General features: G+C 41.1%; 4 protein-coding genes across 24 annotated transcripts; 2 read left to right on the top strand and 2 right to left on the bottom strand.

Moving 5' to 3' along the window:
* The first annotated feature begins 26,749 nt into the window (after positions 1–26,749).
* LOC119030498 (zinc finger and BTB domain-containing protein 7C) lies at positions 26,750–46,927 on the top strand. Of its 3 annotated transcripts, none has more exons than XM_037118151.1 (4): positions 26,750–26,867; positions 42,638–43,380; positions 43,481–44,154; positions 44,943–46,927. In XM_037118151.1, exons 2-4 carry the CDS (start codon positions 42,661–42,663, stop codon positions 45,562–45,564), a joined length of 2,016 nt encoding a protein of 671 aa, XP_036974046.1. In that variant the 5' UTR covers positions 26,750–26,867; positions 42,638–42,660; the 3' UTR covers positions 45,565–46,927. The 3 variants fall into 3 exon arrangements, with proteins under 3 accessions (XP_036974046.1, XP_036974044.1, XP_036974045.1); XM_037118149.1 differs by lacking the exon at positions 26,750–26,867 and adding an exon at positions 32,140–32,192; XM_037118150.1 differs by lacking the exon at positions 26,750–26,867 and adding an exon at positions 36,147–36,545.
* Positions 46,928–61,819: 14,892 nt separating this feature from the next.
* Positions 61,820–66,184, top strand: LOC119030499 (sphingosine 1-phosphate receptor 3). Its single transcript, XM_037118152.1, has 2 exons — positions 61,820–61,957; positions 62,441–66,184. Exon 2 carries the CDS (start codon positions 62,505–62,507, stop codon positions 63,654–63,656), a length of 1,152 nt encoding a protein of 383 aa, XP_036974047.1. The 5' UTR covers positions 61,820–61,957; positions 62,441–62,504; the 3' UTR covers positions 63,657–66,184.
* A 435-nt stretch (positions 66,185–66,619) lies between these two features.
* shc3 (SHC (Src homology 2 domain containing) transforming protein 3) lies at positions 66,620–90,371 on the bottom strand. Of its 13 annotated transcripts, none has more exons than XM_037118141.1 (17): positions 90,074–90,371; positions 87,338–87,459; positions 87,163–87,243; positions 85,399–85,572; positions 82,828–83,985; positions 79,064–79,134; positions 76,150–76,213; positions 75,002–75,121; positions 74,737–74,796; positions 73,863–73,916; positions 73,255–73,306; positions 73,035–73,164; positions 72,478–72,628; positions 72,205–72,298; positions 71,910–72,101; positions 70,361–70,686; positions 66,620–70,267 (listed from the first exon to the last, which is right to left on the bottom strand). In XM_037118141.1, the coding sequence occupies exons 5-17, from the start codon at positions 83,473–83,475 to the stop codon at positions 70,139–70,141; spliced, it is 2,091 nt and encodes a 696-aa protein (XP_036974036.1). In that variant the 5' UTR covers positions 83,476–83,985; positions 85,399–85,572; positions 87,163–87,243; positions 87,338–87,459; positions 90,074–90,371; the 3' UTR covers positions 66,620–70,138. The 13 variants fall into 13 exon arrangements, with proteins under 13 accessions (XP_036974036.1, XP_036974039.1, XP_036974031.1 ...); XM_037118144.1 differs by having other exon boundaries at positions 85,399–85,567; XM_037118136.1 differs by having other exon boundaries at positions 82,828–84,229; positions 87,163–87,459.
* Positions 90,372–92,363: 1,992 nt separating this feature from the next.
* Positions 92,364–138,996, bottom strand: sema4d (sema domain, immunoglobulin domain (Ig), transmembrane domain (TM) and short cytoplasmic domain, (semaphorin) 4D). Of its 7 annotated transcripts, none has more exons than XR_005078297.1 (20): positions 138,725–138,996; positions 127,377–127,493; positions 106,240–106,373; positions 103,751–103,896; positions 103,578–103,640; positions 103,361–103,459; positions 103,154–103,247; positions 102,878–102,994; positions 102,610–102,761; positions 101,649–101,824; positions 101,382–101,538; positions 101,034–101,256; positions 100,607–100,719; positions 100,049–100,221; positions 99,775–99,821; positions 98,183–98,557; positions 96,220–96,456; positions 94,127–94,339; positions 93,826–94,009; positions 92,364–92,714 (listed from the first exon to the last, which is right to left on the bottom strand). XR_005078297.1 is itself a non-coding variant. In XM_037118132.1 (20 exons), the coding sequence occupies exons 2-20, from the start codon at positions 127,412–127,414 to the stop codon at positions 92,704–92,706; spliced, it is 2,664 nt and encodes an 887-aa protein (XP_036974027.1). In that variant the 5' UTR covers positions 127,415–127,493; positions 138,725–138,996; the 3' UTR covers positions 92,364–92,703. The 7 variants fall into 7 exon arrangements, 6 of the variants coding, with proteins under 6 accessions (XP_036974027.1, XP_036974026.1, XP_036974028.1 ...); XM_037118132.1 differs by having other exon boundaries at positions 93,914–94,009; XM_037118131.1 differs by having other exon boundaries at positions 93,918–94,009.
* Between the last annotated feature and the right edge of the window lie 3,793 nt (positions 138,997–142,789).

The following is a 142,789-nucleotide window of genomic DNA, read 5'->3' as shown; positions in this document are numbered from 1 at the left end:
GCAGTTATTCTTATTTGTGTATCTTCACTCTTGTTTCCTTTCCTCTCTTGTGTTTATCCCCTTCTCTCGAGTTTTATGAATAAAGTTGACGGAGTTGACTGGACAATATAATAATATCACATTAACTAAAGTAACACACCCAAACCTGTTGCTACCTAAAGTACATTTTGTTTAATTTCTCTGAAGGATCTGGAAACGTTTCCCACCTCGGTCTGTGTTGCATCACGTACCCTGCTCTGCCCCCAGAAGACTTCTCTAACGGTTAACCAACAATGTCTGTGCATCCCCTTCTTGATGCCAAAGATCTTTATCTCCTTTACAACGTTTACAAAGCATTTTCTTTGTCTTTTGGACTTTATTCTCAAAGGGTTTCCTGCTTCCTGTGGTCAGCAAGGTGTCCCAACACCTGGAGAATAACTCACTTTTTTCTTTTTTCTTTTTTTTTGCCAATTATTGAGCTTACACTGAGGAAATGTCTGACACTGTAGTCATATCCTTACATACAGAAGACATGTACAGAAAGACTCACTATGTCAACACTTGCTTCTTGTGCCACCTCCTCCCTGTTCTTTTCCCATGTCATCCTCCTCTCCAAGTTATGTCAAACGTAATCCTGCATCCAGAGTCGGAGGTGATCTCATTCCACTCCGTCACTGCTGAGGATGTACAAGATTTGCACCATTTTATGTTAAAACTCGTCTCTTTACTTGAGGACAATTTTTAGGTTGTGTTTTTTTGCTACGTTATACTTACTTCATACTCTACTACATTTCAGAGGGAAATATAATGTGGAACATTTTACCAACGTACATTTATCTGACAGCTGTTTTCAGGCGAAGAATTCACTTAAAAACATGGGAAAATATACTAAAGTTGAAAGCGCTGTTAAAGATTAAACCTGAAACACAACAGTGTTGGTGTGACATGAAACAAAGGCATCAGGCAGTGCTTTCTAATCAGCCACATAACTTGGCAATAGCAATCAATTACCATCCCTGTGACATCATGGTTGATCTGATCCACTGGAACAAGCTCCCCGACCTCGCTCTGTCTTCCAAATTTGCATTTTTTTCAGCTTTTTTTTTTTTGTTGTTGTTGTTTTTGAGTTAGCTGTTCACTGAATTTTAAATCTTCTGCTTGTGAGTCGCACTCATAATCACACGTCGTCAAAATGTAACGCCAACAACACTGGGTCGCTAAAAAAGAGAGGTTGAGAGAAAAGTCCTTTGTTTCTCTCCCAGTAATCATCTCAGATCCCGTCATATTCGCCTTTTGGTCCTGTGTTGGGGCACCAGGCCTTCGTTTGGAACCACTCGACTTAAGTTTCTTAAGTGTCGGTCTACAAAGAAGTTAAAATCACCTCTACCATGACCTGCTACAACTGAAAAAAGCTGTGTACACACTGAAGGTGCAATATATAAGAATTCTGGGAAAAAAAAAATTAAAAATGAACTACAATTCTTAACAAAATGTGAAGTTAGCATGCTAACCAGCTCACCCTTGTCCTGCCCTGGTCGTGTCGTTCATGTGCTAGTAGCGTAAACACTGAAACTCCTAATCTGGACTGCTAGCTGCGTGTTCAACTGAGCTAAGTAACTAAAGGCTGTTAGTGGCTAGTGGCTAGTTATATGCCCCACCACTCGCCTTTTCTTGTGAGAAAGAATCTAATCTTTGCTGATTTATTAATGTATCGCTCACTGACTCAAAACAGTAAAAAATAAATCCATGTGAGCAACATTGTACAAGAGAATTAATGCGCTTACCCAGAGAGAATTCAGTGGCATCACATCTCCCTTTCCTCTTCCTGTTTGGTTTTCACTGAATACTTTTTGTAAAGCCTGTGCTGTACCATTAACACTCAACAACCATCCTCCTATAAAACAATGACAGGGACAGTGGTGAGGGCATATGTGACTGCTAATAGGCAGAGAGGATGTGAGGGTGAGTAGCCGGTGCTATTTTAGTCAGAGCAGGGATAACTGGCTGGACTGTGAGACAGCCGGGAGGCGCAGTAATGGTCAGCGTCTCCTGGGGGTCTAAGGGTGAGGTCAACGCCACCGGGCTGAGCCTCTGCTTCTCAGGCGGGCAGGAAAGGCATCAGGAGGGGAGGGGTGGGCAGCCGGGCGGAGGGATGAGGACATGGAAAGAGTGAAGGGAAACTGGCGAGAGTGTGTGAGAGTGCTGGTCGCTGCGCACACACTTGGATACACCTGCGTGTGGACACACTGTGACACACGTGCGCACACACACACGTATCGGCCGCCTGCAGGGGAGTTTCACCCTACATGACACCATTTTAGTCGTCAGACTTTCTTAATCAATTACCCCATGAAAGCCTGTGTAATGTTGTTCAGAGTGGTGGACAGTGGGCAGGACATCCTGCATATGGAGCAGAGAAAATACTGAACACACACCAAAACGTGAGCTTTTCTCAGGAAATATACAGTGATACTGCAGATGTCACGCAAGAAGAAACTGTTTTCTGACTTTCAATCGGAACTTTCTGGGGGTTTTTTGTGAGGAAAGCCAATTTCCACAAGAGCATGGTACACAAGAGTATTTACACAAGTTTTTCAATCAACGTCATGGGTGAGATTGTATTGAATGCTGAGCTGAAGCAGGTAAACAGCATAATGTAGCTGTTCTTATTGTCAAGGTTTGTGAAGACTGAGTGGAGGGCAGTGGATATGGCATCCTCTGTGGATTTCTTTTTGTTCACTCAATTTCAGGTGTTGTCTCTAAATGTCCAGTTGCTTTTGCTGGCTAGAAAACATAGGCTCAGGTCTCTGTCCTTACTGGCTCATAGTCATTATTCATTTTTCAAAGCATTTTTCTTACAAATAGGACCTTTCAAGGGAACTATCAGCGCAAAAAAAGATTTTCAGTTTGACTTCAAAATCCATGATGAAAGAATCAAGATATAAGGAAAGTACACATACACACAATGAATACTAGATAAGTCCTAATCTAAAGGGGTCATCATCGTACACACATCCTTCTCATCAGTGCGTGACTCAGGCACGAAGTGGAAAGGCCGGCCTCAAGATGGCCTGACACAGTCTACCCTCAGCACTGACCCAGAAACTTCAGCTCTTCTTCAGACGTCTAGAAAAAACGCAACAGATAACAAAACTCACTCGACGTTTGATTGTTCTCCTCGGAAGTTTGACGGAAAAAAATCACAGTTGTCGGAGCGTTTTTTTGTCGAACGCTTCAGCAAGACAATATGTACAATGTCTATCAGAACTTGTCCCTTTTATCATTGTTTAATCATGCCTTACATTGTTCAAGTTTAGACGAGGTAACGAAAGAGTAGAAAAAGAGCAAAACCGAAGCTTCAGAAGGAAGGAAGCCTCTTATTTACAGCACTGCCATCGCCAACACATCAATATTTTATAGTTTGTGTGCTCTCATACAGACATATTTCTCCTCTCCAACAGCAACCATCCTTCTCAGAGCAGTGGATCTGGAGGATCAATGCAGTGCAGACATGGAATTACATTTTCAATCCAATTTCTCACATGTAGTTGGGTCGAATATAGACATGATACTAACACCACATCATAGAAACACTCTGTTACAATTGACAGCTTTGCTTTGTTAAGTAAAAGTGTGTATTATCAGGAAAATGTAAAGAAAATATTAAAAGTAAAAGTAATTTACAAGAAATCAAGGCAGGATGTTCTTGTTGTAGTTGGTTAAAGTGCAGCTATTTTTAAACAATTAGCTCTACAACTAACAATAATTTTAATTATAGATTCATTTGATTGTTATTTTCTCAATTAGTCAGAATGTCATCTGTACATTCACCAGAGCCCAAAGCAAAGGCAGAACGTAACTACTATGTAAGGACATATACTGAAGTTCTGTGCAAACATAAAGCTTTATGTTTCTCTGTTTAACAAACAGCGTGACCTGACCTGTCAAAATAAATGCAAAAACCTCCCCCTCCACAATCTTCACCCAGCAGTGTTCTCAAAATGTGTGTGTGAAGGTGTCTGCATTTGTGTGTGTGTGTGTCAGTTGATGTGTTTGTGAGAGGCCCAGGAAGGATTGTGGTGGTCCCAGTGTGGCCTCTTGTGCCGTCGGCCAGAGGCTGATGCCCAAGGAAGTGATCTGATTAGAGTTCGTTGCAGCAGCTACTGTACGACCAGCGCAGGCAGAGAGAAAACCGTGTGCATCAGTATGTAGTAACCAGGAAACGGCATGTAAAATACATTTCCAGTCAACAACGGGAGAATATTTTTAATCATAATCTAATGGTTGTTTTAAGAAAACACTCTTGAACGTCTTTGTTCTGTCGTGTGAGTTCATTTAGTTTAATTTACGACCAGCTGAAGAAGACCCTCTCACCTGTCACTCGTTCAGTATATACTGGTTGAGTGGGTAGAAAATGGGGAAATGTAATCTTTTCTTAAAGCTGCCATTTGTGTCACGATTAAACAATCGCAAGACACACAGGCGTGTAGGTTAGTTGAACGAAATGCAGCATGAAGCTGTTAGTCAAAAATCTGAAAACAGAAGGCAAAGTAAAAAAAATGGCAAAAGTACGAAACAGATATAATGCGAGGAATTGGAAACCAAAAGCTGAAAACAGATGATGGGACCTAAAGGGGTGATTAACTAATGGGACACAGGTGAATACAGGAAAAGAGCAGGAAAACCTACAAAGGGAAGAAATGGAAAGTCAAACATGAAGCATAAGGACATAACTTCAAAATATTGAGTAAGTAAAAGCTGTTAAAAGTACAGAAATATTATCTGTAACTTGTAATTAAAGCAAAAGTACTCAGAGTTTGACTATAGTTGCGTCATGTCATAACTATGTCCCATTTAATACGGAATCACAAGAAGCAGTTAGGTAACAAAAATATTTCTCCTTCTCATGGCTGATTTAGATAACACATATACAGATAAGCAATTTGTGATTCTTTATTTTAAAATTAAGTTTTTAATCTGGCTGAATATTCCTCCTCCTCCTCCTCCTCCTTCTTCTTGTCTTTATTTATTGATGGACAGCAAACCGATGTCAAAGGTGCTAACAGTCAACTACTGTATGAGTTTTTTAGAAGTTTTGCTGGTTGAGTTTATGAAATCGACTTGGCTTCTGATTATAGCGTCTATTCATTGGCTAGAAATGAATAGATGCTGGTAAAAAGCTGATACTGAATGAACTATGCACTAAATAGCAAAAGAAAATAATGTGTGAGGAGTCATCTCAGTCTTGTGTGTATCATCCATATATTTATTGTCAAATTGGCTTATGGTTATGAGTTTGCTACTGTGCAAACTGCATTTTAAAGTTATGGCTGGTTGTTATGGCAATTAAACCCTGCTGGCGAGTAAGGAATATAAATATATCATATATTTTTAACTGAATGTGAAATCAAAGTTCTGTTTTTCCTTTTAAAGTGTAAAGTAGCTGGGGAAAAATGGCAATAAGTGCAATTAATGCTCCGATGATGACAAACTTAACCGCTGTCCTTCAACATCTACGCAGCCTCAGACGCCCTGGTCCATGTTGCGCTTGTTGTCAGCTTCAGTTTTTCTCTTGTTTTTCTTTCACTCGTCAGCTGTTTACACTGGCTGCAGCTCTTCCCCATGATGCCCCTTCCTTCCTTCCCTCTTTCCTTTGTCCTCCTGCGTATACATCGGTGTTTATTTGTCTCACATTTTCAGAAAGCACCCATGCTTATTTGTGCGGCTGAATGTTAACAGCTTATTTTGCTTTTCTGCTTTAATACTCCCCCGGAGCAAATTTATTAGCTACATCTAGTTTAAACTAATGCAGCCAGAAACAAAAAAATGGAGTGGAAAGCACAGGGAACACAGACCGTCGCTGTCTTGTCTTCTATTGTGCACCCTAGCCAGAGGAAATACTCTTTCATGCACAGAGAGCACGTATTGTCTAGATCCTGGCGATACTGTGTCAAAGTCAAGGAAAGAGCATCACTGACCTCACTCTTTTTAACTTTGTTATTCAAGATGTCGACACCTGATACAACTGACCTCAGGTCCTGCAGGGGAAGTACTTATTTATCTCTGAGAAAATGTTAACAGATGATGGTTGACTTGGCGTGCGAAAAATATTAGCGTCAGCCTTTCTACGTAAATGAAGCAGAACAGAAAGGATGATGCCTCCCTCTGAAGCGAATGGAGTCAAATGTTTAATTTTGTCTTTTGTAAATGATGAGCCATCAAAATAAAAAAATGTACGTGCGTGAAGACCAAAACCTCTTTCAATTCCAATCACATTCCAATAGAATTATATAATTATTAAATAAATGACACACTCCTTTCCATCAGGGGAGGGATTAAAAGCACAGTATGTGATGTCTGCCATGAGGGGGCTCTCTATCAAAGCAAAACATAACAGGGAAGTAGCATGGGATCATGGGAATAGCTGGCTTCATTGTCAAACAACCACCATGAGCGATGAAAAATCAAGCCACTTGACTCAGGCCGCTAGCTCACAGACGAGTTAACGTTTTAAAGCAGAGGTCACTTTAAAGCAGGTGGACCTAGAACTGATAAATGATATTTTGACGGAGTGCTTCTATTTGAACCGCTGCAGCTTTCTAGCCGTTACAGCACTCGTTTAGGAAAAAGCTAGAGCTCACTTCTTCTACTGAACGAAAGTGAGCGAGTGGGATATAAGACGGAAATAGATCGTTAAGATGAGAATTACAAAAAAGGAAACTCTTCCAAAATTAAGCACTTTTTAGAGACACATTTTCAAAAAGCTCTGTTATTTTAAAATACTAGCCTTTAATTTACTTCAAATGAGAAAGGAACATATCTTTGTTTTTAAAATTGTTGCAGTATTATAGAACTGCAGTTTATTGAATATAAAATACAGCTACTAGGCTTCCTTCAATATAGTGAATATGGCACTGAATCATAATGCGAGTCAGACATTATGAAATCCCAAACCTTTGCTAGAGGAAATGTCTTCTAACTGGTTGTCTTTGAATTCTAATTGAATACGCGTTTTAAACTTTGTTAATCTCATTCTGACTCTCACCTGGAAGTTGCAGCAACAGATGACTAAATGAAACCCGCAGATACTTTGAATAAAACTAGCATTTCTCTTGTTTTGAACATTGTTGGAAATATTTGGTGTCAATAACTCGACAAAACATGCAAAGGTCTTTTTAAACATGTTAATGCAGAAATGTTCCATAAAGTTTTATGTCTTTACAACGCGTTTCACAAAATGTGCAGTAGAGTGGTAGATAGCACACAAATGAATTGAACCCAAGTCTGAGAGAAGCAGTGAAAGCACGTGCTGATTCTCATCAGCCCCGAGTGACTCATGTGTCAGACTTCTGAGTATTGCTTATCTATGTGTGCATCAAGAACACCTCTGGGTACAACACCACCAAACTTACTGGAAAAAAAAAAACCCTCTAAAACAGCAAGTTGAGTAAATTAACGTTTTGTTTTTTTTTTCTTCACCCTCCTCTAGATATAATCTCTTCAGACTCCACAGAGCAGCACCGCTGAAGCTTCTTGAACTGCTCCGGTTGAAGGATCATCTCTACAAACACTGAGCCACCCTGCTGAGTGCGAGTTTTTGTGATTGGCAAGAGCGAAATACCAGCACCATCTGTCGAACCGCCGAGCTACCTGACAGCACATGACGTCTGTGATCGTGGGCCGACATCAACAGGCATCTCGGTTGAGCATGTCACACGTGTATTTGAAACTTATGATTGTGTTCTCCTGCCTCGCGTCTGGTGCATGCTGGGAGAGGGTCTAGCTCCTTCTGACCTTGTGACAGGGAAAGATGTGTGTTGGATCATTTAGATAACCTCTTTTACTTCGCTGTGCTTTGTAAAGAGCAGCCAGTGCTTCTTTTCAATGCAGTTATTCCATTTTGTTTTAAATTACATTTTACTGTGAGTGCATTAGTAAAGCATGTTAGCACCTTTGCTCACATTTGCTCACTAGCAATAAAAATGAGGTACGGCCGATTCTTTTTGCAGGTATTTTGGTCAAAAAACTAATTATTGGACAAAGCGTTGACATGTTGAAGATGAAGATGATCATACTGTGAAGCGTTTAGAGATTATCTATATCGTTGAGACAATTCAGTCAAAACTCAAATCATCAGAGGTTCACCAAAGTGGATAATGACTGAATTTTCATTTCTGAATGGACTATTCCTTTAAGAGAATGCTGAATTGCATTTAAATGACAATAAAAACAAACAACAAAAAAAAATGAGTAAATGCTTATAGATGAAAAACAGATGTACAGCATTCACAAGACAAAACATAAGTCTATCAATAATTACACATGAAAAAGAAGTTGTGTATCTGATTAAAGAGAAAACAAGAAACATTTTGTAGTCTACTGTATTTACACCACCACAGTCTGCAGATAAAGTGCATTAGAGTAAACAACAGAAGTAATTACTTTATGCCTGAAGTGGTGCTGAATCTCACTGATGACCTCGACTTGATGATGTCATAAAACCAGACTATCATTACCGTCCTTTATATCAAGAGCCATCTCATTTGGATGGTGTGTGGGCAACGCACTCGTACTTGATAAGCCGCTGAATGTTAAAACTGAATTCTAATGTGAAGCCCACCAGGTTAAATAATAACAAAACACGCCGCCTGATTTAAATGCAGAAATGTGCTTTTTCAGACGCCGTCAATCGCGCTAACCATAAGGTTAAATATGATGTACACTAACAAGCCATAAGCTCGAGTCCTCTCACTCACAAAAATCACCATTTAAAACTGATAACAAGCCCAGAAGGTGAGTAAACTGTTGAGTGTTCAAGAAACACAACAACCATCTGCGATGCAGTTTCCTTTCCACCTCCCCCAGTTCACACACGTCTTGCAACTTCCTTCTGTATATGTGAAAATGAGGGCGATCGATTGAGCTGGAGCCGAGTGCAGGAAGATGTTGATGCTGGGCCCTAAGCGAGTTGTTGATAGGTCGTCAGGTCACACACCCACCCACTCCTCATTTCCCATACTGCACTGCTGACACGGTAGAACTCAAACCAGTGGTAGGCGTTGTGTTTCAAGGTGAGGTTTGGGGTTAAGACTTATCTTTATTATCTGCAACTTATCGGTTTCAGTTTTATATATATATATATATATATACATATATGCGGGTGTGTGTGTGTGAATGTTGTTTTTTGCTGTTGCTGCTTCACAATGCGTCCACAGAGCCGCGTCCTCAGACAGACAGGTTTAAGGGACAAACGTTCATGTGGCCGTGTGTGTTTGTGGGTATGTGTTCAAAGATAAAGCCCTCTTTCATATCTTTGCACATGTCTCCCTGCAGTTCCTCTAACCTCTTTCTTTCACTGAATTGCTGTTAGATGAACACAGGCGATGTGCAGAGAAAGGTTACGACTCACTTCAAAGCACCTATGCTATGCCACACAGCGTAGAAGTCACTGAATGAATAATCATATACATACACTTATCATCTCATGAAGCCTCAGGTTTATCTTGTATCTGTTGGAGGAGGCCTGACCTCTTGGTTTGGAAACACCAGACTCAAATACATGAACGTACTAAAAAGGATTTGATCAATCAATTTCATAGTGATGCATACTCATGACTATCAGTGAAAAGATTGGCTGTCTATATACAGATATTTTAATTATTATTAATGCCTGTGTATTCTTAATAACTGTGTAAAAAAAGTTGAAAGAACTTGAACCAGCTACAGCATGAAAATACTGCTTACACATGGTCATACACTGGACTTTCCTCCTGAGACTAAGGTCTAGTAAGTAAATACATCATTTACATTATGTCACTTACGACCAATGTGTTTTTTTTACCCAGAGTATTATCTTATCCTAAGCCTTAACAAACTACGACTGCTTGACAACATCAATAGCAGTCCAAAAATCAGATCATAACGTGAGAATTGTTTGTCAGCAAGCTTTATTTTGGAAGTCTAACTGGATGTTGCATATGCAGAGCTCACGCAAACCTAACATTAGAGGGGCAGGAAGTGTGTCACAGTTTGAAGCTGCAGGTCACTAATCAAGGTTAAGCATAAGCTTGTCATGTTGAGTATGCAACACAAAGAATAATTCGAGGCAAAACTGCTTCCTTGGTCAGAACCGTGTCAAAGATAGAGAACATACTGTTTCATTATATATGACCTGAAACTTTACAATCAGTGCTGTCTTTGTTTTCACCCTTCTGCACTTACAGCACAAAATGTTCCTGTTCACTGAGTGCAAAACACAGAACAATTAGGAACCATGCAAACCTTTAATCGGCCTTATTGCGTCTGCATGTGTGTGTCTGAGTGTGTGTGTGGACGCGCAAGTGTACCTGTGTGTTTGCAGGTTGAAGGGGGAGTGCGGCCTATTTTTAAATGACGAAAATTGCTCTAAGGGCACACAACAAAATTGGCACCCACCGCGATCACCACAATTGTTCTTGCCATATTCAAAAAGGGCCAATTTTATCAATTTCGTTCGGTGGCTTCAGGAGGACAGCCGCTCCTTCATGGACGTTTATTATAAAGCTGTCGAGGATGCGTCAGCAGATCGACTTCGGGGTGTCTCAGCGAAATGTACAAATACTTCATCGCAGTAGATTTTTTTTTAGATATCTGTACTTGACTTGAGTATTCATATATTTTACTTTTTACTTTTACCCCCTTTAGTTTATTCAAATATCTGCACTTTCTACTCTTCATGGGTTCGTTACTTTAGTTTCAATGCATTTTCCCAAGATCATAAGACTGACTTTAATCTCAGTGCATATCACGCTGCAGATGTAGCCAGATGAAACAACCCAGAGAGAGATATCAGAATGGGGAGAAAAGGCGGGTTAGTGTCTCGTACTTGCAGACCCTGCAGCCCCTCTGCCTGGATCTTCTTATTTTCTAATTTTGTTGCTGTGCTCGGGGGACTTCAACAACCTCAAATGCTGATATTGGACGTCCTGGGGATGAGACTCAGCAATCAGCTGTCTATGTGGTGCATTTACGAACAGGTCAGATGAATCCAACTGATTCTACATTTAACAGTTGCTGAATCATAGCATGACATCAGGTTCAGTTAGCTTTGCACAGAAATGGGTGGCAGAAATCTCCCTCAGAAGGATACTAACTCTATTTACACTTTAAGGTTATTCACACCCAGTCCTGTCTTACTTTTACTCGACGAAAGAAGTTGAATCCGTACTTCTACTTTCACCGCTAGAGTAAAGACTGTGAGTACTCCTGCCACCTCTGCACGACCGTAAGAAAGTAGTTCCTCTTTTTCGTCAATGAAAGCCTGATCACGATAACGCCGACTGCGACTTCTGGTTAATTAATCCCCGGTAATCAGAGCACAAACACTGAGTCGAGTATGCGCTGTTGTTGTGTGAGTCAACTCTTCTGTTCTTGTGGATGACTTTGTCTTTTTCATCGCTGAGTCATCGATTCGTACTAATGGCTGATGGATTATTTATACAGTAACTGAATGAACGAGAGAGATGAACTGCTAAACATGTATTCTCCTCTTCAAAATACTGCAACTTTTTGACTCTTGTTGAGACGGCAGATTCTGTGCACAGATGATTATTCGCAGTTAAGTCCGGTGCAAAAACCTTTCACTCCCTCCAACTCTACTCTGTGACCCCTCTCCATCTTCACATCGTCTCACGAATCGAAGCGGACCCCTCAAATTGTAGCCTCATGCATATGTGAAATAGTTCTTCCCACGCAGAGAGCGTAGATGGGGATAGGTTGTGTCAAAAGTCCAAAAGTTTGAAATAGTAAGCAAAAGACTTGCCAGTGGTAAGAGATTGCATAAAAATGAACACAGTGAAAGAGGTGGGTAGAGGGTAGCAACCGAGAAAAATAGAGACAGATGGAGGGATGGAGAAGGAAATGTTAGATGTAGAGAGGAGAGTAAATTAAGAAGAGATGGATGGATGGATAGATGGAGGGGTGAGGGAGGGAGGGAGGGAGCGATGGAGAGAAGCACAAAGAGAAAAAGAGAGAGGGATGAGGATGAAGTGTGAGTTTGGCTCAGTGAGAGCAGCTGTATAGAGGACACTGTGGGTGGAAGTGGTAGAGTCGTGGGTGAGCTCAGAGTTTAACTGCCAACCCTCCCTGGTTTCACAAACTGTCCGTCACACACATACACACACTCGCACACACGCACACACACACACTCAAACATGCTTACCCGCACATACATACACACTTGCGTGCAGAGTTTTTAGCTTGACAACCTGGAGAACTTTCCATTTCGCTTAGTATATATGCGAGACACGAGAGGAATCTGTCCCCATAATGATGCTTTCTGTGTCACCCCGCTCGTACTGGCTGTTACATCGGCGGAGAAAAGTGCGTCGTAGATACAATTTTGGCAACGTCGGTGCATGAAAATGAGGGATTTGCTGTTGTGTGCTTGTTTTGTTTGATGTTTTGAACAGTTAGTCAGGCAGCAGCAGCGGCGGCGGCGGCGGACATGGCTCGGGTGCGAGGGCGTGGGTAGGGTGGGGGTTCGCCCCGGCTTTTTTGCTCAGTCAATTGCAGGTTGCTTCTTCTTGCCGAGACTCCGACGATGATAAATAATGAGAGCAGCAGATCCTGAAATAGAGTGCTTCCCCCCCACCCCACCACCGCCACCACCCTCCTCCCTTGTCCCTGTGGTCCGCTCTTGTGAAGCTCCCGTCCAGCCATGACTTTTCCAAGCGATCCCCTCCCTGCTGCCTCCTCCGTTATGGTTAGCATGCCGGCTAAATCTGTAGCCGTGCGTCTGTAATTAGGCTTCGCCTTTTGCTGGATTGAGTGCTACACACTGGCAGCTGGCAGGCCGGGGCAATGCACAACACACACACACACACACACACGCACATGCACAGGGACATGCATGAACACATACACGCAAGCAGACATTTTATCTCATGTGAAATAAGTGGATAGAGGGTATGCCAGGACAGCGCTGTCTGAGAGTTAAAAGGGGGTGAAGTGCTAGGGTTAAAGAGCAAAAGAAGCTAATGTGAAGCAAAAACATTCTCATCATCATCATCCATCTAACCTTCGCCTTCATCATCCTCTATCTCGTCCTCGTCATCATAATCCTCCTTAACTTATCTGTCCTCCTCTTTTGATAATTCTCCCCCGAGTGTCTTTCCTCTATCCCCCAACTCCCTCACTCACTTTTCAACCACCTGCCTGCCATCATTCCTTCCTCCCCAAATTCTTTCTTTTTTATCATTCCCACCTCTCCTCTCTCACCTCTTCCCCTGCTCAACCCATCCCATCCCAGCGTTGTTGAGTGTAGAGTGGGCAGGTTGACCTGGCAACACTAAAAACCGCAGTAGTTATGAGAGCTTTTTACTTCCAGCTATATATATTATCGGGAAAAAAAAAGGAAAGAAAGAAAAGACAGAAACGTGTGATGTTACCTCAGCCCTGTTGCCGCCCAGTGAGGGGGCTTCAGTGCAAGGCAGCACGCACATGCAAGCGCACGTGCTCACACACAGAAGCACAAACACCTGCAGGTGTGCACACTCCAAAAAAAAAAAAAAAAAAAGAAGTCAAACAACATCGGTGCACAAAAAATCATCTCTTTATCAATCGCTAGTCCTGTTTAACTCAGCACTTAAACCAATCATACAACAAACATTGGCATGACAGCATGTGTCACACATCGCACAAAGTTTAGATGAAAAAAAAGTCTTCACAGTGGCCCTATTTCTTAATTGTTAATTGATAGAAGTTACTTAAAGTCTTTATCGACTCAGCGTCACAGACCACATGTATTCACAGTAAAACAGTGTGGCAGCACTTTGTCACAACAGTAGATGGAGACTTGTTTCACTAAACAAAAGATAAATTACATGAAATTTCTCGAGACCCATTCAGTGTAATTCATGTCTCTGGAATCCTTAAGACCTTAAATGTATTAAGCCTTAACACTCACTGTGTGGCTGCTAAGCTAAAAGCATCAGGGTGAGTAGATAATTACTGAATTCTCATCTCATTGGATGAACTTATCCTTGAAGCAACATCATCAATCTGTTTGCAAGAAATTTAAGCTAGAGTCACAATGTCAAACTACTTATTGTATTAACAGCCTTGATTCTCAGTACAGCTAATTCATCAGTCAATCAATCTTTCTCAAAAACATCTGAAAATGATTTTATTTTGCAAAGACATTTAACTTTTCACTTATTATCATGAACATCTATGTACATGCAGAGTTCCCAAAAGTCAGTAAAAATTAAGATACTGCTTTAAAAACTGACTTTGGTAAAATGAAAGTCACCCATAGAAAATGTGTCAGAAGTAATAAAATGTTTAGAAGTATTAAAAGTAAAAGTAGACATAACATTCTTCATCTACATAGATAGATAGATAGATAGATAGATAGATAGATAGATAGATAGATAGATAGATAGATAGATAGATAGATAGATAGATAGATAGATAGATAGTTTCTGTTGTTTCTTAATGTGTCAGGACATTTTCAAAGTGTTCTTCCGTTGTTTTTGTATTTTTTGTTTTGGCCTTTTTGTCTCTTTACCTGATCAAGAAGCTTAAAGAGTGAAAGCAAATGAGATGAGATGGGGGGCTGACATGCTTTTGAGGTGAGGACACAGCAGTGAGGACACAGCCTCTGTACAAAGGGCATACGCTCCACCAACTGAACCACTGGGGAGCCCTTCTTTGCCTGTTTGTAACAAGCTAAAGTGATACTGCATGTAGCCACAGAGCTGTTAGCCTGCCTACACCTGTATATTATAGTAAAGCTATTTATAATAATTCAATCTTTTTTTTTTTAATCTCTCCTGGACAACCATCTAAAATACAAAGTCTTTTATCTTATATAATCTATGTGCACTAAACTGAATTAAACTGATAATTAAAATACAGCAAATGGAAATCCCAGTCTCATTTGACTGATGATAAAATAAGGCACTCCGCTGCGCTGCTCAGTAAAAGTTGAGTATCTTCCTCCATCAAACTACCGTGAAGATGTTTAAATAAAACATTTCCTGTCCTTTCAGCGCTGTGTGTTTTTCCTTCTCACTAGCATGGCTTGACACCCGTAACTTGTGCTTTTGTGGCCTATAACTGCCTGCTTGTTTCTGACCAGGGCCTCTGATTCCCTGTTGAGATGAAAGGCATCCAGGCCAGTCATTTGTGTCAGCGTGTGGTTTCATCAACCCTGCCAGGAGGCTCTCGAGCTGCTCTGGTCCCTGTAGTCACATGCTCCACCAGTGGCATGGCTATTTTAGCTGCTCTGAACTGCAAAACCCACAATCCTCTACTGACCAGCGCCCTATCCTCTCTGCTGGCCATAATGATTATGTGGATATTGATAGACCAGGGGGATTATTATCATTCACCGAGTGTGCTTTTATATTGTCCCGCATGTGACTGGCTCAATCTGACAAACAGTAAATAAGTGATCATGAAGGACAGCTGTGTCTGTCTTTTAATCTGCGTTACATTCCCTTGGGACCTGAACTCACCCTTCCGGAGTTTTTAAGATGACGAATAAACAGTTCCTCTATAAAAGCATTCAAAACAAACCTAAAAAAAATATGCAAATAATATGATGGGAGAAATATTGAAAGAGAATTAATTCATAGTAAACAAAAACAGAGATATATTTATGTAAAAAGAAAGAAAAGTCATCCTTCTTTACATTTGTTCTGCTTTCACTAACAAATTCATCTATGTTTATAAGATCAGCCATCCAAACTGACTGCTGCATGGATCCGAGGTCAACACTTTTGATTGAGAGCAAAACGTCATACTTTGTGATCTTATTAAAACATTTTTGATACAGTCACTGCTGTCTTTTTTTGGGCCAGCGGTTAATTAGATGGCTGTGAGTTGGAGTCTGACCTCTAATGAACCGGCGCTGTATGCTGCATTATGTGAAAATATTCTGCAAAATGTTTTAATCTCATTAAGCTTTGATACTGAAACACATTGTTTATTTGATAGAGATGGAAAAGAATCTATTCTGTATGTGACAAAGTGAGATTTGATAATCTACAATAGTGTAGTGAGATACAAACATTGCCGTCTGTTTGTTTGCTGATCAAGTCCAAAATTATAATTCGTAGCCAACAAGATGACACATCCAAATCAATTTGGTGATCCTCTGATGGCATCTTTAGCACTCCTAAGAGGTTCACTTTTTGTACAAATTACCTGCAAAATTAGTCTGCCGTACTGTACTCTTAGTGCCCTGCTGAGAAAACCCAGCATAAGACCCACAGTGGTAATAAGCAAATGTTAGCAAGCATGCTAACATGCTAAACTAAGATGGTCAATATAGTGAACTTTAAACCTGCAAAAATATCAGCATGCAAAGGATAAAGTCACCAAGAAAATTAATACAGTCATTTCAGTTGTTAAGGAGATTGTTGTAGCGCTGTCTATTGTGAAGCTCCAGAAATGTTTTGTGAACTATAAAACTTCACCTAACTTTTCCGTCTGAAAAGAGGTGAGTTGATAGAATTCCTTTTGCTTTTTTGCTTATCCTTTACCCCCCCATGCTATTAATTCCTTTTAAATTTGACACATTTTACCAGAAGTTTTGTTATATGGATTTTTTTCGTAATCTAGGAGAAATAACTAACTAACCAACTAACTAACTAACTAACTGTGGAAATCAACTAATTGTGGAAATCAACTTTCCCCTCTTACTTTCATTCTAAGGAGGTATTATCTCATCTCCACCAGGGGGGTGTCTCTGCTGAGACCCACAGATGAGCACTGTTTCTGTTTAAGGCCCCTGCTGAGAAAACCACAACAGACTGATGGCAGGTATCGAGACCTGCTGATAACAGACACCTAACCTTTAAAGCCGTCTCTGTGTCTCTGTGTGGAGAGGAACGAATCCTACACAACATCCTGTCAGCCCCACATAATCAGACTGCTGCAAAAAAAACAGCACGCAATCAGCAGAGCACAAAAAAATGTGGGCCAGGAGAAGGATCAAAACCTCAGAAAGATGCTTCGTGAAAGCCCACATTTTTTTTTTGTATTCACTGATAGCAAAGAGGATGAGCATGGATCACATTTCTTGCTGATTAAAGTCGTGTTTTCAGTGAAACAGCCACACTGCCTGTCCCTCAGTTATGGCGTTATTGCCCACCCAAAGCTCTCCCACCTCCTCTCTCAGTGGGTCAGCTGGGCCCAGGGTGTGTGGGATGTTGCTGTATGTTGAGGGAGAGGGAAACTGTGTGAAAACTGTGTAGGAGAGGCTAAGAAAAACATTACGGCCTGGCAGCAGCGTTGTAGGGAGTGGAGGACGAGGAGGAGATCAGGGGGAGCAAGGGAAGGGGGAGTGGAGTGCATGGGTATGGGTATGACAGAGGGGAAGGTAGGAGTGTATGTTTGTGTGCGCGCATGTGTGTGTGTGTGTAGGGGGTGGGGGTGGCTGCTGAGGTAATATCTCTGGGAGTGTGGTTAGATCATATTCCTCTCCCTGTATTCTCATGCTGTGGGTGGGGCTTTTGTGGTGGGGCCGGCTGGAAGAAAGGGAGGGGATGGAGAGAGAAAAGAGAGCAGAAAAGAGGAAGAGAGGTGGGGGAGCAGGAATGGCTATGGCGAAAGACGGGTGGAGGGGGTTGAGAGATGGGCAGTGCCGACGGTTCTCACTAAAGCAGCACTAGCGCTACGCCCCTGAAGTGGCAGGACTGGTTCACATGAACTCTTCTCCACCTTTCTCCTCTCTCTCATTGTCTGTCTCTTCCTCTCTGCCACATGTTAACTAATTGGATGCTTTTGGTAGTTTAACATAAGCTGTAGTAATGTACAGGCCAAAAAATATATATATATCTGACAACAACAAAATGAAACCTATCAAGCAGACAGGCACTTACAAGTTGACAGAGATTGCTCTAATTACTCAGGTACGTCCGTAGGCTTACATGCAGGGGCTTTTTGACGATGACTAAACACATGTGGTAACTTTGAAGATATTTTTAGCCATGCTATGCTAGCACTGTGGCTGCATGTTGGTCATCTGGCCCACCACTATGGTCTCAACAACAGTGAATGGATTGCCAAGATACTTGATACAGATACAGATAGAGGTTCTTAAACAATGAATCCTTACGACCTCTATCTAGCTTGAATTAAACTTTGGAATTATATGTGAAATGGTAGAGCAACTATTGTATGGATTACAATTGAAATTTGGTAGAGACATTCATGTCTCCTCAGAGACTCTGGTGATCCCTTCAGTTTTCATCATGAGGTCAAAATCTTGTGTCCAGTGCTTCAGTTTGTGACCAAATAACTACAAAACTTTAAATGGGAGCATCAGGCATACTTTTTGCTTATAGCTGGATCTTGCTTTGTGCACTGGTGCACAGTCATGTTGGAACAAGAGGGGGCCATCCTCAAACTGTTCCCACAAAGTTGGGAGCAGGGAGTTGTCCAACATCTCTTGGTATGCTGAAGCATTGAGAGTTCCTTTGACTGGAACTAAGGGGCCAAGCCCAGCTCCTGAATAACAACCCCACTCCATGATCCCCCCTCCACCAAACTTCACACTAGGCACAATGCAGTCAGACAAGTACCATTCTCCGGGCAACCACCAAACCCAGACTCGTCCATCAGATTGCCAGATGGAGAAGCGTGATTCATCACTCCAGAGAATGCATCTCCACTGCGCTAGAGTCCAGTGGCGGCGTGCTTTACACCACTGCATCTGACGCTTTGCATTGCACTTGCTGATGTATGGCTTTATGCAGCTGTTCGGCCATGGAAACCCATTCCATGAAGCTCTCTACTCACTGTTCTTGAGCTAATCTGAAGGCCATATGAAGTTTGGAGGTCTGTAGCGATTATCTCTGCAGAAAGTTGGCAACCTTTGCCCACTATGCACCTCAGCATCTGCTGACCTCGCTCCATCATTTTACGTGGCCTACCACTTAGTGGCTGAGTTGCTGTCATTCCCAATCGCTTCCACTTTGTGATAATACCACTGACAGTTGATTGTGGGATGTTTAGGAGTGAGGACATTTCACGACTGGACTTGTTGCACTGGTGGCATCCAATCACAGTACCACGCTGGAATTCACTGAGCTCCTGAGAGCGACCCATTCTTTCACAAATGTTTGCAGAAACAGTATACATGCCTAGGTGCTTGCTTTTATCCACCTGTGGTCATGGAAGTGATTGGAACACCTGATTTCAATTGTTTGGATGGGTGAGTGAATACTTTTGGCAATAAAGTATCTCTCATTTTGGGAGGTGGTGGCAGTAAACCAGTTAGGTATGATCCTGTGGTGTTCCTGATAAACTGCTGGAAAAACCTTTAAGGCAGTGGGAATTTCACTACGCAAACATGCATCTGACTGCTGGGGCAATATATGCAGTAATGAAAATCAACAAAGAAGATGATGGGGCAAGGCCGGATGTACGTATATGGGTTAGAAATCAGCAGCATATTTTCTCTGGTCCTCTTGTAATGTAATTTATATTATACAAGTTTGGGACAAGCACAAGTCATGGATTTAAATATGTAACCTTCAGAGGTTTGATTGGCTCACTCGCTCGCTCTATGTGAAAGTGTCTTTTGTCAGATGGCTTACCAGCATTTTCCCTAAGGTGTTAAATGGGCTTGAGGTGGGAAATTGGCAGTATAGATTTCAATCGATCCCCGCTCCTAGTCACACATGACTCCATGTAGGAAGGATAGACTTATTGTGTGAACAGGGGCTATCTTTTTTACACACTGCTATATTTTTATTAAAAGGGCAAGACATGTCTAAAATGAGACCATTTCTGACTGAGACAAGGGTGAATCCAAAAATGTCTTATATAAATAAATGTCTAAGCATCAACGTAAGCCTGCAGTAAATACTGCTGCATTTTGTTGTGAAATATATCTGCAGTTATTACATTTGGTGTACTTGGCAGGATATATGCAGTCAGTACGTGGAGGGTTGCCAGTGTAGTGTCAGATTTAATATGAAGGCCTTGGTACAGCAAATGGTAATCCACAGCGAAGATAAAGGAGGCCCACCACTCTCAGTCCATGAGCTGAAAGACAAGGAAGATATTTCACTGTCATTAATTTTGTTACAGACATGCTAATGTAAACTAAACTGGCTTTGCTCTGAGGGTTGTTTGATTTTGTGTTACCCTGTCAGAAATTGAACAAATAGAAGTGTTAAAAGACCAGAAGCAGTCCCTGTGATCTGAATAGTATCCATGGCCAGGGTCTACAGGGATCTATATGACCTGATGGAGGTAAAGTCCCTTTTTTTTATTGATGCTGAGTCTCCTGCTAGTCCTGGTCATGAAGATAAAATTTCAGAACCTGATGCCTGTAGGGCTGAAACTGAGTTTCACCCTGTAGCTGTACTAGACTATTTCTGAACTAATGTTAGCCACTGTTGCTATCAGTTAGCCAGGCGGAGAGAGGCACTGAGACGATAGACTTCAGAACGTGCACAAAGTCACATCCTTTGGATGGTCGCGGAAAAAACGGCTTGAGGTCTTCACAAAAACATCCACAGTCCAGCCATCCACAGGCTTGTGTAGACAACCGGGACAGTGGGGGTTATTTAATTGCTGAGCAATTGTAAAGGTTTATGAACATCAGTTGTAGCTTTACAATAAAAAAATGAAATAGTTGAAACGGACTTCCTTGTTTGTTAACGGTGAAATAACTATTAACTAAAGTTCAATTAACTACAAATTTTGCCATTCTTAGTAGAGTTGAGGGGAACCTGTGAATACCGAGAACATGTGTGTTACCACATTTATGTACCATGACACATTAATCACAAACCTTGCAAAATGTAAGAAAAAGATCCTGCGACCACCTTCTACAACTTAACAACGATGGTCAAAATAAAAAGACCAATAAAGACTGTGTTGAGATGACGTTCCTCAGTTAAGCTCTTTCCATCTTCGTTCATCCTCACCTTTCTCTTTCTCTGTCATCACGTCTTTATTTCAAAACAATGTTGGCATTCTCCCCATTTCTGTTGGTAAGGCATGTTAAACTGGTTTTATGATGATCACACCGGCTCATTTATGGTTGCACCTATGGGAAGATTTCTTGGAAAACACGTTTTAGACAAACCTTTACCGACCTATACCTGCTTGAGCTAATCCCACCTTGTCACGCACACTCCTGGGTGTGCTCTCAGGTGTGTTTACATGACACTCAAGAAAACCGAATTACTGGGTTAGTCCGATTATGATCGCATTTTTAAGATGCATGTATACACCTTAGTCTGACTAAAATCGGACCAGACTGGATTGGATTCAGAGTTTGCATTTGCATTGTGCATCAAGTTTGTGTAATTATCATGTACACCATATACGAAATGTGCAAAGATGTAGCTTTATCTCGATCTTCATATGCCATTTTTCTCAAATGCAGAGGCAGAGTTTGTTTTTGCTAGTGACGTAAAGAGGTCAACTGGAGGTGGCCCTATTACCACTAGTTAAAGTGGGTACAGCACATGCTTTTGGCCAATAATACGATTTTCTCACCAGCATGTATACTTGGACAATCGCAGTTGTCTGATTGAGTAGCACAGTCGAACTATGGCTGTAATCCAACTAAGCTGTGCATGTAAACGTACTGACTGTGAGTATACCATCTGGTTTTACCAAAAATAGGTTAAGACTTGTTAGACTTGCAGGTCCTGGCCTAGTTTCAATATTTAGCACAGTGTTGAGGGCAAAAGACAAAAAAACAATTACACGCGAAAAAAGTTCTAAGAAAGGTGACATTTGAGGCATCTCATCCTTGAGAATAAAACACTGATGCCAAAAAAAGTCATCAGCCACTTCACTGACATGGCAGGACTAGAGTTCAAAATTAGGCTGATCAAAGCTGAAATCTGGACACTGATTCTAACTATTGATGGTTGTTTGTTTTGCTCACCTCCAAGAGGACGTGAAAGAGGACAAAGAGGTTATAAATATTTGTATCTCAGTTTGGGTGTCAGGCAGAGGTGGCCTGGTTTGAACCGCTGGAAGTGAAGAGAGCTGCTGATATGTTTGAGATGTTGTTGCATACTGACACCACCCACACACACCTACGCACCTCTGACCCGTGCTGCTGCCTCTAGTTCTAGTTAGATTGATGGACCAAAATGTTACTGTTTACAGTAACAGAAAGAAGGGTGGACATATATTTGGCATTCGACAGATATGGTGGAAGAACAACAAACACAGAAAAAAACTGTTTCATTCCATGGGACTAATACTTTTCATATTTTTTGCTAGCTTCATTTGTTGTTTCACATATTTTGTATTGTCGAAAAAAACATTGAATATATGCCCTCAATTAGTCTGTAATTTAAATGAAAAACCAGGCTGAAGTGGGTGAACATAGACAGGAACGCAGAAAATACAAGGAGCAAACACAAATGTGACACGAGGACCAATACAGATGAACTGACAATGTGAAGGGACACACATGGACTTATGCTATGTTCATGTGTCAAATGGTCCTTTTTCCCAAGTTGGGAGGTCATTCCTCTGACTTTGGTGTCTTCATGTGTGTCATTTTGGAAGATGACAGGAGCGTTCAAACAACACATCGACAGTTGTTTCCAGTATTTGAGTGTCAAGGAAAAGCAAAGGAAGAGAGTCAAGTAAGCCGTGAAAGATTTGTCACCAATATGCATTTCAGTGTTTACTTTCGTCCGTTGGTTTCAGCGTCATGTGACATAAGCTCGATGACTCGAGAACCAAAACTTTTTCTGTCTTTCCGAGTTATCGTTCTGACATGACAGGGCTTTCATGTGAATTTCACGAGTCATAAAAACATTTTTCAGATGATTCCGACAGCATATGAACGCACAGCAAATATCTTGAAACAAAGCTGTAAGTGAAAAAAAGGTGGGAAGAAGACAAAGACAGGAACAGTGAGGCAAAATATGACACATGGATAAAACCTACAAAATAAAACAGCAAACAACTTAACTGAAACCCACAAAGGTTATTCACCCTCATTATTGATTACATTATACAATTTGTGTCAGTTTCATATTTATACTTCATAGCATCCATCTGATCTTTGCAGAACTCTGCAAACCATCTTATAAGAACTCTGACTTATACTATCAAATATGATAAGCTTTTGGTCTGATGCCAGAAAAATGGACTATTATATTACAAGAAATGAAAAGGAAAGAAATTACTCACCAGAAACCAGGACAGAACTTCACCAGTCTCCTTCTTGCACAATAAAAAAAGAATCATTATACCATTTCACTTGTCTCTTGCAAAGTACAGTCAGTACTAAATGACCACCAGTTAATGATTGTCTGTATAACTACATTTACTGTTCTTATCACTGTGTGGGAAGAGGAGAGGAGCCCACAGTATAAAATCCTCACAGCACAACAAAAGCTATTCATAAAATACATTCCATCACCCAAAGCATGGCCTGTGAGCAGAAACAGGTCTATCTGACAGATTTGGTGGATGGGATGGTCACACCCACTCCACAGGTGGCAGGATGAAAGCAACAGCAGCATGTGGGTGTAACTTCGAGTTGTTGCTTTGTGTACTGCAAGCTGTTTTCTCTACAGCATTCAAAGAGGGGTAGTTCTATACCCCAGACCCCCGGCTTCATGTACAGTACAACAACAAAAGGAAACAGCAGGTTGGTAAACATGAGACATAATAATAAAATCCTGATTCTAATCAGTGTTGGAGGTTATATGTATGCATGCCGGAGAGAGAACTTGTTTATACGAAAACAGAATTTGCACAAAATTATTCACTTTTAATTTAGTGAGAAATTTTGAATTCTCCAAAACTCTGCCTTTGCTTGGCTGTTGTGCCCTTGATGTGTCTCCTCCTGCTTAGTTTTTTTTTTAAGAAGCCCCAGTAATTAACAGGGTGGTAAACCTTGCCAACGGATTAATGCTAATGATTGTGAATCAGCCCATCATGTGTTTCCAACGAGGTCTGAGAAGAAGTTTTGGACAATCTCAAAGATTCAGGATTGGACTTTGTGTGAACTTTATATTGATTTAAACATTCAGTGCTCAGGCCTCAAATTTATGTGTTCCCCTAACAGATCTTATAGATTATTCCCTCTGGGGTTCTGCAGTTTGCCAAGAAAAAAATGCATTACTTTGTATTACAAAATAGACTTGTGGAATAGAATAGTAACTGTACAGCCGTGTGACTCGGGTTCAAAGAATATTTTGACTGAGCAAATTTGCTCAAGTAAGTAAAGCAGCCACATGAGAAGACACGGCATGACACCGGACACAAAATAATCAGACCTCTGCTGGGTGTGTATATCTGTAAACAAATGTGGTGCACTTCAGGCTGGGAGCTGAGATCCTTGAAAGACAAATCTAGAAAAGAGTATTCTGAACTCACATTGGAATGTTGTAAGACCTAAATTAAGTTCATTCAAACCCTAATCTAATCTGCTCATTGCCTGGAAAACTCAAAGCTCAATGTACTAGTACAAACCTGTCAAATGCATTCTTGTATTGATATCCTGCATTGTGCTCAGTAATTTTAATGACATTTGGGAAACCCCCATGGGATGTCTTGATGGCATGGAGGATGGCATAGGAGGGAATACCATATCACAACAGCTTCACTGATTTGCGATTGTACCTCTCAGTAACAAATGTGTGATCCGGCTCCTTGTTCTACCTGTTGAGTCTTCTTCATCGTCCACGTGCTTGTGTTGACTTCCTCCAACAAGTAGCTAAGAAAAATTCACAACAGGCATTGTGATTCATCAAGGCAGGAAAAGCACAGATGTGATCAGTAATGCTAACGATGCCTCCATTCTATTTAGTACGCCAGTAAGTCCTGTCAGTGAGTGAGCACCGGAGCCCTGGGACGAGCTCACCTAAATGGAATGCAGCCTTCATTAATGTTCTCAGTTATATCTGTGCTTTTTTCTGCTTTGATTAATCAAATGTCTGCCATGTAAAGGGTCTACAGAGGCCTGAAATGGCAACACAATCTAGTATTATAGGCTATAGCAAGTGGTCGAGACACAATTTTGGTCCTAACTAAAATTTCAACTATTGGACTGGTTACCATTTAGTTAATCAATTTTGAATAGAAAAGTTTGTAATGATACTATTATGAGGCAAAGTCACCACATTTTGTAAGTGGCTTATATCAGATTTGACTGATGCTTCTATACATGTGGTTTCTTTGTCCTGGTGACCACTGAATGTTAAGTTATGGCCATCTGTCCATTCATTTAGACGGGGTCCCTGTTCTGTTAGCCTGAGATAACCGAATAACTTGGGGTTGCTAAAATGGCTACTGAGTGGCAAGACTTGCCTAAAAAGACTTTGGTTTAGTGCTACTAGTTAGCAAATGTTAGCATGCAGAAACTTCAATGATAAACTTGATTAACATTATATATTTTCTTTAATATCTGTATGTTAACGTGGTCTTTGTGTGTATATTAGCATGCTGACATAGTGAACAGCAAACAGATGCTTATTTACAAATCTAGGAGTTACGGAGCAACATTAGCATTGCTCTGTTTTGGTCGCTACCACACCTGGCTCTTTAGATGCTAAATGCTCCATGATGTTGACTAGCTAGTTGCTAACAAGAGCTTAGAGCGTTTTCAGTGAAATGGCTGCCTGCTATGGGCTGAGATGCAGTTGTATGGATGAACAATAAGCCAAAACTCACTCTGAGGCTCAGTAAAGCCGAGGGGAGCTGCAGATACAGGTGATTATCATTCTGAACTCCTTTTACATTGTCACATTTGATACATCGTTATCATAAAAATATTGATCATAGCAATTTTTAATCAGTTGTTCAATCGTTTTTCAAAAGCAGTACAAGTAATACAGCTGATATATTTACTATTATGTACTGCTACACTGGCCAAATCTCTCAAAGTCTTTTCTCTGGAGCGCGTTTGAGAATCATTAGATCCTGTGATGTCTACTGCTCTTGTATCACCTAATAAGGCTTTCAAAACGTTTACATCAGTGATTACACCCTCTTATTATATTCCCATTATGCTGCATTATGGGCTTCAGAGCAGCACAATGGTTCTTAGGTCTTGCCAGGTACGAGCTGGTACACTGCAGCACACACCCTAATACACTCAGATACTGTCACCGACACTCTATCACACGACTCCTTTTCATTTCTCCCCTGATATGTCTTTTGTTCAATACCTGATATGAACCCCTCCAGCTCCTGTTTGGCAAAGGCAAAGACCCACCCACCGGTTCAACCCTGCATTATTCTGCAACAACCTTTTCCCCTGTATTTTCCTCTGCCCTGTTTGAAATCTCAGCGCAGTCATCCAGCTGCACATCAGACCTCAGTTAGGCTGTTTTATTACCAGCTTCAGTCTCAGTGCTTCGCTTTTTCCAGCTTTCGCTCCTGGCTTGGCCTTTGCCCCAGATCTCCAGCCTCATCTCTGGCTCCAGACCTGCAGGCCTTGGTCTGCAGTCCACCACCTTTGTCCTCCAGCACCAAGGCTCAGCTCTGTCTATTCCCAGTCATTACCATACCACCCAGTCCAAGCTCGCAAGCAGGTTTTTAGGCTTGGCCCAGTGAGTGTGAGTGTGTGTGTGTGTGTCACTCCCCTCCCCTAAGCACAGGTGGACTTGTAGGGGAACGCTGCCAAATACTTTTGGTTTAAGGGGAGGGAGGGGTGTTGGCTGAGGCTGGTGGGTGTAGCAGTTTTTGTTTTGTTGTGTTTCTTAGATAACCGTTTCGTGGAATGGTACCTTTTCACTCCTCCAAATCACTGACACACCTTCAAGAGCAAATTTGAGTCTCTATCTCGGCCGCTCTCACTTTCACAAGTCTGCCAGAGCTGAGACGGCGTTGAGTTTCCTGAGAGGGACGAGAGTGCACAAGAGAGGAACTGAAATCAAGACTTCTCTGCTTTAAAGGTCAGTATCATCCAACTGTCTCTTTCACTCTCTTGTCTTTCTCAGTTCAGTGTGCTACGACTTTGCATACCCTAAAAAAGTCATAATGAGAGATTCATACTTTCTGTGTGTTGTGGCAAAATTTCAAGAGCTGACGGCTACCCACTGAGCACCAGAATCAGACTGAGGGATGGCTGACCTTTCGTAGAATAAGGTTCCTCCGCGTTCCCATTTTAAGTTGCAAATTTGCTCCATGTCTCTAACTTTTTTTTTGTAACACATCGTACTGTTAACAAAAAAGGGATGTCCAGTTATTCTCAGCGCTTCCAGAAACTCTCTGTGACTTGCAACAGATGTGCACCAAATGAAAGCCACCCCCTTAACAGCTACACAGTGAGGAGGAAGCAAGTGAAACCATGACAAAGCTAGAACAAACTGACACACTGATATCGTTTTAACTTTTGTTATTTTAGGAGCAGCTTGTGTAACTAAATGATGATTAACTGTGCATGATTTAGATCTCTATTTTTGGGTCATACTAAAGAATCTGCCAAGAAGCCGTAACATTAAACACAAGACAGTCTGAGACGTCTCTTAATTGAGGTGGCAGAAATAAAACTAGTAATGTGACAAACAAGAATGACATCTTTCCTCCTGGAAATCTATTCTTGAACGTCCCTTCCATTTGAAGAGGAGACGCTCATAATCAGATTGAAAATCTATGTCAATACAGATGTGGGGGCAGAGGTGTGACATTCAAAACTATTTCACTCTTCCTGTGACCTTCCCCCAACCCATCAAGAAGCATGAGTAACTGTTAACCTTTAAGACTATAAATATTCATCACAGGCTGATCTATCAGATAAATATTTCACTGTGTTTCTTTAAATCTGAGATGCTATAATTAGATGATTAGTAGAACTATTCTAGTATTCTCAGAATTTGCTCTCTGTCCATGACAACAAACCAACCAACCAATCAACAAACCAACAAACTGACAAGTTAAAACATATCCTCCTTGGTTATGGAGGTTATGTTTTAACCTGTCAGTTTGTTGGTTGGTTGGTTGGTTGGTTTGTTACCTGGGTTACACAAAAACTACTGATTGGATTTCTGATTGGTGCAGATCAGGATAAAGGGATGGACCCAATTTTTCACAATTCTTTCAACATTGCTGGATATGCCGTTGTGTAAGAGTGCTAAAGTTTAATGCAGTTCCAAAATGTGGTGAGATCAGTTATGGGTGGCTTAGAATTAACAATCAAACAGAGCTCACAACTTTGATATTGGATTAGGTATGATCAAATTAAACCGGACTACTGGGCCATCACAATTAAACATTTAATGATATTTAATGACAGAGTGACATCTATAAATTGACTCTTTTGTCCTTCCAACAGCCAAAAATGCCAAATCTCTTAATTTACTAACACAAATGACAAAGAAATGCAGCAAATATTTACACTTAGAAGGCTTGCACTAGTAAACGTTATGCTTGAAAAATGACCAAAACACAGAGTAAAAAGTACCCAAAAGTCATACTTGGTAAAAGGTTAAGATATCGTGTTAAAATAATACTTTAGTAAAAGTGAAAGTCACCCATATAAAATGACTTCAGTGAAGGTCTTACGTATTAAAGTACAAACAATGTCTTTTCATAAATATATCAGATCAGCTCCCAGTCGCAGTGATTCATTCAGCTTCTGATCAGGTGAACCATATTAGTAACAGCGTGTTCATACAGGTGCACTGTTTGCTTCTTTTGTCATAGTAAATGAGGGGTAATTAATGGAAAATGAATGGGAAAACATAATATTGTTTCCTCCAAGTGTGATAGAGCACGAGGACGCTGATTTAATTGCAGCACTTGCGCTAGGTGACAAAAACAAGTTTCGGCGTGGAACATTTATCAACCCTCATCATTAACAAGGAAATTACGAGCAGAACATATAGAGCTCTCTTCCTGCCACAGTGGGGGTTAGACGGGGATAAAGTCTAGTACTGCCACACCTACTGTCGTCACACACACCCTGAACAGCCCTCCGTCTGCCTGTATATCTCTCTCCTGGATTATGTGAACTGAATCTGATTCTTTTGGTCTTTTGTTACAGGCAGTCAGTGAGTTTAACAAACACTACCTGGGGCAGATTTCATTCATGTTTGTACCCTCTCACCTATAGCGTACTGTATATGATAAGCCGAGCGACTCTGTAAAGGAGCCGAGCTTGTGTTTGTACAAAAGTGTGTGTGGAAAAGTGTGTGAGAGTGCCAGAGTGCTACTTGATTGAGAGAAAGAGAGACTTGAGTGTCGCGGATGAATGTGTCAAGTGAATGAGGACGGAGTTTCATAATTGCAAAACGATGCAATGTGTTCATTATGAGCCTGACAGAGTGAATGAGTCTGCACGCCTTCTCCCCACCTGACAGCGTGTGGGCATGCCCATGTAACAGCGTTTGCTGGGGGATGCACGATCTGATTTTAACCTCCTGTGACACAGATGTCATCTTGTCACAGTTGTCTAAACTCTGTTGGGGTGTTTTGTTTTCAGATCCTGAAAACTGATTGTTGTCAGTGCCAAATTAGCCGTCCCCAAAAACGCATTACATCTATTCAGGTTTATTAAATGTATCACGCATGTCCACAATGGCCCGAGTAGCCTTTTGTGTGTGCATGCCTGCGTGTCCGCCCTCCTCCGTAGGATCGAGCTCCAGGTTTTGTGTGTGTGTTGGTGTGTGTGTGTGTGTGTGTGTGGAGTTGGGCTGGGTGAGTAAGCCGCCCCTCACAGATGAATAGAGGATGGGAGGAGGCTTGAAGAGGCTGCCGTGGGTGGGAGGCCCGAGCCCTGCCAAAAAAGCTCCTTCTGTGGGATTTGTGTACTTTTGCGTTCCTCACGAAACGCAGCGCCTGGCTCGAACGACAAAGCAGCTAGGGAGGCAGGCACTCGCACTCCCAGAGGTCGGCTCGATCGCACCCCTCGCTGCTTTTCAAGCTATATTCTTTCTTTCCGTTTACAATTTTGACAATTCCAGCACACTCTTTTTTTTCTCTTCTCCCTCTGTCCCTGCTGCTACGCGTTATCACTTTTTTTTTTTTAGCATTTTTTTTTCTTCAATAATGTGGCTGATTAAGACACAAATATTGACACAAAGTACAGAATTATGAGAAAGTACACCATGTATTTTGTAGTGTTGGACAAGTTTTGATATATTTGAGGGTTTATTTTCCAAAAACAGATTCCTTTCTTTCAGCTGCTCAGAATAACTTCTCTGTTCATTAAATACTTTAAGTTTTAACTAAATATTTTTTATTTCCTAAAGTGCTATAGTGTTATAGCCATGAATCATAGTGGAAATGTGTCTCTTTAAATGTGTTTTTTGTCATTTATTTTTTAATTCTTGTCTGAAATGTCAGTGGCTGCCGCAATTTGTAACGTAGTTTTGCAATGAAGCATTTTTCATACAAACTGTAGGTGTTTCCAGAATGTTACCTAGATAACAGATAAAAAAAAATAGGCCCCCTTGTAACCACTGGCTTCCCACCTGACAAGTGCAAAGACGTGATTCTAAGCTTGGCAATCAGGCAAAAATTATCACCTAGATAATGAGAAAAATTTAAGCTCTACCTTATATATAAAAAAAAAAACAGAGCTGCAAAGACGTTACAGGAAACATTGAGTCGAATGTCATTCAGCATCAGGGAGTTAGGAGAAAAAAAAAGAAGAAAGGGAGAAAAAAAAGAGCACGATTTCATAATGTCTAAAAGAAAGATCTGGGTTGAATAAGTGGGTCCACCCACCTGTGTGTGAGAGGCAGCGAGAGAGAAAGCAGGGCTGGATGGCAGTTTTAGAGACATGAGTGTGTGGGTTAGGCTAGCTGGCCTGCTTATGCTATCTAATCACTGGGAGAGAAAGGAGAGCAGCATGCCTTGATCCACCCACCCACCCCAGACAAACAGCAGTTAGCCTGCTAAGTACTATATGTGGTCGCCTGTGGCTCTGGGCCCGAACATGGGGGAACAGAGATAAAATGTGACAGAGTCTACAGGTAACAGATATTCTGCACAATTATGTCTCATTCTGTGCCGGGGAGAAAGAGAGATGTGTCAATCTGGAAGCTACTACGGGTCACGACTGCATGTGAGAGAGTGTGTGTGAGCGCGAGGGCACGTTTTGGTCCAACACAATCCGGCAGGTTTCAGGTAGGAATAAAACTAATGAGAGTTCATCCACTGATTTTTTAAAGCAAATTAGCCAATATTTTGTTTTAACCTAAGGCTAGCCACGGAAAACAAGTAATGGAATCACCCATGAAACCAGCGTATACACAAAAACATTCATGTATGTTAAAATGTTCTTTGTCTTTAATTATGAGCAGCCTTGTTGGCGTGATTTGTGTTGTCGCTGTGTTCTTCTCTTTCGGGTCACATACAAATTAGTTACCTGTGTGATACCTGAGTGGGTGGGATGAGATTGGTCCAAAAATAGCTGACCTACGCATCACATTCGCGTCTTTGCGAGTGTGCATGTGGTTGAATGCAGTCCGCCGCCTCGTGCATGTGTGTGTGTGCGTGCGTATGTATGTGTGTGTCATGATAGGCATCTGTCTCCCCTGCCCTGCAGCCTGACTGGTTTTAATTAGGAGGTGCCATAGTGCCCGAGGGCTCTCCTGCTGACACACACACACACACACACACACACACACACACACACACACACACACACACACACACACACACACACACAGGCACACACGCAAACACACGTACGCACACACTCACACACACACTACCCGAGGGCAGACAGAGGCTGTCCCGCCAAGGCTGGCCTCCTTCTCGTTATCACCATAAGGAGTTGTCCTCATTCACCCCACGACCCTCCCAACACGCACACACACAAATATTCACACCAAGCAAATCAAATGAGCGCTGAAATGCATTCAGATGCAGCAGCGTCGAGGTGGAAGTTCGAGGTTTGACTCCTTGTACATTTTGTTTGTGTTCACGGGTCCAGAATAAATTTGCATATTCTAAAATAAAAGTGGCCTTAAACATAAAGAACGATCATATTTGTCTTCAACAAACACCAGAAGAGACGTTCGAGTTATCCTTACACACACGCAGCAGTGAGTTCATCGCGGCCACCTGTGAAACACTGTAACTCTGTCTCCGTCAGTGTTCGCTGTTCTAAATATGCAGCTTGTGTACTTTGCCTCCCTTCTGGCAAAGCGTCCACTACTGATTAGGATGTTTGAAAAGAAGACAAAACAGGAGAAAGTAGAAAAGCGCAAACAGACGGATCAGCAGAAAGTAAACGCCCTCACCTCACTCACCGAATGGCATGCTCCAAGGTGAGTTCTAATGACCTTAGTGCAATGACAGATAGGCGTGTGTCTCCGTGAGCACTTGTCTGTGATTGAGTGAGGCAGCGACCGCACAGTAGGTTCGCACACATGCCTGCATATTGTATCTATGCCTGTGTGTGTCTGTCTGTCCTTGGAGACAGGGGGTGTAGACCTGGGAGGCTGCTGCAATGCTCTATCTCTGGGCTGCGGGGGGATGACTGCCTCCCTTTCCTGCTTCTCTCCCACACGAGGCCACACCTGGTGTCCGAGGCACCGGGGGTAAAGGGCATAAGTCAGCCGGGTTGTCTTTGTCTGTCACCGTAGTTATCAATCCAGGGAAAGTCTGTTTAACACTTCCATGAAGTCTTTTTTTCGTGTTATTTTTCCAGGTTTCTCTTGCCACATACTTCCACTTCTGTGTACAGTTAAGTCAGCACTAGTTCACAGCAACATGAGATTAAAGCCGCCAGTATGCTTTATCGTAAGTGTTTGTGGGATGGTTGAACTTCCTTTCAACATCAGAATTAAGAGGGCTGTGGTAAAGTTTGAAGTGCAGGTCTTCTTTTTTCAGTGTTGACACTACTACTTCTGCCACTTTGAATGTGTACAAACGAGTGGAACAATATGAATGGCTTCCAGGAGGGACTGTGTGGGTCCTTATCCCAACAAGTCCTCTGGATTAAACCTCAAAATAAAATGTTTGTCCTCTCGAAGGTTTGGTTTAGGCCACTGACTGTAAATAGAGATGGACAACGAAGCTCCATCACCTCCCACAATCCCAATTTGTCAAAGACGTTTTGAGATGGAAGGTCGGCCCTCCACCAACCAAAGCATCAGTATTTGGGTTGATTTTATAATTGCACATTTACTGTTAGTTTGAGCTGTTGCTTGTGTTTGAGTCAGCTGACAGACATCCATCCACCACGACATTCTACCATTGCTTACTTTGCTTACATGGACAACCAACTTGACTTCCTCCTTTGCTCCTGATGGACGAGAGTTTAATCACTAAGTACCATGGCCGCTAGAAGGCTCAGTCAGTGGAACGTAAACATACTGTATGTAGTTTAACTTCCTGAAAAAACTGATGCTGTTGATGTGTTTTGGAAGACGGTCTCGATCATCCCAATATTTACTAATATCACATCTCTGCTATCTGCCTGCTTTTTATTGCTCATTCGAGTACTGCAGTTTGCGACAACATTAACCAGTCCAATGTGGTTGGACGACACATCATACAAATGTGTTATTTTCAAGCATAAGCCGACACTTACCCAAACTATTGTTTCCGTTGTTTTTGTTGTACGGTACAGAGTAAAGGTCAGTTTTTTGTGAACTGGATTGAGTTGTACTCAGTTAGCAGCACGGAATCCGATGAAGTGGCAACACATTGTGCATAATGCTAAAGAGGTGGTAGATCACAAGAATGATTTTGAACTGGCAGTTATGGTTTTGCATGTGTGATAAGGTTGTCGAGTTTCAAAGTGCAATTGTGTAATGAAGCTTTCTAGAGTGAGTAATAAAGGGAAGCCTCTTTTTTTTAAATTGAAGATTATCTTTTATGACTAATTATATTAACATCATTAAGTGATCAGAATTCGGGGGCTAGTAGCTCTTAACCTTCGAGCACCTTAATTCATCATAATGACAAGCCTGTAAGTGAGTGTGCCCCTTTGTTGTATCTGTGTTGTAACACAGACACTTTGACTCATATTTTTCCGTCAGTTTTAGGTTCAAGATAAGTCTGCTGTTTGCTGTGTTTGTGATAGTGTACAGTAAGCCGAGTTGAGTACAGCATCAAAGTCTTCATGAGATCAACTTTATGTAATGAGCTTCACACCCCATCCCCCCTCCAAAGTGCCAATCTGGTGCCCTGCTACGTGCATCTTGCAGGGCGCAGCAGGTGGCAGTAAACAGGTACGTTGAGATGCCAGACAGACAAAACAGGCAGAACAGATGACTCTTACTCAGCCCCTCGAATCCTTCCTTGCACTCAGACTCAGAGACTAACCACTTCACGGTGTAGCCTCCCGAAGGATGGAGGGGATCAATATTTCGCCTGATCATTACACTACAGAAATATAGAACACTGAGCACAATTTTTCATGCTCTTTAGGCAATAATATCATTGATTTTTATGCTTGTATTACAATATAGAAAACTTTTCCAAGCATAATCACACTGTAAATCTGCCTTTTAGCCATGTTATCCTGCAAGTGGGCTCATAAAAATGAGCTGCAGAGCAAATTAGTGCAGCTCCAACCCTTATTTTGCCCCATTAGACCACTGGTTCGTGTCAATCACGACCTGTGACAGTTTGCAGTACAACTGCCTGCAGTTTCAGAACAAAGGAGTCCACACAGGTACCACTTACAGTGTGTTGCTATGACGGCAGCGGCGTGTTTAGAATAGATAGCTGATCTTATATGATGGCAAATGTTGTTTTTCTGGCCGTCTGGCTGGCCTGCTTGCAGTTAGTGGCTAACCCTGTTTATATATACTAGATGCCAATGTGAGCTGGCCTCAGCACTCACCCCGCACAAAACAGTGTAAACCACCAGGGCATGGGCTGTGGTTTGCTTTAGTCCGTGTTTTCCCCTGGGGGAAGTGGGCAAAGCAGTCTGATGTACACTCTGATGTCTACTTGTTTGTGGAGGTTCACTCGACACAATTTGACTGCTTTCACAGTCTGATTGTCGGTTATGATTTATGCATGGTTGGAGATATTTTAGCAGATTTGAAGGTCCAGTAACCGCTAAGATAACAATGTCTGATGGCATATTCTACCTTCATGAAAGTGTTAGGATTTTTCCTTAACTGTTTGTGTGATTACTAGACCAACTGTTTTGGCAAAAAGAAGAAAAGCCGTCCTCTTTGAGTGCACAATATATCAATCAGGCGGGAAAGTCTTCATGTTGTCAGCGAAAAAAATTAAGTATTACAAAGGGCGTGGTTTAATGATGTCACACAGGAAAGCCCAGTGGTTGTTTCAGATCCTGTGAATGTGCTATGTCATAACATTTGGCCTGTCTGTGAAAGGAAACACTTTTTTCTACCTTTGTCTTTCTCTTTTTACTGTTTCTCACTGTGTCATAAAGAAACAATCTGAGGAAGCAGTATTGGAAGTCAATACAAAATTGCTTATTTCTACAGTTTTTCTACATGAACTTCCTCCTCCTTTCCACAGACTGAGGTGGTGGCATGCTCATCAACAGTTACCTTGCTCTGGCGGTCTCTGACTCAAATCAGGAGTGTAACGTTAGCTTTCTGCTCTCCTCAGCCTGGTTTTTGAAACCTAGCGTTTCGACTAAAAGGAAAATAGGTCTGCACAAAGTCGCTTGTGGTGCTTTTCAGCGTTTGTGGTTTAATTGTGTCTCAGATGTTGTCGGCTTTTAAGTAATATTTCCATTAAAATTGACAACATTGGCTGAATCAGACATTTTAAAGGATGTCTATTTTCCAGTCATTAGTCTCTTTTGACTATTTATGGGAGCCTATATTAGTTTGATTATTGGTAAGATATGAGTAAAAGGGCGCCATTTCAAACAGGTGTAAAACTGAAACTAACCGGCTGTAATTTGCAGTTGTGTTTCTGCTTCTGTGTTTCTTCTTTTAGTCCTGTACATCCCAGCTTGAGACTAACCAACAGAGGTGCACAAAATAGTTCTCCAACTTTTCTCTCTTTTTCTCCTTTCCTTTTTTTTTTTTTTTTACCCTCCCTCAGTCTCCCCAAACAACCCCTTCGAGTTTCTTTGCCCCGGTCCCTTTATACCAAAATCCACTCTAACACAACTAAAAATTCATTTTGTCTGACCTAAATCAGAGGGTGTCTGCGCCATGGGCTTATTACACAGTGCGCTTAAACTTGTGTTGTGGAGGAGGATGGGGTATTATTATCTTCCAGCTACCCACCCTGCTATAAAAACTAGTGGTGCGACATCTCCACAGCGCAGTGCTGCTGCCCTCCCTCCCTTCCTCTCACTCTCTCGCTCGTCCTACATGAGCCACACACAACAGTGAGCCTGACTCTTAACTCCACACCAGCCACTCTGCTACACAGACAGACCCAAGAATCACACTCTGCTCTCCGCTGTTGCGCTGCTTTTGCTTCTCTCCATTGGATATTCCTCCCTGGGTGTTTCTTTTTTTTCCTCGTTTTTGTGAATGGGCATCCGTGGCCGGTGTGAGGAGCTTGTGAATGGACTGACTGCCTGGCTGACTGACTGACAGACTGGCAAAGAGAGAGGCAGCTGTGTTTCAATTAAAAAAGGGCAATGCTGAGAGGTCAAGCGAGGAGCGACGGAGCTTCTTCGTAGTCTGGAAATACAAAGACACGTGAGGCGAATCGTGAAACTGAAGGTAGGTGATGGGTGCTGAAAGCTGTGGAATGCTGGGGGACGTATCAAGACATGTGTGAATTAATGTGGATGCCAGAGTTTTCGGAGCATGCACAGGGGTGTGTGCCTGAGCGTATATGTCCATAATAATTCGTCACATTGATCCGAGTGTGTGCATGTGTGTGAACAAGCTTGCACTTGTGCGCTGTGTTACAAGGGCGCACACGTGCATCACTTTGCACTCCTATTTGCAGAGTGTTTTTATACGAGCCGACTGCTTTGGATCATAAAGGCCTGACAAGGTGCAAACAGGTCAATAAAGTCACTTAATGAGTCGTGTAATTATTCAGGCTGTAGTGTAAATATTGTGCTATAAGATTCTGGAAATAGCATGGGCGTTTATAGCATCACAGCACATCGAACATGGTAGTTTTAGTGGACTTAAGTATGTGTTTTGTCTCCAACGGTAATTACACATTTCTATTTTAGATATTCCGTATCTATAGGACTTTCTCCTTACCATCCAAAATAAATACTCAGGTAGTTCATAAAGTTGAAGTTTGCGAGTGAGTACAAAATAAAAACATGTTATGGATTTGAGGGCTGAGCTGTAAATTACTATTTACAACAGGCTTGTTGTCAGCTGGCTTATCTCTTAGCTCACGTAGTTACAAAACGCCATGACTCGTGAGACCAATACATTTGTTTATGAGCTGCTGTTTTCATGCACGTATTAAAATTTGTTTGTCTATTCTGAAACCATGTGCATAAAAAAAAAAAGAAAGTCGGACAAAATCTGTGTAATTTAAAAATAAATGCAGAAAATTGCATATAAAAATGTGTTGGCGGTTTATCAGATCATGAAGTGACTTTAAAAGAGTACTTGTGGCTAAACACCTATTCGACAGGCTCAAACTGTGAAAGAAAAGGTAAAGCAGATCGTCAAACCAATGGCATGTTTGCTTAATCACATAATGTAAATCTGAATCTCATCAGCTGCAGCCAATTTGTAACCTTCACCTATGAATGTGTAATAAAGTATTTGAACTTCGGTTCTTTAACAGTTTTTACTTTAAATTTCAATAAGTTACAGTAATGTATATAAAGCTGAAAATGTTTTCAGGGATCCATTCTTGAATATCAGAACCAATACAAATGAAGAAGCTAAAGACTAAAATATAAAACCTGCTTCAAAAAGTAGACATTTTATTTCATATTGTACCAGTTTCGCTCCTGGTACTCAGCCTTCCTCTGTTGATTTGGGGGTCTTTATTTGGGCCAAACAACGGAGTAGGGAAACATTAAGTGATGTAGAATAAGAAATAATCGGTCCTCCGTTTCAAGAAGCTACCTCTTAATCACTGAGCCGATATTCAGCAGGGGAACCATAAACTTTTGTTTACTTTGGGGCCGAGAGAGATAATGGTGTGTAGCTGTGAGCCCCCCTGAAGGCTTGAGAGATGACACTTAGTGCACACAGGCTCTTTATGGTGCAGAGCGAGTTGATGTTGGCCTCCAGATCTCTTGGGACCAAATCCACTGTTTACTTCAAATTATCCCATTTTATTATTCTTCTAATACATATTCGAATTAAGTATTAATTAAATGCATAAATTGTTGATTATTTGCTGGAATCACTGTAGTGAACAATGAAATATAATTAATTGGTCCATCTGTTGAAACTTTTTAATTAGAACCTCTGTTGTTCAGTGAGGTTTATGCTGCTAGATTTCAGGATATGTGTTGAACCCGCAGGCCGATTTTCTACTTAAATGTAATATTAAATAAATCAGCCTATACTTACATTAATAATGTGTAACGCAGCAGAATAATCTTTTTAACACCAATAATCAACGCTTAACATTTTCTAACAGTGATGTACACCAAATTCCACACAAACAAATGGCTGTTTTAACTTTGAAGCAAAACTTGTGCTGCTAAAATGCTCAAATTTGACCCCAAGATTTCATCATTATTGTACAGACAAACACCCGTGTTTAGTTACTGGCATTATATACAGGTCACTCGCTCAAATTGACAGCAATTAAGACACAATTTAAAAACTCTCCCTGTGCGGCCTATAGGCCCCAGAATGTTGTCATTTAAAACGCGGACCAAGGAAGTGTGTCCTCGAGGAACAGGTGCACTGCTGTTTTACCGGTGATAATGGACTACCTTACACAGTAGGTCAAATGAATGTCTCCTCCTAATAAGGGGGTGACTTTTGGCTGTCAATACTATAAATTATTGGCTGTGCAATTGTCCGTCTGTGACAGTTGTTTAGCAGGTGTTTGCTATGGGCACTTGGTGACAGGGGTAAACTTTGGCTGCTGGTGATTTAGCATGTGGGTCAGGTGGATGCACCGGCCTGACAGGGATAAACTAGGCTTTGGGTGTTGTAGCTTACAGGCCAAATGAGTGTCTGCCCGTGACAAGGGTTGAGATGGACATTAGCTGCTGATTTGTGGCCTGAGCGGTCAGGGCTGGGGACAAGTTAGCCGCTCTACTCTGGGCATAATGATGATACAGCTGCAATAGGGAAAGAGGAAGGAGTAGGAGGAGGAGGATGAGGAGGAGGAGGAGAGGAGGAAGAGGAGGATGATTAGGAAGAGGAGGAGGAGGTGGTGGTGGTGGTCAGAGCCCGGAAAGCAGATGAAGTTCTTGGGAGAAAGACGACACTGAATGGAGGTGACACATAATTTGGGGTGGGAGTGCTGAGTTGAAAGTGTTAGTGACTAAGTGAGGCATGAGAGGAGACGTGGCCGGTACAGGCCGGCGGAAAGAGAGACAGACAGAAAGGCAAGTCTGTCCACTGGAGGTCAGTTTAATAAACAAGATGAGCATGATATGAATAGTTTTCAAAATTCATGTGCAGTAAATCTATTCAGTGATGTGTGTGGGATAAAGAGAGATCAGAGCCACAGCCGATGATAGCAACAAAATATGACTTTCACTAATTATTCATTCAGAAATGGTGTCGCCTAATAACAGCATGTTGTTTTATTCAACCATTAAAAGTTGGGTTGTCCTTCCTTGACTCTGCTAGAAGAGTCAGACAGATCAAGAGCCAAATGACTTAAACAGTAATTATCAGAGGCCTTTCACAAGGCGTCCCCACCCTGGCTGCTCTGACGGGTGGAGGGGTGTGTGCATAAAGGGTTAAGGATGTTTGGCTGATGTCGCTCCAGGACCTTGTGGTGGGAACGCTGTGCCCTCCTCCCCTCCCTGTCTATGTGGCACATCCTCCTTAGATCCTCTCCACATTGTAATTAGGGGCCGGCCGCTAAGAGCTAGCGCTAGCTAGTGGCAGGCAAACAGTGGGAACCGAGGGGAGTGGTGCTCGTTGGGGCACCAGGCGAACAAACAGCAACAGCAGCACGTGTCCCATAGTTCCAGGAGTGGGTGGGATGGGTTGAGAGCAAACGAATGACAGTGGGTTCGTCGAGCCCTCCCAGTCAGACTCTTTTTCTCTCCCTCTTATCCACTTGCTGTTGTTCCAAGCTCCACACTATTGTTTGCCTTGGCAGGCTGTTACAGGGAGGGGCCCCTCCGCTGGTGTTTGTGCAACCTGTTAGGGAACTTTTAGGGCCATCTGATCTCTCACTGGAGATTCTCTCACCTTTTACCAAGGCTATTACTTTTATGGATGTTGGACATGATAGAGGAATGATTAATCTACATCACAGAATCGGCAAAATACATTTTAATGTGGTGTTTGTTACCAGAGCTTAATGCACTGTTCATTATCTTTATTTAAAATTAAGAATTTCATCAGCTGGCCAGGCCTCTGCAAGTTTCTCCCACAGTCTTTTGTTCCAGATTTCCCATCGAGTTAGTTCTGTGTAGTAGGCCTGTGGGTGTATATCCTATACCACCTCCTCCTCTATAGACATTTTAATTATGTCCACACTCTATCAATGGCATGAACACCGCAACAGTAACCTAGCAACAAGATCGACAAGAATAAACTACATGTATGATTGGTTTCCAAGTTGTATACTGTACCTGCAGGTGAGCTCAGGGATTTTCTGAAACTGTTTTTTTCTTTTTTTTTCCCCTCCCATGGTGAGATCGGCTGTTACACAAAAGAAAAAGCAGGACTCTCACGAGTGTGAGTGTGTGTGTGTGTGTGTGCCTGTGTGGCTTCAGCCCTGGCCCATTTAGAGCCAGTCAACAATGCAGCTGCGGTAAGCGGGCCCGCTTCAAAGTATTTATCTACACATGCCTCCGGTGACCACCAAGTGTGGACGGCTAAGTTTAGGCTCTATTCATAGATGTGAATGAATGAGCACCCTGCCAGAGGAGGTTTTTTTTTTTTTTTTTTTTTTTTTTTTATCATCGTAACTGTAAACAACAGCGCAGTGAATCAACAGGTAGGAACTCTGGCAGCTGTGGAATGTAGGTTTTGAAGAAAAGTGAATGGAGATTTAGTCAGGCATCGAGGCAATGTGCCGAATCAAGCTTTTAGTCACTGTACATCAAATGAGTGCGCAGAGGGCAGGCTGCAACGCAAGCATTTTGACAGGATACAGTATCTAGAGTGCGATCTGACCTCTTTTGTCGTTCTCTATATTTCTCACCACATCCCAATCACACACTTTATTGTAATAAGGGTGTCAGCTTGATTCGTCGCACTCATATCTGGCAGAGACAGATGACAAGGATGGACATCACACACACACACATTATCACAGAAACTGTTGCGCACCCGTCATCCAACCTCATTGCATGTTTAAGTGTCGAACAGGAAAACAATAAAGTTGAATATCTTATCAAGATGATGGGCTTCCCTAACTTGCTCAGTTGCAACACGTTTCCTACAAGAAATCGTAATAGCAGTCGAGAATAAATATTACCCGATGAGCTGTTTGCTCAAAATGAGACATGCTGTATTTACCACTTGTTGCCTTTGCTGCACAGATGGCACACAAACAAGCATTGCCTACAGTATATTTTAATAAAGTGAGACTGTCACTCATTGTGTTTAGTATCGAGAGTCTATTCAAATATCAATGCTTCTTGAAAAATTGGAGGCTCCTTCTCATCAGATACATTTCATTTTGAAACTGAGGCGAGCTGTGAACTGCTGCTTTTGTACTCTTTAAATCAGTGTTTTAGATCCTATTTCCTTATCTACTTTAACATGCCCTTATCACCTTCCTGTTGTCACATCCTCCTCAGGAGAGTCCCTGCTGCAAAATCAAGTGCTGCTTCATCTCAGTGATAATTAAATGTTCATGACTCTTTGTTGGCAAAAAGAACGAGAAACTAACAATATAGATTTAAGAGAATATTGGCTCATTAATTTGTGTAATTTTGACACAATGGTAACCCTAACAGCAAATCAAGGAGAACATTTTCAGTCACTGTATTGATATTCCCCTAGAATTTTTTACTTTTCTCAAAGAATCTGCACAGGAAAAAAGAATATTCTGTCAGTTGCAAATTCAGAAATATTTTTGTACTTTTCTTATCCACAGATGATGGTAACTTTGTGTCTTATCTCCTTGTTAATTAGTTTGTTATTTTAATCAGTTTGTCCTATATTTATACAGGAACTATCATTGAGCTCAAAATCTCTTTTGCAAGAAAGACCTGAGAATAAATTGCACAACATGAACACCAATATTTCAAAGGCTAATTATGAAGTATTATCTAAATTGTTATTTTATTTTCTTGTATAATAATGCTGTCATTGTTTTGTGTATTACACAAAATTATAAATCTCACCTTTATTTGTATTCAGAAATAATAGGAGTTGCAACTTGGGAAAACCTTTTTTTCGTTTGGCAGACGGAATATTTATCAATATTTTTGGATCCAGACAAACAAAAGAGTCTTGAAGGATTCTACCATCGACAATGTTTTATATCTTAAAGTTCCTTACCAGGGGTTTTATCTTTCAGAACAACAGATGCTTGTCTCTCTGACTCGAACATAATGACATTACATGAGAGGCACAACACTAGAGACAAGAGTAAAAATAACATTTAAAGTGAGGAGCTACTGCGGCTTTTAGAACCAAATTTGCAATCCACAGAATAATGCCCTTTTCAGTTTGAACTTTTTGTTTGAGTGTCACTTAACAGCTTGTTGTTACTGCCTTCTTTTTAGATATTCAGCAGACAGAGAAGAGAATGGTTCATCACAGAGAAGAGGATCTGATCGGGATCCCCTTCCCAAATCACAGCAGCGATGTCCTATGCAGTCTAAATGAGCAGCGCCGTGATGGGCTGCTCTGCGATGTCATTCTCATCGTCCGTGACCAGGAATACCGAACCCACCGCTCTGTTCTGGCCGCCTGTAGCCAGTACTTCAAAAAGCTCTTCACAGTTGCCACCACTGATGGCGGGGAACACCATCATGCAGCGGCCGTGTATGAAATTGACTTTGTGGCTCCGGAGTCTCTCACAGCCATCCTGGAGTTCGCTTACACTTCTACTCTGACAGTGACGGCGTCCAACGTCAAAGAAATCCTGAACGCAGCTCAGATGCTGGAGATTCCCTGCATCATCAATGTTTGCCTGGAGATCATGGACAGTGGGGGTGGAGGCGGTGGAGGAGGAGGGAGAGCGGAGGAGGGAGAAGAGGACGAAGAGGAAGAGGAGGATGCGGAGGAAGATGAGGAGGAGGAAGAAGAGGAGGAGGACGAAGAGGAGGATGTTGGGTCGAGGAAGGACGAGCAAGAGGAGGAGGAGGACAATGTCAGCGAGAGGTCGCTGCAGTCGTCGGAGAGCAGGGGCGTGCAGACGCCGCCGGGGACAGAGGACTCGCCGCCTCCCAGCACCTCCACATACCACCAGCAATTTGACCTGTCATCACAGTCACAGTCGCCAGACACCATGAGAGGAAAACAGGTAGAGTTCTGTTCTACTTTTGTATTTTCAAGGCAAAAAATAAGACATAAAATGTCTATTCCCAAGCTCAAAAGATTGATAACATTGTCTTGTGTTGCAGGAGAGTATGGAGAGTCGGGCTTTGAAGGATTTCTCCATCGAGTCACTACTCCAGGAGGGGCTGTACCCTCGTATGTCATCACTGGACAGGAGGGCCAACTTCTCCCCTCTCCTACCAGGCTTCTACCCCTCCATGTGGGCAGCTGAGTTCCCGGCCTTCCCCAAACAGCTCCTAGATCCAAACCACCACCAGCATCCCCATGCAGGAGCCTCACAACAAACCAGGCTCCCACAGGCCTTCCCCACCTCTGCAGCACTTGAGGCCTCCAGGCCCCTCGATCTGGCTGTGAAAAGGGAGATCATAAAGGAGGAGATGAAGGAGGAGGTCCCGCTCAGTCTGCTCCAGGGCAACTTCCTGAAGGATTTTGTCAACTCAGGCTTGGGCAGCACTATGAATTCTGGGTCAGGGCCATCAGAAGGTCACGCACTGGGTCAGATAAAGGATGAAGGTGACTTCCGATCGTACCTGAGCTTCCTGAGCTCTGCGTCCCACCTGGGGGCGCTGTTTCCTCCCTGGCAGCTGGAGGAGGAGAGGAAGATGAAACCCAAAGCTTCGCAACAGTGTCCTATCTGCAACAAGGTCATCCAAGGAGCAGGGAAGCTGCCACGACACATGAGGACGCACACGGGAGAGAAACCATATATGTGCACTATCTGTGAAGTGCGATTCACCAGGTATGTAAAGGAGAACTTTGATTTGATATTGCCATATAGGTGTTGTATCTACAATATTACAATTAATGGTGCACCGGGAACATCACTGTAACTGACCAAACATGTTTTTGTAATGTCATAGTTATGTGACTCAAAAGGCCGGTTAACTTTCATGTACTTAACATTAAGAAAGGTGTATTCTAACCAAAACCATGATTGTTTCCTAAACCTAACCAAGTAGGTTTTTTTGCAAAAACCTAACCAAACTATGACAGAAGGCTGAAAAAAACAATTAAGTCAAAAATGATAAATGACAACGTTGAGGGAACAACACCAACATGGTGATATCAGATAAATGTTGTCACATTAGAGGGTAGAAGTTTCATATTCACATGCCATACAAAGATCATCTTGAGATCTTCATGTTCCTTTGCGCTTTGACTACAAAGCATCTGATCATGTAAAACAGCCGGGTTAGCGGAAAAGTACCCCTTGCTCTTCTGACTGAGGTTAATCTGTTTGCACCTATCTGAATATCAAAGAGCTTGAAGTGGAAAGCCCCCTCCACTGCTTTCTTTGCATTAGTGATATTTCCCTCACCTACATCCTCCTGCTTTGGCATATTTTCCACCTGCATTTGAGAGCAAACCTTTAATGTTGTCAGAGAAGACAAATCATCTTTACTGGCTTTTAAACTTTTACCAGACCAGATGTCAAAGGCAAAAGAATTGCAGTGCAGTAACTCATGTTTAAACCCCTTCAGCCCACGACATACTGTCTGAAAACATGTGGTTTTGTTCTTTTCTCAGACAAGACAAACTAAAGATCCACATGAGGAAGCACACAGGTGAGCGCCCCTACATCTGCCTCCACTGCAACTCCAAGTTTGTCCACAACTACGACCTGAAGAACCACCTGCGTATCCACACGGGCGTCCGTCCATACCAGTGCGAGCACTGCTACAAAAGTTTCACACGGTCCGACCACCTACATCGACACATCAAGAGGCAAAGCTGCCGCATCTCCCGCCCTCGGCGAGGACGAAAACCAGCTGCTTGGCGTTCCACACCCACCAGCAACTTCCTGTGCCCCCCCACCGTTGCCACCAACCGGTTTGAGGAGAACGGGTTAAGCTCCACATACCAGGGAGTCAAGAATCACGGACTTGGGGAGATGCTCGGCCTCGGCAACAGAGGTCTGGGATTTAAGAGCGGGGACGGTGCAGGCAGGGAGAGCAGGGAGGAACGGCGAGCAGAGGGGAAGCACGTCGCAGAGGAGGAGAAGGCAGCAGCAGCGAGGCAGAGGGGAGTGTTTGCCTTTGCCCTCGCTGGAGAAGAAGTACTTACCCACTCTCCATTTTATGCTTCGACCTCTGACCCCTGGACCATGAGACTGGAGCGTGCTCCACCCATCTCTGAGCCAGCCAAATGAACTGTGGTCGTCAGAAAATAAAAAATACAAGAAAAGGAAGGCTCTTTCAACTCTGTGTTCTGGTCCTGGAAAGCTAAAGCACCTTTTTAGAAAGTGAAAGAGTGAGAGCGATGAAACTTTTGAAGCCTGCTGATGTGGCTGTAGTAAAACAAACTTTTTCTTTTTGAAAACACAGTCTAACTAAATAATTTCACAGATGTCATGTTGAATAATTGTTTCAGCCCTGTGAATGTTTACAAATACTTTGATAGCATTTAAGAAGAGGCAAACAGTTCGACACTGCTAATGAGGAAAACATATCGGAATGCTGTTATATATATTATTTGCATTATTTATCTACAAGGTTGTCTTAAAGGCTATTACTTAAAAAAACTACATAATTCTGCAATGTTCTCTAAAACAAGATGAGATAAGGCTTATATACTGGAAAGTATTCATATGCAAGACAATGTAAATGGACAGCTCGAGCAGGTCCTATTCAAATAATTATGTTGAATTAGTGACTATGATGAATGTAAAAGTAATGATTACATGTACAAAAGCAATCAAACTTTTATTGTAGAAAAAGGTTATTATAGATAACATAGGTAGACTGAAATAATCAAAAATTAATTTAAATAAATAAGCCTCCCTCCAAACAAATCACAGTGATTTTTATTTTGGACTATTGTGTGTAAGTGTTAAAAAAGGACCAGCGCTTTCAAAAAAATCAAACCAAAAACCAATTAAAATGGTTTATTACAGGCAGGGCATTGTCTGGCACATGTCCTGCAAGTACGTTTGATTCAAACATGGCTATTTAATAACATTAGAAAACAAAGGGGAACCCACTTGAAGTCTAATAAATCAGGATGTTTGATAATGTGTTATTATCCTTCCACTGCCTTGTTCTCATTTAAGCTCCTCGTCTGCACTATTGTACATAAACAAAAAAATTTTGGCCATGGTGGTGTTTATTACGGTCCCGTTGCTGATGATGTAAAATAATAAATATATATATATTGCTCTTAAAAGACTTTGAGGCATCCATCCAAAGATGTGTACTTTGATATTTCACAGACTTGAATAAAACTTTGTTTTAATGTTTATGAGTATGTGTCTTAAGAGGATGTATATTTCTGACTAATCAACTGCCGCTTCAGCTATACAGTACGCTTGTGTTTTTTTCTGCTGCAGCATATCAAGAGGGTTTGAGCCCCTTTTTTCATATGATGTTCATCTCTGATTTGTGTATAAAGAAGTTCAAAAATGATTTGAATTGAAATGGGAAAGTATTTTCTTGCTATTTATGCGTATTTAAATGAATGAGCCTTGGCTATATTTTGCAAATCTGTTTTATAAAGACACTAAATGTTGAACTTTGCACCTGTCTGGGAGTATTATTTACATCACATCATCAAGTTGTGTGTGTGTGTGTGTGTGTGTGTGTGTGTGTGTGCACGCGCACATGCTTGCTTTTGCACGTATCTTGTTTATCTTCTTCATATCTTCGTGAGAACCGATTTGAGAGTTACACCTTGAGAGTGGTGACATTTTGGCCACTCTTCCCTTCGTTAAGCCCTCGAGGTGAAGACTTGGTTTTAAGGTTAATGTTAGGGTTACAGTTGGGGTTAGGTAAGTACTTGTGATGGTTATGGTTAGGCGCAAAGGAATGCATTGTCATTGAGGATGAGACTGTTTGCACATGAAGTTTAAATGTGCTACACAGAGATTTTTACTGGTTATGAAACTGTCTTAAATTAATTGTGATGTCTCTGTACGATCTACATGAGCTAACAAGACCATCGGCGAGAAAATCAGCTCTTTCTGAATAGTTATTATAGTAATTCTGAAGGCCTGTCGCTGGGTTTTATTCTAACTCTTCCAGGTTGGATAAGCCATAAATTAAACAGGGCAGTTGTCCACGGGGGCTGCAAGAATCAAAGCTCCTTGCAGTTTCTTGGATAAACATAGAGTAAGCTGTATGTGAATGATCTTCAACTTACCAAAATAAACTTAATCATATCTTATTTGGGGTAAATAACCCAATAATATAATAAAAGTTACACCAACACAAGGTCTAAACAACCAATTCCCTTGGCATTAATTGGTGACAAAATGGTTTCTCCCACTTGGCACTGGGTAAAGTTAACCCAGAACTGAGTTGGTGCTTTATAGAACTGAAATGGGTCAATTTTTGTGGACGTGACTCTCACGTCTCTATTTCATTTTTTTTTTTCATAAATGTGTCATATTAAAACTATGCCTCTTCTGCAAAGTGATTCCGTTGTGAATTTACTGGTGAGAAATAGTATTTCCTGTATTTCTTGGGATGTATTTGGTCCTAGGTCACATCAATCTGAGCGTCATTAAAATGTTTTTTTATTCATTTAATGTTTATTTTTATAGGGACAGGCACGTATCATAGAACAAACTCACATGCCACAGCATTTAAACAAGCTAGTTTGCATGCAATGGGCATTTAAAATCAACAAAACTCACATAAAATAACAAACCAGCACAAAACAGACACAATTACACAATAAAATTACAACAAGCAGCAGATTCATTCATGACTACGTGACTGATCCCTCTTTCCAAAGTAAGTTTAAAATGAAAAAATCCATTTTGATCTGTGGGTCAGAAGTTCCACATATTAATCCCCTGGTTATATTGCTGTATATGGATGAGTTTAATATTAGAAAATGAGGTTAAATTAACATATTGAGAATATTAAGAACATGGCAGTAACAGACTCTTATTGTCTTCCAGTTTTAATTTTTAATTCGATGATTATTTATCATTTGAAGAGGTTTAAATGTCTATTTTACCATAAAAGAAGGAATAAAATTAGCTTCATACAGTAAATCAAGAGTAGGTTTGTTAAAGTGGGTTCTCCTTACTATACTTCCTGTCTGAAATTAAACTCTACGTTGTTCACATACAGACACACACACACACACGCACGCACGTCAGAAGGAGCCCCCTTAGCCTCTAGCTACTAGTCCCTGCTGAGGTACTACAAACTACACATTTGCATCATAAAAAAACCACATTTGTCATCAATAACTAATTAAAAGAATGTAGAAAGCGTACAGAGTACTGACAGGAAGATAACAGGAAGCTGTGATGGGTGGGACAATTCTGTGTCAATGTTTCAGAGAATCAAATAAAATACAACTAATTATAGTTAAACTGAATCTTACATGGAAATGTGCATATTGGAGTATTCCAGCAATATATTTTAACTATGTATGTCAGATTTCAGTGACAAAATGGTCTAAAGAAGACCAGTACAATTATGTTATTCACAATAAAGCTGAAGGATATAAGAATCATTGTAAAATATGCTCATCAAATCACGCATCACATACATAATACTCTTTAAACGTGTTTTACAGAGGTGGATTAGTGGATCAATAAATAATTCAACTAAACTGATAATCATGCTTCTGAGACTCGTTCGGTCCTGTCTGATTTTACTGACCCTGTGGTTGTAATGTTTTATTTAAATCACATTTTTATAGTCAGATCCGTCAGTGGTGCAGGTGTGTTATTAACAGAGAGTTTGTCTTCCAATCGCACCACAAATCAAGCAGAAAAGCTTTTGTCCTCTCAGCATTTGGTTACAACCCTCAACTTGTTCCTTGCAGAAACCTTATCATGACTTTTAAGTGCTACTTTCTTTGGCTTTGCTTCAGTTCTCGTCTGTATCTTTGCCCTGACCTCTAGTGGAAAATAAATGGTACTAGACTTAATCCTGCTTATATCCAAAATTATATATTTGTCTGGCATTAACTTGAATGAATGAATAAGACTTATGCTGACAAATACAAATATATGGGAGAATATAAGAGTGGCCAAATAAAACAACTGCTCATGACTCTTTAACTAATTTAAATGACTTTCCCCCCCCAGTGGCTCATTAAAGGGACAAAATCTCATTGGCTGTTTGAGACGTCTCTTCTATCTTGTTACGGCTCTATCCCTCTGGAGGGCGCTAAAGATTTAAATTTGACTCTTGTAGAATGGCAAGTTAGATTTTGGACCCTCAAAGTGCAATACAGTGTAAGTTCCTCAAAAATGTAGAATTTTCTTTTTTAAAAAAGTGTCAAAAGATATGTCTTTCAGCTTTGCTCGGTCCTTTTTTCACTCTTAATTCTGGTAAAGTAATAGAAAGAACGAGACATAAAAGAAAGAGTGAGGTTGAAGCTTTTTTAGGATACACTTTCAGCACAGACCACATCCTTTCATGTGGGCAGAGACGGTCTGCAGCAGCTGCTTCCTGATGGTTTCGTTTACATCTTTGCACAAGGTTTATTGATGTTAAGAATGGTTGTGATAAACTGTGCACCTCCAGTAATGGACTGAGCGGTGACTCACCTAAATGTTAGAGGAAGTAGTAGCTTGCATTTGAAATGAGATTAAACTCTTGCAGCAGAGATTACTTCTGCAACACTTTGAAAGCGACTTCAGGCAATTTGATGTGATTTCAATGTGTATTACTAACACAAACAACTGTAAATGCTTCAATAAGCTCCCTACAGGAAAACTTTGGGGTAAATTCAAAAGCACTGATTTGTGGGTAGGGTGGGCAGGTGACACTCAAAAGATGGTTTAGGTAAATATTTGTAATTTGTTTAATCGAGGACATTTCATTTCTGCAACGAGCTCAGCTGATGGAGACTTTGATCAAAGAAAACTGTTAACATTACCTTTACTAGACATTATTGGAAAAGGTAAAAAATACATATCTGCAGAGTTATATTATTGTGGTTTCACAGCAAAACATGGATTTTGGAGATTTGATCTGTGAGGATACATATAAACAAACAATATCTTCATTCTATTCAAGCGTCCCAGTAAGTCATGATAGTGAGCCATCATGTACAATACCAAGACACTGATGCTGAGGGGGCTAAATTCATTTAGCGGTCATCATTTTATCATTTACACCTGTGCCTCTTATTTGTCTAGTCTCTACATCTTACTGTGATTAAAAAAAAGTCTCTCCATGAACTGTGCCCGGTGGACTTAGTCATCTGTAACTGTGAGTGTGAGTCAAGGACAGTTGGTTGGTGGTGGAAAATTTACACCCTCAAGACAGAGTAAAAAACGTGTGTCTGTGTGTACATGACTTCCTCAATCCCAACCCTCCTGAGGTGTGACTTCCTGACCCATTAACCTGCAGTCCTTTCTGGGTTCCTCTCTCTGTTATTACTTAGTCACCACCCTGACAATCCGCTAAGGCCCACATTGGTGCACACAGCAGGTTCTACTGTGTCTTGTTGTGTGTGTGTGTGTCTGTGTGAGTGTATGTGTGTTATGCTTGCGCGCACAAAGCATTTCTAATGGGACATCCTTTGAGGAAGTTGTGTGACAATGCAGCTACACAATGCAGCAACAAGTTAGACCACAGGGACTGTCGAAGGCAACACGGTCTGATGTTCTCTGTGGGGCTTCTGCGGGGGCCAATGAGGAAACACCTTCACAACAAAGGACCTTGGAAAAGCAACAGTTTGGTCTGTGACTAGATCGAAAACACAAGCAAACAATACTTGTGACATAATCACAAAGCGGCTTGCTGACATCCACTTCAGTTGCTCCAAATATTTCTGTGTTGATAATAATAACTATAATAAAAATGTTAATTGTACTGAACTGTACGGTGGTTACACAGTATGAAAATAGGTCATGGATTCCCTGGGAGCACACAGAGGCATACACTGAATTCATTTCAAACTAGGGGTCGATCAATATTGTTTTTTCAGGGCAGATACTGACACACATTTTTAGAAATCAAGGAGACTACAAAATGATATTTGGGACTGATATTCATTAACAGTAAAAATGAAACAACCAGTGATGGAATAAACTTTAAGTACTGTTGTTATGTACGATGTTCAGGTACTTTACTTGAGCATTTCCATTTTCTGGGAGATTAACATGGACGTAACGTTACAGAAAGGAGAGGGAAACGAGAGAGAACTGCTGAGTTTAGTGAGTGGTTGACCTGAATTAAAATACATAGACACACATCCTGGGTGCCCACTGTTGCTTGCTAGTTAATTGCTAATGTACAACAAAGTAATCCAGATTTTTTTAGTGGGCAAATTAATACTCGAGCGTGTAGCAACAATATACACCCGTGGTCAAACTGGTGAATATGCCATTAAACAAAAAATACAAAAATGTCTGTCTGATGAGACTCAGGCACACATTGACTGAACTTTCTCGATTTTTCTGGGTGTAAACATTTACTAAAATATACAGTTCGGGAGGTTATATAAAGGTCGGTCATAGATTTATATGATTAAATGTTGTGCTCTTCCAAAGATAGTGTACTAAAGGTCTGACTAAACAGCTCAGTTCCTTATTAATTTTTAAATATCTTTCCAAAACAAAATTAACAACAGAAAAACATCAGTATCTGCAATCGTATTTGCTTATTCTAAACATCAGTATTGGCCCAGAATTTCATAAGTGGTGCATCCATAATGTATAATAGTAATCTGACACTGTTGACGTCTACGACAACATGAGCACGGCATCCTAAATGAGAGAGAGATGCGTAACATGTAATATTCAAGATTCTCTATTTTGTCTTTTGTTTGCCATCAAGATTATTGAAATTATTAAAAATGAACATGTAGTATTCATAGAACACGAGACATAACTCAGTTTTAACATATTTAATATCTATCAAAAACGCTCATAGGAAAGTGAAGTGGCTTAATTGTTTGAACTGTTATGAAATAAAACTGCATGAGTATGTTTAAGATCATTGTTGGAATTGACTGCATCATCAGGGGTCTGCAAGTGTTAATGAAATATCATCTTGCAACAGAGAGCAGTAACATATCAAGAGCCCACAAAATGATTTCAGTTTGAACTTCCTGTCTCTTGTGGGTTTTTGAACGCATATCATCATCCTTTGCTATATTAATAGACATTACAAATCACTTTGTTATGACTGTGCACAGCCTTCTGTCCCCTAAACATATCGAAACACTATGATACGTTCGCTTCAAGAACAGCATTTTCCTCAGCTGCAGACAGCTACCATCTGAGTCTTTTGTTCGTCGGCACCAGACAATCACGCTGACTCTGAGACAATCCTTCTACAGTCGCCAATGTCTGACTAAAGTGTGTTTGTGTGTGTGTGTGTGTGTGTGTGTGTGTGTGTGTGTGTGTGTGTGTGTGTGTGTGTTCTGAGAGAGGGCCAGGGTCAGCGAGGCACCAGCCATACAGCCTCTAATGAAATATGCATACAGTTTAGGAGGAAAATACACAGCTGGAAGGTTTTACTACCACAAATCATTTCATCTGTAAGGTCAGCATGTAAACTATACAGACATCTACAAAAGAATATCACAATGAAGTGTCCACAAAGACTGAGTCCACCTTTATTGTTTGTTAACATCTATTTTTAACAATGGCATGATGGAGCAACAATGAGTGACCATACTGTGTGAGGTATTGTACTTTATATCAAGGCTAAACAGGTTTTTTTCAACTAATAGAGGAGAATATTCTAAACCTCATTCTGATCTTCGTCTTACTGGAAACAACACACCCTTATAAACCTCTAAAAGGAAACTGAAGACCTCAAACACCTGACTGTGAGTAAAGCGCATTTATGGTGGTCTGAATACATGTTCACAAGGCATCTCCTTGAGTCTATCTGAAAGTCTGCATGTAATGAGCTGAGCTGAAATAAAAGCAATGACTATTGAACTTTTACATTTTTTAAGAAATAGCAGTCAGGTTCACTTAAAAGCATTAGATAGCAGTTGTAAAGTGGACTCTTGTTGTACATAGCGGGGTCGATGTTGAAAAAGCAAAACTTCAAAAAGTAATTTCCACAAATAGGCTATCCAGATTAGTAGAGTCCCACACAGCTTGACCATACCTTCTTTATAAAAACAATGCAATTGTCTTAGGCTGTGCAAAGCCCAGGATGCAGTTGTGTCGCACCCGGCGAGGCAGGTCCAGCATTAAAATGGCCGAATCCCTGCAAAAGGAAAGGTAGCAACTGCTAGCTTGTACGTGCTGGTACTGTTAGAGACCAGGTTAGCGTTAGGGTAACTTGCCATTTCCAGCATGTGGGTTACTTGCTTCAGGTTTGATGTTGTTGAAGGTAGAACGCAGATAGAAGGAAGGAATAATAACTTTAACAGGCAACCAGTGAATCTGATACCAATAGCCTTCATCGTGTATGTATGTCATTATTTTGGACACTTTGTGCCGACTCGTGCATCAGCAGCTTTGTGCCTTGTTCCAGATCTTTGTCACATCCGCTTTCTTCTGAAAAGGCTTTCATCTGTCCAGAGCAACTATAGAGCCAACTCACCGCTCAACTCAGCTGCTGTAGAATCAGCGGATATGTGAGCTCATATACCGGCCTGAATGTTGTGCATCAATCACCTGGCTACACAGGAGTTTGTAGTAAAGCCTAATGTGCACCTACATTTAATCATGCATGCCATAATGGTTTCCTGTACACTCACTATGCGTCATGATAATTTCCTAGAGAGCAGTTTTATTGATTTTGAACAACAGGAAGCAAGGAAGAGGCAAATGAAGAGTCAGCCTTTGATTTCAAATGAAACACGTTTCACTCCGAGTTTAACTGCATCCCCGTGAGACACGAACAAAGACTGAAAAAATGAAAACAAAAAAGTTGCATAATATCTGTACAGCAACACCTACTGTGCTGTTACAACACCTCTGTGTCCAGTGGATGGAAATGGAAATACGGCACATTGATCCAACAGAACGTCTGCTTCAGATAATCTTATAATGTAAAACTAATGGTACCTGAATTGTGCAGATAAGCAATATTAACAAGTTAACGGAGGCTTTTGACGGTATACTTTAGACATAACTGCATTTAAATGTGCTCTTATGGGTTATGAAATGAATGAAAAATGAACAGAGGTGATGACATAACATTGATTTGCGATGCATTTAGAAACTAAGTAAACAATTTTATGTGGCTCCCACCTGCAGTGTGAGAGCTAAACTCTTTAAATATTGGTTTTGGTTGGTTTCATAAGTAGTCAATGATTCATAAGCTTTTGTTATCTATATTAAGGAACTGTTTACACGTTTTATTTCAGTTTATGTTTACTGGTTTTGAGCGAGTCCCGGTTACGCTGAGGTGATGACACCTACGGCCAACATTAGCTTTTTAGTGGATCAAAATAACAATAGAGAGTTTTTCTGTGTCAGCAGAAACTGCAGAGGAGTTGAACTGAAAGTGCAGGTGTAGGTTTACCACCTACTGCCACCAATTTAGATTACTGGCTGCTTAAATCCCTGCCAAAACTATAAAAACACAACCCCAGTTTAAAAGAACTGAACTGAAATACTTATTTCTGTATTATAAATCAGACAACGTTTGGTTTGAGTCATGCTATAAAGAAAAAGGATGAGAAGAGTTGTCGGGAATAAGAACACAGTGAAAGATCAATAAATATAATGCACGTAAGACCTAAACATTTGAGGTTTTATATGAACACAGACTCCAGACTCCTCTCTGGGTTTGACGACAATGGAATAGCCATCCATTGAGCAGTAACAGGGAATGACCAACGACTGGACATCAATACAACAAGCTCTCAGTACTGCAGACCTAATGGGACTGAGAGAAGAAAAGTCTTGCCTGACCTCATGATAAATGGACTATCTCTGTAGACTCACATTAACTGTCTGGAAGGCCAGTGCACTTGCACTCAACAAAACGGAAAGAAAATGGCACGCTGCCTGGCGTGGATGCAGCGTAGTAGCCTGGATTGACACCCTAAATATAAGACAGAATACAGTCTCAACATAAGGTCAAGACAGTGTTAAAATAAATACCAGGAGCTCCATTTAAAGCACTGCTAAGAAAAGTGGTTTTAAAGTCTGACTATCCACACTTCCCTTTTTTGACGATGTACAGTACACAGAAAGCATCTGAATTTTGCATTTCAGTCTTACTGAGAATCGACCACTTCCCTGAAGGTTCTATTAACTCAAGATAATAAAAAGATTCTGATGCAATGGGGATTTTCAGAACATAAAAAAGATGCATAAACAAGAGCACCAGCATCGCGGCCTGAAACGACTGCACAGGTTTGTTTACTCAAAAGAAGAAGGTGGCATTTGTACCCACACGGCCCACAAATCTCAAGATCAGACTGTAAAACTAGGCAGTGTTTATGACAAGTATCTGTCAAACTGTGCAGTACTGATCAAACATGAATCAGTACTTTGTTACTAAGCAGTACAGCTCAACTGATACTAGATTTTCTGGGGATTTTCTGGGGCTGACCCTGATTCCATTTTTTCCGATGATCCCTCGAATGTGGTTTTTCAAAATACTTGCTTCAGAAAAGACATGTAATAAAGGCAGGATGTTTTCTATTAACCAATAAACTTTATGTTCTAAAACAGGGGTACCCAAATATTTTCTCTCGCCAAAATTAAAACTAAATGGAGCCAGGACATACTTGCTCAAATCATCTTGCCATATCGAACATTGTGGCAGGCCGATTTTGGCTGGTGGGCCTTGGTCTAAAATGATATCAGTGCACTGAAACTGTGAACCTTTTCTTTCGCCAAACTTACTTTTCTGCATAATAATCTCTAAAAAAAGAAAATCGTGCTCATGTGGAAAATATATGCCAATAACAACATATCTGTAATAGGCAAATATCAGCAAATTATATCTAGCGTACGATACATCACTCAGGCTCTGCTACAAAGCTGATTTCTCACCTCAAATGTCTTCAGAAAGAAAGACATAAGCGTAAAGTTTAGCTGTAAAAAGTATGTTTCTTACCTGGCAACCATGTTGAAAAGTCACACAGGGACGAGAAGAGAAGGACTCACATGCACTAACACGCACGCACGACTCAGCTGCCAAAACAAAGAGCAGAAAAGCTAAGTTTACACACTGAGGCAATGTGACTTCACTCTCTCCTAAAAGTTAACCACTTTCAAACAAGTCATACACAGACGGGTTGAACTGTTTACAAAGGTTTTAAGTTTTAAACAAAGGCTTCAGTAATGGTTAATAAAACATAAACAAATCCTTTCATGGTCAGTTATAAGACATTAATGACAACTTTTGGGTCGAACTGCTACAAAAAAACAGAGAGAAGAAACACATCTGATCTAGAAAGCACAAGTAAATAATTAATTAAGTATCAATAAAGTCATTAGTTATGATTTATAAACCCTTATTTGAGCTGTTAGAATAATTACAAGATGCGATCACAGTTACATTTTACAAATTAACTGTTACACTTTTGGCAGAGCAGGCGGCATCTTTGTCTGGGAACTCTGCAATTATCACGGAAGTTCTCAAAAAGAGTCGACTACAGAAAAGCTGTGGCTTCTGGGTTATTTTCCCTGTTCGGTGTTAAGTGATTTCAGTCCATTAAATTTAAGCTTGTATGGATAATGACAGCCAGTTTGACACTAGATAGTCTGTTGAAGAGCGACTGAAGTATTACTGAAGTTGGGCCCATTCGCAGAATCTCAATAAAAAACGTCTGATTAATCTCTCAGCGGGAAGCAAGTGATGGGGAAAATTAAAAGCGCAGAGAGAAGTTAAGGTGAGAGTGCTAAATATCCCTTCAGCGAAAAAAGGGAAGTGTCGGAAATAGAGGCCTATTTCTGTTTGTGTGGGCCTCTGAAGTTGGCAGATCCCAGACCAAACTGTGCCACAGCTGAAAATCATGCCTGAGCAGCGACTCCGAGGGCCTTGTTCTGTTAAGTTGCATGCAAGAGACCGCCGTGCCTCGAAATACTGCCGCCGCAAAAGCCACGGGGCAGGAGGGGGACTGTCCGCCTCAGATTTGCAGCCCAGACTCACAGGGGCGTGTTTTTGCCTCAAAATGGCGAGGGTGAAATTAAAGGCACGGCTGTCATGTAATTGCACATGGATGTGCCCACTGCCCACGGCTCTGACCCCAGCTCCTGCACTCTAATGAAGGGTTGAGAACTCGCGCAGGGCAAACCCCGGGCTGAAGTAATGGCTGCAGCGATGCCGGCCAAATAGATTTTGTAATGCGCTTCTGGTACTAAAGCACGGGGGCCCTTATCTTTATGCTATCCGGCCATTCTCATTTAACCATTAGTTCTCTGCTTTGAATGGGAGCCTTTTACGTTACCAGTAGCATAAACTGCTTTGTAATCAATTATGAATGTCCGGAGAATACTTAATATGTGAAGGAATTGTGAGTGTGCACTAACTTTTATATTGCATTATGATGAATAATGGATGCCCTCGTATGATACTGCCCTGGATCAAGAGTTAGTTAAATGCCTCAAATGTATACATACAGACAGGAAACAGAATAAGTACTCTTCAAAAAAAAAAAAAGGGGGGGATTTTTTTTATTTCTATGCCAAATATCTAACCTTTATTATCTATTGCATTATTTTCTTCACTTTACTTTTTTTAACTATCAAAGAGTTGCCAGAGTTTGAAGGTAACTAAGTAAATTTAAGTGCTGTACTTAAAAACAAATTTGAGGTACTTGTACATTAATTGAAGCGTTCAATTTTTGCTACTTCACGCTGATGCAACACATTTTAGAAGCAAGTACATGTTTTACTACCTTACATTTACTCGACAGCTGTAAAAATTATGATCGTATGATAAAATGTGATGCGTTGTAATAGGATAAAATATCTTCGCTTATAACGTGACATTCTAAATTGGCCTTGTTCAAGCTTTATCTTGCTGTTGGCCTATTATTATTACTGTAGCAAGCAACAGAAGCTGTTAGCTGCAGGTGTCCGAAGGCTAACGTTAATAAAAACTACTTCTACACTACGTTTAATTTGTTTCATCATCATCATATTACAGTTATTAATCACACATAGCCACAAAAAGATACATGATCTCGTCGCTACCATCTTGCTGTGTTCAAAAAAGAAAAAAGTATTATCGAAAATGTGTTGCATCTTTCTTTCATTTGCTTCCCAAACAAGCCAGATGAAGATCTTTCCCACACCTAACCAGGCGGTGGAGCTCGTGTCGCTTTTCACCCACAAGGGCCGCCAGAAACAATAAACCAATGAAAGTTCCTTGCAGCTGACGTTAAATCGTGCAACACATAATAATATAACCACTGTGGGGGACATTCTGATGCACGATTAGCACTTTTAATTTTGTGTGTAAAAATGTGCTGATTCTTCTGTAGTTTTACTGAAGCAGAATGCATGTCACTGATTCACTGCAGTTTTACACTGTGGAATTACTTAAATTGAGGATGTGAGTCCTTCGAGCCCCTCACAGTGTCACACATCCTGCGCACTGTACTGTGTAAAGTCCGCAGTGGAAACTTTCCCTGAGGGATGATTTTACCAGCTGTGAGGCACCGAGAAGGTTATATAGTGCAGCACTTTCAAACGAGGAGGCTGCGGCTTGAAGGTTCATGCTCAAATGATATAGCATTATAATAGCAGGAAATCACACATATGGTGTATTGGTGATATGGGGGGGGTCATGCAGCTCCTGGTGCTGGAAAATGGCAGCTATGGAGAACTTTAATTACTGTCCCGCTGTCAGAGATGACAGGAACATTCAGTCTCACTTAAACCATAGAAGTGGCTGCCAACAAAGTAGTGAGGGTGGTCCTGCAGAAAAGTGAAAAACCCCTCCACCCAATGCTCCTCTTCAGTAGTCTATGAATACACACAGACATAGACTCACTCTGACCACATATTATGGGTTTGTACTTGCTGATGGTTTCATATTTGGCTCAAAGTTTATGTAAATGCAGATGTGCGCCCAACATCACTGCAGTTTTGCTGAAGAACCCAAGGATTTTCCGACCATGTTCCCGGTCTGTTAATCCAGCTGCCTTTACGTGGACCCACTTCTGTGATTGGTCCCAGATTTCGCTGCGGGTCCAGAGTAACCATTTGGCTTTTTCCCTCAGATTTTTTCCCATTGCTCCTGGCACAGCGCGACCCTGCAGGAAATGACTGAGAATTGTGACTGTAACAATGCTAATGGACCGACGCCAGACCACAGCTGTTTATTCGACCGCACAAAAACATTCCTCTGGGTTAATAACCACAGACACTGGAAGAGATCTACTATTTAATGATTTGGTCTGTGACAAAGTACAGTATGTGCTTCGTTTGGGGAAAATTGCAAGCAGCTTTGTGTCTGGCAACGTGTAAAGTTTTCTTCGCATTTGAGTCATGCTCACATCGTGCACGAATCCAGAGCACAATGCTCATGACTTGACGTTTCAGGGTGTAATTTCTGGATTTAGTTTTGGGAAATAAGGTTTATTGTTTCAGTCACATTCTGGTCCTTTTGTGTTTAGTCTTAACATCGCTGCTGTGTAGATTCCCACTTCACCGCATCGTCATCATCTGTCTTTCTGCCTCCCAGACTCCTTTTCTGCCAGCCCTGCCCATCCTTCCTGGATATGAGGTCACAACAGAAGGACTAGAACAAAGGATGGGCTGCAGTCGTCTTAACTTAAACGCTTACAGCATATCGTATCCTCACCCTTTCTCTTTTTTCGTCCTGTCGAGCAGGAACACACCAGAGTCAGCCACTACAGGCCATGTTATTTTTGGTCAAGTTAGAGACAAACCCTTTGTTGCATTGTATAAATATACATAAACTGTGTACAATACTGTGCACTCAACACAGTATAGTCCTTGGTTGTTTTCTTTCATAAACTGCCTGCTGAAATACAACAATTTCCTAATGGGACTGATAAAGTCTATCTATCTATCTATCTATCTATCTACCTCATCTGTCTAGCCAGCTACAATAATTTAAGGGAACCAGCGATCTTGAATTATTTAGCTCGCTATGTAAAATTAATTTGAGCTTTTTTAAGAGCAATGAAACATTAAAGCAAGCCAGTCTGCTTGAATGTATGGACCCTCTGTCTCCCATTTGTGTAAGTTAGGTTTCTCTACATAGCAGAGGTAGAAACTCCTCTCTTTAGCTCTAGAAATTTGGAAAAAGCCTGCTACAGGTGTGCCAGTGCAAAGTGTCACCACAGACACATTATTTACTCTCATAAAACCTGACAAACTGATTATTCTGGAGGGTTAGTTCCATACTCCTGATTTGAACGATTTAGCAAGCTAGCTTCAATTAATATAGTTGACTACTTCACTTTAAATAGGCTACATTCAAGCAAACTTACATAGCTAGTTACCTTAAATTTATATAGTTAGTTTTCTATTTAACATCAATTATGCTTAACTTCCAAGGAAGCTAGCAATACATTTGAGCTAGTTACTTTAAATTAATATGGCTAGACAATTTTTTTTCATATCAATTTGGCCAAATTTTCATATAACAGGTTAATTAAACACTCAAGCAAGCCAATTAACAATCTTTAGTGATTTAGCTAACTAGCTAGTCAACCATTTTACAATGTATTAGTCTAAACTTTCAAGTCAAGCTAGCTAGCTTAAATTACTTTGCTTACTTGCTTAAATACAGACAGCTAAACATCTTTATTTCATGTTAATCAGCAGAAACATTAAAGCAAGCTGAGCTAGCTAGCTAGCTTGAGTTAAGCTAGCTAAATTTACATTAATTAATGGGGATTTACTTTCAAACTAGCAATCATTTGAGCTATTTAACGTCAAAAAGCCAGTCAGCCATCTTAAATTATTAAGCTAGCTAGCGTGCTTCAGTTAAGATAGCCTGGAGCTTTCTTGGAAGCTGGCTGGCTATCTTATATATAGCTAAATTAAGATTGCTAATTATTCTTACCTTAATGTGGCTCAACATTCAAGCAAGCTTGCAATCATGTTTTTACACCAACAAGCCAGTCAGCCATCTTAAGTTATGCAGCTATCCATCTACAATTTAATATAGCTAACTTTAGCTCGACACTTAGCTGTACAGGCTAAACATTAAAGCAAAGATTAAGGCTTTCCTCAGTAACCAAGTTCTGACTTATATAGAGCAAATTACAAAATATGAGGAAATACACTGGCAATACACCTAAATATGAGAAGAAATGCTTGAACACGCTTGTGTGTTATTTCCACAAAACGTACCAAAGATGCCAAAGTTGAACACTTCCCTCACTAGAGGGTAAGATTTCTCCCTTCCACGTACCTCCAGGCTCTGACATGCTTCACGGATGAACTGACCCCTCAGAGCCGTCCCAGCCTCTCAGGAGGAGGAGGAGGAGGTGGGGGGACGGAGAGGAGGTGTGACTTCCAGCCAACCGTCGACCAGCTCCGGAGTCTCGAGAAGCAGCGAAAGATGAGGAGCTGCCGAGCCACGGAGACGGGGACTGAAGGGACTGAAGTTGGACTTTTAAACAATCAAGGAAAACACGAAGAAAACGACCACCCAGCGATGAAATGTGCGTCTCTGACTTGCAACTGAACCCGGACAGCGAGCTGCATCACCAGGGTGAGTTCAGTTCTGCCTGAACTCTGACTGATCCAGTCGGCGCAAAAGTCTCCAGAACTCACGTCTGATCGGCCTGAGTGACTTCGGAGTCAAGATGTGTTATGTTCAGACGTGATAGTGATTAGAAACGAAGTTAAATTAATGTACAGATGATCAGAAGTGATGATTAATGTACAGTTTTGTTTTGTGTAATTTAAATGAGCCCATGATAGTTTGGGGCAGTGGTCCAAGAACCCTGTCAACAAACAAACAAACAAACAAACAAACAGCATCATCATGTGTTTGAAGGTGTAGACACTGTGTCCTATCATTTGTCTGTTGTTGTCTGTGGGTATTTGTTTGTGTTAAAGCTTATTGTTTTAATAGAAGGATTGGAAAACTCAGGCTATCAGAAAAGAAAAAAGAAAAGAAAAAAACACCCTGATTTCTTGTGTTTCTGGTGTTGAGTGTCCTCACATCTCCCCCTCCCTCCCCTCTCTGCAGTCGAACGCGGTGGATCTGCTGACCCTGGACTCGCCGCGCTTTCCTGACGTCCGGCTCTCTGAAGATGATCAACCCTCAGATACACCTCCACTACAACTACACGGGGAAGCTGGACCACCGGCCCAGCATCGGCTCCAGCTCCGGCGGGGTGGACGCCAAGACCGTCGTGTTCCTCGTCGTGTGCAGCTTCATCGTCCTGGAGAACCTCACCGTGCTGGTGGCCATATGGAGGAACCACCGCTTCCACAACCGCATGTACTACTTCATCGGCAACCTGGCGCTGTGCGACATGCTGGCCGGCGTGGCCTACCTGGTGAACCTGCTCCTGTCCGGAGAGAAGACCCTGCAGCTCTCGCCGGCCCTCTGGTTCGTCAGAGAGGGGAGCATGTTCGTTGCGCTCGGTGCCTCCATCTTCAGCCTCCTGGCTATTGCGATAGAGAGACACCTGACTATGATCAAGATGAGGCCTTATGATGCCAACAAGAACTACAGAGTCTTCCTGCTCATAGGAACCTGCTGGCTGATCGCCATCTCTCTCGGAGCTCTGCCCATTCTCGGCTGGAACTGCCTGGACAACCTCCCCGACTGCTCCACCGTCCTCCCCCTCTACACCAAGAAATACGTCGCCTTCTGCATCATCGTATTCATGATCTTGCTCTTGGCCATGTCGGTCCTCTACGCCCGCATCTACATCCTTGTAAAGTCCAGCAGCCGGAAGGTGAGCAAGCACAGGAACTCCGAGCACGCCATGTCGCTGCTGCGCACCGTCATCATCGTCGTCGGGGTCTTCATCGCCTGCTGGACGCCCATCTTCGTCCTGCTGCTGCTGGACGTGGCGTGCGAGCGCCGCTGCCCCATCCTCTACAAGGCCGACTGGTTCATCGCCGTGGCCGTGCTCAACTCGGCCATGAACCCGGTCATTTACACGCTGGCCAGCCGGGAGATGAGGCGGGCCTTCCTGGGTCTGGTGTGCGGCGTCTGCTACCGGGGCAAGGCCTCCGCCAACGGCAGCGGGCACAAGCAGGCCCTGGAGCCCAGCCGCAGCAGGAGCAAGTCGTGGAGCAGCCAGAACAACCCCAACCAGAGCCAGCGGAGCTCCAAGCAGGCGGAGCAGGAGAAGGAGAGGGGGCAGGGGGCGGACGCGGCCCCTGGAGAGGTGTCGGTGGTGGCAGGAGGGGCCACGCAGGCCGTCCTCAAGTCTGACAGAACAGACTGAAGAAGGGAGGAAGATACAGACTGAGGAAGCCGAGGGGTCGGTCCCCAAAAACCTCATCGAGACGCGATTGATCAAGAATGAAGGAATGAAATGTAAACTTATTTTTTTGGCCGAGGCTGCAGGGCAGCGGCTTCTCTTTAGTGCTCGATATCGCTCCGTCTGCATCGTCCATTATTATTTGGAGGCTTAAAATGTCCACAGCTGGCATCAGACTGGTCGTGTACTCTGAGGTCAACGCGCTCAATTACACAATCGATTTCGCTTCTTCTGTCAAGTGCAGGTCATATTTCTCCCCAGCGAGTGCCACGTCTCTCCACGTTTGGTTGTTTTTTTTACGGAAAATTGCGATAGTTGATGTTTGAGCGTCATCGTGGGTTTGTGTGTGAGGCTGTTCACCCACCCACAGTGTTTGAGAATCAACAATCAGCCGTCTGATAAGTCTGACATGTTGCACTTTTAACTGAAGGATGAAGAAACATTTAGAAACCTGTTTATTATTATTATCTGTAAAAAAAAAAAAGAAAAAAAAAGAAAGAAAGAAACACATTTAATTATGTTCTGAAGGTGTTTTTTTCCGCAGGTGCTCCTTAAGGTGCTTTTTACCCTCGACAGAAAAGAAACAATTACCTCTGTGGTCACAGATTTTTACCATCTGACACAAATAAGAAGTGAAAACGTCTCCTGCAACGAATTGAAAGTGCAATTACAGCTCCGCAACGTGACGTAATGAAGAATGATTGTAGGCAACCATTAGTGTAATTGCAAAAAAAAAAAGAAAAGAAAAGAAAAATGGAAGTTATTTATTATTCTACGCCGTCCTGTTCTGTAATTTTGTATTTACTCAGCAATGCGACAGTATACGGTGCAGTCGCTGTAATGAAAACTGCAAATGTACATGTACGTGTGTAATGACATGAGAGACATGCTGAGGAGTCAAAACATGCGACTTTTGTCATTATAGCATCGTGTTCAAACTGCATTAATGTCCAGAGAGGAACCTTCGCTGATGGCGCTCAGGAGTTTTCAGCGATGCGAGGGCGCCGCCTGCTGGTGAATGATCATGTCTCATCGCCTCAGTGCTGAATCGTCACGCTGCATGTTCGATAGACAGACTCTTGGTAACACCTGATTTAAATCGTCCGTCTCACAGGGTTTAGAGTCTTTGTGGCATGTTTTTTTTTTTATTTTTTTTTTTTAAAAAGATGATCTATATATGAGCATACGTGACGACTCATGAACATACTTATGTGCTTTGTTGGACATGAACGACTCACTACAAATTAGGAAACCATTAATCTTTGTTGAACACGCTCATCTTATATTCAGCAGTACAGACTAATATCCAACAATGCTTCACCATGACTGTACAGTTGGGACGCATGACCAGTGACCGATAATTACCTGCTTCTAAAGGCCGGTTCTGATAAGATAACCGGTAATTTTGACATTTTATCTGATTTTACTTATAATCCTGTCCTGTTAGCGCACAAAGTAATTGCGTTGTATTCCTCTAAAACTGTAGTCTTCTAGTGTTCTTCCACCACCTGCTGTATCAGAGCACACCGAGGATTGTTCTCATCGAATCAATGAAAGCAGTTTGGCTTCCGATTATCAGCTCTATTTAATTAAATGGTCTTTATCTGATGATGTAATATTTCCCACTATGGAAACGTTATATACAGTATTTTCTTTCATCAGTGTTGTAAGCTCGCACTTGCCAAGTAAACATTTACACGTGGCAAAAATGGCAACTTGACCTTAACATTCAAAAATGTTTATTACTGGTCAGGGTTGTAAAACAAAGTTCCCAATATTCGTACTTGAATAAAAGCAATATATCATGTTGAGATATTGCTTTGGTGAAAGGGACTCATGTGAATAGGACCTTTTAAATGAACTTAAGTGTCAAAAGTAATAATCTAAGTAAGTATATTGATATGTATGTATTCACTGTATGCTCAGAGTCAGCTGATTACCTGTTTGGCTCATTATAAGATCCGATATTCAGCATTTTTCTGATTATTGGAATCATTTTTTTTTGTTTGTTTGTTTGTTTAAATATTTGTATTAAATCTAAAAATGTGCCACTTTGACTCTGATGCCAAATGCAATCTGCAAAATTAACTGGTAAAGTTGTAGGAAAAATGTAATGAACCAAATAGTACAATATCTGTGGAGTGGAAGTGTGAAGTAAGCAGTAAGAGGAAACACTCGTGAACAAAAAAAAAAAAAAAGTCGACCATCACTTTGCGCAGGCAGACTTTTCAAATGACATGTTACCAAAAATCTCCTCTATACTTTTCTCACTTTATACTGAATCAGTCTAGTTGCAAGTGTCTTTGTCTGTCAAGATTGTTCCAGAAGTGTTTTGTACCAACTTACTAAAAAAAAAAAGGAAAAAAAGCATGAAGCTGGTAAACTGATGGAAGAGGAACGTGTATGCAGCATGTGAAATGTGCAGCTATTTAAGTGCATGATGCAAAAATATTAGCTTTGACGCAATAAAGTGAAAAAGAGCGAATGTCCTACAGGCGGCATCTTCCTTGTTACTTTGAGAAATGAACTTACAAAACATGTTGTCTTGTTTTATTATTATCGGTATGCAGCCGTGCAGACAGCTTTGATTTGGCTTGTCCAGGTTTAGAGACGTGAGGTTGGGGCAACAGCATCATATATCTATGTTTTACATACATGTGCATACAAAAACAGCTTCCCCATTATTCTGGATTTTCGAAAAATCTCACTTTGAACCCATTTATTGTGAATTTCTCCTTTCATCGTGTACAAATAAGGTTTTTTTAATGTGTGTTCTGCGGATAATCAAGAATAACGACGACAATAAATCTCATAATCGAGGCAAAAATAAAGAAAAAGTATGTCAAAAATGTCTGCAAAGAGGAAACTGTCGACCCAAACTGAAACACGTTATTGATTACTATGGCAGGGATTAACAAGAGAGATTCTACACATTCACGGTTTTATTGCCAACAGTCATACAGAATAATGATAAACCCATACAACCAAAAAAGATTAAATTTGTAAACATCATTTGGACTTCTTTGTTTTTTATTTCCTTTTTTTTCTTTTTTTCTTAACTATACCTGTTCCAAAATAGTGAGTTTTTCTGTGTGATTCCCTCCGTCAAACATTTATATTTAGAATCTGGAAATGATACATTTATAATATATAATAGAGAGGGAGGGAGGGATGGGGGGGAGACAGATAGAGAGAGAGATAGAGAGAGATAGAGAGAGAGAGAGAGAGAAAACAGTAGTCTCAAGCAGCAACACGCAGCAGGGCGAAACACAACCTCTAGTGAACAGGCATGCCCCATTGAAAATCAGCTATTGCACTTTGAAGAGAGAGAAAGAGAGAGAACGAGAAATAAAAATACCATTTGTACAAATAAAAGGCACATTTTCATCAACAGAAAAATCTGGAAAGAAGCCATGTTCTCTTTTTGTGTCCCAGCGGTGTTTTAGTTTTGTTTTTATTTTTCTTTCACGCCACGCAGCTAATTTGTGGTGTTAGCAGAGAGATTTTCAAGTATGGCGTTTTTTTTCTCTTTTGCCCAGGTGGTTACTACAAATTTGCTCTTCAAGAAAAGACTAATACCAAAAGAATTGTACGTTAGCTTATTGTTTGTTGTTTTCTTTTTTCTTTTTTTGTAATTTAGCGCATTATTCCTTCCAAGTTGATAGATGTATGGAAGCCATGAGAGACAAGCTTAAGAACATTCTGGTGATCCGATAGAACTTGTTTTCTCTCCTGTGTTTATCACTTAAGAACAGGAACAAACAAAAGGTTTGGCAAAGATAATCTTGCATAGGCCAGATGTTTTTGTTGTTGCCAGATTTAATTTAATTAGAATTTACTGACTTTTTATTTAAGTCCCTGTGTTTTCATCAGTGAAAACTTTTTTTTTTCTGTCAGAAGTCAGGATCATTTTTCTTGGTGTTTGTTGTTGTAGTACTCTGTTCAGCCACAAGAGGGTGAAATGCACCCACTGGTCTTAACCTGACATTCTTACTGTAACCATAACAAAGCTCATTACCTAAGCCCAAATCTAATTTGCTTGCATGAAAACACTGGACAATTTCCAGGGGTGTTTGTGGTATTTTTAGACAAAACGTGATGTTTTCGTTATCCTGACTGAGCAGTTTTTGTTCCTAAACCTAACCAAAGTGCACTTTCACAAGATGAAAGTAAAGTTTCAACATATCTCATACTTGCAGTAAAATAATAAGCCAAAAGTTACTCTGGCAGTTGGGTTGAGATGATCTTATTTGTTACCTGTCAAAAAAAGTTTTCTACCCGTTTCTCAGATTAAATAACATGTCTGGGAAATTTAGACAGATTATCATGACAAACTCCTTTATTTCACTTGTTCTTACGTCAAAAATATGGGAGAGAAAATTAAATTTAGATCAGACTTATCGTCAGAAAACTCATCACCACAAAGTGTTCTTCTAATTTGCCTCTCAGGGCATCCGTATAGATTTAATGAAATTATGTCACAAATAACTGGGTTAAGAAAAGTTGATGGCAAGAAACTGTTCAAAAAAAGGAAAAAACCTTTAAATGATACTTTGTGCCCTTTTTGTCCTACACATTTGTCAAAAATCCCAAATATCTTCCTTTCACAAGGAACACAAGGAGTCAAGGAAGCCTGAAAGCAAAAATAATCTGGTGCTGGATAATTACCTAAAGATCCTGATTCTGCTCTTTGCTAAAATGTGTGTTGTTGTGAGATGCATGTACTGTACACTCCCTCTTGCAGCAAAATACAGGCACGTTATATTACATTGCATCTGTCTTGTCAAACTCATTGAACACATGCTGATTTTGGTTCAATTGAAGTGGTCCAGTGCATATCAAATACAATGCCCCATTCATTTGGTTTCCATCAGAGTACTGACAATAGTAAGGATGAGAGCATTTTTTAAAAAGTTCTGTTGCAATAACTGCTGTGAGCTGTTTTCTAGAAGCCGTTTTTTGTGTGTGTGTGTTTTTTTGTTTTCATAATTTTGATTCCCGCTCTACAAAAACAGTCCGTTTGAACCCAAAGACAGCAAACTGCTCTGAGGAGCGATTGTGTACTGTGGACTGCAAAATGTAAATTAAGCCCCGACCTGTAGAGTTGCATTTTCCCCCCGTAAAGCAAAAACACAGCCGGCATCCTTTTGCTACTTACAAGTGATAACACAAAGAGAGTTGAGTGTGACTGACAGGGGTAAACAAGCATATCTGTTATGACATCTAGTGGCAATAAAGCAGTCTCGCCATCAGATATCCACACACGTGAATAAGTGAATGTGATCGAACATCAAACATTCTGCAGTGAGTGCTCAATATTTCGTCTAATTCGCAAGTAAAGTGTGTAAATTACGTCTCAACACATCAATAATTCGTTGTGGTACAACTGTCACGGAGGGTCTAACTGATCTAACTCTCCGATTGTGCTATTCGTTTTGTGATGATTCCAATGATGACGGTAACTTTTACGAAAAAAAAAAGGCGAAAATGTCAATCAAGAGTGTGAGAATATCCGTTGCATGACTCAAGCCCCCCCCGAAACTAATCATCGACTACACACCTAAAAGAAGAATCCAGAGGAAACCAATTCAGAAATAATCACTGGTTGAAAAGCATAAATATTTTACAGTGTCAGCATACACAAGCACCTCTTTGAAATAAAGGGGCATCAAGGTCTACGAACAATGTCCACAAGAACGGTTGATTTTAAGTCATGCGACTGCAGTGACACGAGAAAATACTTCATAAAAAAGGTTGATCTTTAAAGCCATTGACAGCACTATGAAGGATGTCTGTTTGCACCCCGACACTTTGTGACTACTGCAAAGCAAAAACACATTTGGTTCTAATCCCCAATAAAAGCAGATTTCATATAGTGACTAATTGAGTGAGCTGTCACGCTATTGGTGAGATTAAAGGACATTTATCTAAAGTAATTCGTTACAAACAGCATTTTTTGTCCAAACTGTTTTTGTTTTTTTTTTGTTTCCTCGACCTCTCAGCCAACGGTTTCCTGTAGAAATGTGGTTGTGCTTGACAGACAAAACTAAAATTTCAGGATTTTTATTCTAAAATACTCTTGTTAACACCTCTCTGAGGTTTGATTTGCACTTCATCTAAACTACAAGAACAACTGTCTCTTTTTTTTATCTTTTAAAACACCAAATCAAGATATTATGTCCAAATGCACCTATGTCTTCTCAAAAATATAGCATTTCAGTCATCACAACAAAATAATAACAGTTCTATAAATAATTTTTTTTTCATCTTAAACAAATCTTGCGTCTTTCAGTGCCTCCACAAAAAGTAACAACGGGCCAGTTTCCCAAATACACCGTCAGCGCCTCAAGCCTTTAAGCATCTTCTCTTCGTGTTTCATCTTCAAGTTTCAGGATGGTAGGAGAGACTGTCCGGAGCTTCCTATTTCCCATCAGGCATTGCAAGCATCACTGTTTCCTTCCAACGGGCTGTAGGAGACACAGTTCACTCCCAGCGGACACAATCGGCAGATTGTTGTCACGGTGATGGCCAATTAAATGGCTAATGCTGTCAAATATGTGATCTTTTGTCCGTACCTTTGAAAAGAGAAAGAAATGTTAAATGTCTGTTGTGGACTAATAATTTATAACTATCTACAGTATCTCCCACAGACACACATTTCTTCTTACCGTGCCCTCAGGGTCCACCAACAGCAGGTGTTTGGCAAGTCCATTGTGCATGCCCGTCAGTACGTAGGACCCTGGGTTGGTAGTGCTCTTACGAACCAGGAAGTCCCCGTCGTCTTTCAGCAGTTTTTCAGCGTCACGGCGGCTCATTTTGCCGTGGTACCACGTCTGGCCCTCCAGCTCCTCCTGTGCCCGGAAGGCCAGTGAGCGCACGAGAAGAGGGCTCGAGTTGTCCACGGACGCCGCCTTGTGGAGAGCAGAAGTCTGGGACAGGGGCTGCCCCTGGGACGACGGATGGGACTGCGACTGAATGGCGTCCTCGAAGGGCTCTGGTATGGATGAGGGCAGTGCCAAAGTGAAAAATTAAGAGAGGAAGGATACCTGTGGCAGAATGTCAGTTGACCTCCTGCAGGTACATCTCAACTATACGAATCCATGAATCAGCTTCAGAAAATGGTATTATTCAGGAAACTTCCTGTAAATGTACATGTACATGTTTTCACACTTGCACATATCGGACAACCAATATACAATGTACACTAATATCCATAGAATTGAATATCATAATAATAATATCATATAATAATAATAATAATATAAGATATAATAGTATATAATAATATTGAAGTATACATGTAATTTAAGTCGTACAAGCTAAAGAACAACTTAAAATCTTTAGTTTACTAATTAGTTTCCTCAAATTTTTTAATTATTTTTCTCTGATTTTACAGTGTACAGACAATTTAGAGTTACCAATTAACCTGACAGGCATCTATTTGGATCGTGAGAGGACCTGAACGGAGGGAAAACAAGACAGACTCCACACAGAAAGGAGCAAGACTGTGCATGAAACACAAATTGTTATTCTAAAATATCCAGTAATTGTATTATTTTTGACAGAATATCATAATGTTGGGGATCTTTTACAAATCATAACTTTAATGACTGACTAGCACAAGCCAATACAAATTACAGCAACATTTTAATGTCAAATTATACTGTATAGTATGTATAGTACTGCATTAATTACTTATAAACAACTTTCATTGACTGAATTTTTCCACATTGTGTTGTGCAATAGTCTGATTGAAATCTAACTTTCCATCAAGCAAGAGCTGGAGGGAGTAAACTACAGAAAGTACAGAACAGGAACGGCTCACTTCTGAACAGTATAGTTCACTGCTCACATGTAATTTGTGTCATGGATTCTTCATACACAGTTATACACATCCTCATATAACTGATCTGTCATGTATGATAATAGCAAGGCTCTTGTTGAAAGGAGTAAGGAATGAAGCGGTACACTGACATTAACACTGTTGTCCTATTGTCTTCACTCTGAGGAGGTGTTATTATAATGCCACACTGAAGTCATAGAGAAACAAAAGCGAGGAAACCCCTATAATTAAGATCTGTAATTAGAAAGTCATACAATTTGTCATGAATGCAGGGCAAAGATGCTGCTCGGAGACTGCAACAGGTGAGTCTTAACGAAATCCACTGTTCAAGTCACGTGACCAGAGACTGAAACTACCTCCACGCCGACACTTACTCATGTCAAACAGGTCCTTCTGCGGGCTCTCTTTGGCCGCTGCTGCCATACCCTTGGTCACGTTTTCCGCCTCCGCCTGGAGTGCCGCGAGCACCTGGGCGTCGATCTGCTGGGTGTTCACGTACGCGGGCATCTCTCCTGTTTTTGACGCCTGACCTTTGCTCTCAGGCAGACTGCTGATATCAAATGATCCTACAGGAAGAAATCCATACAGACAATCACAGCCACAGCGTTGAATTCACTGAATTCTGCTAAATTAAACATGTCTTACTGGTTGAAATATGGATTTTCGTACCCTGTTGTATAAATATGGGCTTTCTTTCATCTCCCCAGTTTTCTCCACAGTGCCGCCCCTGGTAATACGTCTGATCTACCGAACCTGGGCCGATCTGGTGAAATACAGACACACATCAAATCAGTTAGGACACATCTGAGGGTTGATATTTAAAAAAAAAAAAAAAAACAAAGTTGATTGTGCTACTCTGATTGTGTCCACATGAGAAGAAAAGTTCAAATAAACCATTCAAGTTCCTGAGATTCATCCTCATAAACTGAGTGGTACATGTACCTGGCATCCATCCGCTGCATTCTGATTGGTCAGCCGGGCGTCAATGAAGCCTCCAGGAGGTGGCATCTTACCAGGAATGTTGTTATAGTAGGGATGTTCTGCTGTCTCCTCCTCCTCCTCTGTCCATGGTAACTCATCCATGTTTAATACCCTGAAAGAAAAACACATTTTGAGGGTGAACTCAGTGCGGTCTGTGAGTGTGCTTGTGTTGTGACACACACTACAGGATAGCTGGGAGAGATTTTGAGTCATATTCGTCCCTACCGACAACTGAGGGATCAGAATATTCTTGATTTGTGGCTGGTCTTAACAGATTATCTGCCAAACCTATCCTGTAGTGTGGGGATTCACAAGCTGTTGTTACATGGACAATATTTCGTCAACCTGACTTAAATCATTTAAGGATTTAGGGTAAACTGTTTTATGGGACAGGATTATTAGTCTCTGGTGTTTACGAGCAACAATGAATTTGAATTTGAGGCTTCCAGTTTAAGCCCTGCTTACTCACTCATCCCTAGTGAATACGCCCTTTTGTGAGCGTTATGTGAACACCTTACCTGTCATGTGTGGAGGACAGCTTGCTGGAGGGACACTGCAGGTACTGCTGGAAGCGAAGGTCAAAAGCCTGGCCGATGGTGCTGATGACGTCCTGGGCCAGACCGTCAGAGCACTCCAGGATGTGACACGCTGATGAGGGTCAGAGAAACAAATTCTAATATGCATGTTGCATGTGAGATACCGGACACTTTATAAAGTAACCAAGGAATTAATACCCACCTCTTCTGTTTACAGGGTCCTTTGCTACATAGGCAACATAATCTGTCGTTTCCTGAAAAAGACACATTGTTGTAAGAATTTCCAACTACGGTATAAAACATTTATTTTGTTATTAAGTCACTTTATCCCTGATGAAAATTAAAAAACACAAATTGATAATGTAATATAATTTGGAAAATCATTATTATTTGCTTGATGCCATGATTAAAGGGAGATAAACATCTTTTTTTAACAGGTTTTTTTATAAAAAATATACAGCATCAGTCAATCAGTGAATCATGTTTTATGTAACATTCAGTTACATAAAACCCCTAAAAGTTTTGCAGTTATGCCAGATAATCTAACAGTTGGAATATAATAATGGGGCGTTTGGGGGTTTAAGATTACATTTCTGAAAAGCCAAAAGGGTGTAAGTTGGGTATGTTGACACATTCTTTGTACTGTAAATAACTATACTGCATTGAAAGGTGTTCTAAATAATAGTATCTCCCATAGGCTAATAATAACGCCCTCCAAAATATAACTGTAAAATTGTCAATCAAATCTTTTTGTCATGAAGTACTTTGAGTTTAATTTGATCACAAGACACAGGCCCTCGTGTTACTTACAGGGTCTCCACCTGATGCAAAGGAGATGGACTGCATGTGATGGTTGGCTATGATCTGTCAAAAGCAAAATCATACAGTAACTGGAAGTTAGTGAATGCCTCTTTATACACACAGAAACAGTCAGAATGTGATTCATTTCTTTGCCTTGATCTGGTATCGAACACAATGTGAGGAAGCCATATTGGAAGTATTCAGCTCAGTGGCCCTTACAGAAAAAAAATGATATCAATGATTGCCTGTTAATTATGGAGCTGGAACAAAAAGGTACTATCAGCTAAAAAAAACTTCCTCTCTTCAAAGTTCGATACGCAAACCTACCTGAAGCACTTTGTGTGTTTGTTTACTATGTGCAGAAATAAGGTTTATAAAAGCTGTGGTTAACAGTATGCTTAACATTGATGTTTTTGACCAATTTTCTTCTTATTGCATATAATTAACTTTCAGTTTAGAAGTTGTTTTTTTTTTTTTTTACAGGCTGTCATCCAGCAAAAATATAGTATTTAGTCAGCTAACCATCACTGCCTGGTTGAAAACACATCTAATAGGCAGCTACAGTGAGAGCTTACATGTTTACTTCCTGCTGCCTGGTTCGAAAGAGCCAGCGAAGGTGAAAAAAACTTTTTCTTGAACTATAACTTGGACGTTGGGTGAGTCAGGGTAAGTCCCCAGATGTAGCGCTTTCTCATTGGGAGAACTGTTTGTCTTGACTGAGATATGGAGGGGATTTGAATTATTTTGTGCTTCGGCACCATCTGCTGGTAGTATCAAGAAGGACACAGTGATACAAGTGAAACCACTAACCACCGCTCCCACAAAAAAACTATTTTATTAGCCATATAACTGGCTAAATGTAGTGATGTGCCAAGTTGCCAACCTCCTTTGGTAATTCTAGAAACATCTGGAGGGTCACGTGCTCTTTCTTTCCTCTGCTATTCCGAAATAAAAAAAAATGTCAACTGATCAGTTTTTATCTTTTAAGATGAAAGTTGAATGCCCCTCTTCAGTGAAACCTTTTCAGTATTGTTTTTTTTTCTGACCCAGAATAAAGAGGGTTTATGTAGATCCTCTAGAACATTGTCTTCAATGTGCTTACGTGGCTCACAGCATCCTATAACTGTTTACAAAGGTTGCACACTGACCTGTTTGCCATCAGGGGTCATCAGGTTGAGGCTACTGGTGGAGATATTTAGGTTGATGGACATGCCAGCAAACTGCAGGTTGCTCTTCCCCAGGATACTGGACAGAGCTTTGGATGGTGGCTGAAAGGATCAGAAAAGGGACACAGAGACATAAACAAACAAATTAGAGCAACCAAGTCTATGATCATAGTTATGGACAATTATTAAGCTTTAAATGCACTGGGCTAACAGTACCTTTGGACAGAGCCAGGAACCTTGTATCCAGTCTTTATGCTAAGCTAAGTAAGCCAGGTGCTAGCTGTAGCCTCCTATCTAGCTGTCTCTGCATAGAAGTCACTAAATATACCTCCAAAAGATAGCGCACATCCCAAATTTCATTTTGTAATCACAACAACAATAATAATAATAATCCCTGGTACTGATGGTGTCATCCTAGCGTGTTTGTCACACAGTCAAAATAACATGATCTTATATCTTACATCTATTCTGAGAGAGAAACTGGTCTGCACTGATTTTTTGTCATATACTCTTCCCTGACATTTGAACAAGCTCTAGAGAGCAGAGTAATGCCTCATTTCACACCCCACATTCAGACAGGCTCCTCACACATTGTGGACACACCATGTACATGCACGCACACATGGAAGACATGGGCACGCACACACACACACACACACACACACACACACACACACACACACACACACACACACACACACACACACACACACAAGCTCAGCCTCCTGATCACAGATATTGTGCACTACATGAGTCACTAAGCACTGTGCGCGGTGTGCAATGCATCGTGGGCTGGAGCTACGCCCACGCACATACAGTGCCATACCTCTTCATCTCTCTTCTCTCTCCTCAGCCTCTCTCTTCTCTAAGTACAATCTCTCTCTCTCGTTTCCTCCTCCCTCTATCTGTCTCCGTTTTCCCTCTCTTTTTACATGAAGGAAGGAAAAGAGAAGACAAACTTACAGAGGCGATTCTATATATAGAACGTGGAAGGGTAAATGAATATCTAATGCTGTTTCCTCATATTCGCTCTACTGTATTTTTCACCAACATTGCATTTTCTCAGCTCTCTCAGTCCTTCCGTGATCACTCCATCTCCCTCCCTCTTTTCTCTCTGTCCATCCATGTACCTTTCTCTTCCGCAGAGCTCCTTTGGTCCCTGGAACAGCCTCACACACCAGGCTGATGGCTTCCCTGGAGGGAGGGCGAAAGGAGGATGAAGCCAAGATGGTGACCACAGACACCCACAGAATCACAGTTATTTTGACATGGAGTTAGACTGTATTTACAGTTAAGAATCATGCCAAGAAAACAACATGAATATTTTGTTGTCTTGGAAGGAACAAGTGTGAACTCAAGAGCTCTGTGAGGCTGGACGCAGTAGGGCTGAAACTACCGATTATTTTCATTGTCAATCTGACATTTTTTCACAGTTTCAGACATTTTATAGACCAATCAACGAATCACTAAAAAAACGAGGGAAAGAAAAACTACAACCAGTGTTTCCCAAAGCTCAAGACAATGTCCTCAAATGTCTTATTTCGCCCACAACCTACGGTAAATATATTCAGTTTGCTGTCATAAAGGAGTAGAAACGACAGACTATATTAACTTTTAAGAGGCTGAAATCAGAGAATTTTGATTTATTACTCAAACAAATTAATCCATTATCGAAATAGTTGCTAATTAATTTCATAGTTAGACACCTTATTGATTAATCTTTGAATCTTTGGGAGAAAGGCCCAGCAGAACTCTCAAGTAAATGCTAACATCATCATGCTAACATCCTCTCATAGTATATAAGTAAAAATAATAAATAATGTTTTACTTAAAGAGATAATTTCAAGGGGATCACAAAATCAAAACTAAAACTTGGTGTGTAAAAAAACAAAAAAATTGTATCAACTGAAATGAATAAATAAAATCTACCATCTTTAGTCTTGTGCCTGACTAATAACCACAATATCATAATAAGAAATATAACTCTATGCTGAAACTAGTGGAATCGAATGAAAAATACATAAACTATAAGTACACTGCTTTAGACGAGCAAAACTGCAGGTGTATTTTCAAGCCCCTTTTCTCTCATGGCTAATTATTTCAATTGTGAAGACTTGTCTTTAATATGTTGATGGTTTTTTTAGGGCACATGAGCTGGTATATGTTTTCCCTTTTTAATGTTTTTTTTGCCCTCTTTTTTACACATTCACTCACATTTGCAAAGCAAAAGTAAAAGTTTAGACTTGACATGTCCAACTGCCCTCTTATTTTATCTTATTTCATTTTTTTTTTTACTTTATTTAATACCATTACTGTCTTAATTATGTATTAATTAAAATAAATAAATGTAGGGGAAACAAGTAAATGAAACCGTTCAAAGAAAAAGATTGTATTTATAGTCTCTCTGAACTCTACAGGCTGTTACGCATAAAATGAAATCACCTTGGCCACAGGAGACCTGAGTCAAGATTCAATATGCAGTGTAGAGTGTTTTATATTGTGCCATAGGGAATATTGTAAATGCACTGCACCTCCTGAAACCACGCAACTGTATCTTGTTGTGCAGCGCTACACATTACAGAGTGAAATCTAAAACTGTCTTTAAGATGTGAAGTGAACTGTTTCATCTGCTGCGGCCATCACCGTGATGTCACATGTATGTAAAAGTCAACAATGTTTGAATTGAATGGTGGCAAAAGATATATACTGCTTTGATGCAGTAAAAGTCAAATTCCCCTCTGAGATGAAGGAGAATATTGGTTTCATGACAGAAACAGAGACGTTGATTTCTGTATCCTTTCTACCTGGATAATTCACACACAGCAGTAGGTTCTTTTAGAAAAGGAGAAATCTAATAATAGCAGCAACATGAGACATAGCTTTATCTCTCAGTTTGTCTATCTCTCTTTATTAGAGGGAAACAGAAACACACACACACACACACACACACACACACACACACAGTGAGAGAGCCCACTGCTGTGTGGCCTTGCAAGCTAACGTTAGTCTGGACTGACTTCAGGAAGTCAAGCATAAAAGTGGACATGACACAAACCGATTCACTGTTGGCCTTTGCCTCACTGCACATTGGTCAATGATTTCAAAGATACACATGGACTCACAGAAGACTCCATGCAAACAAATTGCGATGACAGGAAACGTAATCCAAATACACATGATCATCAAAATCGTGGGAGTGGGACTGCAGATAGAAACGTATGGATTCTGAGGACTTGTAGTTATACGTTTACATCTGATGAGGCATGACAGGGAGCAGTGGCTGTCTTAAAAAATACACAAAACTAAATTTATTCAGTGCTAAAGGGAGTCATGTGTAGGCATTTGGGCAAAGATAAAAATTCAGAAACTTTATTTTTAATTTCCAAACACTAAAACATCAGAACTGTATGCAGTTCACAATAAATTCATCATTGTCAGTCTCTACAGTGCTACTCACACGAGACTAGTATTACCTGGGTTCCTCAAGTTATTTGTAAATTTGTCAAGATGACATATTTGACATAGTTAAACTTTTTTTTTTGGGGGGGGGGGGGGGGGGTGTCAGAAAACTATACTGATATGTTAAATGAGTGGTGACAGAGAAGGTTAGGAGCACCGAAAGGTTGTCATAGTCAAGTTCAGGCACAAAGCATCTATTACTTTATCTAAATGAGCTGAAAGTGTGTTTTTATGCAGCAGAAAGTGAACAAAACGACTGTAAACTATCATATTAATGTAGATTTTGAAGGACAAGATCAAAAATGCGATTTTAAAATGATACAGGTGTGTAAATGGTGTAAATGATACATGGTTATAGGGACAGTTGTTTTCATGTTTCAGTAGGTAGCGGCTGAAATGCTTGAGAGTACTATTGCATTTCTACTTCAAACTCCAAACATGGCTATTTTTGTCAATGGACAATTGAGCCTTTGTTGTGATTATTTGGGTGTAAACAACAAAGCAGAATAACTGATTCGCTGGGATTCGTTTCATAGGAAATCTCAGTGAATCCTAAAAAGTCAGAAAAACCAGGTGTGGACATACCTCGTAATCTGTGATCTTGTGGTGAAGTCCAGCGATCTCATCGATCGAAGGACTTCTATACAGCCCAGATACTGCAAATCAAAACCATGAAATAGCATGTTAAATACAGCACATTCAATAAGATGTCAAAAGTTACATTCAGGTGTTCTGGGAATGTATAGGGGACACAACCAACTCCATGTGCTGGAAATAATACAGTTTAGATTTGTTGTCTGTCCTCTTTTAAGCTAGATTCTCATTAAATGTAAAAACACTGTCACTTTTCCATTTTATCATCTTGCTAAGATTGCTTGTTGTTTCAAACGAGAGCAACTGGTGAAGTGGATCTTCTGGAGAGTGACTCTACATATCGGTCTAAAATTATCTCTATAAGCTTCAGCTACACATCAGTTCTAACTTTACTAAAATTCTTAAATACACAATACATTATAATCTACTGTACTTTAAATTCAAATAAGTTGTCTAAAGTTCTTTGCAATGACTTGACTTGGCACCAGAGGTTAAGATCAACCAAACCTGCCTTAAAGCAGGTTGGTGCCAGGGCTTCAGTTGCCATAGTAACAGATGCTGATTCTCAGTAATTCTGTTTTTTGAAGGCTTTCCCGTGAGAAACGAAAATATCTCAGATTGTAAAAGATATCTGGTGGATTTTTTTGACCACTGGTAGTGCTGTGGAGCACAATTCACTTTCCTGTCGCTAGTTTCAGGCTAATCTACTGATCTACAAAGACACTTGTGATAAGAAAGGGCTGTAAATAAAAACACTGTAATTACCTTTAAAAAAAAATATATGCTTTGCAAATGTTTTATGAGGACGGATATACATACACTGTTTCTTCACTGCTGTGATTATTAGGCCTCATTGACACATTCAATGCATTTTTATAAGAAACACTTAAAAAGGAACTTAAGCATCTACCACTCAGCTGCGAAATACAGGCCGAAGATAAAAAAAAAAAAAAGAAAAAAAAACAACTTTGCATGCATGTTGTAGCTGTGTCGCACATCGGTTGTACACATCCTCATAATTTAACACTACATAAGATGCACTGGGCACATTAGCAATAGGGGCAGCATAGGGCCACTAGGGAAAGGGACAGGGTCAACAATGAGACTACAAATTAACACACACCTATAAAATAAGAGTTGGAAGTAGACCTACACCTGTTCTACGTTTGGTATCATGTTCTTTTTTGCTTTCCAGTTGAAAATGGAAACATCCAACAGAGTACACCCAACACAAAGTTAGAATATAAAAGAAAGTCAATGATTTTTTGATTGATCTGAAAAACTGTTACTACAGTGTGCCTCATAAGGTGACTGTAGTCATCCTATCCCATAAAACCATCTTCAGCAGCAGCAGCAGCCACCTACTCACATTACAACACCTCTCCTGATTAATATTGCACAGACCGGGAACATTTTGTGCTGACGAGTTCCTATCGTTATTACAATCACATTCATAATCTGGCTGTAAACAAAGCAGACATCCAGACACACTAACGTTTCTATTTCCACTCCTTCTCGCAGAGTTATTAGAATCATAACTTTCACATTATGAGACCCCTTCTCTCCGGTGAGTGTTTTTGCAAGTGCCAGCCAACAAATAACATTTTGTCAACGTGACGTTGTCACGTTTTTTAATGTTACCTATTTTTAGAACCCTGTGTTTGAAGTGCACCATTCAGCGGGTCCAAAAATAAATCAAGCACTTCTAAAATTGGTAGAAAACTATTCTGAGCACATTATGAAGACATTTCACTGCCACGATGAACAATAAACAAGTGCATCGTTCATACAGTCATAACTGAACATCACATTAATTATGAAAATCAATGGGAAGCCACAAATGATCTCAGTGAACCACAGAAATTTCAAAGTGATTGTGGCAAACATGCACTCACAAAACTACAGATACATGCACAGTACTGGCTTTACAACAGGTATAAATTAAGTCCTATATCATACTGGCTATAGCTCTTGCTAACCGGGGTTTGAATGTGCTCAGAAATTTTAACATTTTGTTTATTAAAATGCACAGAAAAGGCTTTGTTTTGAGAAATACCTGTGTGAGTGTGGAAAGGGCCTCAGTGTCCTGCGTAACACTGATTAGTCTGATTAGTTACACATCACAAGTAACAGCCAGCACCACATGGCTAAGTAACCCAAAATGCAATTAAGCCACAGAGTGACATCACTGAGGGTAATTTATCAATCTTCCTCTAGAGCCAATGAAACAGCTTTAAAACTACTTTTATACAAATGTAGTCGCACTCCCCAAGAACTGTAAACGCACTTTAATGTATAAAACTGGTTATTTACCTGCATTGTGAACAGTTAATAACTACAACATAAATGCAATAATCAATGCAAAAAGAGGGTGATCTCTATAATCAAATAATTAGGAACATGACAAACAGTCATGTGATCACATGATCACATGCCTGTTAAATGGGTGGCTCTTTGTGATGAACGCAGATAATTATCACTCAAATCTGCAGTTCCCCTCATCTCTTCTGAACATTATTTTTGTGGGGGTTTTTTGTTAATTTTTGCTCCTCTTTCAAAGACAAAATCTAGACCGACTGTGCAAACAAACACATAGCTACCATGGCCTAAAAGTGTGAGTGTAAACAGTGTCACTGTCAATCAATGTCCCTTTAGAGTAATGGTGCATGATGGGCGAGGAGTGACCGCATGATGTTAATTAAAAGTGCTGTGAGCATAACACCACGTTGAACTCAATACACACAGGACTCAAACCACAGGAAAAGCAGAGGGTGGGGGTGGGTGGAGGGGAGCACAGACCGGACCCATTCCCCCAGTCACAGTGTGGATGCTTTCAGCAGCATTGACTGGACAAACAAGCGCTCCCCGTCCTTAATGCAGTTAATGGAATGCCACGCTGGTCACAGACACTACAGGCTTTGTTCAGACAAGTTGGAGTAGGTGTCATATGATGGCAATTGTACAGCGTAACTTAATTTGGAAAAATCACATTTTTGCACGTATGCTCAAAAAATAAATGATGCTTCTTGTTTGTATGTTCAGGCAACAGCACACTTTACTGTGAGGTTTCAGGGAAAATGGTTTGTTCCATTTTTTCCATTCACTTGATACCTTTTCGAGCCAGGGCTCAGCATCATCACTCCTCATGCTAGTGACTCATTGCTAGCACGATGACATTCACAGCTCTCATAGTTGTCCGCCAAGTTGTGCTCCTTTAAATGATTTATGATGTTTGAGTGACAGTTGATTAAGGTGAGATATGATGACACAAACATGCGCTATGTATCTGGTTTTTTTTTTTTCCTGCTCCACCATTTCACTATCTGTGAGCTAAAACAGCCATACAGCTCATAGGGATGCACAATGTACAGAAATAACACATCACCATGGTTACAAAAGCAAAACGCTGCGGCTGCACATACACAAGACGGACAAAAATACCGTATTGATTGAATGGTTCACAGCACTGATTAATGCTGTGTCTGTTTTCCCATCACTGTACTTTTCCTCAGTGTTGACCTTCTCCATTTCCTGAATTATTCAATGTCTTTTTCTGGTCGCTGCTCCTTCACTCAGCCTTCTGCTATAGCCAACCTACATACACCCACTCAAGGGCATGTGGTGATGTGCCATTGAAACTAAATTATCTCTCCTGTACCCCCACCCCCCTCCACAAGCTTGAGTCATTGAAAGAAAAGAGAGAATGGTGTAAAGAGGAAGAGGGAGAAAAAAAAAAAAACAGAAAAGAGACCAACCTTCACAATGTATGTCACTCCTGGACCTGAGATCTTCTCGCTCGAGTGTAGCCATCCTCTGGAGGGTTTGCTCACCAGTCCACCACCTCCTCCACCTGGATTCCAGTCCACTCTGCCGGGCTGGAGCTCGTCCAGCCTGCTCTTCTTGCTCATGCTGACGGCTGGCTCCAGCTGCGAGCAGGGGGTTGAATGGGAGGCCGAGCTGCACAGAGAGCCGCCCACACCAGAGGCTGCTGCTGCTGCCGCTGCTGCTGTCGCTGCACCAGGGCTCGGGCCACTGGAGCTGCTGGAGCCCGATCCCCCACCCACCTGCAGCTTAGACACAGCCAGGTCCTTGACGGCCGAGGGCAGACCCTTGATGCCCAACAAGCTGCCTGAGTTGCTGAATTTCAGGCTGGACACCTTGTTGATGAGGGTACACAGGGTGGTGCCTCCATCTTCCAGGTGGTCAGAGCCGTGGCTGGTGGGGGTGCTGGAAGCAGTGGTGGTGGAGGAGGACTGGACGTCAGTCGGGGGTGTGTAAGATGTCTCGGCTGCAGACTGGGGGGTGGCCGAGACCTTGGGGTTCATGGACAGGCCGTGGAGAAGCTCATCGACGGATGTTACTGACTCATTCCTGAAGCGGTTGTATTTGGTACGGTGAAGCATACCCTTCTCTCTCTTGCTCTCTCCCCTCTCTCCACCAACCGACACGCACAGCCTGCCTCTTTCACAAGTGTGCTGGCAGACGTGGCTGAGCCGTGCTGATTACCCTCTCCTGTAACATAGCAGCAGCGGTACAGGCAGCAAACGCCTTTTAGCAATCACAGGCCACCTGACTGTAATTTTCTCTATTGAGGTTACAGTGGTGGTTGTGTGGAGCTGCTGCTGCTGCTGCTGCTGCTGCTGTCGCCAAAGTCCAATCTGCTCTCAATGAAATCCAGAGCTGCAATCCAATCCGTCAGAGAGAAATATACAGACACAATCCATGGAAACGCAGCATTGAGGCAGAGGAAGAAGAGGATGGAGAGAAAAGGTCTCTCAAAGGCTGCCAGTGTTGTGGTGCAGCTTGTTTGGTTTCCAGCGGTGATGCTGCTGCTGCTGCTGATGGTTTTTGGCTTCAAAAATCCAAAAAGTGAGAGAACAGAGGAAGGTCTATGTTGTCGATGATCACGGATACTGCGAAGGAAGAGCAAATACTCTCTACTGACTGCTGCCTGCCTGCCTGCCGGCTCAGAGCTAAAGCATGACTCACTGATCTGAGAAAACCTTCTCAACAAAAGGCTTGCTGAACACTGCAAATCACTTCCTGTCGGAGGGAGAAAAAAAAACCTCCCACTTACAGCACACTAGAACCAATCAATTTTTAAATTCCCCAGTCTGATATTTAGTCCCTGTAATTCTTTCCGTCTTATTTGTTTTTCTGAGAAAGGGGAAATGAAAAAGAGAGAAGGCTTGATTACTTAACTTAGTAACATAATTATTGGCAATAATTTGCTTGAATTCAGGTTAAACACAATTCATATCTTACAAAATGGATGGTACCAGTGGACACACACTATAAGCTAACCATAGAAATTATAATAAATGAAATATGTAATGAAAACTCTAGTTTTGACAGATACAATCAGAGTGCCTGCCAAAATAAAAAGAATAAAAATCTAAATGTTGCCTAATGATGTCATTTTTAAAAAGGATGTAAAAGACACATCTATAAATCATTGAAAGCAACGATACAGTATGCAAGAATATGCAACATCATTAATATATTGTCAGTGTTAATTTATAACAGCTGCAGAATATGGGCAGACATCCCTCCTGATTCTCAGTTAATGTACTTTCAAAAACATGACTGGTTAATTCACTTGTTTCTGAGCAAAAATATCTATAAGCAGACATTAAAAAAGCTATTCCTTCCATAAAATTCTTTTGAGAACATTCATCTAATGTGCAGCACTAATTCTCCATCATCATTCTGCAACTAAGGAATAAAACATTAAGTTCTCAGATAGGAAGCAGATATAATCTATATAACAGTTTGTCTAAAATCTCCAGCAATCAGTCCAGGTTGAACAACATGAATAATACTCAAACAAACACAACATGAATGGCATGTTTCTCAGGCAGATGAGTCAATGAAACGACCAAAAGGATAACAGAGGGGGAAAAAAAGCCCATGAGTCTCCTTAAAACCAGCAGCAATGAAGCATCTTTGTCTCCCCGGTAGCGGAAAGCACACAGCCAGACACCATTCATGTAAAATGTCCACAGGAGCATCTAGCAAAGCCGAAAGACTGACACTCATTCATAAGCAGCTTCCGCTCTCACTCTGCTGCAGATTTCGCACTGCAGTCCCTCCCAACATCTCTCTTTCCTGCCTGGCAAATATAGAAAAAAAAAAAAAAAAAAAAAAGACAGCACGTCTGCCTCCTCTCCTCAGAAAAAAACGGCAAACACAAAAGGAGGGAAGAAAAGGCAGCCCCTCGCAAATCAAAAGAGGTGGCAAAGAGACAAAGGAGAATAAGAGCGGAGGACAAAAAAACACATGCAATATTTAGTCTTTTATGTGAATGAAATAGCAGGCTGGCATACCAATGTTTCTGTGAATGGAAGCAAGGCCTTTCTGCCTCTGCAAGGCAATCCCTTGGGATGGCATGGTCTTATCCAATGAGGAGCCAGCAGGATGACTCATTCAGGGGAGGCTTGCAGAATAGTGGAAGAGACCATTCTAGACGCAGGTGTACATTTTGTTTTCTCTCGACTGCCCTTAGAAAATCATACGAACATCATCGGATATGAAATGTTTGCATAATTTATGAAGATAATGTTCTGTTAGCAAATCAAGAAATAAGAAAAACATCCAGGCAAGAAATGAGAATTAAAAATGTCCACCCCCTTGATTTTGATTGTCACCATTATCAGCTTTTTTTTTTTCTACATTCATGTGAACAGTTACCACCTACACATTTAATTAGTAATTTACTGATAATATGTATGAGTGCAGATAGTACAAATACACTAGAACAACAAATGAATTCAGGTTCACCGATGTGGTTATTTATATATTAGGACAACATTTGTCTTTTACGAATACATAATTAGCATCTTATTGATTTTACCTTTAGAGAGAAATCCTGCATGTTAATATTTTGTATTTTGTTGGGAATTTAAACATACACTATACCGACCTAAATGTCACCCTTTTAAATTATATTACCCTTTGCAATTCTGGTACTCCTTCAGGGATCATTAATGTGTATTATCTTTTCATCCTTTGTTTTCTGTGCTAGTGTACAGCTGACTGTTGACACATGTATTTCATATTAGTCTCACCTTGCTAGTAGACCGACTGAAACTTTGCTGATTGTGTATTTGCTGCCAGGTTAAATGTTTGATATTGTACAAAACATTTTAAAACCATCAATATCTTCCATTTTTATGCTCTTGTCTTGCAGTTATTCATCATTTTAACTAAAATATGAGCAACAATCTGATGTTCAGCATTATAAAACCAGAAATACTGCATGACTGCATGAAAAGCTGGGATGAGAGCAAGCTGAGTCAGTGCCGTATGGAAGCTCGGGGATGTTAATATCAAAATGAAATAATTTAATTCAATTTAAATAATTTTGGTATCAATTGTTACAAAAATAAAATTAGAGATTCTAATTACACTATTTCATAATTTTCAGGGCTTTACAACCCTGACATATTACAATATTTTAATTTAAAATGCAATCTAGCCTTTTTCATTTGAAGTTGACATCATGCTTTTAGCTAATATTACATTACAATATTATATTGCTGATGCTCGCTCATGTTACATGCAGTTAGGACAGGGTGTAAGGTTTGTTTTGTGTAATGAGGTAAGAATCACCCATCGTTTATAAAAAAAAAAAAAAAAAAGGCAGGACATAAGATGCATTTCAGCCCCAAGAAAGGGTGCAGAGCAGGGCTATCATTTTTGATTAAATGATTATTGTGGCTGAAAGATTTCATGATAACAATATCATCGCGATATCCACTCGTACGGTAGAGTGTCTCGCTCTCGTCTGTCGTCTCCTTTGTCATGATTGTGAGGCAGTAGCAGACACAAGCTGTGGCAGTAGCTAGCTGCTGCGTGTTGTTGTTTGTTTTTTGCGTTTAATGGCGGGTGGCGGCCAGTGTTAAGGTGCATTATAACAACGCAAGAATGAAATCATTTAGGAGCAATGGATTACTTTAGACGATAATATCTAATGCGTATCATCAACATTTCATCTTTAAATAATTCAATGATAACATCGTTATATTCACATAAAATGTTTTCGGAGGACTGTATCCATGGGAACAGAGGTGTGAAAAAGTTCTACTCACCCACTGTCATGTTGTGTATGCAGGCATCCAACAAAGCTGAGATCCTGAGGCACTGAAGGCCCACCCACAGTTTTTCTACCTCTGTGGAGGGAACCACAAGGTGATTGAGTTGAAAAGAAAAGGCGGGAATATCTGGATCGTCAACTGAAATAAGGAAAGAATGATGGTTTGTCACTGTGGGTATCTCCTGCTTATTGACTGGTGCTGTGAAGAGACCCAGTCAGCCCTCAGCAGGAGTTGGTGGTGCAGCAGGGTGCACAGGCCCCAGCGTGGAGCTTCCTGTATGATGAAGTCCATCTGTGGACAGTTCACAGAGCATCTCATCAATTATAAATACGATGGCACAAACATTAATAGGAGTCTGACCTGTCTGCACTCTCTTGGTGTTCTCTTTCAAAATAAGAGTGCGCTGATAACATAAACATGAATGCGTCTTTCACCAATTTGATAAACAAAATATAGAGGGTCAGCCATCACCCAAAGTTCACAGCATTTAATTTGATTTAATATCAATTTTTATCTCATTTTTCCGACATACGTTAAGAACGAATGAGAAATAAGAGACAGAGGAAAAGAGCATCCATTGGCAAGGAAAGCAGCAGACACTTCTTCACTTGACTACTGTTGCCAGGTTACCAAAAACATTAAAAAAAGCAAGAGTTATTTTCAGACGAGCTAGAAGCAAAATAACCAACGTTACAGAAAAGGGCAGACACAGGCAACTGGTAAAATGTGACCACATTTTTTTGTTTGTTGTTTTTTTGGCTATCATTTTTGAAAAGCGCATTATTTACAAACATCCCCAAAAGAGCTCCAGAGATAAACCTACTGACTTAATGCTTGATGAGGATTCATTTAACTGGGTTTGCTGCCATGAAAAACAAACAACCACCTCTTGACACAGGTTACAGTGAATACATACCGTACCTAACCTCACAAGGTTCGGGTCTAGCCCTACTCTGCCCCTACAGTTCATGAGCGTACTGCATCCTGCTAAAATGTTCCAATTAGTGCTAAACACAAGGTACAGCTCATGCTCCGGGGTCTTCACGTTACAGGTATTCACTTGCAATCTAGCCTAGTATTCTAGTATTTGAGTCATGCCAATAGTATGGGTGGACATCCAATGTTAGATAACCAAATATACAGAAAATGTGAAAGTTTTATTAAGATAGGATTACAACACATTCAACGTGACTTGTTTGTAATGAGTTTAAATGCCCAAAAAGTGCACACTCAGTTTTGTTGAAATAAAACATGGGGGCAAAATATTGTGCAATACTGCAAAATACAATGACACGATGTCACACAACCATCTACTTCCCTCTGGGTCACCACAATTATTGCAAGTTATGGAATGATGGCAACAAATAGTTGACCCATATATATCATTTACGTCACGTGGACCAGACAGACCTCTAGATTGGATGAAAATATAAATAAAGGTTACACAACACCATTACGTCCACACGGAATGGAATCCTAGTCAGTGTAATTTTCCTGTCCTACATTCACGACCTAATATTAGTTGGTGTGTGACCACATTTCAATAGCATTATTGCCCGTGGTTATACAATCGTGCATCATGTTTCTTAAAAGCTCAATGAAACACAATCCAATGAATGGCGAAGAGGGGAACAATATTGATAGCCTACTTGAAGAGAGCGGAGTGATGTAAGAACTTCCTGTGTGGACAATAATATCCGCAGCCTTGAGAGCTCATTTTCATAATCCTGTCTGGGGTATCATTGGAGCTTTCTGTGAATGGTTCATTAAAAAGGCGGCAGAAGCAGCGGAGGCACAAGAGGATCGTGCAGCATATGCACGAATGTGTGTGTGTGTGTGTAGCCCGTGACACACAGTGACCTTATTCTGTATATGCCATCCAAGCCATTTATCTAAACCCACTGGCTAAATGCTAATGATTGAAACTTAATTCCACAAATAAGAGACCTTTCTTTTTTTTTTTAGCTCTCCTAAATCATATTCTGAATATTATTTGGTTTTATAAAGCTGTATTCTACCTTTTCACATCGTCCACTCTATGGTTATGGGATGAGTGCATTTTTTATTTTTTGGACAAGCTGTCATTTAATGCCACATTTGAACAAAATCAGAATCTAGACATCAGAATCAATCTTCAATCCCCTTTATAAACCAGCAGCGATCCACAGAGCTGACAGCGTTTGTCAGGTGTGTATGTGCTGTAACGTCGATGACAGACTGGAGTTGGATGGGGAATTGTACTTTATTCATAAACGTAATGTTACAGAGGAGAATGTGATAGAGGAGAGCGAACCGGAGTCTCTGGTGAGTGCTGAGTTCACTGAGTTGACTGACCTGCATCACACACACACACACACACACACACACACACACACACACACACACACACACACAGATACACACATCCTCTCATTGTTTGCTAGCTTAAAGCTAATGTGCAGTTAACTTAGGTGGCTGTTTGGTGCCAATAAACACTTTTAATAATATTAATAACACTCTTGTCTCACTCTGTTATGTTATTGAGAGCCCTACTTGTAGGTTCTACTTCAAGAGGAAATACATATATTCTCCATTTAATTAAAATAAAAGGTTCTGAAAAAGATGAACAGAAAAGCCTGTAACACGTGAGATTAACATGACATGAAATGGTGAAACACACCATTGTTAACATCACTCACCTGTGATTTCCTCGTAACCAAATCAACTATTTAGACTGGTAAAACGACGCCCACTATGAATACAGGTGAATAATTAACTACTATATAGCCGAGCTAACATGTCTGAGGCAAAAATGGGAGCTAGCTAGCAAACAGCCTGTTTGATTTTTACTGCAGTCCTCGTCCTTTTCTTTGGCAAAACAGAAAAATTCTATTATGGAACACTTCCGATAAAGTATAAATCTTACCTTAGTCGTTGGTCGACGTTTGTTAAAGTACTTGCAGTTAACTTTAGAGGAAATTCACCAAACAGACAGTCGGTGCGGTCGGTGGATGCTCCCCTCCTGTAGACAGCAGAGGGCAGTAATGAGCCGTTAACGGCCCGAAGCGACACAAATGCTCCAAGCAGAAGTCTCATGAGGAAATGTATTCCGACAAGCGACATTAAGATCACATTCATGTCTCATAAGAAGAAAGTCCAAATATAAATCTTTCGGTTTTCCAAGAGAAAAGACTTAAATGGTGACGGCTAGGTGATTGTTGCTAACCGCCGCCCCACGCTGGACTCGAACTCGTGGGAGAACCAAGAGTCCACATCTTGAAGAAAAGACAGATTTAAAGCAGCCCAGTGGCAGTGACTGAAGGTAACCAAGAACGTTTACTCAAGTAACTTGAGCTATTGAGCACTTGGACAATCCATCCACCTTGCAAGTTTGGAATGTCAAGATCCGTATTAAACAGCATGATTATTACACAGGTCACAATTTAAGGCTGCTCTGAAATGTGCTGTTTGTGAAAAACAAATGGAGAGAAATGAGCCTTTGTGTGCATAGATAAAGAATGGAAGCACTGATCTGCCATCCCCAATAACTAAGAAGAATATTTTATTTATTCATCTATTAATTCATCTAATCTATTATTTATTCATGATATCACCAGACATGTTCTGCCTCAGGAACTGGCTGCATAAATGTTCCACAGCTGCACTGGATGTTTGAAGGTGTGTGGAGGTGCAGCAGTCCCAAAGACAGATCTGCTGCATGAGACATGATGCAGGTACCGTCTGTAGTATTAACTCTCACTGGGGTCTGTTCAAACACTTCAACATCAGGATGCTTGCTTGGCCTCAGAATTGCAAAATGCACTGCTCATCTGAACTTATAACCTCACTGTGCCAAAATGAAGAAGTTGTGACCATGTTCCTGAATGAGGCAATGGAGTCATGTCCTGTCAGAGCCTCGCGTCCTTTTCTGCTGAAGCACCGACACGATCCAAGTGGCATCAGCTGTATGTTCAATTTATATAAAGATTTGTTCTCACTACATCTGCCCTGGTCAAACAAGACTACTACATCCAATGTGCCTGAATTCAATCAATGGGATATTTCTTTTACTAACTAATATGTAACAAGGGTATTGCATGAGTTTTGAGTTCCCAGAGTCTTGTGACTTCATGCCAAAATCAGCAAATTGAGCTGATGCTGCAACACGTCTTGTGTTTATTGTTATTGTGTGGAGAAAGACTTTCAAATTAGGATCAGAGAATGACATCTGAAAAAGAATACTAAGTCAGTGTTTAGATAAGTTTGTTGCTGCGGCACCCAAATCCTGTTTTGTTTTTTATTCCCCCCTTGTGATCCCGTACATGGTCACAAGAGGGTGCTATCGCTCCAGTTGTGATAGATGCTCCATGAAACACAATGAAAGCATTTCAGTGGAAAGTTGATGATTTTCTTCAGTTGCTGCACATTTAATGTCTTAATTCTTTTTTACCTAGATATGTGTATCAAATGCTCATCTGTCTAAACCTGTGAAATGTAAGCATTCTCAACATTTGTTCTACATCCTTAAGAAAAAAAAAAAGCCTTCAGTCCAGAATATTGATGTTTCCTCTGAAAAATGTCAGAACCGGCTTCTGAGGAGAAACACGTGGTGGAGGTCGGTTAATAATTCAGCTGGTAGAAAGTGTTCCTGTGGGAAAAAAAAGGCTGACATGTCACCGAGGCGCTGCGGTTCGATTTCTGCAGCAGTGAGAGCCTGCTCATATGTGGGTCGATCGCCTGGTATCAAAAGTGACAGACATGTTTAATTCAAAACATTGCAGGAAAAACAAGATAAAACAAGCTCTGTTTATTTCTGCTACAAAAGGCAAATATGTAGTCACAGGATTTTGATGTGAACAGAAACGACGGGCAATCTAACCTGAGCCGCCTTTGGCATTTTGAATGCTGGGCTTTTTAAAATTTAAATCTCACTTTTAGCGATTAGATCTTGCTTAATGCCAGGCCTGAGAGGTATACTGTGGGAAGAACCCTACTTCCCAGAGTAACGTACTCCCATTGGAAAAAATGTGGGATTTGACTTTCTAGAAAGGAAAGAAAATAAACATTAAAGACACTGTAATCTCAAGTGAAAATGTCAAACTGCTAGATAGCTCTGAGGGACCGCGCTGAGGCTTTGGAAGGGTGCAAATAAACCAAACTATAAACAGGCCTGAGCTGCCACAGATCCTTCATCCCTCACAAAAACTAAACAGTGCTCCTCCATATACCATCAGTTTTATTGTTCCATACAAGCACTGCTCTCAGGACGTTCATTCTCATCAGTTAAAAATAGAAACAAGCTTCATCTCCTCGCCAGTTCTGGAAGGAGTCCCAACACCGTCGTCACGACCAGGTTGAGCCCCCGCGGAGGGCAGGTGTTGTGAATTCTCAGTTGCATGGTCCATCAACTCCACGCTGCCGCATCGTATCCCATCTGTCTATGATTCAGTTTTTCAGTGCCAGAGGTGTGCTCCACCCGGGCCGAGGACCACGTTCACAACCAGACTCAGTCGCACACAATGAAGCTCATGACATCCTCACAGATCTCAGTGGCCGTCACAGCTTTCCTGCGGAGGGAAAGGTAGAGTTGCTCGTTCAGGAAAGTGCAAATGCAAACAGAGATTAAACTACTATGTTATACACTACAAACTAATTATAAATAACCAAATGGTGATTCAGTTAAGCCAGTTAAAGGTGAAATATGTACGTTTTAGTTCAAAACATACAGAAATTGATCTTATGTCGAAGATGTCCATGTTTTGTGTTGAAGAGACATCTCAGCATGCTAACCACCCGGCCCCGGGCTTGAAAAGGTCTTCCTCCCAGCGGTCCAAAGCTCCTGTGCTAGTGGTGTGAACACCAACACTCCCTGCAAGCTGCACGGCTAACTGCGCTAACAGTAGCTACAGTCGTAGATGTATATAAACAGTTGAGCTAGCAGCAGTTAGCATTTACTTTAGGGGTGATATGCTGCCCCCTACTTGTTGTGGGTTTAAATTCAAGGTGATGTATAAACGTACGTATTGTACCTTTAATCACTTGGAAGATTGAGATTGCACATGCAAGTATCAAATGTGCATTTAGGCTAAAGAAAGAAACGTTATCTCATAACTTTCATGTAACTTTTATTCCAACTTAGGCCACAGGTGGATGAGTGTGGGTCTGCTTGATGTTTATAACTGTCAAAAGGCAGTTTTTCATTTGATCAAATTAAAGTATCACGTATGTTTTGTGCTTAGCAGCAGACATAACTAGTGAATAGGATAAGATGCTTCCTTGCTTACAACATGATCAAACGGACGTGTTCAGCTCAGTGGCTGCCGTTTGCTTATGGTTCTGTTTTCAAGTGTTTCGATATCTGCAACACCATCAGCTGAATGTGGTTAATCGTTCACGTGGAACCAAAAATTAAGTTAAATGTAATGAAGTTAAATGTGAGGGCTAAAATTAGTTAACAAAAAAAAAGCTGCAGGAACAAGATGGCAAGTTAATTAAATAAACAGAAATGATATATTTGGATAAACTACAACTTTATTTCTTGGAATATCAATCAGCTAGCTTCAGCTTTCTGTCCCTGATTGTTTCCCACTGACCCAATAAATCAGGACTTTGCACCTCTCTACCGCTCCTCAGAAGAAAAACCCAAACCAGCAGAGAGAGAGAGTTCAATCCACTCACCTACAGCCAAACATGCAGTGAGTCCAGCCTGGCCACTCCACAGCAACTTTACTTGGATAAAAGACACTCGCATGCTAGAAACACCGACCTACCCAGGCCTTCTCCCATCTTTTGAGCAGCTGCTCATGCTCAGTGAGCGCACCTCTCCATTGGTTCAAATCCCTGGCTGGAATGCTCTCCTCATCTGTCAAATAACAACAGCTTTTATGGGATAGAAAGCATCACCAACGCTTGTCTCTGGACTAATAAAGTGATGGCAGGGTCACTGCCTAAGCAGCCCAACATCACCGGGTCCTAGTACCTCCGATAGTGAGGCGGACGTCCACCTCAGACATGTCGTTTCCCGTGCTGGCCTCGGCAACACAGTGGTAGCGGGCGTCCTTGATTAGCGGCCCCTCTCTGAGCCAGCTGCTCACTAGTACCTCACTCTGACCCAGCGGCCGGCGGTACTCCATTATGGGGGTGTCCAGAGTGTGCCCGTTTATTAGCCAGTGAATGTGGACATCACTGGGACCTGAGGGACAGAATTCAGGTTTGACCTCAGACGGTCGACACACGGAGACGCCACACAGACGTACCGGACATGAAATGGGAACACTTGCCTTTTGGTAGATTACTATGAAATGCTGTTATTTGTTGAATACAAATTACACACCAGTTTTCACAGTGGTTAATGTAATCCATTTGACCACAAATATATGTAAAGTAATCTGAATAGTTTTGGATTACTTTACTTTTTTGAAACACTGAAAATATTGCACTGTATGTTAAACACATGCACAAAAATGTGAGTTTTTTTTTCTCTTTAAGCACCTCAAATAAAAACACAATTTGCATGCACGTTAATTTACTTCAGTACTTTTAGGCACTTGTACTTGAGTATTTTCCGCTACTTCTTGCTATTCACCCACTCTACAATATTGTGGGGCAAATGTTGTACTTTTACTCCATATCTTTAGTAACTCATTAATTTTTAAGATTGCAGGCTGTGTCAAAACCCCATGTGACACATTTTAAAATCACTTTATTTTATTGACAGTCAGATAAAACAATGATTATCATAATGATTAAAATGCTGAATATCAGATCCAACGCTCAGTGAAATTGTAAAACTAGTGACATTGTTGACAGAAGTAATATCTTAACGTGAGAGCTTTACTTTTACTCAAGTTTGACTTCGAGGTACTTTTATTAAACACTGCATTTTGTTGAATCAAATCAAGCCAAAACAGTAATGGCAACAAATCTAGGAGTACTGTGGGGTATTGTGCCAAAAAAGCTGCCGCAAAAAGAAAACAAAGAAGAAAAATGTGTTTTTAAGGAATTTACAACATAACTTCGATCTTAATACATTTTTTGTTTGGTTTTTTTTTTCCCCAAAAGTAATCCGGAGTTGATTAGTTATTTATTTTTGCAGTCTGATAAAACTAATTCTGACTACATGTAATCACTTACTACCCAACCCTGTGATTTGAGTAAACACAAATGTTCAGTGCACTTCAAACAGCTGGGAGTCAGAGATGAAGCTGGACAGATTTGAAGCCTTTTTTGTTACTCCAAAGATTAACAGCATTTCCAACAAACTTTCAGTTTATATTTTCAGTTCATCAACAGCATCCTGATCTCTCAACCACATACAGTAGTTTTTCTGTAGCACTATTTACCAGTTAGCCTCACTCATGAGTCGATGCTGTTCAAAAGTTAAAAAGCAAAACAACTTTGAAAACATTTGAACAAGATTTATTTAGCCTCCCTACTAAGAGCAGTGGTCCCCAAACTTCCCCCTAGATTTATGTACATCTTTCAAAAAGGTCTTTTTCCAGTTATATACAAATATATTTACATTTGTTTACAGGCACAAAAAAGATCCAGATAAAGTGTTGAGAGGTAAGACATTTGAGCATACTATAATCTGTTCTAAAGAGAGATTCTCAACACCCTGGATGAAAAAAAGAGAATCCACTTCTACATTTGTACATGTTTCACATCGGACTGCTGTTACACAATAATACACAGAACTGTACCTTTCATTGACACAGAATTGAGAGCTATGAAAGATCACTGGGAGGTTGACAGCTTTTCTTTTCTTTTTAAACATTCACTCCTTCATTCTGCAAGTATCTTACGAGACACCTGAAGATGGAGATGAGCAGTTCTCCATAAGTCAGACACCTTAAAGCAAAAGGGCAGGCTTGTTTGAAACAAATCCAGAAGTACATGCACACACTCCTGGTTAGTTTGTGTTTAGGGAACGGTAACATGCAAGACAGAAGGGAGAATGAGGAGGGTTAAAAAAAAAAAAAAAAAATAGGGAATTAGATTTCCAAGCCGAGCAAGAGGAAAGGTTTGGTTCAGCGGGGCGTAAGCTGATTCAAGGTCACAGGCACCACTCACCCAAGGCCAGGCAGAAGAGCAGGAAGGCCTCCTGGGCATGAACCCCCCAGGCCTGGTCCTTCAGGAGAGGAGGCAGCAGTCTAACCTCTGCCTCCTGGTTCTCCACATTGTGGGGCTTGGTGGAAGTGGAGGAGGAGGTGGAAGAAGAGGAGGAAGAAGAGGAAGAGGAGGAAGGGAAGGCAGAGGGAGTGCTACTTCCAGAGGACGGGGAAGATGAAGTGTCGACAGGAGAGGAAGCTGTGATGGAGGCAGTGATGAGAAAGAGAGAGTATTGAGGAAAACATGAAAGTCTAATGCAGGGGGTTGACATGCAGCAGGGAGACTAACGAGTGAGAGCTTGGAACGAAAATAAAAAAAATTTTAAAAAATCAGCTGCAATAAATAAAATAAAAAGTAAAGAAGATCAAAACTACTTACACCATAGACAAAATGATAATACCACAGATGTGAATCATTTTAAATTATAATTCTCTAAAACAGAAGGTTTAATTAAAAATAATTACAAAAAAACAAAAAAAAACTTCAGATTGTTTCCAGGGCTTAAGTGACGATTGATATCAAGCATCATGTCGTACTGAACACATTTCAGTTATTAACAGACTAGTAGGTTAATACACAGGACCGTGAAGGAATGTCAACTTCACAGGGAGCAAAAAAAAACAAAAGACACAGACAAACCCGTGACGACGTTTCACGAGACGGTGGTTTGAATCGATCCAGCATTTTTGTAACACACAAGTTGTGCCTTGTCCACTTTTTCTTTCCAACCTTCAAACACTGGGTGAGATTAAGGGCCCACATACCAGGCGCTGCAGATGGCAACACTGTACAACAAAGCCAGGCTATGATGCACAGAGCAAATCTTCCCTGAGAAATTACTGAATAACGAAGCATTTACCCAAGTCCAACCATAGCCTACATGGTGCTTCGAGAGAGAGGAAGAAAAAAAAAAAAGAAAGGAAAAAGCTTCAGGAGATTATTTCTCTTCCAGTCTGTACAAAAACAAGACTCCAATTTGGAAAACATCACAGTAACTTACCAATTTGGTAAACTATGTTTCCAATTTGGAATTTAAGACATAGCTTTTCTTGCTGGAGGGTGCAGCTTCCGTGACTACAGTTTTTTGCTTCATCACAAGTCCTAAATCAGACAGGAGTCAGATCTTAACAGGCCAGTGAGGCGACTGACTTAAGCCTCATAATCATTAAAACTTCATGTGATGCTGTACGGGAAAATACTTCGACTTGTAAAGAAGATGCAGCAAGAGCGTGATCCCCTGAAAAAAAAAAAAAACAGTCTTAATGCTCAAGAACAGAAGCTTCTGGCTAGCAGCAAGGTTCATCTGCATCAGCAAACTGAATGGACTGAGAGTCGCAGTCCACGTCGAAGGGCTTCTCCTTAGAGGGGCTGTCGTCTCCAAAGCTGTGAGACGGGATCTGACCATTGCCGCACTCCGGCTCGGTCTCATACCCGGTGTCACGGAGCGCCCGCACGTTCTGAGTGGTTTTGCTGCCGTTCTGCGTGGGTTGCTCGGTCATGTTTATTTTATCTGTTGCAGATGCTTCCATCAGACCTGCCTCACAGGCCCGGTACTCATTCTGACTGGCACTCTTGTGACTGCCAACCAGAGCAGCTCGCAGCCTCAGGCAGGGCGCCGGGAGATACTGCATGTAGCAGTTGTACGCCAGCGCGGCCAGAAAGAGGAGGAAAAACAGTAGGAAGAGGAAGAGGAGGGCGATGCTGTTGTTGTGCTGTAAATACTCAGCCGCTGGGTCCTGGCTTTCTGTGTGGGTAGCTTTGGAGGTGGAGGGAAGATGCGGCTTTGGCTGGAGCTTGACTGTGCTGCTGGGTGGTGGGGTTAGTGATGAGTCAGTCTGGGGTGGGGAGGTGAGTTGGACTGCGGCTGTGAAGCTGGGAGGGGCCAGGGCCGGAGTTAGTGGGGCTCTGTCTGTATTACTATTACCTTCAACTGCATGTGTGCTAGAGGTGTCCTGGCTGCCGAGGGTGGCGGTGGTCACGTGTCCTGCCTGCTGCGGGGGTCTGGGCGGGAGATCCAAAGTCAGGATGTAAGCAGCCAGCAGGCGGGTGAAGTTCTTCCCAGCAGCGGGGGCCCATTCCACGGACCAGCACTCGTAGTGACCTTGATCCTCCGGAGCCACGCTGTAAATCAGGAGACCACTTTCTCCGATGAGGTGGAAGCGAGAGGCCTCGGTGAGGACTGAGCCATTGGATTTCCACATCACCTGGGCGAGGTTGGATTGAACCACGCATGACAGCTCAGCAGAGCTCCCTGGTTTCACGGTCACACTCTGGTAATCCTTCAGAGAGCGGCCTGACACTGACAGGCAAAACAGAGAGAAAGTAATGACTTTGGGGCAGGATGAGTCAGGACAATCACACAACATGGCTTCTATTAAAGGCAAGCTGGGCATATTGTCATTTTGGATGTTGTTATATCATGATATGGCATAAGTGTTTGCTTGATTTTACTTCTACTTATAATAACCACTTAGGGACTGTGTCCAGATAGCGTTTATTTCTGAGCATCAGCATCTTTTTGTAATTATTACCACTGAGGAAGAGAAAAGGTGCAGCACCCAGCATCTCTTGTCCAAGTGCCTCAAGACCTACTTGCAGCGTTTTATCGCTCCTGAGCACACAGCTAGCGCTTTTCTGCCCAAAAAAGAACTCTAGAAAGTACAAATAGTCATAGTCCTACAATATTGTTGCAATACTGATATATGAGTATTTGGTCAAAAATATCAACACCAAGCTATACATCTATTACTAGGCCATACTGACAAAACATGTAAAATGCAGCCATAATTTCAAAAACACAAAATTTAGTTATATTATGATAATCAGGATAATATTTTTTACAGGAAAGGGATGGGGCATGATTTTTGAAAATTCAAATAATTCAATTAGAAATATTTGGATGGTTTGTTCAAAAAAGTATGCTTTCCATTGTTTTTGCTTTGTTTTTACCAGCAACTTTATGCATAAATAAATACATAAAAAAATCACCCTGATAGAAATGTGTTATTAATACCAGGCTCCAGTAAAACGTGTGTAGCACAGTCTCTTCCACACGAGGTCAGTAAAAGCCTGTGCTGCTATATGTTTCAGTACAGATCATCAATTGCCCTTCCTTATTACAGCGTAGCATCTCGATGTATCATCCAGCTCAATTCACTATTTCTGTTACAATGTTGGGATGATTTATTGCAGGTGAACAAAAAATATAGCTAAATACAGCTATTCTGATGATAACTGATTGATCACTTTCCAGCAAACATTTGTTGGCTTCATCTTCTCAAATCTGAGGATTAGCTGCTTTTCTGTATCATTCATGATAGTAAAAGGAGCGTTTGTTTTGGGTTTTGGACTGTTGGTTGGCTGTTCTTTTTTCACATTTTGTAAACTCAATGACTGATCGTGAAAACAACTGACAAATTAATTGAAAATATGAATAATCGTTGATTGCAGCCGTCAGACAGTCAGAAAGAGAGTGACTTTTGCTCAGGCTGTGTGTGTGAGCATGTTTAACCCTACCTGAAGGACACCTGTCTGCGTCACCATTCATGCTCTGGATCAGCCTCCTGAAAAAAAACAAAAAAAAAACAACAGTTACTTTCATGAGGATTTAAAATGAAGAAATGTACCATCTGAGACAGCAAAGCCAGTCAGACTGGATGGACTATCAGTACAAATGTCTCTAGATTTTGCTTTTGCTTTTACTAATCAATGTAATAATGCATGACTGGAGTACTGGTATGTAGATTAAAGATGAGGGCAATAGGGATTGAACAGCGTGATGGTAAGTTACCTGTGCCGCTGACTGGGAACATCAAAGATATTGACACAGGCTCCAGTGTGAGGGTCCCAGGCACAGTGCGGGTCTCGAGCCAAGACACAGTCATCACAGGACAGATACCTGCCACAGAAGGCTGTGGGTGACTGGACTACACCTGAGTCTGACCCAGCGTACAGAGATCGAGTCTGGAAGCACAAAGAAAGACAGACTTTCACATAAAAATACAACTTGTCTGTCACTTTGGAATTTTACCAGGTTCAAAATCACAAAGATGAACCCTCAACCAGAAAAATCTGAATCATATCATAATCATAATTCAGTGTGACTGCTGACAAACACAAACACACACCACAGTGAAGCTGAACATGCAGCCTCTTCTGACATAGAGAAGTTGTGGTTTTGCTGTGTGTGCCATCTTCCTGGCAGCTTCCTTTGGTGAGCTTTTCACAGCACTTCAGAAAAACACACAACGCTTCACACAGCTGTTTAAACCAGCAACTGAGTGTAGTATAATACAATACTCACTGCCCAACTGTGTGACATTTTCTTAATTTTGCGACAGTCACTAACCTCGGAGGACAACAGCAGGTTCTTGATGGACTCTGAGTTCTTCAGGAGCTGAATCTCCTCCACAATGTGCACGTCTCCTTCAAACACCACAGACTTGTGCAGGACTCCCTTATCTGTGTGTAAGCAAATATTGACCATTTAGTCAAAGAAGAAGCCAGATATTAAACTTTCTGAAATGATATTTCATTTTACATACTGTTAACTTTCATAATTTCTTAAAATCAAATCAAACACATTATATAATAGTTTTGGTGCAACGCAAAGCTATTGACATATATATCAATAAATACCAGACAAAATACTGTAAATATTATACTAACACACTGGATTAGCTCTGAAATTAAGACTTCGATCAGCATCAGGAGCTATGAACTTGTTAAAAACATCCTTATTAATAATGGTTTCAACTGCTCTTTTAAGTTTGTACCTGTTCCAGTGAAGATGACGTCATAAATGTTCTTATCAAGCGCTCTGACCCTCTCAACAACAATTTGAGTGTAGTTGACGTCTTTGGTGATGAGGCGAGGCCCGTTTCCGATGGGCAGGACGGGATCCTCCAGCAGGGGGTGGTCCTTAACAAACTGAAGGGTCTTGTCTGGCAGGTGGAGAGAGCTGCTGATGTTCTGCTTTCGCATCTGGTTGTTGATACACTGGTGGAGGAAAAAGACAAGAAGTATTGTTTCGTATGTTCACATCTACTGAATGTGCAGTGTAACAAACATTATTATTTCCTGAGCCCAGTCTTGATGATTTGAGCTGTGTTAGAGGTACATACTGCTCCAGGACGTGGAGACGGAGTAATGCCGTTGTATCGGACCCACTTGGTGTGGGACTGCTCCACTGTGGCCTTCTGCATGTACTTCCCCTTGGAGAACACCTCTTCTACAGCAGTCATGTTGTAGGCACACACTGCTGACAAACCCACATTTCCCCTGGGAGAGGATGATGATGATGAAGGAGTTGGGAGGGAAGAGAAGTCAATTTAATGGCCTGCATTATGTCAGAATATTCCACTTTTACTCCAAATCTCCAAAACACTGACCACTGGGAGGTGAAGACCCCATAGATGACTGTGTCCCTCCAGTCAGTCCCCTTCAAAATGAAGACATCATGAACTACATTGAAAACAAAGTTGAGCTCGGGCATGGAGCAGACCAGCTTGGCTTTCAGGAAGGATGTCCACTTCTTCTGCAGAGTGCGCTGCCCACCGAGGTCACCCTGTAGAGAAGGTGGCGGTAGAGGTGGAGGAGAGGCAGAGGCTCAGGTTGACTTTCTTATTAGTCTTACTGTCCTGTCTCAACAGTCTGGATAAGATAGTTGGTGATAAAATAGTTGATACACTCATCTAAACCAACTTCCATTTCTATTGCCTCAACGCAATAAGCTTTTGGTGCCACATGTGTTTAACAAACTCTTACTTCCCTGAGTTCAGTTTCTCAGGCTACATACAGGAGGCACTACCTTATTGGTGAAGGCTGCTGGGAGTGTATGCAGCCTGAGGGAATAACTGTAATTTATGCAAGCTTTTTTTTAATAAAGTTTAGATATGTGACAAAACAGCATTATAATAAACTACTGTAGTGCTGCAGAGGTGTTTTCGCTTTGCCGGGCACATATGAAATTGAATCTCAGGTTATTACAGAGCTATTTATATGTTTCTAGGAGTTCACAACAGTCTTGCTTGTGGTGGGATGGACACATCAGACCAAATTTTGGAACAGACTTGCCTAAAATGGTTATGTTCTGAGAAGCATTTCATTTCTTAACCTTGGGACAGGACACAAGTTCTTCATCTGACAAATGTTTCAGTGTTGCAGCATAACTGACAAACTGTAGTTGATTTGTACCATGATATGAGGCTCAGATTAGAACAAGGAAAGAGATGCGAGTAAATGGAAGGAGGGATTAACACTGAGAAAGGCATGCACTCACAGACAACAGGAACATAAGGGCTAAAGAGGGATGCTGCTGGTATGTGCAGATGGTACGTGACGTGTACTGACCTTACAGACGCGCGCCACCCTGGGGATGAGCAGCTTGCCAAAGAATTCGTACTCTACTGACACCTCAGTGAAGAAGTAGTAGATTTTATCGTCCTCACCGTCTACTCTGTTCGTCCCTTCTCTGATCACGTCAGCAAAGACGAAACTGGGCTCTGCAAGAAAAGAAGAAAAAGCAGACTAAGAGACGAGATCTGCAAAATCATCTCCTGACAATTTGACAATCTTTACATTAATGCTAGATGAGACACGACATGTTATTTTAACTCACCATTGAGCCATGATGTGGAGTACTCTGTCCTCAGCAGGGACTGGGATGGAGAGTATCTGGAAATAATCGGTTCACTGCCTAAGAAGTTATAAGCCGTCCCTGAGTACAGCTCTCCATCTGATAGAAAAGAGAGGAACAAAAATATAAAGCAATTTATTGTCCAGCGCTTGCTTCCCAAAAAAATCTGAGATTATTGGGGATTATTAAGCATTTTACTGCAGGGCTGACAACCAAGAGAGCTCTTTGTGTAATGACATTAAACTGGCCTCCACTCACCAACCATGACAGTAGTAAAGCTTTGCGAGGGGTCAAAGGAGCACTTTCCTCTGCCATCCTCAGGTTGATCCCCCAACGAGAAGTCCGCAAGGTTCTAAAAGACGAGGTCAAGATTACATTTCAGTTAGCTGTGATGAGTGGCGAGCCCAAGCATGTTTATTTGTGCAGCATGATGTTAAATTAAGGATCAGTTGCGCATGAACCTACCAAGTAGTTACACTGAGGTTGAAAGGCATGTGTGCCACAGACATATAGCCGCTCATCGTCAACGACTTGCAGTACTCGAATGTAGTTTAAACAGTCTTTCTGGAAAGCAAAATTTGATTGAGTCATTTTCTTTTACTGTAGACCGAAACAGAAAGTCTAATACCATATAAGGAGACAAATGAAACATTAGCATACTGTATTATAATAGCTAACTAACCTCTTTTGATTTTCCTTTTAACGTGCACATCGTCATAGAGTTTTCTGCAACCTTCCACTGAACCTTAAAATGGTTAAAGAAAGAGAATCATGATTGAAATGCAACACATTTTTATGGTATTTTCATCACAACTTTTTCTGCAGTTGTCACAAATGGTATCCATATTTTCTTACTTTGTTGTTTTTGACTGTCACATTCTTCCTGCTCAGCTCAAAGATGGCCTCCCTGGCTCCCACATACAGTGCATCCTTCTTCTCACTCAACAACAACGTGGTGTAGTTGAAGATGTCAGGCTCCGAAAACTCCATCAGATCTAAATCTGAGCACAAAACAATTGGATGCCATTAACTATAAGTTTAATATGTACTGAACAGTAGTGAGAGTTTAATTTAAAGCTACAATAATCAACATGTCTTATACTGACAATGGATTACATGAATGCAATGTGAAATGGGTTGCTTCTAGTAACACTGTGATCCTACCCTTTGACTGAAGTTACATACTGCAGACACAAGTGAGGGGGCAGAATGGCTGTGACAGAGACACTGTTTACCCTATTACAAGACACTGTACCATCAAAATGATTTTTAAGCCGTTACTTTAAGGTAAAAAATCAAATAACTAACAACTAATGTTGTTCAGTGTCTCCTAGATGTATATATATAGGCACCATTTCTCTCTAAAGTTCATCCTAACAACTTTATAAGCCGATAGTATGTCAGTATTGTGTTTACAGCTCGTTTCTCCTGCCCCCACAAGGACAAAAAACGTGGGGGCACATTAGTATTGTGTTGAGTTTATCTCTCGTTATGTTCTTGTACTGTGACTGATGGCGAACCTAGTGTAGAGTTCATGTCTGGCTGGCTTTGGTTGTGCCAGGTGCAATTGGGTTCGGGTTGCAGGTGCCTGGACATAAACACCACAATGATGAAAGCAAACACCCTCACTGATTGACTGAACCAGTGACTGTGCTGCAGCAAGTGCAAAAGGTTGACTTTGTTAAAGTGTGAGCAGTGCTGGTTCTCACAGTGCCACTGGGTTTCTGTGGTGAGAAACATGTTCCACCAACTACATAAAAGAAAGACGTCTTTTGAACTACCTGTTGTGAAGTTTGAGCGTGATAAAATCTAACTATATAGCATGAAGGCTTAGTTTCTGATGCAGTACTCAGGGAACAAAAGAACTCTTGAACTTAAGATTGAGTAAGTTCTGTAAAACCAACTCATACCAAGAAGCATGACTTCCCAAATCGAGTGCCTTATGACTCTGTGTTCACGACTCAAGCAAAGTTTCAATTTAAATCAGTAGAGGAGTTTCAGAAATGATCTCACAAAAAAAGGTGTAGATTTTTGTGGATGTGAATTACTGTAAAAAGGATATAGAAGTGAAATGCTAAGGGGATAATGGTAACAAAAACCTTTATTAACAACTATTGTACGTTGCTATTCATAGTTTTTTATTTACAGGTATAATGCTTAAAATTCTGTTCAAACATTTGAGTTTTAGGACCTGTGTTTAGTTTTGAAGCTTGCTTGTCTACTTACATCCATCTTCTAGTAAAGGTGCACTACGTAAGAATTTTAGCTCAAAACATTTCAACAGAATGTGAAGAGATAAGTGTTTTGACATTTTATGAAAGATGTCGATGTATTGTGTTGAAAAGATATCTACTGAAGTTAAAATGCTAACCAGCTGACTAGGGCATGAAAACCTCTTTAACTCAGCTGTCCAAATTTCCTGTGTTAGTGGTGTAAACGCAAACATTTCCCTGGTAGACCAGCTAGGTGCTGGACTAACTGAGCTAGCAAGTAAACAGTGGCTAAAGTCATGGATCTCTGAAAAGAATGCCTAACTGAGCTAACAGTAGCTACATTCATGGATGTTTAAAAAGAATACCTGGTAGTCTGGCTAGCTGTATGGCTAACCGAGCCAAAAAGCTAACAACAGCGTCATGGATGTACGAAAAGAATACCTGGTAGTCCAGCTAGCTGTACGTTTAACTTAGCCCACAAACTTATAGTAGCTACAGTCAAAAACAATACAATTAGCAGAAGTTAGCAGTTAGTCTGGTGATATGCTGCCTATATTAGTCGGGAGTATGAATTCAAGGTGACCGATTCTTACATATTGCTCTTGGAGCTGTGTGTAAGTAAATTCAGAGCAATGAAAACCCAGAGTCAAACTGATCATATGTGTTTACAATGATTGTGATTACAATATATTAAATATTAAATGAGTCAATAAAGTTGGAAATCGATTCAAGAAACAGAAAAATAGCATCAATTTAAAAGTTACCATAGACATAATGCATGTCTTTGTGTATTATACATTTAGTATGGCAATGCTTGATACAACCATCAATATAAAAGTATGGTTAACTATCTAACTAACTAACTAACTACCTAACTAACTAACTAAAAAATAACTTTCACAAAAAAAAAAAAAAAAAAACCCTACATGATTTATAAAGATAACAGTGAAAGGTTGACATAACTAAATTTTGTTTAGTTTGGGTGATTTTTTTCTGGCTGAATCATCACATGTTTAGTATTACCAAAGGAATGATTAGTTATCAAATCGGCCACAATTTTCCTGGCACCAATTAATCACATATTAAATGTAAATGATATGATAATGATATGAATGATAAATTCAGCCTTACCCTGGTGTCTCCATGAGGTCCGAGGCACAGCGTGGGGTCCGTGGGTGGAGACCTCCAGGAGCAGCCCCAAAAAAACTCCCAGCACGCCAAATCCCATATTAGACTCTGATAACTTCGGAACAGTGAAGTTTCCTCTGCAAGACAAAGGTAAAGCAATACACTATAAAAAAATATTTACACGGATGTAGAAATGAGCAATGTCCTCAGAGGCTGATTTTATCATGCCGCACAGACGGCAATAGGGGACAGGCATCAAATCCACTTCCCTCATACTGAGAGCTGGCAGGACTGACTCATCCTCTTTTGTATCGCTTAGGAGGTTAGAGCAGCACGTCACAGGCATTTGAATGAAATCAATGAAAGAAGCCTCATTCTGGACAGAAATAACAATATACCACCAGTCTTACTTAAAACACACATGGGTGAAATTCACAGTCTCACATTTTATTACATCAATATGAAGTCTCAACAGCTTACAAAGTTTATATTTTCTTTAAAATGTGATGTCCTCATTCTGTCCTTCATCATTTAAGCACTTAAGTCATAATGACTTTTTTTAATCTATTTTTTTTAGACTCAAATTCTCATTCTTTGACTCAAATTCCTGTCATTTGGTGGACTAGATGTTAAACTAAATTAAAAAATAAATTAATCGATTTCTACAGAAAGCAGCTGATAATGTGAAAAAAAGCTAGTTGCAGCCCTATATCACACTTAGGAATACTGTTGTGAAATATCAGAAAACCCAGTGGTGACACATCTAAATGTCCAGTCTTACTTAAATAAATTAAAAAATAAATTGCATTACCTATTTTTAAGCAAATATTGTACTCAGTATTCAGTTGGGTTCTGTAAAAGTAACCTTTATATCAGGAACTAAAGCTTCTCATGTCTGTTGAGTCTTTGTTTATGAATCAGAAGACATATTGTTAACACAGTGAAAACGAAGGAAGTAAACTCTTGCTGGTGTTCAAAAACAACTCTCAATTGTAAATGTCCTTATTCCGTGTCATCAACCAAAGGCTCTCTTTTGACTAGGAACCATTTCAGATATGAGAGGTTAAACATGAAAGAAGGTAAACAAACGGATGTGGAGAGACGAAGGGGTTGCAGCACATGTTGCAGATTTAAACTAACATCACTCATGGTGTCAGGAAACAAAAAAAAAAACAAAAACCTGTTCTTGTTTGTTATAAGCACAAGAGCCACACACACACACACACACACACACAGCTGACACTCACAACAAACTGCGTGTTTCACCTCTATCAGTGACGTTGAAGTGTCTTATGACCACAGTATGACACTATAATTTATTGCTGGTGTGTGTGTTGTGTAGCAGCTGAACACCTCAGGCTTAGGAAAATCCCTCTTTTATTCAAAACATATCACTCTGCACACGGGTGTGTCCATTTGCCCGGGATGATGATGACGGCAATGGCCATGATGACGGAAGCGCTTCTGGCAGCTATTAGCTCTCATCAGATGTGCATGTCGCCAATTTCCACTCGCCAATTCGAGCATTGTGATCAGCCTGTCTTTTAACAGCTCTCTCTCGGGATGTGCTTGATAAGGACTCCAGTGGGCTGCTTAGATTTTAACTTATTGAGCCCAGATGATGTCAACATATTCGATTAAATCATGTCATATGTAATGCATGTTGTTTCTTTAGCACTCAGGTGAAAAATCTAGACTATCAAACTTAAAGGTAGAGTTATTTGGTTTTGTCCGAGGAGTTCGTGAACACATCGGAAAGATCGCTGATTGTTGAGTCTCATTCCCAGGATGTCAAATATACATGGGAGTAAAAGCAAAAAGTTGTCAGAAAAAAATATACTCACATAATGTGCAGACCCCTGAAAAGTCTAATCTGTTTGTACTTTGTTATTTCCCACTTCTGGTACTTTATTTGGTATATTTTATGCATCAAATAAATGAGACTCAATTTCTATAACTAAGGATATTTGTGTGATCTCTATTTTCTCTAAACCGATAACATCTCTTGGTTGAACTGGTCGCCTGTTTTAGGTCAGCGGAAAAGCTGCGGGGGAGTAAAAATAAAAGCTCATGCTTTAAAGCTTAAGTAAAACATTAAAATAAATCTCTAAATCTGTTCTCAATCCTGCTTGTAATACATGCAATGTTTGCCAAATTTACTGCAATGCAGGGCACATGCAAAGTAATACTGGAGGTCAATTTTCATGACTGTCAACCAAATCTATTCAGACATGGATGGAAGACTGATTACCTTCTGTTACTCTGTAAATATTATTATCTGTGAAATGAAAGTGATTAATGAACATAATTCAATTGTAAGGCTCAAGTGCTTCCTCTCTCGATCCAATCGGGTGAAAGGAGCAGTGTTTGACGTGTCAGTTCTGCACCCTGGCTTTTCCTCTTGCTAACACAGACGAAGCTGGCTTTTACTCTACTGAAGATTACTCTGGATGACTGATGGGAGTTGTTGCTGTATGCAGAAGGCAGGTGGGTCAGGGTGGAAGGTAAGGCGATCTTGCACAAAACAGGTTTTTCCGGTTATTCTCCAAAACGCGCTCTAAAGAAGATGAAGCACCCGCAGCACACCTCCGCAAAATGGGCGGGGTTTGTCATGCCAGGATGGGGATAAGAGGTTATCGGATGACGTGTAAGACGGAGATTAAGATAACAAGTTTTCTTTTACATGGGTTCAGAAGCAGTCTCACCAGGTCTCAGCACAAGGATTTTGCAGGTTGAAACGTATGAAATTTTAAACTTTTAAAGCAAAATGTCAAACACATGCTGGTTCCAGCTTCTTAATTCTGATGATTTACTGCTTTTCTTTGCGTTTTATGATAGTAGGTGAGGAATCTTTGGTTTTGGACTATTGGTTGGACAAAAGAAATTTGAAAATGTCAGTACTAGCTCTGGGAGAGGCATTTTTACAGTCTTTCATTGGCTTACTTCTAAAATCAACGTTAAACTATATCATTAATGTGGCAGAACAGATGCTTTTACTGGACCTTGATATCAAATCCAGGAGATGTCAGTAAATACAAGTTAAATACAGACTTCTCTCATCCAGTTCGAATAAGCCACATGAAACACAAACATGAGGTCATTTCTAAACCACATTAGTTCCCGTGTTAATATTAATCCTGTGCGAGTAGCCCTTTACAAGGAAAATGTGAAGTGTCACTGCTATTTCTGTTGGTCATTTATCCTCATTTTAGATTTTTTAACCATAATTACAGAACAGCTGATAAGTCATGGGACAAATAAATCATTGTTAACCATGTTTTAATGACCTAGTAGCACCATTGTGGCTCAGTCCACTCAAATATAGGTTAGTCATCAGTTACCCAGCCAAGGGGAAGATAGATCATGTGGCACAGCATGTATAGAGGATCAATGAGAGGACCACCACAGCTAGAGAAAAAGGGAGGGAATGATAATTGTTTATTGATGTGGTTGTAAACCAGAGCGAATGGTCCCAGAGGAATGACGCCTAATACTGGGATCATTGGGGGGGGGGGGTTCCTAGGAGGGTTTCCACTGACTAAATCTGGTAAAGATGGAATTCCATCCCAGTTTCAGCCCGAGCCATGGACTCCACTCTGCTAGAGAGGGGGTCAAATACACAAGGACCTATTGTTTACTGAAGATGAGGGTAGCCTCTACTCCACACCACTCCACCCCCATCACATCCACATCATCACTGCAGAGTGTTCAACAATGAACAGAGAGGGGGGGGGGGAGTGAGAAGGAGGGAAAGAAAGCATCACTTCTCCCTCTCTTTCAGTTCTTTTACAGTCGTGCCAATTTAAATGCCAGTACAGCTTAACCCTGAGCCAAGCCAGTATTTCAAAGATCACACAGGCCCATGAGATGTGGATCTGGGAGCATCCTGCAAAAGATGCTCCATTAATTAACTGATGACGGCAGCAGAGAGAGAGAAAGAGAGTGACGGGTGCACAGTGTGACAGAATGAGATAAAAATACTTGAAAACTTCTGATGGACAAAAATCATCTACGTTTTTGGCCTTTGAAAAACCCTCTATGCATAAATAAAAGCTTCAAACTAGACTCATCCCTCTATCTGTTCACTCCTGATGCCCTCCATTAATCTTTCCCCTCTGAACCCCCTTAAGGGCAAAGCTTAAAAACAGCTTTGAACCCCTTTGAGTCGTTGTTACAGTAGCAGAAAGAGGCACACTGGCAGCTACCCTCTGCTGCCGAGAGATTTAGAGGAGTGGCCACACTGGCCTGGGATATTTAAGACGGTTACCATGCTGGCAGGTCTCTTTGAGCCCTTTGTGTTCCCCTCTCAGCTCCTTTGGCTGGGCAGGGAGGTTGACACCTGCTTGGGGCCTTGGGGTTCCCAGCACTGTGCTGTTAACTGGGCACACATATTGGCAGGCTGCCCACTGAGGACAGAGGACAGAGAGGGGGAAACTGGAGCCCGGCCTATCTTAAAACAACCATTTTATTTTGACTGGAGCTGGTCATCATAATAAATCACTGTAAAACGAGATTTAGCTGCAGCTATGTACTTTTTGATTGCCATTTATCCCTTTGGCACACGCTGTTAGCTAATTAGGCATGACCACAATGAGTGGCGCAGCTTAATTTAACTACACTCTTCCTTATTTGACCAGTTCTAATGCAGAAAAAGGAAGTTTGTTTCCTCTTTTTCTCAAAAGGAAAGGACAAAATGATAACAGATACAGAGTGGCATTTTCACAGGAAACAATCTTTGAATAAAAGACCAACAGGTGTGCAAGATAGTTTCATAGCATTGAAAACCAAAACACAAACCACTTCCCTCTGAAGAGTGGAGATAAAATGTTAAGCCAAATTTAGAGGCAACATGAAATGTCAGACTACACAATGCAGATTTCAACCAGCAATAACTTGTAGTGAAGAAACAAATTCGAACCATCAAGCATTAGCTAAAAATTCCATGCAGAAGAAACAAGCAAAAACAGTATTTTTATGTGAGGCAAATGACCTCAACTGAATGAATGGATATTGAAATACATGAATTTGACTAAGACATGGTATTGGAGGTGGAATTTTATGTTACTGGCGATATTTGACAATCCCCAATGTATACTCAGAGAGAGTTGGTGCGTGTTGACACAGAAAACACCTCAACTGCTAATCAGTCAACTCGTCTACGGTCTACATGTGTCCAATATATATTTGAGAATCAGTTGTTAGACAATTTTGCATTGCATCCCTACTGTAGGTACCTTGATAATGAAACTTCATTTAGGTTTTATACCATACCTATGGATGCTACAAGCATATATGCAGTACGTGCTGTTGCATACTGCATAGACATGCACTCCAAAAAATGAAACCACACATGAGGGCAACAACAGCTATGAAAAACAGCCCTGCGTTATGACAGCGGTACAACTTGGCAAGCATACAGTCTTTTGGCACAGCCAGTGCAAGGTAAACAGTAGCAATACAATGCTCACATTGCAAAGAAATCCACCAGGAATGTATGCTTGCACATTGTTTGGCTGAAGAATCTCCTTACAGGTGCCGATGAACTGCTACGAGAGTTGAGCCTGGTTCAACGGTTCTGCCTGATGACCCTGAACTGTTTATCGTTGGAAATCAACTGCTTCAGCACACTGGATTCAATCAAATAAATGTCATTTGATTTACTTTTAGATGGACTGAAGTCGTATTGACCAACTGCATCTGACTAGAAGAACATTTAATTCCCTGATGAAATGTTGGGCTGACTCATCACGTTGGACCACATGGTGGCCACTTCAGCTCCAATGCAGAGAGAAAAGAAGCTTCACATCCTGTGAGCAGAGAGTATGTGAGGATACAGAGTGTGATGGAGGCTGATGTGAGGGAGTTGGACATTCAGTGCCTGCCAACAACTCCAACCCCTCACTTCTGTGCCCTCATTGGCTCTCTTTTCCATGTACTCACTCATCATTAGCATCAATGCACAGAGATGCTCTTCTTCCTTTTGCTGCCGCTCGCCAAGAGGCTGCTTCTCATTTCTTTTCCTGCTCCATCTGTTGCTATAATACCAATGAGCCTAGCCACTCACAAACACACACTGTAATGGGAAATGTGCTTTAAGTTGCTCATTTAATGGAAATAATATCTCCTCTGGCAGTTCAGTCCATTTCCATGCTGTATTGCACATTAACTTCGCTCTAAGTTGTTCCTCTCACTGAAATTTAATTCTGGTGTTGTCTATTTGCTGCTTCACATCTACATGTAAAGTCTATACTCTATTTTCCTTTAAAGACTACAGCTGCGTAACCATCACATATGCCCTCTGTCACAGTGTTGTTTATATGAGTCATTCACTTACATCGGGTGTCACAATTTATCAACTTGTTATAGGCCAACACATCCCTAGGAGCAATGACAAAACATAACTCAGTTGTCACTTTATTAGATACACTTCAATCTGTGATTCAGCCTCTGGCGGCAGTGTCAACGATTGAGGGCTTCCTGTACAACCAGTAGACAAGGATAATTGATTCAGACCAAGACTTCTGCCTTGTGCAAGTCTAATTTTAGGGGCCCAGACACACCAAACTGAAGTCAAAGACCTAGTGGGCATGAACACAGATTGTTGTGTCTCCTCACTTTGCCTGTGTCTCAAAAGCAGCACTTGAACAACCGCAGACACTACAGCCAATGGCCAGCTAGCTTGCACACTCTGAGCCTGCGTGAGAGGAAATACTCCTCCTTACCATGAGATGGCTGTAGTGTGCAATCGCCATTCAAAAAGGAAAAACTGGAAGACTAATCCAGACTAATATAGCCACCTCTAATCGAAAATGTGTCTGAAAAAAAGGTTGCAAAAGTCACTGCCAAAAAATAAGCGCCGACTACACTAAATGGGCAAGTGAACTCAATGTTTTCAATTTTTCTAGTCATGCACTGGTTCACTCAGCTGATCTTCCAACCAGAGTGATTTCTCTCACCAACGGGCTCCACTGCTGATTCTACTTGCTCAATTGCTCTTGAAGCTGCTGTCAAGAGCAAGAATGTGGAACACACAACAAAAACTAGGGTAATGGATGCCGACTGTCGGCCCTGACATCAGCCGCCTGTTGGCCTGGTGTGTCAGCATCTTGAGAGTTGGAGCTGAGAGTTGACATCTACGACCAAGTTGTTTCACAAGTAGCCAGTTCACACAATAGCTAACTGCGTTCAGTCTCTTGCTTTATCCACTGACTGTTTACCTGTCTATTGGCCAAAACTACTAGACAAACAACAAACTACAGTGACAGAAAGAAGAACGCTTTTGATAGCAAAATCTTGGCCCTTGCCTACCTACATGAAGGTTCAGTTTCTGTTGACAGAGTGTTTAAAACAGGTTGGTTCAACTTTATGATCATTTTGAAGGAGCGCCACAATGTTCATCCTCTTAAACTACCGTACAGAATCTTAATGATTTCAACAAAAGCCGAGCATTATAACCTTAATGAAAGAAAGAACAGATAAGATTAGATTGCATTAATTAAAGTTAATTGTAGACTACCTAATGAACTGGGAACTGAGAGCACAAACTGCATTTTCTTAGTAGTATGACTGCTGACTTAATCCTCTGGACCATCTGTTCGGTACCCACCCAGCTGTGGGAATGGTGATAACACAGTGCTGGCAGTTTATGCTAATTAGGGTGCTTTGGTGAAGGTTTTCTAATAAACCTATCATATAGCCTGACATCATATCTGCTTATGATGTAATGATTGCATTGATGTCAGAGGATATTGCTGCATAATTTAATCGAGGACTGGGCGAAACCACATGATTAAGTTTGCACTGCTGCTGTCAAACAAGAGGCATTTTAAAACACCACTGCGAGTTTAGGGAACTTGTGAGGGGCATTATGTTCTAATTATATATTCGACTGACCATACGACTGATCGACTGAGAAAAAAATCTAGCCCCTTTTAGATAGAAAAGGCGGCACATTTGCTGCAAGGTAAAGGCTGCACTCTGCCCTCCTGTCTAAAAGGGAGGTTTAATATTCCTTCTTTCCAAAAAGCCGCCACTGGAGTTGGCATAAACGTGATGTGAAGCACGAAGTTGGGCGTGAACAGTGACGTACAACATGTGCATCGGAAGAAATGTGGCGATATTTGACAAATTTACTTAATTATAGAACGTTGTGTCATCAAATATACCGATATTGGGGTATATTAAAAATTCATATCATAATGAAAATATACACCGGTATTCAGTGTGAACCGGTATACCGCCCAGCACTACTGCTTTCTCCAGTACCTCAAATTGCTCTTATAAGTCTCCTGGGGTATTGTGGGTTATTTGGAGCCTGGCCCATTTGAGAAAGTTAGCGAGTGAGGGAGCCGTCACTTGAAACAAAATACTGGGACCACAGAAGATGACACACTGATGGGGACAGATGTCTGCTCCAATGTCATTTGCAGATTAATGGAGTTTGGCTATAGATGTGGCAGAGACCCGAGCACATTCACATGTGTACATGATGATGCCAACAGTGGGCATCAAATTCCTCTTATAAGAGCAGACAGGGACCAAGAGCACATCTTTAAATACTGCCAGCAGCATCGGAGTTTTGGGTTGCGTTTCCCCACAGGCTGATGAACTGTTTTTGACATTTCGAGTGTAGACAACCAAGGCTTTACAGTGTCCCAGCATGGGAGAGGCAGCTAGTATGACAAGTCCAGCTGACTATTACACTTCCATCTGATAAACAAGGCTAGAGACTCATGGGCGACATCTCAACAGAGTACTCTGATTACACCGATTGAGCAATGCATAAAGAATGATACAAAAATGCTTTTAATCGCAAACAGAACCCAAAATCTAAACTACATTCTTTCTACTTGGTTTTGAAATGACTTTTGTCAGACATGAAACAGCTGATACATTTCTTCACTGACACCATTAATCTGGCAATAGAGAACTTTTAGAGATGGGAGTGTAACGACTGTAGGAAATGATACCAGTTGCATATAGATTATCATCATATAAAGCCTGCTATCGCTTTACTAATCGTCCTGCCCCGTGCGTGATTTTTCTCGCAAAATTGAAGGTTGCATTACGTTTCCCCTTACCTTTGGGATTTGAGACAGTTCAAGACAGGCCTTTTTTTTCAACTAGATCAGTGCTTAAAACCTGCCGACTTATTAATACAACCAATGTTTTACAGTGAGATCAGGGTTTCTAGATCAATTGTGATTCTTACAGTTGGTTTTTGCTTTGGACAGTAGCCAGGCTGTGAGCAGCAGCACAACTGCAGACAGTTTTGTTGGATATTCTGATGTGTTATGCCAGTAGTGGCTGATGTAGCAGTCTGGTAACCTGATTTCTTCCGAACTTCACATTCTCATTTCCAAACTTGTAGCCTTCAGCCCAACCCAATGCTGAGTCAGGTGCTATCACTTGAGGCAATTTATCAGTTCCCTGTAAAGACACCACAAGCTTCATTGACTGGTACTTCCCAAAAACCTGCAAACAGAAACTGTTGACTGCGTCAAGAACAATAAGTTGCTTGTTTAAATTATCAGGATCAATCAACACAAAATAGTTCAACCTGCAGGTCTGGTTTGTATCCACACTGTGTGGAATTTACAGAAGATAGATATCAGCCTTCACTTGTCGAGTGCAAAGCCACCGTGTCATGCTGACATACAATCATCTGAAAGCCAGTGAACAGCTGTGGGACCTCCACTCCACAGCTGACTAATGCTCATATGGAGAAAATCATCCAAAAAAAACCTGCAACAGATGAGGCAGCAGTCATCGTACATTATCCACTGGAGCTCAGCGATGACAGATGGGAGGAAAACTTCAACTTTTAAAAAGCCAGATTAGGGATTAACAGCATGATCTGATGCATTCACAGCATTAATACACATTTAAGGCTGCATGATGACAAGGAGCACGTGACACTCATTTCTGACATGTAACAGGCTTTTGAAAACTGGTGCAGAAAATGAAATGGGTAAAATTAAAATGTAGGTAAACCATCAATGACAACCCAAATGTCTAAACTGAGGAAAAGAGCTTGTGTAAAGCCAACACTATACAGGGGATGTTAAATGGAAACCCTCCTATATAATTACTAGTTGTCGGGCCCCTGCTGAGCTAGCATGTCGACCTAAAGTGGCCACAGCAAAGGCAAATGAGGGGTCAGGTCCAGTAAAGGGTATATTTAGTCTGCCGATGGCAAGCTTTTTAAAAACAACACGCCCTTTTCTGAGTCACATGGCTCTGAAGGATCTGAAAAACTTCCCTATAAAACATACAGGCAAGTGCAGGAAGCTAACTAGAGGAACAAGGACTGATGTGTGGTGTTCCCCGTCTAAGTACCGAATATGCCTCTGTAGTCTAACATGAAAACATAATCACCATGCACTTTTTCTTTTAATTAAAAGGGTAGAATAAGTGGAGGAGTTTTACTATTGACATCTGCAATGGCAAAAATAACAATAAAGGGACTCTTGAGAATCATTTATAAAAGAAACTTTGGCATTTGCACATACTAAAATTGACCATTTGTTGTTTTCAGACAGCAATGTATGAAGTTTCCTGAAGCCAATTAAGAAAAAGTATACTTTTCTTATACTGACAACAGGTATAGTGCAATGATAACAGTAAATAATTAAGCACATTTCTCAAAGAAGAGCTATTTTCAGTAAGAAGAAAATCTAAATTTCACAAACTAAGCTGAGCTGCTGTAAGGAGAATACACAGGTGATGCTTCTCTTCAAATGTGGCATCAAAGATCCTGTGAAAAACTTCACTTCCTGGGGTCACAGTAGAGTCATAAACCTCTCACTTGATGTAATTTCCTTGAGGCTACTGTGATGCCAGCCAGGCCTTGGGGCGTATAATGTGGGACTATTTTGGGAAGCTGCGAAAGCCCAGCTGAAGGACTTGTGGTCCCCAGCTGAAGGCCTTGCGGTTCCAAGTCAGTGAATGGTAGTCACATTGGTGGTGGCTTTTTAAACAGCAATATCCAAGGGCAGGTGACTTCAGCTCCCAGAGTGGAATGAATCTCAAGGTCTGGGTTGTGAATCAACTCAAGTGGAACAAAAGATCTAAATATGATTACCCTTAGCCTCATTGCACACATTTACAGTTTGGGGGCATTGAATAATGATAAAATAAATAAAAAACAAACTATCCTTTAGTTACCAGGCTTTCTCACCAGTCTGGGGACATTTAAATTGGCTGCTATATTTTCAACTCTCCTTTCAGCCTTTAGGAAGGAGTCTTTTCTCTTCTGCTTTTCTCTCAGGGCAGTTTTCAGCAGGCACCGATTTCATGGTGGTAATTTTGGCCCACAGAGACAAAAACCTCCTTTGGAGTGCTGTGTGAAAACTCACCCCATCACCCACAGGCTACCACAACACTAACAGTGTGTCCTCCTGAACTTGGCATACCAGGAGATAAAACGCTAATTTCACCGTTTCCTTCACAGCACAGCGAGGGATAAACAACACAAAGCCAAGCCCAAAACTTTAAACTCTTAGCACAAATGGATTACTCGTGACCTGAAGGGCACATTAAGGGCACACTTGCGTCATCATGGTAATAAAAGTAACTGAAGGCATTTAAGAAGATTAGATCAAGCAGCTGAATACACAAAATAACTTAAAAATATAAATCCATCATAGAAGTAAGTAAAGCAGAGCATCGGCAGCACTTGTTAAAGTACTGCTCCCAGGGAAACAGATGTCGCATCAGTCGACCCTTCTTTAAGCCTCCTCCCTCAGTAAGTCCCGTGTGGCACTTATTCAGTTTACAACTAGAATGTCAATAAGTAGAGCGCATATCTCAGCCAAGAACTCAGATACCAGCCATCTGAATATGACATTTATCATCAAAATCCATGCATCATTATAGAAATGAAAGAAACTAAAATATGCTATCTAATATCTTGCAATTTAGCTAATTAGGCCTAGCTTTATGCATTTTGCAACATGGTCTTCATGTTCCCACTGCTTACTGTGTTATGATTAGAGAGCATTATATTACTACTGTAGATAGAAGGCTGGTGTAGATAAACACTGTTCTATACAGTACTTAAAACTCTGCTGAAAAGAGTGATAAAAAAGAATTCACCCTCCAAACTGTTGAGTTTAGAGCCTTATTTACACTGCTTCAGCATTTGGAAAAAATTCAAAGAGTGACAGGCCCGCCGTGCCTTGTTACAGTTGCCAAGCTACGATTGGACCATCAGTGTTTGGAGGAGGGGTTCAGCAAATTGAAGAGCAAATGTGCAAAGCTGGCTGTCCAAAAAGACCACTGGAAGCAAGCAGCTGCATATGCGAACTCCATGTAGGTCACTTTAAACATTGTTCGACATAAACAAGACAACATCGGCCATCAGCTCGTTCCCAAGCAGATGTGAAACAAGAGAATCATAACTTAAAGATGGAAGGAAAAGAAAAAATAAAGTGACGGCAAATGACAAAATGATTGGGTCAATAAGGAAAGTGTCATTGCAAAAAACTCAAAAGCTGCACCAAAGCCAAGCAGGAACAAATCAAAGCTGGACTGCCCAGGTGTGGACATGCAGGGGGGTAAAAACAGGAGTAAAGCCCTGGGGTGGTAACAAAGGGGGGTTTGGAGAAGCATGCAGCATTCATGTTGAAGCATGCAGGCCTGTGCGCAGCTCAGTGATGGCCTGCAGCAACAAAGGGAGTGAGGGAGAGGAGTAGAGTTTCTGACCTGTGGCTCCTTAAAAGATGCGACGCTCTTCCTCCGGAGAGAATTATAAAATCCTCAAGCTAGGGAGGGGAAGAAGACAGAAAGATCAGAAAGGACAGTTATGGTGTGTGTGTGTGTGTGTGTGTGTGTGTGTGTGTGTGTGTGTGTGTGTGTGTGTGTGTGTGTGTGTGTGTGTGTGTGTGTGTGTGTCTGCATGAGGGAAGAAGCACTTTCTGTGTGCATGGTGAACATGTATTTGTGGTTAGTTGTCTAGACCATGGTCAGGAGATTATGATGATGAATCAATAAACACATGTTACACAATACAATACTGTTAAATGACATTTACACAGAAAGGAACAGACAAATAACACCTATTTAAACAGACACACACACACACACACACACACACACACACACACACACACACACACACACACATACACAGAAGTGAGGTAGAAAAACATTCTGAGAAGGACAAAACAATTACACAGTGACTTAAATATCCTCTGACGGCTAAGCCAGTGATATCATGTGATGTCTGTGTTAACTTTTTATAACCAAGGACAAATGAATGGTGAGCAGCCAAATGATAAACATTATCTTGTGTGAATACCATGAGAGGAACCTGACGTCTGTGACTGCTATATTCATTTCCTCTTCTTTATCTACTACAGAGGTCTGGCTCTCGGCTGCGATCCGTCTGACACACAGGAAGACAAATGTAACACTGCAAATCAACCAGATGTAAATAAAGTGAAAGCAACCCCCCCCCAATCAACACTGCTGATTTATAACTGCTCTATGTGGGCTAATCCCAAGAGAGGTCAGCGAAGGCCAAGCCTCAAATCTGCACAACTTCATTCTCAGAAAAGGTTGCACAATTTATAAGATGATCCAGTGCTCCGGACTAACTTTTTTCACATCGGTTCCACATAATTTATGCACAAACAAAAAGTATGTATGTCGATGATTTTATGCATGTTTTAACTTCAACTGTTTAAAAATAAATAAGCAAAATTTCAGGACACCAGTGAACAGAATGAAAAGGTTTAATCTCATCAGACAGATTTTTGTGGTGCATGTGCGAACAAAATAGTTGCACGTAGGAGCTCTGTGATCAATTTGAGAGAAGTGTTGCATTGCGCATCAGCTAAAATACAGTTAACTTCACACTCAGTTTTGCACTTTTTTTAAATGAGCTTTAATGGTTTTAATAGCTTTGTCTCCGAAATCTCATATACCCGCTTCTTAAATCTGGTTATTTTTCTAGTTTCTTCACTCCTCTATGATAGTGAACTGACATTTCAGGAGGCCATCTTTGGTTTTGAGAAACTCTGATCCTTGATTTTCACCAATTTTCAAGCAAATGTTTGACATTTCTGCTTAAATATTACTGAAGATGATCAAAATATTCAATAGTTGAATGTAATTTTTGTTTATGTTGATAGACTAAACTTTCACTGCAGCTCCAAATTTCCTGGCCTGATGATTGCACCAGGATTATATCATCATAGTCATTACTATTTATCCTGAGGGAAACATGAATGTGTGCACCAATTAGTTGTCGAGACATTTAACCCAAAACCCCTAAATTATAATCTAATGGTGTCATGAGAGGAAAAGCCGGCAGATCATAAGAGTCTTTAGTGTCTGGGAACCATGAACGTCTGCACCAAATGTTGTGCCAATTGATCCCGTAGCACACGGTGAGATTTTTCACTGGATGAGTGAAAACTTTAATCTTGATCAGGAGGATCAGGGGATCCCCAAATCTGACAAACTGACTGTCTGACCTGAGCAGAGCCTTACATCTTAAAGCTTAAAACATCTCTAGTAAAGTTGCAATTACAGAAGTCTCATGCTGTGCCTTCATTTGAAATCCTTAATATGGAGAAGCTTGAGATTCAGGATTACATAAGGAAGAGAGTGTTTAATAAGTCATGGAGACTAATGTTGACACATTTCAGAGGTTTGAGGGAGCCTGAACACTTGGACTAGATGATTGATCATTTAACCCTGTTTCAGTGGTTTATAAATATATGTTGACTCTTCCATGTTTTCTTTTACCCTTTCAATGTGGATGAAATCTGCCAAATAATAGTTGTACATTCATTGATTTCACCATGTTGTCTAGAGCTGCAATGAGTGACTGCTTAAAGAGAAATTAGTTGCTAACTAGCCTGATAATCAATTAAAAGGGTGCAATATGTACTCATTGAAAACATGAAAACATTCTAAAATGTGTGGTGTTGAGAAGTGGGTGATTTTCATTTTTATCTTTTTAAACTCGGCCCACCCACTTCCAACCACCAGCACTAACAAACAGATCTATCAAAAAAATCTATCAATTAAAATAACAAAAACGGCTATATTTTATCAATCACTGTCTCAATGTCAGACCAAATCTCTCTCAAAAAGAAGATGGTTGAGAAAATAGTTTTCTTCGGGGCCTTTTTTTTTCCCCACAGTCAGCACCGGAGTCGTGCATCACTAATGAATCAAAACGAGAACAAAGACTTGCGGGAATAATCTGCATCAGCAGTAACAGAACAGTCGGCTGGAAAAATTCTTCTACTCTTCTTTTCGGTGGTGGAAAACAAGATTTCATAAGTCACAGGGAGAGAAAGTAGAAATCTTCTTATTGCAGTCGTGACAGATGGTTGGCCCTCCATTCACAACACTTTCCAGTCTGTTCCCTTAGACTGCTTCCCTGAGCAAAATGAAAACCTTTACAACAAAGCTGAATACATTCTCACTGCACAAGCTCACCAGCTTTATTCCCACAGTCCACTACAATCCAGCTCTGTCTGAGTGGAGAACATGCACTTACATATTTACTTTGGCTTGACTGTGGTTCAGCTTGTGTCTTCTACTAGCACTTTTTAACAGAGAATCAATGGCTAATTATCTCTACTTACTGAAAAAAACATTTGATTTATCTTTAAACAAATAAAAAGATAAACAAAAAGTCAGTGAACTCCCGAGATAACAGATGAAAGTTGTCAGAATGGATGGCAGAGCAACAGATTGTTCTGTCTCAGAGAAAGGAGACAAATCTTCCAGACAACTGAATTCAGGTCACCCAAATCAACCCAAATATGCAGATTCATTAACATTTGCTTGGTGGGGTAAGCTACTGTAATGCACGCCCCCTGCTACTGTCTAAAAGAATAATCAGATTATGTTAAGCAGAGATGATACAAACCAGACTACAACTGTATGCAGGTCACTTAAAATGGATCATATTCTGACCAAAAAAAAAGCTTCGGATGAACATGAACATTAACTGTGTTAACCTTCCGTTCCCGGGTGTCACTTTAATAAACTGTGACCACAGTATCCTGTAATGTGCTGACTGGAGAATATTTATCCATGTCAGGACATCTTATTCCTTGTTAATTCCCTTTCTGATATTTGCTCATATTGGACAATATATGCAGTGATTCGATATCTGTGATAGGCCAATACCCAAATATCGGCCGACCAATATATTGGTCGAGCTCTCAGTGGATGTGTTGATCACGTACATTTAATTCTTCCTAATGGCCACACCAAAAACAAATATATTGAAGGGATTGTTTCTTTTTAAAAATTACCAGATTATTTGGCACTGTCGATAATCTTGGGGAAAAAAAAACAAATAAAATGAAAGCCACAATGTGTAACTTCCTCAGAGTTGGTTGATTGTTGAGTCTTGTCCTCAGTCCATCCAATACTGATGCTTTAGATTGCCGTAAAACCCGATGAGCCAAACCAAGGCATCAGTATTTGACAGACTGGGGATGAGACTCAACAATCAACCATCTCACTCCAAGAGGTTACATTTTGTTGCTTTGAGCATTTTCTAAACCCTGACCCTGAATAATAGCACAATACTCGTGATCAGGTTCATGGTTGTTATTCCTGCTGATCAAGGTCAAGAGCCAGGCTTGATACTTGCAGTATACAGCTATCTTAAGACAGTGCAAAACTTCAATATGCACAATGTATCACCCTGTGTTCTTTGTCTTTCCTTCAGACTTTCCCACTCTCGGGTCAATTCTTCACTCAGACATGGAAATACTCATGTATGCAAGCGAGCAAAAATACACGATGCAACGGGTCCCTGCGTCTTGCTCTCCTCTGACAGCATCAATGGACCGTTGGGAGAAGATGACAGTTGCATAAGATTGATGAGCCGAAGGTCAAAGGGTGCATCCCCCTCGACATCCTTAGGAAGCACTTTGACTTGGCTTCCCTCGGCTCCCACAAAACCCCATGACAGCTGATACAGACTTTTTACCATACACCCACGAATCCCAGTGACAGCAATGACATTGCGCCTTCCAATGTCTCAATTCAGAATTGTCCTGAGTGGGTGTCGGGCCCAGCGGTGCCCCAAACCCCGCCCTTGGTGACACGGCGGTCTGGAGAGGGCACAGAGAGGAAGTGAAGTGTCACGGGTCTGGGGTTTTGTTAATTGATGAGTGGACTTGAATGACGACTGGGCAAAGCTGGCCTTTTGAAGACTCTTCAAGCCAGAACAAATTTATTAATAGGCCCTACTTCAGAAATCCAGCCTATGGTAAACATACTGACAGGATAGGCTATTGAATTCACTCCACTGTGACACCTGATTTTCCCCCAGGCTGACAAAAGACCGCAGCTCGAGCCTCGGTTAGTATCTCATGACCACCACAACTCCATTTCTCCATTTTTCTCAGTACCCTGTGTGTCTTACAGCATAGTGTTCTAGCCATTGTCAACGTTTGGCTTTCATCATCTTGGTTTAGCTTGATATCATGCTAAAATATGTTGGTTACGACTGAACACAAAGTAGGGGTTGAGGTTAAGTTGAGGTTAATGGGCATGTTATTTGTTGGGCAGGTATTGGGTCATAAACCAAACATACTGGATACATTGAACGTGGGCAAAATAGGAAAAGTCAAGGGATCTCCAAACTCAGTAAGACTAATTGTCTGGGGACTATCGATATCGGTACCAAATTTTGAAAAAAAAAAAATCCCCTAAAACTTGGATATTTCAGTCCGAACCAGAAGTGGTGGACCAACCATTATGGTCATCCCATCACAATCCCTAAGAATTAGCTTTGTGCATTACTGTGGCATGGCAATGCAGCAACAACACAAATAATGTCAAAAACAAAAACAGCTGCATCCAGGTGCTTAATGGGAAGTAATTAATTAAATCGTCACTTTGTAAATATATTGTGAGGTTGTTAAAAAAAGATATTTCAATCTGAAGCAGGACTGAACCAACATCATCAACAAAATCTCTAAAAGTCAGCTGCGTAGAGTTGCAGTTGTATGGTGATGCAGTTAAGAACAAAGATCATTTAAAAAAAACAAACATTTGTGTTCAGGTGCTTGGTTCAAAGTCGTGAAAATGCAATCACTTACTTATAAACAGATTGCAGAGGAAAGTCTGGTAAACATGTGTTCACAACAAATCTCTCTCCAGACTTCAAATGTCTTTTGAACTTCCGACCAAACATTTGGGCGTTCAGCAGGTTTGTAACTACATGTTGCAGTTTTGTGTAAGTGACAGAGACACTCTTAAATCAGCTTCTGGTTGGATCCTTCCTCCCCTGAGGCTGACATGAATACACACACGTGGGACTGACTGATACAGATACACAAAGCAAACAGATACACAGTAGGCTGGGAAAGGCCTCTCATCTCTATGACAGTGTGGTCATTCCAGTAAAAGCCCCCAGCCAAACCTTACCCCACCACACACACACACACACACACACACACACACACACACACTCATCTGTGCAGCCACCCTTACTGTCCATCTATAAACATCCCAAGTCCCTGACAGAGCTGTCAGCGTGCACCACCACAGGTGGGGGAGGGAAGGAAAACGAGAGGGACAGAGGAAGAGAGGGAAAACAGGGTTTGCTATGAGAGAGGATATTCGAGCGTGCAAATTCATACAGCGGTTGAAGAAAGAGGACAAAGAAGAACGAAGAGAAATGAGTAGGAGGAGGATGGAACCATTGAAACATGAACGTATGGTTTGAGGGCTGCTGGAAAAATGTATTCTTACATCTCTTGCTTTTGTGTTTTTCCCCACAGACTGGAAGGACAATTCAGAAATGAGATTTTTACACTCAGACATGTGTTTAAGGCAAAATAACATGTTACTCCAGCCAAATGTCAAATCTTAATATGACTACATTCGCTCTGCTCATTTGGGGGCTTTGTCTTCCTGTCCTACTTTCAAAATATGATGCAATACAGTGAACCCTGGTGCTAATCATTCTAAAAGAAAAACAACAGAAAAAGTAGGTGAAATTCCTGCTCATTCAAATCCTCATTGGAGCGCACATGGACCCTGTACTTTTGTGCGCATACACACACAAACACACACACACACTCACACACACACACACAGCAGTGCGTTGAAGAGGATTATGCAGGCTTGAATTTCAACAGAAAGAATCCCAGTCTACAAGCACTACGGCACAAATCTGGCTTTAGAAACTTTCCTCATCCCAGAGCATCCTGCTACAAAAGGAGGCTGAACTTCAAACTCCTGCAGTGGAAACATGTTCATTTTTGAGGAGGCAGGAGCACATTTGCTGGTGGATAATCAGCTGCGACACTGATGGCATGGAAAACAGATGCAAAGCTCATATACTGTACAAGTGTGGAGATTGCATAAGATCCTTCAGTGCACAATTTGTTGGAAAATGTCAGAAAACGATATGTCTGTAGGCTAGCGTGTGTCTGGGAATGCGCATATCTGGAGGAATGTCCACTGATATCCCGCTATGTGTAAATGTTTGCTCATGTGCGAGCTGGAGGAAAAAAAAGGCGGGGGGTGGGTGGGTGTTTGTGAGTGTGTGTGCGTGTAAGAGAGAAATTAAGTGGCCGTCTTCTTCTGCCTTTGTATGAATCTTAAGTAGTCCCATGTCGAGGGATGCTTTGTTCGCCATCACTGTCGGGGGGCACGTCCTCCAACTTCTCCCCTCACTTCCTTTCGGCGTAACATTTATCATTCTTCCCCGACAACGAACAATCATCCTACAACATGGACTAGCATCCAGTGCACAATAAACTTACCACCCTCCCCCCTTTTTCGGCCCCTTTTCTGGTTGCTCGGATACCTTTCATCCGACGGGACAGCTTGTCAACAACATCATCACTTACTTAGAAACTCCCCAACCTTCACTTGACTTTGCTTTCACTCATACCAGCAGAGCCTTATTACTAAAAAAATACTGCTGCAGCTTGTTCTTCAAAATAAAAGGCTTCCAATGCCATCTTTTTCTTGTTTTCCTTTTATTTTGCTTCCAAAAACACTTAAAAACTTCCATGTCTGGCTCTGCAAAAGCAGTGGTGCAACCTTCTAATTTGCAAAAGAAATTCCCCTCTGGATAAATATAGCGTTATTTGGCTCTACTAACCAATTAGATGCACAATATATTTTATGCTGACATTATAGTGTACTGGTGTTATCCAGAAGAGCTGCCGCGAGGACTGTTTCATAGAAACACTAAATGACTCAGACCTCCCCCTTCTCTCTCTCTCTCTCAAAAGATTCAACAGGTGCATTAGTTATGCTGAATCAGCTCGACCTCATTTCATCTAGCAACACTACCTTGGAAACCTTTGCCTGCTAAAGAATCCATCCAGAACTATTCATCTCTCTGAAAACAACCTGTTTCTTCTGAACTTTTTTTTTTAACTGCCCCTTTAATTTTCTGTAACTCAAGCACATAATAGGCCTGGCCTTGTTTGGCCTTCACCCCGTTTTGCGCCTATCCCTTTCAGCTGACTGGCCTGTACCACTTATTCCGCTTATTATGAATGCTGACAGCAGATTATTTTGCTTACTGCACCCAAATTCTCCATCGTCTATAGATAAAATTCAACGCACACTAGACTGGGAGACAAAGGCAAAGTTGACAAAAGAGACAAAAAGAGAAAAGAGATAGGGAGCATGGAGAACGAGTCCAAAATGAAAAGGGGGAAGGGAAATGATAAAGAAGGAGCTACAGAAAAGAAAAAGAGGCAGAATACAGACGACAGTATGGTAAAGGCTCAAAACCCTTTAAATGACTGTGTTTTGTCAGGGAAATAAAGCCCAACCAACAACAGCGGCAACATACCAGCATAGTGAGCAAGAATGCAAATCAGCCCTGATGCAAATGACACACGTCTTCAGGGGCAAAACAGACTGTCTTTATACCCCACCCCCCTAACACAACACACTTCTCTCTGTGCCATCAGAGCCCCCCGACCCTCCTCCAATCCTGTACTGAAACACACTCACACAAACACTTCCAGGAAACAATCTTGTGCAGGGCAAGAGAAGTGTGATCACAAGAGACAACATCATCTTCTTACTTCACACTAAACAAAAGGCCAGAGTACAGTGGGCTTTTTACACAAACACACAAACACACTTTTGAAAAAAAAAAAAATCACTAATCCACTTACTTGTCGGTCATGGCGTCGGCTAGCGAATACTGATTCATTAAAACTTCTTTTCACTCGTCTTCACACAGTTGGAAATGGTTGAGGGAGAGGCCCAGGGGTGAATGTCAAAGCACCAAACTACAAGAGAGAGAGAAACAGCAACGTGAAGGGCAATGTACTTCAAGTCCTACCGTATCGTGAGTTACACCGTCATATCCACTTCTAGTAACCAATAATAATAATGAAACCATATAGTAAAGGGCTTCATTGTAACATGAGGCAACAGCTGATAACCATTTGTATCATCAATTAATTGTTGTCTTTAAAATGTCAGAAAATAATGAGAAATGTCTGTCACAGCCTAAGGTGATGTATTCAAAGAGCATGTTTAATTTGACCAACAGTTCGAAAAACAGTCTAAAACCCGAAGATGTTCATTTTACTAATCTAAATGACAGATTAGCTTGCTTGAGGAAATGCCTTCGGAGGCACTCCCCTCTTTGCCTTCAAAAGATTTCATTATAGCATACTGATACAACAAATAGAGTCAAAACTGACCTTGACTGCAGTTCAAGGCATCCTGTCAACAGTTTTAAAGATGTCTCTTTTATGCCGATGCTCTATGGAGATAACGGTTTCGAGCCGGAGGGGAATTTTTTGCTGCATTATTGCAAGTGGCCAACAAGCAAAAATGGAAGAAAAAGGCTAAACGGAGACGTTGTATCCAGGTCTAAATAATACAATCCACTTCCAAACACTCCTACAAATAAATATAGAAAGTATGCTGATAAATACTGGTAATTTATGCAGATATAATATGCATTTGAAATGGGGATCTAGTCCCCAAAAAAGTCTCTTATTATTAATAATGTCTGACACTTTTGTACATGTATGGTTCAGTGCTCTCTTATAGGAAACAAATACTTTTGGTCAGAGAAGATCACCTCTATTGTGATGGCTACTGAGTCATGTCAATCACTGAGGACAAAGAAATGCACTGAGCAGGCCATCGTCAGGCTGAGACTACACAGCTAACTTTGCAGACATGCTTCACTTGCTCACAATTAGCCTAGCAAAGCCCTGCTCTCTCCCAACTTTCTGGGGGATACTGTCACCATAGTTACCAAGGCAGCCAACCAGCCAGCCAGCCAGCGTAAATAAGAAATCCTCTGGGTAGCAGGCAGAGAGTACAAATCCAATCACAGATGAAGATTGCATTGTGTGACTAAGACACAATGATGACAATTCTGAATGAGAGCGACTGGTTATTGTCCAGCATCACATTTATTACACATTTAAATATTCCTAATTATCGACAGGGTGTGACAAATTTGTACAAACACACACCTCTGCTAATTATGGATATTTGGGGATGCACATAAATCAGCAGATGTTCCCTGCCAGCATTCTGATTTTGAAATTTTAATGAGGTGATGAGACGTGGCACATCCTGTGTCCTGCTGCCTGATGAGCAACCTCTAAACTTGGCATTAGCTCTTCCGCTCATCTGCCTTTAAACGATTACGATAGCAGCACATTAGATCCATAGATTATACCGGGTTATGCGCTAACACACAGTCGTTAGACAGATTGTGACCTGCCAGAGAGGGATTTAGGTCCTATAAGCAGATAAAGGTTGGATACCAATTCACAAAGTATATACAACAGATCCAAAGCAGAAAGGGAAAGGTTTTAAAATCATATGTTTTATCTAAAAAATAACCTAACACTGATTAACCAAAGAAGACCAAATGGTTTTATTGCTGTCAGGGAGACAGGGCAGCGGAGGTAGGGTCTCAACCCCACCCAATCGTATCAGCCCCAAACCCAGACAGACAGACAGCTGCCTCCGAGCCAGCCAGCGGCAGTCCGTCTGTGTGAGGACGTTGGCTCAGCAGGCTGATGTGCCTCATTTTTGCCGTTTCCTTTCAACCTTTCCACATGACATCATCCCTGACTGAACCTGAACTGATGCTCAAGTGCATTTTATACCTGTGGGTTTGTCGCTTCTTTTTTCCCCCATCTAATAGCACCTCATGTGTCTGTCTGTCAGCCTACTTTAGCTGTATACACCCATGTAATCTACAGTAATCAATTTAGTTCCATTTCCTCTCGTCTATCAGCTTGTGTGTTTATGGGAAATATTCTCAAAACAGGAAAGAATTAAAACAGTTACCAGAAGAGATGTTTTTATGATTCAGATAGATGCCTTTGAATGGATCTGCCAAATTTGAAAATGTACAAAGACTAAAGAAGCACCATGAATTCATCTATGTCTAGTCTGTGTTTTTGCACAATGTGGCAATCTATCCAAGTCTGAGAGCTTCATATGAAAAATGCCTCATGGGTGCTGTAGTGATGATGTATGTAGTGTTTTCCTGTGTTCCTTCCCCAAAACCCTAAATTAAACTCATGCCTTCTCACGCAAACAATCGAACAGTGCCTGGATGGTGGCCTTCAATGCAATACCCAATGCAGCACCCAATGCAGCAAGCAATAAAGAACAGTCAAACTGTGCTTCAAGAAATCTGCAGCTGAGGGTTTAAAAGAGGTCATGTGAATGACAACAGATGGGGGTTTTCTACCAGTGCACGGCAGAAATGTAGACCTACTCAGGGCCTGAATAACAGTGCTCTTTGAAGTGGAGCGATAGCACTTCAACAGACATGTAAGCCTGCTTTGATCTACCTGAAGGCCAACACTCAAACACAAGCAAACCAAGTATCGTTTTCTGATTGTTTAAATGCCCAGTTAAGGAGAGCGATGTCTAGGATGATCAAGGAAAATGGCCAAGTTAGAAGATCCATACAACTTCCTCCCCTCTCAAAAGATTTGAGTTCCTTATGTCAGCAAGCCAGAGCAAGATAAACTTTTCCCACATATAAAGCTGCACAGACATTGTGCGACTGTGTTAATCTTGTATTCGTTTCTGCAAAGCCAAAACTAGAGCGTATCGGGACCAAGACTTTAAAAGGTTGAGACCAAGAGTAGACCAAGACTTTTACAGGATAAGACCAAGTCAAATCAAGACCAAGGCAAGACAAGACCAAGTCATGAGCAAGACCAGAGTCTATCAAGAACATGTTAAGATCAAGACCAAGCATCAAGTTTTCTTGTTGACTCTTTTTCTTCCAAAACATACAATTCTAAAGTACAGATTATATCAAACAATGACAAAATACAATGATATCCCTGCAGTTGTGGTCTTGAAATATATTCCAGAGTCCTCTTTGTCTGAGACCAAGACAACACCAAATAAAAATACTGTTGATTCCAAGACCTAGAGCTTCAAAAAGTGGTTGAGACCAGTCTTGAGATCAACACCAATGTTAAATACTTCAGCACCACAGCCAGAACCTGCAACACTTACACTTGCATCTTATGGATCAACTGACCAGCCTTGATGTGACTGATCACACTAGATGCACGCACTGCATCCCTGTTTGGTGATGTGTAGTGGCGATTCCAATAAAGTTTATTAAAACAAGATGGCTGCGTCCTTAATGTTGACAAAAGACAAAGACAGCATTGCTTTGTGCAAAAAGGAAAATATGGAGTTGCAGATGTCTGGTTGATGCAGACAGTCTGATCTGTCTGTTCTGCAGCCAAGTCAAGTTTTATATAACAGCGTCTCAAGACACAGTTACATATGTTAAAAAAAAACAAAACACTTAAGAGCTATTGCTGCCATGAAAGAAATTGGACCATGGAAATGCTCAAACTGCAAGATTTGAGCAAAAAATTCAATATGCCTACAATCAATTTGCTTGTCCATATGCTGAATGATTCAATTAATCAGGTGTCGTGAGCATCATCACACTGCACTCCAAACACCAACTGATGAGACAAAAATGAGTTGGGGCAAATTGGCTGAATCCATACAGTGTCTTCCTGGCTTTACCAAAAACAATACAGTCAGCAATTAAATAAAACAATTTTAAAAAACTCTCTATTCTCCTTTTTAAAACATTTAAAATTTTTACTCATGCAGCCAAAGTGAAGCAAAAAGCAGCTAATCTAAGTGTGGGTGTTTCCTCAAATACAGACACAGCAGCGTCCCGCTGCATCATGAAAACACTGAATTATTTACCTCCCAGATGAGATTTAGGTAAAAATAGCATGCACCATACTGGAGACTTCTCTCCACTGCACTAAGTAAACATGAACACATATCTGATTGCCACTGCAGAGGAAAAAGGTGTTGACATTGTCAGATGCCAGCAGTCAGCACGCTCCGCACAAGCTGTTTGCGACGTGGATCTTACCATAATCTGTGTGAGTGGGAAGATCCTGCAGGTTGAGGGAGAGAAACGCTGAAAGAGACGCTCTTCCAACCCAGCTCAGTCAAACTGTTATTACTGGGGAAGTCACCACCGTTTTGCATGACGGATGAAAAAAAAAATAGAATATGATCATCTAGCACGACTAGTCTGTCACCTCCTCCCTCTTCTGCTCCCCTGTCATGCTCCTTCTCTCTCTCTCTCCCTCCTTCAGTCTCTCTCTCTCTTCCTCCTTCAGTCTCTATCTTGCACGATAAACACTGAGAAAAAAAAGCACAGGAGCTGCAGAGGGTGGAGAGATAGTGCTTGCCCTAAAGGCTCGCTTTACTTGAACGCATGTCAGCGTGCAGACTGTCTCAATCTGAGTGTCTAACAAAACGGCTGGGGTTGCCTTTCCCCTGTCGCAGCAGTCAAACGCCGCTCGCCAGTGGGGAGCGACAGCGCTGAGATTGCTCCTCTGGAAAGCGTCAATGTACACAATTGCTGAGGAGGGGGAGGGGGAATTTGGGGTGGCTGGTGAGGGGGAGGGGGTTGAGGTTAGGGTAGTGTGTATGTGCATCTGTGGGAGTGTGTCTATTGTTGTGGGGACCTTTTTTCCCCCCCTCCTTTAAGGAGTGAAAGGGGACTGCAGGTCCAGCTGCTACCCTCTCTCAGCACTGTATTTAGCCCTCAGTGATGGACACCCAGTTGTGAGTTCATTAGGAACACCTAGCTAAAACCAACACAGTCTAATGCATGAGTCCTGCAGTAAATTCTACCTTCAAAGAAATTTGTAAGATTAAGTTTTTGTTGAAACTGTTTTTGAGTGGTGTATTAATAACTGAATCGTTATTTTGGGGCTATAGTTTGTGGTTATACATCAGACTGAGATGTGTTTCAGTTATTAAATTTGAACCATTTATATCAATGAATAAATAATAGATCCTCTGTCAGCACTTCTCTTAAAGAGTATCAAGTGAAATGGAACATTTTAATCTTCATATAGTCATGATTTATTGCAACAGACTGCATTAGTTCTATCTAGCTGTGCCAGTACAGGGTTAGAGACCAACAGCATCCCGTCGTCCTGGAGACGATAAATGTGTTCAGGTCAAACAGAAATCTTCCCCCAGGACACTTTCCAAATGAAAGGGGGTTTTATATGTATATGTTACTATTGCTTAGCGAATGACAAACTGAACCGGGCACAGCTAAAACGGAGCGTGGTTTCTTGAGCTTGTTACCATAATTACTATTACAGAAAATATGACAAGTTAAAATCGGAAAATACACCTTTAACTAACTGTTGACGAGGGAGGCACCCTATTTTTTCTCTGATGCTGCACTGTGAACATCAAATCCATGCTGAAATCTGCAGGAGGAGAGCTTGCTGGCCAATAGCAGCTGGTTTTTTTTGGCTTAGGGAGCTAAAGGAGTCTGTTCAAGTAAACATGAAGTGTTAAACTGTGTACTTCAGTTTAAGCTGACAACACAACAAGTTTACAGTAAATAAATGGACTGAAGTACACCAGCGGTATAACATGTAGAGGCAATTACAGATGATGACAAAGATATACAATTTACATTCACTTTGTTGTCCAGGAGCCCTGCGTGCCTAATAAACTGGCAACACATACAGTCCAACTAAAAAGACAGTTTGCATCCTCAGGCAATGGTTCGTTGATGTTGGGGCCATTTCTCTCTATGCAAACACCAAACACAGCGAGCGACAACAAGCTGATAAGACACATCTGATTAATATCTGCTGACAGCAAATAAAGTTTCCGTCATCTCTATGCAAAACTTTCACCTATAAACAAATCATACTGGGCATATAATCTTTGGGCCGCGTCGTTAAAGATAAAAGTTGCACAAAGCCAGAGAGCACCTTCTCCATTCAGCTGTGACACACAGAGATATCCTCCAGAGTAACAGAATGTACTGTATGTAGGCTAGCTTCCCGCTCCATTCCCTTCCAGCTCCCTGCCCTCAGCCACACAACGCCCGGGAACCTTTTCAAAACATCAAGTAGGCTGTCAATAGCTCTGCAGTGATGCATCAGTAAGCTTCCTGCACTCCCAGAAAAAAAAAAAAAAAAAAAAAAACACTCAGGGCTATGGGTGCAGCATCTTGGGATTTCCTGTGCAGTTCTAAGTAATACAATTACCGGCATCAAACAAATATAAAAGGCATCAAACAAATAAAAGGCTTCTCTGCCACAGACGCTAAGAAACTACTTTATGCCAATGGGAAGCATTAAAGAGACTGAACTATGCAGGGTGTGGACTGTTCTTCACCTTTTGTTGTTACCCAACATACCAATCGACAGACTGGAAACCAAGCTTAACATCCAGTATTTACTTGTTCTCAACCTCTGTTCACTCATGAGACAATTTTGCAGAGCCATCTCTGGAATGCGGCACTGCATTATGCATGGCCAGTAACACACAAGCACACATAAAGTGCCTGCACACATGCCACTGTCTGATGCTGATACAGAGCCAGATGCTTCTTTCATTGCCAATAGGAAATTATTCCAGCCTGAGGGGTGTTGGGGTACTTGGGTGTGGCAGGGAGGGGAGGTTTGTGTCTGTGTGTTTCAAAAGGAGGTGGGGGGTTGCCCCAGATGTCTGGTCCACGGAGCCAGCCCAGCACACCTCAACATCAGAGCGCTACAGACTGGCCCCTGACCTCTACCCTTTAACTCCTGCAGGACCACAACAATGAGGCTGCTGCAGGTCATACATCAAACTCGCCTACATCGTTTCCTCAAACCATGACATCCAATATGTTCCTATGAAAGGTCCTGGGCACGTCTTTAAGTATGCAGTACGTATGATTTTAAAGTGAGGTTCTTGTTTGCTGACTCAGCTGCCTGGAGCATCCTGATAATTGGATTGCTAATGAGCTAGAGGGAACAATGAGGGATGGGACGTGTCAAAGACATAGCACCTTTTACAGTGACCTCCACAGCAGGAGGCGGAGTGATACAGCTTGGACCATTTGCAGGTATTTCAGCCCTTTTCTACCAGAGGAGCTGACTGACGACCGAACCCAGCAGAGAGGAGGAGAAGAAAGCCTCTGAAGGCTCATGAATGGTTGCCCTCTAACCCATTAAGAGTTCATTCAATTACCTGACAGTGGTTCTCTGTAGGCATGTGAAGAAACGTGACATCTCTTTAAGCGGGGGTCTCCTTTTAGGTGGAGGAATCATTGCATTTGAATTTAGTTTAGAATGACACACAAACGCAGCATGCCAGCTCCTATATGCAACCCTGGATACGCTCCAGTAGGAACCAATTTCCAACTCTTGTTTTTTTTTTCACAAGAGAGGAATTTGACAACCAGCCAGGGTTTGTGCGGAAACCTAAACAAGGCATCCAAGTAAATAACCCCTGTCATCCAAAACAAGTGCCATTTCTGCACAAAGTTCAAGTTTCAAACAAAGCTCCCTTTCAGCCTCACCAAATTCCTCATTTTCCACCCATTTTAAATTGATTATCGATAAAAAGCGACTCGTAAAACAGGCTTGCGTGGTTGTGTGTAGTTGCCATTAACAAGCAAGAGCGTTCTGCGTAATTTCATTTCGCACATGAGAATCCTGTGCTTCCAATGAATGTGGGAAAAGGAGCAACCTAGAGATAACCCTGTGCATCTCATAAAATTGGAACTAATCAAATACAGATAAAATTGTCAAAAATAGACTAATTTGCTTTCCTAAAATGGGAACAGCGTCATGTGTGCCAAGAGTTCCTCTAGGGCTACAACTAATGTTTATTTTCATATTTACTAGAATAATCATTTAGCCCATAAAATGCCCAAAAACTCGGCTTATCTAAAAAAATCTCCAAGAGCACAAGAAGCATCTTTGAATTGCTTGTTTGGTCCAACCAAGAGCCCAAAAAACCCTAAGACTCTTCATTTACAAACTTTAATGACAGAGAAAAACAGCAAAACCCTTTAATCTAGGAAGCTGAATCCAGCAAATATTGGACATTTTTGCTTAAAATGATCAATTTTCTTTTGGTCAACTAATCATGAAAGCTCTAAATCCCTTATTAAAAAGCAGGTAGGGGAAAGTAAAATGCACAAACAGAACAATATGAATTTATGTCGAATTCTAAAAAAAAACAATCTACTTAACATTGAAAGTAAAATGAACAGAACAATATGAATTTATGTCAAATTCTAAAAAAAAAAAAAAAATCTACTTAACATTGATCACAGCTGAGAAAGAAGATGAATAAAGAAAGAATTAGCACCTATTAGCACCTGCTTCCTATCTATGTTCATCCAAAATGAAACATCTATCATAATACCGTTCATACCAGTGTCAACTCAAAAAGCTACAAGAACGAGCAACAACCTTAGAAGTCACACACAAAACATGTAACCTGAGGCAAAGTCAGACTGACTGCCTGATCCGCTCAGCAACAAGCAGCCACTGGTTTAATGATTTGTCTGCTGCTGGTGAATGATCACACTGCAATATCCTGTTCTGGCCAGTTCTCCGGGCCCCCCTGAGGGGTCTGGCTGACATGATTCTGGCTTGCCCGGGTTGCCACTGAAGCGCGAGTGAGCCTATCATATTGACAAGATCCGGGCGGCTGCCCTCTTGCCTGATATGACCCAGCAGAGGACCTGTGGAATCAAACTCGATGAGGCAGAAGAATTACTTATTGAGGCCGCGAGGGAAGAGATGTCACAGTTAATGCATTTTGGTGAGATGCTGGGAGGAGGCGCGGAGGGTAATGTCACTAACGAAGCTGCGGAAAACAGATTTAGAAAACACAACAGCTGTATTTAGGGACAGACTAAATAGCTGGCATGGTCTAAAATTCCACAGAGCCTGTGCAATGTAAACCAAGCCTTTAAATAACACCAGGGGCATTTCTTCACAGACTTTTCATTCATTCATTCATTCATTCATTCATTCATGCACTTCCTATGAGCCTGTGGGAAAGACGAATGCTGCAATTTCACAAATTCCTATGTTTATCCGGTATACGACTGTAACTAACGCCATTTTTTTTCAGTGTTGATTAATTGGCTCATTATTTTCTTGATAAATCGGTTAGTTGTTTGGTCTTCAAATGCAAGAAAATGGTGAAATATATCGATCAGTGTTTCCCAAAATAAAAGAGGCCATCCTCAACTGCCTTGCTTTGTCCACAACCGGAACACATTCAGTTTACGGTCATTCCCTTAAACTACTCAAACTGATTCACTGATTATGCAAATTGTTGGTGGTTGATGTTATAGTTGGCAACTCATCATTAAAACATTTCAGCTCTATTGCTGTAGATTGTTTTCTTGATAATTAAATGAGCCATTTGATCAATGAAACTTTTAAGGAACATGGTCATCACAGATTGAAGAAGTGCCAAACAAACAATGGTTTCAGCCTCTAAGATGATGAGTCTTGACCGTGGGCTCGACAAAACAAAACATCTCAATTTGTCAGCAGGGACTTTTGGCTTACAAATCTTTTTCTCCAATGTAGGAGAACATGTTTGATCAATGCAGATGCCAACAAATGTCCTGATTTTGAGTTTTGATGGAAACATAATCATCCCTTATAGTTGTGGATATCACAGCCACAATATCTATCAAAAACAACAGAAAATGTACTTTTATGGTTGTTTTCTTAGCAAAAATACATCAAATCCAGCTTCTCAGCTGTGCTTTTCTCTGCCTTCTGTCACAGTAAATTGAATATATTTGGGTTTTAAAAAGTTGTTTGGACAAAACAATCAAAATCATAGTGGCCGGTTTCTCTGTTATCTCACATTTTATAGAGCAAATGCTTCATTGACTGATGGCAGACTCACGAAAATAATTGTTGGTTGCAGCCCAACTTTAGTTTACCGTAATGAAATACAAGTGAAAAGCAGCAGACCAACAGTCCAAAGGCCCAAAATATTCAGTTAAGACAAGCAAAAGCAGCGGCTCTTCACATTTGAAAAGCTGGAACCGTCCAACATCTGGTGTTTTTTGCTTGAAAGATTGCTTCAAGATATACACATATTCATTTCTTTGTTGATCAACTTGTTCATAATTTCAGCTCTAATCTGAAGCAAATCCTCAGAAGAATTGTAACTCGAAACTCTGTACTTGAGGATAGGGTTGAAGTGGGCCAAGAGGAAGGTCACAGCGATGAATGTGTAAATTTGAATTATACAGCAAAGAGCCAAGACAGTCACTGAAGAGACACAGGACTTCAGTTAGCCAGGCCAGAGGGCAAATAGCGGGACAGAGAGCAGCTCTATAACTTGTTGTTACTCCCTCCGGTGCACCACATCTCCTCACTGGCTAAAGACTAGACATGCATGCAGGTGAAAGGTTTATGAGCATCCGCTGATGAGCCCCAGCTGCACAGGGCCGCCTGCCCTCCTCCTGTCTGGGCACAACAACTACCAACAACAACAACAAAAACATCTTGAGAAGCTGAACTTTAAATTCTTGCAGGTATTTCTCTTCTGGATGCTCCAACCTCTCTTCAAATAAACCGTGGTCAGTTTGGGTATGCGTTCCTGTGCTGCCAATAAAAAAAAAGTCTTTTGTTGCTGCAGAGAAAAGAGCACCCCTTGATTTATGCATGCCAAGGGGTAGAAACCCCCTGATGACCTCTGGGTGCCAGAATGGCATTTTGGAAAGTGCAAGGGGAGTTTAATCTTTAAAAAGATTTGTGTGTGTGTGTGTGTGCTCGGCTGCTGGACACGTAATATTATATTCAGCAGTTATTTTGCGCTTCAAGGACAGTTGACTGCGACAAGTCCTCTGCTAGCATCTTTACGCATTTCTCCACGCATTTTCGCTTTTTGAAACACCGCTGGGAAGTCAATTATACGTTTAACGCGACGTCAAAACCTAAAAAGAGCTCCAAAAAAAATTGATTTATAACAAATAGTTCTGGACTATTTTTCTCTTTTGTGTCTCAGTTGGGGGTTTCGGCTACAGTGCAACAAGTGCAGCTGAGCTTGAAGTCCGCGACAGCACGCATGATTACGGACCAGCAGGCTGAATATAACGAGAGAAAAACGTCCCGGCTTTTACTTTTTAAAAGTAATTCAACCCCGCAAAGAAGTGCAAGTGTGTAATGCAACTCACCGAGGGGAAGTTTTTCCTCCTTGTCCCCGGTGTTGTACGGAGATGAGTCTGGGTGCAGCAGCAGCAGAGGCAGCGAGCGTGACAAAGTTAAGTGTGTCGCTCCGTCTCTCTCAGCTCAGCATGGCGGCCGACTGGATTCAAACCTCTCCGGGCTGCGATATCAACAGACAGGGGGAGGGTGCAGCGGGGTGGAGGGGGAGGAGGAGGTGGTGGTGGTGGTGAGAAAGTCTGTGGTGGAAGAACTACTACAAATTCAAAACATTCAAACTCAAACGTTCAGATGTTATCAGCAGAATGCGAATAAAAAAAAAACGTTACAGAAGTTTGTCAAAGACCTTTGTATGTCCTGTTCAGTTGAGATATCAACTGACGTTAGCATGCTAACCAGCTAGCCCCAGGCCTGGAATATTTTATAGTTGTCAGTTAATCAATTAGCCTTAATTGCAACAGAGGCATTCATTTGTAGATTATTTCCTTGATAAGTCAATGAGCCTTTTGACTTTTAATTAAATAACCAATCAATACAAAGTTAAAACAATTCATCAATTACCAGGACCTTAATAAAAATCTCCCAGCATGTGGTGTAAATGCCAAAACTCCTTGTAGTTCGGGCTAGCAGCATGGCTAATTTAGCTAACAAGCTAACAGTAGCTACAGTAAGAGATGTATAAAAACAAGAGTCAGCAAATTTTTTTGAATTTGTGTTCAATTATACTTTTATTTTCTCCCTTAAAAACTGTCCATGCCCCATCAATCTTTACAGGTTTAGACCATATTCACATGGTGGCCATTTTATTCAAACATCATGCTGCTTTGTTCCAGGTTGAAAATCCTGGAAGGATCCAGTAGGGAATCTGACGAACTGTTATCAATTCACCACTTTGTGATTTCTTTATTTTTTATTTTGCCACTGACGATACAATGAAGAGTGAATAACATATTTTCCTCTTTCTAAGGTAGGTTACAGCAACATAATTGATCTTTAGCTTCCAATAGACAACAGCTAGCATACTTCCTCGAAAAAAATCACTGTTCTTACACAATAGAATAAGGAAAAGCATAAAGTAGATCTAAAAATATCAATGCACATCCTGCTAACATTTATTTAAGCCTTGAAGCGAATAACACTGGATATGATCACACAGTACCAATTGCCGATCAATCAGGAAGTAGTGAAATTTTAATTTGTGAGATTTTCCATGTTCATAGGAGAGCAGTATAACATTATCCTTGTATTCGAGCTTCCTGGCCTGAGGAGAAAGGGGGAGAATATTATCTATTTAATCTGGTGAAGAAAACTAAATCCTTTTTATTCAATTTAATCATATTCATGTCACCGTTGAAGTAATATTAGGTTTTAACAAATATCAAATCAGCATCAAACTCCCTGTAGTATCGTTAAACCGTACAGATTTACAAAAATATGACCGACAACATGACCCCCACGTCCTCTGTGGCAGCTAGCTGCAACCCTGGTGAAGAGTTGGTTACCTTAAACCTTTGGCTGAGGGGGGCTCTGTAGGTCGGGCCAGGGAGTTTAAAAAGGTCACTGTTGGAGGTCAGAGTTTGCACAACATTTTCCTAAAGGAGGAGTGAATCAAAAACACAGTGGAGGAAAGACAGGCTGACCCTTGTCTCATTGTGCAGGGCAGAGGAGGAGGGAGAGGGGCTTTCCATGGCACTGCAGGGCCGAATACAATACCATCTTTGAGAAAAGACAGATTGCTGCGGGTAGTAGATAGAATGGCGTCACAGTCTACCTCTGTGGCTGCTTTGTGGGTTGACTGAATAATAAGTGTCGAGAGTTTTACCTGTTGAGCTGCAGTAAATCTGTAACGTCCTTTTTGCTTCAACAAGGAGGAATTAGGCTGTATCCCTAAATATGCTAACACTCCCAGGCATCATCTATACTACAAATTGTTTATTTTCATATCAGCCCCTGGTGATTCGAGAGCTTAGAGTTGAAGGCTGGCTGGAGTTAAAAGGGGACGGTAAGTGCTGCCTGAAATGAATACGAAAAGCAGCTGGGTTTATCTTCACTCACTCCGTGACATGTGCTGCTAAGAGAAAACAGGTGACCGAGGAATGTGTGCCGAAACCCAAACGTAATACTGGCACTCAAATGATTTGTTGCCACTTAGGCAGATCTGCATTTTTAAAGTCATATTTTATGTTCCTAATCTGATTTTTAAATGATAAATTCTTTCTTGTTTGACTGTGCACTCAGCGGTGGTTCCTTTACTGTCACTCAGCAAAATAATGACATTTTAACACTTTAAGTGTGGCCGTTAGAAGAAGAGGAACAGACTGACAGACAGAAACCAGACAGTGAAGCTCATTTGAATACTGCTCTAGATAAAACTTCCACATAAACCCAGCATGTAAATGTGAAAGGGAGGCAGACACGCACACACACACACAATAGATGAGAGTTGGGTGTAGGTTTTCTCGTGTAAGTATATGATCTTCATGCCTGAGCCCTTCAGACACACCAGTTGGATATATTTAGCGTCCCTAGCTGGTGTATCCATGCTACAAGGCAGACCACAATCGCTCACAACACTGGAAGGGGCCAGCGCTGGTCTGAGATCAGTCAAGAGGGGAGTGTGCGTGGTGTGTGTGTGTGTCGACTGGTACGGTACAGGATTGACACCACGAGACTCAGAGGTCAGAGCCACAATGCAAAAGTACTCAGCTGAGGGGTTTTAAATAGAAGATTGCTTTCTGTTTTACTTTTTAATTCAAGAGTCTTGATGCACAGCAAATGTTATGGATGATCATTAAAAATACTTTCAATATCCTGTATATTTATACACACTCAGATTCAGATTAATACAACAATAAACAAGTGAATTTTTGGTATTGTGAGCATATTTCGATGTCAGTTATGTCTGTACTTAAATACTACTTAAAATACCATTTTGAGTGAAGGAATTTACCTGTAACAGAGCATTTCTACACTGGTATTTGGTATGTAGTATGTGGTATACTTTTACTTAAGTAGAAGATCTGAGTACTTCAGGAAAGTTTCCTCTCCAAATTTCCTTGTATCATTAAAATGTTGTTTTTTAAATTTAAGCTTAATTATTAACCTACAATAATGGTGCTGTGTGTTCACTCTTGTCAGGTTGGTTATTTCATTTATTTCACATCATTATTTTGTAGGAGTGCGTTAGAGGTTGACTAACACCAGTGTGGCACAGTATCACCATCTAGTGGCATAATACTGAACATGCCATCCACAGGCCTATATTTGAAGAACCAGCACCCTGCGTCCTGCGCATGTGCATTTCCCACAGGTGTTACTTGTTGCGCAGTTTCTGCCTGCAACATGTCTTTTATTGTTCTGCCAAGGACCGTGAAAGGAGGTGTTATATTTCAAACATTGTGCATGAGGGGTCTGTGGGTTTGTTTTCACCGGAAGTCCCGCCTCACATCTCTATCGCTCAATGAACTGCGCCCCCTGGCGACGAGTTAGAGCATCATTCTTACAATAGCGTGTGTATTACAGTGTACAATGTTTGCAAATCGACTGTGAAGACATTATCAGCATGATGTAATGCCCTTCAGTGCCATCAGAGTGGTTTTAAAATAGCCTACCTGACTTGCACCACAAAGTCACCATTAGGTCTTGCATTAGAATTGTGAAGCTGTGTTTTTTTCGATACCCAAGAAGAGTACAAATACATACCCTTTGACTGCTCAGTCGATTTGGCTGAAACAAATTTCAAAGTGGTGTGCATTATCTAAAAATGATAATAGAATACAAAAAAATACATCCAGTTCATCTGAGCAAAAAGTTCTCAGTTCATGTCAACATGATTTTCATTATTTTGTGTCACTTTTTCAAGAACAGTGAAAGAAATTAGTTTTAAGTTATGGGGTGAAATCACAACATGACTACAGTTACAAAAATAAGTGTCACATTTGTCAACATTGGTTTTATATGAGTGCATTAATACGATAAATGTAGTACTTCTAGACGGGTCCAGGCAAGGCTGTAGCCAGGCTTTCAGGGTATATATAGGGTTGTGTAGATATATGCGTTTCTTAATTTGTATGTGT

Source organism: Acanthopagrus latus, chromosome 12 (genome assembly GCF_904848185.1).
Source record: "Acanthopagrus latus isolate v.2019 chromosome 12, fAcaLat1.1, whole genome shotgun sequence".
Taxonomy (NCBI): domain Eukaryota; kingdom Metazoa; phylum Chordata; class Actinopteri; order Spariformes; family Sparidae; genus Acanthopagrus; species Acanthopagrus latus.
This window is presented reverse-complemented; position numbering and strand designations above follow the sequence as displayed.

Bases quoted from the DNA above. Each gene is read 5' to 3' on its own strand.
- LOC119030499 (XM_037118152.1), top strand. From the start codon at position 62,505: ATGATCAACCCTCAGATACACCTCCACTACAACTACACGGGGAAGCTG.
- sema4d (XM_037118129.1), bottom strand. From the start codon at position 127,414: ATGAATCAGTATTCGCTAGCCGACGCCATGACCGACAA. The intron at 103,641-103,750 runs GTAAGAAAATAT...AACCATTTTAAG, and splicing joins TGACAGTCAAAAACAACAAA to GTTCAGTGGAAGGTTGCAGA. The intron at 102,995-103,153 runs GTGAGTGGAGGC...CTTTTCTATCAG, and splicing joins CTTTACTACTGTCATGGTTG to ATGGAGAGCTGTACTCAGGG.
- LOC119030498 (XM_037118149.1), top strand. The intron at 43,381-43,480 runs GTAGAGTTCTGT...CTTGTGTTGCAG, and splicing joins ACACCATGAGAGGAAAACAG to GAGAGTATGGAGAGTCGGGC. The intron at 44,155-44,942 runs GTATGTAAAGGA...TTCTTTTCTCAG, and splicing joins TGTGAAGTGCGATTCACCAG to ACAAGACAAACTAAAGATCC.
- shc3 (XM_037118136.1), bottom strand. From the start codon at position 83,475: ATGCTTCACCGTACCAAATACAACCGCTTCAGGAATGAGTCAGTAACA. The intron at 75,122-76,149 runs GTACATGGATGG...TGATCCTTTCAG, and splicing joins GAGCTCTGCGGAAGAGAAAG to CCACCATCCAAAGCTCTGTC. The intron at 72,629-73,034 runs GTAAGGTGTTCA...TTTTTCTTTCAG, and splicing joins CTGTCCTCCACACATGACAG to GGTATTAAACATGGATGAGT.